A 119,651-nucleotide genomic window follows, 5' to 3' on the forward strand; every position below is an offset into this window, starting at 1 on the left:
CTCTCTCTCTGTCTTCATCTGTCTTGCACACACACACACACACACCAAACAAAGGAGCAAGCAATCTGCTGAGGAACCCAAAGGAATCTTTCCTTTGCAGTGTGGTATCCTTTATCTGGTGCTAATGCTAACAGCATAGGTTGGATCAGTGTCCCAGCTTCACTAGAGCACTGTGCTGTCTCTTTGCCCGTGAAGCAGCCATCTGTCAGGAGCTTTAAGCTCAGCACTATTAAAGCAGTGATGGTGAAAGGTCACTCTGGGAATGACATCAATAAACTTGTGAATTAATGCAAAACAGAGAGGGGAAACGATAGCAGCGCACTCAGCGGCACACCTGGGTTCAGCTAATCTTCTGCTATGGAAACAAATCAATTAGAGCTACAGCAATTAGGCTCCATCGGATCCAAACAAAAAGAAAAGCAGGTTTCATACGTCATGGTTTAATGCAGAAGCTTTTTACTGTAACCAAGGCAGCAAGAGAAGTACAAATGAAATAGACAAACGTACTGGCCTCCTCTACAGCCATAAATAGGGTTGCCAGGTGCCATTTAACAATTCCCCATACTGGAGCAAAAAAAGGGGTAAAAATCTAATTTTCTAATCTAAGTTTGCACAAAACTAAAGTAAAATTTGTCTATGTACATCTGTATCTTTTTATAATTTTCGGTCTGTTTGTTCATACTAAACGATTTAAGTTGTTATTTGGCTAGCTAAATCACCTTCAAACTAACAAAATTATTTATTTGTTTAGTAAAACATCACTTGTATAAAAAGGTTAATATTCTGCATATACAACCTAGAATACAAACCTTTACCCTGAAATTTCAATTTCCCTATGTTAGAAAAACAAAACAAAACCATTTAAAAATGTACTTAAACATTGTCTTGTGTAGGCCTACCATACAGTGTAAAATCGACCCAAACACTGCAACGCAATTAATTTATACACCTAAATAATGTTCCAGTCCTAAGAGATACAGCGTTTCATCAAACAAACTGGTCAAAACAACAAATCAACCTTTTGCTACATATAAAAAAGAGCCAATAACCTTGCATAAATAATAAACAGTTTTAAAATCTGAGCAAGTATAATAGAAATATGCGAAGAGGTGGTCCTACATTACTGATTTATTCTACCTAATCATTAAAGGCCCTGGCTGGCCGGTCAATTAGAACGAACCGCGTCCCCACCTCGCAGAAACGGCACTGAATTTTGCCTGTGCTTAGAGCTCCCCCTGCCGTTCATATACAGCACTCTCGCTATTGTCTTTCTCCAAATGAGCCATGTTAGCTTCTACTGTACATAATCAGTTATTGAAAGAGCAATTCTTTATGATTCAACCTACACTGCTTCCCAGGGAGGACATCTACAAGGAAGCTGTAAGAAAAATAAAAGAGAACTATAAAAGCCTTTTAAATGAATAGCAAACAATGATGCTGTTTTAACTTGTTTGTCTTAGCATGCCCAGGAACATCCAGAGCATTACAGTCTGTGTGCGCGTGCACGCACATGTGTGTGTGTGTGTGTGTGTGTGTGTGTGTGTGTGTGTGTGTGTGTTTTAACACAGTGTTTGATCCAAACAGGTTTGTGTGATTTGAAACAGTGGTGAGAGTGCTTTGCTGTCAGGTTGGCAATTCACACAACCTTCTCTGCTCTCTTCAACTCACTGTTTATTAAAGCTGTGCAGGGTCATTATAAAGTGCACAAAATAACATGGCCAGTGCTCAAATACTTATTAAGAATTTAAGTGTTTACTTCTAAAGCCATGTGTTGTGAGCATTTTACTCTCTCTCTCTCTCTCTCTCTCTCTCTCTCTCTCTCTCTCATATTGATTGCTATTGTTCATTCTCATTGTGCCATTATTGTAAATAATTACTACAACCTTTCTTTCTGTGGCCCAAGGGAGAATTATTAACATATTAACATCTGTAGCTTGTTTCTCTGCAGTGCCATAAATTCCCTCTAATCAAGACTTAATAATGATAAGTGGATTGGGGAATTAGCCAACTGATGAGCATTGTGCAAATCTTCCTGCTGATTACTGGAGTGAAACACTTCATTTAGCATGATACCGTGAGCTAGGTGGACTAGCCCAATTAGTCATTAGTTATGCTTAGTCATCAAACAGCTTTGAAGAAAAGCAACTTTATGCATTTCTCTCTATGCATTTGTCTCAATAATTTCAGAATTTTCAGAATTTGTATTGCGTTTTTACAAGACGTTGTCACAAAGCGGCTTCACAAACGTCCAGATCCAAGCCCCCAGCTGAGAAAGCCAAAAGCAACAACAGCAAGGAGGAACTCTCTAAGATTATGGGGAAGAAGCCTCAAGAGGAATCAAGTCTCAAATAGATCTATTTGACAGTCTATTTGAGACTTGATTCCAGTACTCTGGTCCAAATCACACAGCACAACGGCATATAAATAAGATAAAATTTACAACACAAAAGGTATGACTTAGGAATGTATAGAAATCAGGGATAACAGATAATATTATCTTAACAATGAGACAGAGTAAGCAGTAGAAAATAAAGGACTGATGTTAGGAGCTAATAGTGGTTATCTGGAGGGAGTAAATACGAATTAGGCCAATGTGGCTATGAGGGGCTGCGATTAGGCATGGTAGGATGGGGACTCAGTATGGAGTGTATAAAATTCAGTAGGTAAATGTAGTCTCCTCTGAAGGGCAAGAGGGTGAGAATAGCTGAGGGCTTCTGTTTTCATGCCCAAACAGATATATGGGAAACCCAAAGTTGCATGCAGGAATACCTGGTGTCTGTTGAACTAGCACCAGCATTAAACAGACAACAGTAGTAAGAGCAACTCTGAGAATTTGAGAAAGCCAAGAAACACAACAGCAAAAGCAGGAGGAAGAAGGTAAACATTAACATTTGTATATCAGTAAAGTTGTGGCAGTACATTAAAAGCACATAACATACAAATATGGCACTGTTAATGTATGCTGTTAAAATATCATCAATGTGCATATTATAAGAAATTATCTAGATGCTTGTACAGATAAGTAAGTTTTACTACAGGACAGTTAAAGTGTAAACAACAGATAAACACGTCATAAGAAGTTAACCATAAGTGTAAATAGGTATATTTTGTCTAGATCTAAAAGGGGAGAGTTTGTCTGAATCCTGAACTGAGGCAATTGTGAGCAATTGTGAAGCAACTGGAGTTTAGTCTTTGTCCACACATACACAGCTATTTTTTTAAATGCAGCTTTTCATATGTATTTTGGCCTTTTGTTCACATGCAAACTGCATTTTGGGTCACTGAAAACGGACCTTTTGCAAAACTCCTTCCAGGGTGAAGATGTTCAGAAACCGTTTAAAGTGTTTTCACGTAGGCAAGGAAGACCGAGTTTATGTCTTTTAACATCAAGAGCTTGTGCTGTTCTCTCCTTTGTTTGATGTCAGAATGTGCACCATTCTCTCCTTTGTTTACATGATGTAATTTTGTGCACTGGAAGATATAGCTGAAATAATGCAATTTTAACAGGACTAACAGGATTTTTTACATGTTTACACATAAATGCAGTTACTCTATATTGTGATACTAAGAAACAACTCCATTTCATTATCAGTCCACATATATGATTCCCCCCTTCCTCATTTCACTATTGTTGTTAGCCTACCGGTAATAACTGTTAAGGCTTCTGATTGGCCAGCATGCTCTTAACAGCACTTAACAGCATTTTTTGCAATTTGATGTGGATGAACATTTTTTTTTAAATCACTGCTTGTGTGGACAGGATCTTTGTTAATGAAGGAGTAAAACCCCTATTTAAAAAAATACCCATGTATGTGTGGACTAGGGCTTATTAGAGCTTGCAGCTAGAAAACCATTACAATGGTCCAGCTAAGAGATAATGAAAGTGTGAATCAGCTTCCCTGCATCTTTATGAGAGTATATTTTGGAGTATTACACAGATGAAAGAAAACAGTTTTGACAATGTTTCAAATATGCAAATCAAAGTAGACATCTGATTCATAGATGTTTTTACAACTGTGCTAGAAATAACTGGGAAACAGTCTAGATTCAGAGCAAAATTAGAAAGTGTGTTTTTCTATGCCTTAGCACGAAATAATAGATCCTTAGTTTGATATGACTAGGAGGAAATACTTTTTAATCTAGCCTTTAATGCCTTTGAAAGACTGCTCTAATCTACTGAGACTAATGGTATAATTAGTTTGGCTAATACATAAAACCTTGTGTCATCAGCATAACAGTAAAAATGAACACCATACTTATGAATTAAACTACCAAATTGCAGCAGGTAAATCGAAAATAGTAATGGGCCAAGCACTGATCTTGGAGGTACCCCATATTTCACTTGTGTAAAGTCAGAAAGTTAATTGTTTACATTAACAAATTGATAGTGGTCAGTCAAATAGTACGTAAAACAGGACAGAGCCTATACTTCAGGAGATTTTTCTGCCTGTGTAGGAGGATTCTATCATCTACAGCATCAAGTGCTGCACTATATCTACCTACACAAATAATCTTGTATATTCTAATCATGTGATCTTTGCAGAAGTACAAACCATCTTAAAATGTTTCCAAAGAGCCAGGGGCCAGGAAAGAGACAAAGCTTGGAGGAACACAGCATAGGCCTCTCAGGATGTTGCGCTTTCCACAGACTGTATTTAGTTAAAGGTGTGTGTGTGTGTGTGTGTGTGTGTGTGTCACACCAATAGCAACTTAAAAGCAATAAATAATGTCAAAATAAAAGTGTATATGGTTAAAACCAGAAATAAATAAAATTAAAATCATATATATATATATATATATATATATATATATATATATATATATATATATATATATATATAATGTAGTTATATTAAATATTTTATATATATATATATATAATAAAATATAAATATAGTACATATATAAAATACATATAGAAATTTTAATATATTTATATATATACAATGTAGTTATATTAAATATATATATAAAATATAAAATATAAATATAGTACATATATATTAAAAACATATAGAATATTTAATATATTTATATTTTATATAATATATATAGTATTTAGTATAACTACATATATATATATATATATATATATATATATATATATATATATATATATATATATATATATATAAATTTAATTTTATTTATTTATAGTTTTAACCATATACACTTTTATTTTGACATTGTTTATTGCTTTTAAGTTGCTATTGGTATGACGTCGCTTGCGTGCTTTACGTTTGTGTGAAATGTGTTGGTTCTGGAGTATAATGGATACTAGTTCGGTACTAAGTGTCCACTTTAAATATACTTAATCCTAAGAAAAGACATTTGATAATTATATATTGGTACCTGTACCTTTACATATTTCAGAACTTGATGCTATTTTATTTGGGTAGATATCCAATGGACAAATGTCCTCGTGGGTTCTAAACTAAACTAGCAGGGTATGTCCCAGTACCGGCCATTCTCGTTATCGCCTGTAGATATGTCTTGCAGACATGCAACAAAGCTAAAAGTAGGTTTTACTTTTTAAAAAATTCTAATTATTTGTGCACGAATCTCATGTTTCCCAGTTACTGTAAATTTTAGGTAGTGAGTGAGTGATACCCAGAATGTGGTAAGGGCCATCGAGTGTAGAGAGATGTAAGTTTAATTGCTGTATTATCATAACATTTAAATTGTGCACTGCGTTATTTTGCTATTGCATATTGTTTATTTTATTTTAGATATATTTGTATCGCTTGGTCTATTCCACTCCATTTATTTTTATTTTCAACTAAATTGATTAAACTAGTTTCCTCCTATTGTCCGCTACTCTTCTAAGAGGTAGCAGTCAGAAGAAACCTGAACAAAAGTATTTTTGTGTCCTGTTTGGTTTGGATACAACGCATGTTTGTTTGTTAGCTGTGTCCCTTACCCTTAGCTAGTTGTTGTTTGAATTAGTTACTGTTCTCTTGAAGTGTGTATACTTCAGTTATCCCCAAAAGTTAACTTTAGGTTCTGCTTTGCTGCTGCTAAAAGAATGTTGAAACAGTGACTTTGGGATCTTCTGTATTGCTATAGTGACATCTTTGTGCCCACAGAGAAGGACTGTACACAGAGTGATATGTTGCAGCACAGTATTAGCACCAGTGATGTTGCACTGATTCAGTTCTATTCCACACTGGCTACCCTTAGCTAAAAAGTAAGGTGCAGAACAAAAAGTGACATTTTTGAGTATTTATTTGATGTCACAATGTTACACAAGCAATCCAGTTGTACAAGTATAATTTGCTTCATTCTACATATGAACAACTACACTGTATATATTTTTCCACATGTGCAACTAAATATTGAGAGTGAAAACCAAAACAGTCTGCTGACTGTTCATTGGCCAATTTCTAATAATTTGGTGCCATGACCAAGATAGACTGACACTTTTCTAATGTCATTATCCTGAACCACACGAGGCACAAGGCAACCAGCTCACTGACTTGATGGCAGAAAGAGCATGTTTCCATAAATTGCATCTCTCACTGACACAGAGTGCAGAAAACATGACTTTTGCTCTATCCATGAGCTACTGTCCAGTTCTCCATGCTGGGAAACTTGGACATGGGTGCAAAAGTTGATCCAAAAGGTACTTGGACCAAAGGGAGAAAGCTAGTAGTACCTGAATTGCTACTTCACTATTTGTCCAATCAAATTCATTCTCTAGGTCACACAGGAGTGGATAAAATGGGTCATGATGAGGAAACACAACAAACAGATTTTAGGACCTAGGTTGGCTGTTCCTTATCAGGTTCTGTTAATTGCAGATTCTGCTGTTAAATGTGAAGCAAAGAAAATATGGGCACATGTTGTACTACTCCCCAGGACTGAGCATTAGGGACAGTCAGCAGAGGGTGGGTGAAACACAGAGCCTCAGGGAAGAATTATGGTTTATAGTCCATGGGGGGCCACCCCTGCAGGTAAAGATTTCAACACACTGTGCATAGTCTTACTAGCCCTCTCTGAAGGAAAGATGGACAATAGAAAACACGGAAAACTAACTGTGGTCAGAAGCCAACTAAACAGTGATCATAAAAAAATGAAAATGACAAAATAATTCAGAATTACAAAATCAGTGAACAGCTTACTGCATATATTTATCTTTCACTCTCTCTCTCTCTCTCTCTCTCTCTCTCTCTCTCTCTCTCTCTCTCTCTCTCTCTCTCTCTCTCTCTCTCTGTCCCTGTTACAGCTAATAAGCTGAGGATCTAGATGCCCTGATGCAGCCTGTTGCCTGAAAAATGATATTACAAAATCAACAAACTGAACTCCTGATAACTCCTGGAACAAATCATGCAGAACATCTGGACCTTTGCCACATACCATACTTGCTGTACTAAACTGTGCTACTTCATGGGAATACATACATATGCCATTCAAGAGCATACAATGCCAATATGTTGAAGCCAATCAACATATCTCCATGAACTGTATAAATAATTATCAACCATTACCTGCTGGTATTGTGTATACATGGCACCACAGGACCACAGCAACATCTAAGCTACCTTTGCATAAACAAATAATGCGTTTCACAAAGGAAACAACCTTCCCAGAGTTGGAAGAACAGGCAGACCTACCATTCTTTCTGAGACATTCTTTGTGATGGAGTCATAGAACATGGGGCCAAAACAAGTGCAAATGTAGTCAGCACACACAGTATCACACTTTGGATTTAAGGTTAGTGAGGGAGGAAGCAGAAGTAATGGAATGCTTTACTTTTGATATATGAGGCAGTGTTTTTGCTCATCCTTTTGGTAGTCAATCCATATGTGTCCCACAGCTCATAAGTGTACACAAGGGAATTTCTTGTTCTGCACACCCAGTCTCAAACTGTAACACATTCTCAATTTTACAAATTCCTGTAGCTCAACCAATTGCCATAACATAACAAAACCTGAAATTAATGAATGTTCTGTCCCAGGAGAAGATGCATGGAATACCACTTCGCTGCCTACAAGTAGTATGTCCTATCTCATTACTCTGCATAGGTTTCCATGGTGTTTAGATTCTTTTGGCACAATATTTTTGAATTAGGAGTTTCTGTTACTTAATCTAATGATGGCCTGTTTGTTTCAAGTCTGTGCTTGTAGCAAGATTATCTGAAATTTGTGTTATTTATCCTATCCTGTATAGTTTGCCAAATGAAGGTTTAACCATCTAGATTTCGGTAAGGGCATGTTTGCCTGACTGGCAAGCCTGCATTTTCATGGTGTACATTGACTAATTGATTCTCCATTAGTGAGAAAACAAAGGTGGAATTGAGTGAATTCATATACCCCTCTAATATTTTTTTTGTTTGTGATTATTTCTGATTTTGATTTATATTGTTTGATATATGTACATCTGAGGTGTACATTTGTACTTCTAGAATTTTTGTGAATGTTTCTGTGATTGTACCTTGTCCCTCTGTGATAACAGGCACTAAGGTCAGGAGGTAATAACATTCTTGGAGCTGCCCTCCTTTGTCTCCTCTCATCTTAAGTTTGATTACACTTCGAATTGAAGTTTCTCCATGCATGAAAATATGAGGGTCAACACAGTCTCCTGACTCTTAACTGCCAAATTTCTAACAGCTGTCTCCATGAGAACTGCTACACTTAAAGGGGTGAAAGTGTGATAACCAATAAATAAATGAATAAAATATTAAATAATGTAAAATGCTAAAATTGTATAATTTCAAAAATTATACAATTATATTTAGATAAATAAATTATATAAATTAAATGGAAGTATTTTACAATTACTGAGTCTTGGGCTCTGAGGCTTATGTCCTTGCCTGTCACAGCATGTCATTGTTTGAAGCAGTTCTGAGTGGATGTAGGGCACAATGGCATATTACATTTTGTGCAGTAATTTTGTTTTCTGTTTAGGGTCCAAGCACATAGTGCTTGAAATTGTATTGCAATTTAATTTTGCCCTTGTTGCATATGTGGAGAAGTAGTCTGGCATGCGCAAGCCTTCACAGGCTGGCTGAGGTGTATCTGAAGCAGAAGTAAACTCTTCTGTGAAGGTGCCAATTCTATCTGCAGAATAAAACTATTTACAATGGCAATGTCTATGAAATGGGAAAAAGTCTTATGCTGCTTTTTTATATGTAGGATGTTGTATGAAATCAAACCATCAGACAAATCCAGTCAACCCATATATTGACTGCAACCCATTGCACTTACTGCACTTACTAAAATGGTTGCAAAAGTCCATTTTCAGGGCCTTTTACCCACCTGTTCATTTTGTTTCCTTGCTTAGGTTTTTGTGGATGGTGGAGTTATCAAGCTATTTGGATCTCTTTGGATCATATGGGCTTTGTAAAAGTTCCTAGGTTGGGAAAGCAGAATCAACATCTGTCTCTAACAAATCTACTACAAGTGGGGACGTGAAGTGAGGTGAGAAGGTTGCAGCCAATCAGAATCTGAAGCATCCCTACAACACATTAAACAATTACATAATTATGTGGGGATTTGATCTAAATGGAATGAAAAATCATGGCAGTACAGGAGGTATTTTTATGTTTAAGAAAGACTTTGTACCCCCAACTGGTCACCATGGTGTTAATAAGCCCTTTTCTGAGTTAAAGTTGTTGTTTATTTACCCATACATTGTGGAATAAGTTGTAAAATACATAAAATCCCAGCCTGTATTCAACCAATTTCATATTTTCCATGAGTCAGTATCATCAGAACTGGAAGGTTGACCTGGGATCTCTGATAGAATCATCTGAATATTACTGTGACGGTATATGTGTTCTTGGCAGATGTTTCTTGTAAAGTTTTTTTTTGTTTTTTGTTTTTGTCACAAACTACTATGAAATCAAGTGTAAGCAGACCCTCAAATGCAGGCCTCCTGACATTTTTTCTCACACTAAAATGTATACTTGAAGATGGGCAAGTTTAGAATTCCCAAGTGCTTGAAATTTTCCAGACTTTCTCTTTACATGTCACTTAACAAACACAAAATAATATGAATATTCCAGATCTGCTAATCATGATGATTCCAAATAGGTTCATTCAGTTCTTTGACCATATTTGTGAATTTGATTAGAACAGCTGTATTGATTGTTTGAGATAATTACACACTCTTGTGTTGATGGGAAAGTACCTACCCATCAAAACTGATGGTAAAAGAACTGACTGGTAGAAGAAAGAGCTCAATTTTTTCACTGGCAGAGCATGAGCTGATACAGTTAGGTTTAAATAATTTAATCACCAAAACCAGCATTTTACACTATAAACCATGATATTTTAATGGGCAGACTTGAAAACTTGAAAAGAATAAAATTAGTTTAAACAGATAAGGTTTTGCCTGGGTTCTGTCCTACTTGACACACTATTACCAATTACTTACTGTAAATGGCAAGCCTGTCCCACAAGGTTCTGTTTTAGGCTCCTTTTTACTTTCAGTATATATATAGCCCCTTGAACATGTAATTCGCAAGCATGATTGGTGAACAAATTGTGACCCTCTCCTTATGGAGGTCAGTTGGTTCCTGTGGGCCCAGCAGGTGTTCTTGCAGGCCATGACTCAGGGTTAAAGTTAGGGTTAGGGTTAGAAGGGCAGCAAAGAAACCAGTGCCCTCTATCAAATGAATTATAAGCCAAATATATACAGCACCAAAAATGGAAGTTGGTAAGATCTTGAAACTGTTGTTCAAAGGACTATGCAATATATCATTTGAAACTGAGTGAACTGGTTCTGTTTGTGTGTTTTGAAACCAGTGTCCATTTGACACTGATGATCACACAAAACAGCAGGAAACTTCAAATACGTGAACTGACTGTTTGATTGAAAGCATAATCTGCATTGAGCCAAATAAGGTTAAAGTTATGTTTTATTTAATGGAGACAATGTAATAAATGATCCAAAAATATACTCCAATAATATAATCAATTTACTATATTACATATTAATGAATGAAATACAGCACTATAGAGCCTCATGAAATATTTTAATTCTCATTAGTGTATCATATATACATTTTTATAAATATTTGTGTTTTACCTTTCATAAATGTAAATCACACACATGCACACACACATGCACACAGACACATTTTTCCCACAGAAACTATAACAGAAGTTGGAGATCTGTAGAAGTTTGGACAATGGAATACCTTTGCAACTTCAGGGCTGGGTTCACAAGTGTGTGTGTGTGTGTGTGTGTGTGTGTGTGTGTGTGTGTGTGTGTGTGTGTGTAGAAACACTAAACATTAAACATTTTTATTCATAGACAACAGATGTTCCACAGTGCTGCATGAAATTTTACATTTTTTGTGACACCACCTCCCCAGGTTTTTAAGAGTCTTTCACATGTAATTCTTAGCCAGAAATAATTTATGTTCACTTCATCATCACTTTCAGCACAGCTGTTTCATCTCTCATTGGGTTTTTATGGATCTGCATATACCCAAAGACATCATTTTAATCACACACCCACCTGCATTATAAAACACCTTACTGCAGTGATAGATTAGCTGGTTTATACTTCAACACAACAATGTTTGGGTAAAAGTTGCAAAGATTGTTGGTGTCTCCAGTGGGTTTTAAAAATATTATTATATCATTTTATTAGAAAAGTTAGCCTTTGTTAACCTATATTCTAATCACTTGCTAGTTTAGTTAGCATTATGTAGCTCAATCAAACTTTTAATGGCCCATTCTGGTGCTCCTGTCTAAAGTGTTTTACCCTCACTTCATGCCTCTGCCACTGTGCTGGTGGTTCTGCTAGTATTTGTGACTCATCAGGTCACTGAGGTGCTATACTAATGGTGTTATAGGTGTTATACAATTATATGTAGTTTATTGGGTATTTTATTTTGTCTTTATATTTCTACTTTATTAAATTAAAATTTAATTGAACTTTATTTACATTTTGTAGCAATGCTATATATATATAAAATTTTGCTTTAGCTGTAACTGAAGTCCCATATTAAAGCACGTCTCTACACTAGTAACTGTGTCGTGTTTAGGTGGATATTTTTGTGCGCATAAAAGATGATATGCTCTTCATTCTTAGTGTGTTATGCTGTTTTAGCAGTTTGGTTATTGTAAGTAGAGGGCAGTGCCTAGGATGATTAAACTTGACTATGGGGATTATTAAAACTATTGGATGAGTGCAATGGTCTTACTGTTCGAAACTAATTTGTATGAAAATTCAAAGTGTCTATGTGTTAACTGTGTGTGTGTGGCACATATGTGGACAATATTAGATAAATTGTCTGATTTGTTGTTCTATGCATTATTCGCCTTCTGTTATCTACATGTTATGTGAACGATACCACTTATTTTAGCATAAATTACTATATAACAGACTCCACTGACCTGTACTTACTCTAAAACCTGAACACTCATTTAGACTAACTTACATGTACTATACAATGATGGTTTAACCACTTCCTGTGAGAAACACTGCTTTTGTGGTCAGCCGGAACTGACCAATAACCTGCTCAATGATACACTACAAAGAAACTGTTTCTTGCATTAGATTTCTTGTCTTCAGGACACCTTTTGTGGTTTTCCTGGCCAAAATGTTGCAATAGAAAAAGCCATAGTATGAACTGTAAATATGTTTGCATGTCACACATCAACCAGAAATTAGGACCTAAAACAGACTCTAGATAATATAATGATATATACAGATATGCACCAGCAAAACAATTATGAAACTATTAAACATTTTCCAGCAAATAACATTAGTAATTTACACTTTAATTTGGTAGTTTACAATTTAGTAAACTAATATTTGAATGCACAAATTTCAAAACTCTGCAAATGTATAAAGCACTGTTAAAACAAACCATTAAAGTGGACTAAAATATTCTGAATTCAACTGACTAAACATGGCTGACAGGTCTCCTTAAATGACATCTGGCTTAGATTGTACTAGCATTAAAAAACCTTCCACAGAGATGACCAAGCACTTCTGTCAGTTGATCTGGACAAGCATCTGCTAAATGTAAATTTAAATATCTTTTTTACTTTTTATTTATTGTGCAATCGCTTCTGTCTGGCTTATATAAAGAACTGCACAGCTTTCACCTTTCTGTGTATTATACTGGATATTCATTCTGCTAAATTAAGACACACTGCACGTATTGGTCAGGCTTTGCTGAGATAACTCACAAATCTAATGACAAAGTTGAACTAAAACACATTAGACAGAACACATCAGATGCAGATTCTGCATGTGAAAATACAAACTAAACCTAAAGTGATTGAAAAGCTTAATATAAACATTAAAGGGAAAGTGCTCCTGGGATTGGTGGAGATGTTTCGGTTTGATGCTGTATTGGACTTCTTTCTGGTGGCAAGTGGAAGCAATTTTAAATAGGTTCTACAATATAACATCAATAAATGGCTCCCGAACACCAAATTTTGTTCTCATCTACAAACAGCAAATATTATGCAACATGCTTTTTAAATTGCAATATGCCTTGCAAAACTAAAATGACCAGAAATGTAGACTGAAACAGTGATCCTGTGTGTTACAGTGAGAAAATGTGAAAAATTTACATTCAGTATAAACAATGTGAGATGGTCTGAAAGGTGTAAAACGTTGAAACTCTAAAATGCTTAGCAACGTAAGGAAAAAAATGTGTTTAATTTATATTATTACCTATAGAACATAGATTCCATTATATTAGTAAACCACACTAGTATGACTAAGCAAATGCTGTTTTACTGCATGTGTTTGTTCAGTACATCTTTAATAAAGTGTCCTACAAGTAATCTTTATATTCCATTTTGTTTCTCTTCTTTATTGGATATGACTATAATATAACGTATGACCGGGATTCACAAAGAACTCAGACAATTTATATCAGGTGACAACAAACCATGACATATGCTGACAGAGCTTCAGTTCTTTCCATTCGATGTAAATTTCTGCACATTTATAAAGATGTGGGAATGGTGAGATTTTATTGAGCAGTATCTTCATGTGCTGGTTCTGACAGCTCCTGTGGGACCCAGCGCTGCTGTATCTCATGGTAGAGTTCAAAGCCGGAGCTATCTGTGCCAACCGTTACTGCCAGGCTCAAAGTATGGATTGGTGCCCTTTTGACTACAATAGCATGCAATCCATGTTCACTTAGTGGGTTCATTCTGCCTCCTTCATCAAATTGTTCTTCACTTGCTAAAAGACAGAAGAAAACAAATGCAACCTTGGTCTTGTTTATACAATGTAAGCAACAACAACAACAAAAAAAAAACAATTCTCCACGTTTTATAAGGGAACAATTCTTCACATTTTATAAACACACTCTCAGTGGTTTAGTGAAAACTCTTCCCTAACTTTGAGCTGTTCCTTTCATGAAAACTTTAACAGAAGGTAAAGGAGCATTTACAAACATGCCTTGTCTTATGGGACACTACAGAGCATGCTCAGTGTTCTCAGTGTTGGTTCGGTACTGTGACCTCATTAAGGTGAATAAAAAATAGAATGACATGTTGTGGTGTTTGAATTGCTGAAAATACCCCAAAACACTACTGCAGTTAAGTACTGCAGTCTACATATGTGTGGCATAAAAAAGAGTACTGTTATCTTTTATAAACAGTGTATTATTTGTAAAAGTTCACAAGGCAAGGCAAGTAGACACTATTACAAACAGTTGCTAACTTTACAGTGTAAACTTTCTTCTGAGCCTACTCTGGGCAGAAACAAGGGTGCTCATTTTGTAAATACCATGGACTATAACTAAAGGCATTGTGCAAACTGTAGAATAGAATATATCCACAAACATCCAATCCCCTGGACCACATTGTGTGAAAAAAGTGATCACATAGTACTCCAGTGTACTGTAGAGCGGTGTAGTATTACTTCTACACATTGGTAAATAGTGCACAACTGTACAGTATTAATCATTTTTACACAGCTTATCTACACACATTCTGGCCAGTGTAAGGGGTCAAGTGAATGATTTAATAGTGTAACACTATAGATAACTGATCTGAATATTTTGTTGAGCATAATACTACTAAGGGCATTGTTGGACCATCTTGTTAAGATGTTTAGCTATGTTGTACCTTGAGTAAAAATTTGAGGGACTCACTGAAGAAGGTTATTTTTGAGAATGTAATAACATTACATACACACTGGGTTGGATTGTCCCTACTGAACAGCAGGGGAAATACCTACTGGTGGGGGCGGGGGATTATCTAGTTCTAAGACAGGTCCAACTTTTACCCTTCTTTGAACTGGTCATGTTACCCTTAGATATCCATTACAGCTTAACAATATCTCTCTGTTCCTGTCTCTGTCATTCTGTCAAGCCAGACGTATCATGTATGGAGTGTGTGTGTGTGTGTGTGTGTGTGAAGTGGCTACTAAAGTGGCTGATGGTTTTCCCTATAGTTTAGGCTACAGAAGATCAATTGTGGTGATTAGTTGATTAATTAATTACGACTTATCTGATCTAACAGCTGATTCCAATGTCAAGTGATTTAGCCTATTCACCATCTGACATCAATTGCACTGGCTGTAGAAAAACTGGCTCCAAGGAAACATACCAAAAATAACCATGTTTGTGTGCATGTGTGTGCACACATACATGAGTGTGTGCTCAAATAAAAGAAAAATGTTTTACATGTTTCAGTTATAAAAAAGATTAACTGTAAAGGCCCTGATTTATTTTATGCTACAATTGCTGACCATAGCTACCCTGAAATTGATATGAATTCATTATGCCCTGATAACAACTTCTGTCCAAAGATCATCCCCTAAACATCATGATACTTGGATGATGGCATTTTGATAGCATTTCAGCAATTCCTGATTTGACCTACAAATAGCAGGTCAGCAAACCTTTCCTAATGTGAAAGTGATCGTAAAAGTACTTGTGTTTAACTTCGTTACCAGTCTGTTTCCAGAAAACTGTGCTGTATCTCATACCTCTTATGTCTGGCTATTATAAACATAAATGTCATAGTGAATCAGAAATACTTTCTCTGTCAGCGCTTGGATTTACAACACTGGTTGTGCTTTCTCAGCTCACTGGAACTCCATGGCCTAAATCGGGCCATCTCAAAGTCTCCTTTCAAAATGAGAAATATGCAAGCAGACCCAGGTGTCCCCGAGGGAGTACAAAAATAGATAGTTCCCTATGCAATGTTACAGCAAGTCCCAGATTAGATAGAACTGGGTTATTCCATTACCCCAACCTCCTAGCAGTGCTCTATTGTTTAGAGGTGCCAAGGACCATTGGGAGAATGTGGCCCGTTTTCATTAAAATAATACTATTTCTAGATCACTAGAGTAAGACAATGTTGGATCTTTGACTTGAGTTCATGCATTCTCAAGTACTCAGCATTGCTGCACAGGAGCTATGAATCCTTCTGTGGTGTAAAAACTAGGTCCATCAAACAGAAGTTTCCAAGCTGTCCTTCCCACATCCAAACAACAGGCACAAGAAATCAGTTAAGTGCATGTTCCCAGACATCTTATGGATTACTAAAGCCCCAAAGCCATGTAGTGCATATTAGCTTTAAAATATAGAGCTCTAGTTCCCGGTGAAACATACCTCTGGTGTGTACTACTGCGGCATAAATTTACCTGCGGAGGATAAAGGTGGTTTGGGGGCACCAGGGGCTACTGGAAGGCTGCCCTCACTACTCGGTCACTAAGAGGCTGTGTGGGTCGGAAGTTGTCACCCAACATCCCATCACTGCCCTCGGGGAGCTCTGCCCCTTTGATGTGGCACCTCAGCCGTCGAAATTCCTCAATCTGCAGAAGAAACCGAAAGCACATGGTCTCAATGGGAACTACACAATTAACTTAAACTTAAAATTTGTAATGCCCGATTATCTCATGCATCATTTGGGTTCATAACTTACATAGAAATTTTGCTTTACATTGCTTATTGCACACTAGCATTAAAAGCTTGACTAAAGAGAAGTGGCTGATTATACATTGATTGTTGAAGCATCCTACAGTTACAGGACCTAGTAATGGCCAGTATCAGATATAGCCAGTCTTTTAGATACAGCTGTCACAAATAGAGTTGAAACAGGCTGCTGATAAGTAGTCTGAGAACCCACATGACAAATCTATAAATAAAATTATTTTCCTATACAGTCATCAAAGTTTGCTGAGAGTCTTTTTGTGCATGCCCTTTTCCTACAAAAAAATCAATGATCAGCAGGTTAGAATGATCAAAGATACCCCAAAAGCTTGTTGACCGTCATACAGGGCACAGAATGACTATTTTGGATTTTAACAGGTCATTGTGATGTAATTTAGACATGCAAGTCATAATATACAATCTCTGTTCACAGTAAAAAAATTTAAACACAATTTATTGAAGTCCACATATATGTCTCCTTGTTGGGAAAGGTTTCTACTACATACATGTATGCTTATCACCAGTCTCATCTGAACAAACTTTATGCAAGGAAAGGATTAACTTATTTAGCCATCCTCCAACACTTGATTAGCAATCATTATCAGATCACAGGACTTCTGTTGACTAGCTATTTTTGGGTGGCAGGCCACTATTATCCCAGCGACAACCCTGATGTGTAAAAACTCCAGCAACACTGCTGAGTCAGATATAACCACACAAGCCCCACACCATTATGCCATTTTAGTATCAATGCAATGTTAAGAACAATCTGCCACCCAAATAATTTCTCATCAACAGTGGTACAGTGGGTTTGTGGTCAGAAACTCAGCAGTGTTGAATGAGGTAGAGTAAGCCTGACAAATTATGCATGAAAACTGTAGTCTTGGTGGATCAAATCCAGTGCTGCTACTATTATAAATTCTTCAATGCCTGATCACTGTGGTTTGCATAATGCAATCAAAGGAAGGACACTGTCTAATGGCAATATAATATATATATATATATATATATATATATATATATATATATATATATATATATATAGTTTTATTATTATTATTATTATTAATAATAATAATAATAATAATTTTATATATATATATATATATATATATATATATATATATATATATATATATACATATATATAAAATTATTATTATTATTAATAATAATAATAATAATAATAATAATAATAATAAAACTCTATATATATAAAATGTATATATATTAATATAATTTATAATATGTTTGGTTAATTTTGCTTAGTGTGCCCAACTTATGACATCACTACTACAATTTATTTTTACATACTAATAGTGATGTAATAATACCCTTAAAATAACACCTATAATACCCTTATGACATTCCTGAGATGCAAAGCCCTAATGCATACAGTAGGCACACCCATATTTACCTGCATTTGTGAGATAGTTAATGGATAACGGTAAAGGATCCAGGTGACTTTTTCACTGCATGGAGGTGTTGTTAAAGATCCTTCATACACCCAGTAGTCTCTTAATAGAGGATCTAACAAGAAACAAACACAAGTAATCTGAAGAGGTGTGGGGGATCAGAGTGAGATAAAACATTTACATTGCTCTTTAATTACATTCTAGAACATTGTAGCAATACTACATCTATATGTGTTTTTAAAGATGTCACTAATGAAGAAAATGTCAATGAGCATGCAAAATTCATCAAAAACTAAAGTACTGGGCAAACTTACCAGGTAGCAATGTATTTGGATTGAAACATGGTATTATTTTTGTCTTTCCCTGTAATGACGAAACATTATTTGTCCAAAAAAAATAGGAAGTCACCAAGCATTTATTTGCCACACAGTATGCTACCATAGTGTAAGAAGGCTTGAGCGTTTCAAGTTACCTTAACAATATTTATGTCACTCCACAACTTAGTAGTACAAGTTAATTTCAACAATAAATTCAGTTAGTATGACTGTAATGAAGCAAGGAAACATTTTTTTTTCCATTTAAACAAACTAAACCTCTCCTACACTGGATCTATACAAAATTTTACAGAATCCCTGTTGCAAGTTGAAGTTTGTTTTTCCTTGTTTGCTTGCTTCTCCAGGCCTTTCTCAGACCCTGTGCTACTGCTCACCTTATACTGCAGGTCCTGCAGCACCTCCGTAATAGCCTTCAGGCCGAGGTGCTCCTTTCCAATCTGCACAGACCACATCAGCAGCATGACACGACAGAGGAGCAGAAAGGGGGAAAGCATATGCGCGTGTGTTTGTGTATATTTAACTCAGAAGGCAAACACGAGGGCTATGTACCTGCACGAAGAGAGCGATGATGAGGATGCCTTTCTTCTTCCCCATGGCCTCCTCGACACTGTTAAACAGTGTGCTGTTCCAGTGGATGAGGTGGAGCTACAAGAAAAGCTACATTGTCACTACAGCCTCGATCCCAGCACCATGCAAAGAGATGACTTTCAGGTGTTCTGAAGTAGGTGTCATCCACGTTAACTGCTAACAAGGCTTTTAACGAGGCTTTAACTGCTGTATAAATCTAAAACTAAATGATTGTTATAAAGCTCTTGACAAAATGGTACAATATTATACAATTTCATTGATTTCCAGTGCTACAAGGCCCATTATTTCTCTACAGCTGTGGCCTGTACTTGACAGCTTATCTCTAGATCTGGCTGGAAGAGACAGGGGAAAGTGTGTGTAAGTGAACAGGTACAGGGGACAGGTGTGTACTAAGGGCTTTGAAACATAGCCCTCAACACTGTTTTAAAGAGAACCTTGCCATTGTCCCCATTGACCTGTGTAGTATCACATATGTTTTATAGTCAATGAAGAGGGTTAGGCTCTTGTGTTATCTGAAGTCCAGTTGTGACTTCAGAGCACTGAAATAATATGGGATGTACATTGTCACAGTCAATAGCATCTACACTAATAAGCTAATAATCTTATACTTATGTTTTCATTGACAACATTTCAGGTTTTCATTTAACACATATATTGTGGTGAATATGTGCCAATTATGAGTTCCTCGGGATTTGGTAGTTTTGAGATCTGGAGTTATTAAAGAATGAATACAGAGAACAGTTATTTCTTGTTGATCCCACTGAGCCATATTTAATTTGCTATGGAAGAACAATATTGTTGCCTAGAAACCAAACCTAATACACTGATTACTAGCAAATATCCGATTAAGGGTAAATATCATTGCTGCCATCATAAGTAGTTATATCAGGTGATTTTATAGCTTGGTTTGATATCTTTCGATGTTTTCATTTTCCTGGACGGTGAGATGTTACCAGTTTTAAGGATGTGGTCAAATTTGCCACAACCTGTTGCATTCGCATTGTCCTTTGTTTTCTTCCAGGGACTCTGTTTATATTTTCACACACAGTTTCTCCGGCAGAAACCACTCAGGCATATATGACACTAAGCTCCTGGTGGGTCACGTGGCCCCAGACATAACTGCATGCCACTCCAAGAACTGCAGTGTTTACATCTTTCACACAGAGCTTGTCCTTCACACATCACTCAGACAATGCATGAATGTGAGATCCTGGTTGGTCATGCGGCCACAGGTACAAATGAGCCAGCACCGAAAGTGAATCTCATTCCACTGACCTCCATGGGAAAAGCCTTGAAGTTGACAGTGTGTTCAGAACCCCTCTGGTTCTCCTTGCCCCAGTGGAAACGCACTTCATGGAGCTCGTACTCGTGGTCACTGGGGAGAGGACCTCCTGTCACCACTGCCACAGGATTCCCAGGTTAGGAGGAAACAAAGAGCAGGGTGAGTGGACCATAAACAGGAATACTGCAAATGAACAAGCGTCTCCTAGTTCCTGGAAATGACCTGAAAGTGCTGCGTAAATGACACCCAACAGCAACATCTAGTTTTTTTAAGGGATTATAAGAGTGCTTACTAACCAAGCACTGTATTATTTATAGCCTGATGCTTTGCAGTTTCAGCGATTGGGATGCATACCTGATTTGGATTTGAGCATGATCCTCACGGTATGCCCATCATTGATGACCTCACAGTCCCGGCAAACCACGTAGTTGGGTGTTAGGCACACCTCTAGCAGCCTGGGGTCATAACGTGCTTCTCTGGAGTTCAAGTTTATGGGGGACTGATTCTCCCCATTAGCCTCTGGAAAGAGCAGGCCCCATTCCACCCCTGGGATATGAACACATCCTTTGTCACAATATTGCCAGCTGCTGCATGGCCACAGAGTATCCACTGAATCCTCTTTGTCCTTGCACTGTTTTTGTTTCAACCTTGTGTCTGATACTTCGTTTTGGCCCCTGAAGGTCGATGGCAAAGCTTGCATGTTTTTTGGCATATTTGACCCCGGGACAGAAAAGACTGCTTGCCACCAACATAGCTTAACATGGCCGTGGTCCATTTTTGTGCTCCTAATACAGCAACTAAATAAGGGCTGTCAGAGCACCAGGGCCCAACACTCATTAATGTACGCGATCCTGTAGGACCAAGGGACCCTGGAGGATACAGAATGTGCTCATTCACCCCCTCACCCCCTCCTTCTGCTGCTTTTGCCTTTTCTACCCCATGGTCTTACTGCCCACTTCCTTACACTTTCACCTCATTTGTGCTTTTTCTTCAGGGTCTTTTTTTGCTATTTCCTGACCAAGAACTGCAACCAACAGGGTGTAAAGTTTAACACATAGTGTTAAACAATCGGTCATCTGGAGTTGCATATCAGAACACTTATTCACAATCTTTATTGTACATACTTTTTAGATTTAGTTATATATTGTCTGCAGCCTGGCTGAATGAAGATGCCACAGAAGTGTAAATTAAGTTCAGTAATCTACTTAACAGGCATCACTTGTTTTTCCATGCTTTTGGCAGGAAAACATTTGTGGCAGACAAATACTTTCTCTCCTTCAGTCATGTTACTTTGAAATTCAGTAAAAGCAAGTTAAGACAAAGAGATCCAAATGGAGTACTTAAAGTGACAATATGTAATAGAAAATTACTTTTGAACAATACTTAAAAATAATACATCGATAAAAAAGTCTCTATATTGAATTAGACAAATAGCTTTGTTCTTCTGTTTAATTCACAAATTGTGATATGCCGGATGACACACTGGGGCTTTACATAAATCTCACTTTGTATAGCAGAATAAAACAGTCAGGCTCTCCTGGAAGTCACAGATTTTTCTTGAAAAGACCCTTTGTTTCCATTGTTGGCTTTCCTGAATTTATGCTTGTCATGGCTTATCTAACTTACTGTGAAATGTAATGTAACCATAAATTAGATACCATTTGTTATCTGCATGGCCACTCTGTTTTTAATCCCAATACTCTCCAACCCAAATCCATATCAAGTGACAAACAGACATTGGTGCACAATGAATTTACCTATGTCATAAAGACAACAAACTACACTTGGCATTCAGCTCAACCAAGAGAGACAGAGATTTTCAGTAACTGGGGTGGGACTGTTTCATCTCATGCTTTGCACAGTGTAAATAGGAATGAGACACAGCTGTGTCACTGAGTGCCTTACCTGCCTCGTAGCCCCAGTCTACCTCTTCCTTCCCAGGCAGGTACTCAGATTCCTGAGTCATGTTGTCTGCCATGATGATGGATCCTTGTGCCCAAACTTTCAGGAGAACCACAGTCCTCTCCTGACAAGGTGCCAGAGGTTAATGGTCCCTGCTGTTTGCTCAGTAAATGTAAATTCCTTTTATTTGTTTGTACTCACTGTACACCCATAACAAATGCAGATGGAGGTTAAATAATGCAGCAGGATAAGCCGTAGCAATAAGTTCACCGGTCCTCACAGCAACTAAGAGAATCTGTGCTTACAGTCTGTTGAAAAGAGATTTCTGTCCCACAGTTTCCTTCTCTCCCCCTCTCTCTCTTTCCCACACAGACACACACTCTCTCTTTCTCTCTTCCAGTGTCAAGGCTGTAGAATGAGCTCCTCTCTAAAAAGCTCTAGACTTGTGCCAGTTTAAAAATCTTTTTCCCAGCTGCAGCAGCACACACTGAGCCTCCAAACACACACACAAACACACACACACGCACGCACACACACACGCACACACATAGACAAGCCGCATGTGCTCTGATTGGCTGTATGTGATGACTCTCAGATTTCTGAGGCAGCACCTTAGAAACAGCTTAGCAGTCCAGCCTGGTTAACAGTCTGGCCACGGGGACAGTAGTACATGCAAGCTGGAATGCAGGAGTGATGTTGATCTTGGAAACAAGGACAGGATTTCTGCTACCTTAGAGGAAATGGGTGTGGTTATGAAAACACCAACGCTGAAGAAAGCTTAAATGAAGAAAGAAAGCGAGGTCTTTGTGTTGTATTCTTGCTTGCTTTGCCTCTTATTGTATTTTCAGGATGAGAAACAGAAGAGCCTGTAAAATGCCTGTAAATGATTATACTGCAGAATGTTATTCTTACTAATGAACAGCGTGCAATTTTCAATCATACCTTTGCTTACAGTTGAAATAGTACACTGATTAGTATTAGAACTAAAACTAGTTATTTTGAGTTCTCATGCAAGTGTCTCATAGCCACTGTTGTTAATAGATCATTGATCCCATGATTAATGGTAATCTCACAAGTAGTGAGTTCCATTGAGGTTATATTTCATTACACTGTTTTGAAACTGAGAATCTGTGTAATATCTACATATTCAGATATTTAAATCTTTTGGGGGGCCTTCCATTGTCCCAGTCAAAAATGTGACAACAGACAAATAAAGTTTAGTGATATGTGTCAGCAAGAATGGCTATGCTCTGTAAATACCTTGACCCATATTTTCTAAAACCGGAAGCTATTAATTGCATAAACTGGCTCTGCTTTCCTAATTAACTATAATTAGTCCATTTCCCTCCCTAACACTTACAGATTGTACTATAACAAGGGTATTAATCTTTATTACCATCAGCTACAGACACACTATCCTGTAGGAACCATGAATGATCAAAATACATGTGTCAGTTTTCTTATTACACAAAAGATTTAAAGGGGAAAAAGAAAAGAGCAAACTAACTCGAAGATGCACCTATGCTTTTTTCACAAGTGAAAGTTGATTAAATGAAAATACAGCACTGCCCTCTAGTGTACATTATAAGTCATTGCAAAGACGTTTGAGGGGATGCTTAGCGGGGATAATGATTGACAAACAGATGTATTGCCAGATGTATTATTAAATCCTGATGTTCATGAACGGTGATTAGAGCATTGTCAGTCGTTCTGTTTTGTTATTTAATAAATGTAATATGATACTTGCTGTGACATATTTTAAATCGATTTTAAAAATTATTCCCATAATAGTATATACACATAAAGTCAATCAGCTTTTTTATAGTGCCAAAAAAGCATTTTGCAACATCACGAAAAGTGGTTCACCAGAAGCGTGCTTATTTGATTACGTTTTTCAGAGTAGGAAATAAACAGAACTTCTCTAATGTGTCCATAGAATTAGTCAGTTGAAGAAGACAAATAAGATGACGCTAATCTTGTCTTATCTTTGACGTAGTAACCTGTCACTAATAGGCATTGTCATGTACTAGTTTCAGTTCAGACAGCATACTCAGCACTATGGTTTGAGATTGCATAAACATTTAGCAGGTGAAAAGAAAACTTTGCCTACAGCCCTAAAACAAACCCTAGGATATCAGCAAGAGTAATACGATTTTGATATTTGCAAAATTGCTTTTTGTGTGAAAGCACAGATCGCTTAGCAGCCTGGTCAGTGTGACTAATTCGGGATGTTAAACAAAACGAGATAAGAAGTAAGTCAGAAAGGCAATATTTAAAAAAAAAAAAAAAAAGGCATCAGCGTTTGCTGTGTGAACTTCCGGCTGAGTCAAGGGAGTCTTCTGCGTGCGTGGCGGAGGAAGGCGGGGCGTGTGACGTCTCCGCCGAAGCTTTGAGGTGTTTATTGTTCGTTCCCGTCGAAGAGAGAGAAGGGCCAAGTCAGACCTAGTGAAATCACCTGCGGTTACATACGGTTTTAGGTCGCGAAGCCATCTTAACACGGCCAAAGCAGGTTGACATATCACCGGTTGGCCATGGCGTATGCATACCTCTTCAAATACATCATTATCGGAGATACGGGTAAGCGGCCGCTGTTCTGTCAGAGATGGCTGGTTAGCTAACGCCATGGCTGGCTAACCGAGCTACTGTCGTTTTTAAGCGTCCGTGTTTTATTTCCGCAGTGTTGGAGTCAATGACGTGGTAAAAGCTGAGACACAAGGGGTGGGATGACGGACCGTTTTTTTGTTTTGTTTTGTTTTTTTTTTTTGTTTGTTTGCTCGTACTAGCTAACATTAAGTTACTTTTCTATACATGCGCCTTATTGGCTAACGCATAGCTGGTGAAAATGTTAAACGAGTATTATAGCTAGCTTGCTAATTTGTTTAGCTGCATTATAGCTTGATTGTAATCAGCAAGTTTAATAAGTGCATGTCACAGGTTCATAACAACTCAGAAGGAAACCTATTGTCTTTCTGCTTATTCGGACACTGGGTGGCTAGATGGCTAATATCTTTTTAAGGTAAGCTAGTGCTAGCCATCTGTCTCTTCATCACAGTAGCTGGCTATGTAGCAAGCTAGCTATTTACCTAGAGTAGCTAGCTAACTATCGTTAGCTAACTAGCTAGGGGAGCAGTCGATACGGGAATATGCAGACAAATAATATGGTATTATGTTTTCAAAATATCAGTATGTGCAGTTCGTAGTCTGTTCGGTTGTTAAGGTAGGATAAATATTAGCTAACATCTTTTAATACTTATAAGGCCACAATAGCAGTTTAAGTTATGATGGCTAGGTCCCTAATGTCTTAGGGTTAGCTAGCTAGCAGCAGATAGTTCTTCAATTTAAAAATGGCGTTAAGCGAATACCTCATTCAGAAGTGGCAAAGTACTGTATTATAAAGATCGTGCAATAACAATCCCTTGTCATTGGCATGTAAAGGCATAACGGTTTTGTTTACTAGATTTTTCTTTTGTCGTAGTTGAACCAACATTTTTGTTTGCTCGTCATGAAAAATCCGTAGCCTTATTTCAGTAGGCCTTGACACCCAAGCACTGGACTCGCAGTGTAATGCGTATCAGTGCCACGCAATTATCTGTAATCTTGAAATTAACCGAATTTGGATGACACAAGATCTTGAACTGTGACCCCGTGTGCGTTACATAGTCCCTGCCCTTGCTCTGTTTTGGGCCTTCTTTCAAGAACTTCGTAGGTATAGCAGGTGGTAGGCTGTAGATGGAAAAACGAGCTAGGTTCAAACAAACAAACAAAAAGCCAAGCACCCTCTCCCCCGGGACGGCTGCACGTTTTAAAATACTGATTAAAAAATGTGTTAAACTGCACTGCTGCAGTACTCATGTCTAAACACCAGTGTCTCCTTGCAAATTTCATTTCTTGCACAATGTTGAATGTGTGTTTGAGCGTTTCATAAGGAGGTCATAAAACGTGTTAAACTTGACATTATTGGTTTCCAGTCAATATGAATAAAATATCTTTTAAAATGATCTAAACCAGATTGAAATGGCTATACTAACCATCATTCTCATTGATGCATTATTATAATTGCTAGTAGTTAATATGCCCATTACAGGCTACACAGAACAGACCACTTCACCCTATAAAAGCAACACTTCTTTCAGAGTATCTGTGTGATTCTGAGTACAGATGGGTTTGCATGAATACACTGAATTTAGTGATTGCTGTTTTTCATGGTTAAACAGGATGTGCTAATTTGATGTGATTTCAAATAATCTTTTTTTTTCCTCACCTTGCAATCTTTCCATCAAATTTATAGACATTCCCTTGACCCCAATCACTTATTTTCATAACAGTTCATAATCATAATGTAATATAAATAACTCACATAATCATAATATCATAATAATATAATATGAAGGCTATGATCTGTATTTGCAGAGAAAAACCAATGTATTATTTACATATAGTATGTTTCAGGATACTTTAAGTGTTAACATGTACTGATGGGGTTTTCCTCCCTATCAGCTTGTAGGCCTGAATGTATTTTTGTATGTGTGTTTTTTTTTTTTAACTATTTAATGATTTGTAAAAAACAAAACAAAAACAAAACTACAGACTTCTGTTGGGTTGTTTTCCTTTCAGTTTGGTCTGTTATTATGTTGAAATTGCCATCAGGAGTAAACAGGACTGACCAGTTGCTTGTTATTCAATGTGTGGCACTTCACTGATGTTTAGAGAAACCCAATCTACTCGTATAGTGTTTTGATGTTGCCCCACTCTGCCATGTGTTTATATTTGCCCAGTAGGAATGTTAAACCTAGAGTGTGCTGGGGAAATGTTGTAGTTCAATCCTTGTTAACATCTGCCATGGTTTAATGGCATACTGAAAAATGGTTCTGGTCATTTACCCCTATATATGTGTTTTTAATGTACTATATGCAATGCAGGCTCAAAAACATTTAGTTAACCATTATGATCAAATGTCTGCACTGCAGTGAAGGCCTAATATGTTTTGAGTCCCCTATAGCCCCTGCATCTATAAAGCTTATTTTACTTGGGTGATAAAAACATTGTTTTTTTATTTTTATAGGCACACTATAGAATTGTTTTATAGTATGACATTGCATCTTGTTGGTTAAAGGTAGGTGTTATTATGTCATTGATATGTTGACTCTATACATCTCCCTCATGAGCGCTCCTTGAGTTTAGCTAGCCTGCTTGGCAACTGCTGTTGCTCTTGGAAACACACTCTTGTGGGCAAAGCAGCTAACCTGTTTGTGTGCTGCAGCAGATCTTCCTGCTTTGTTTAGAAAATGGACACTGTTGAGTTCGTTAGTGTTGGATAGTGCATTTAGTATGGTGATTCTCACCTTGGTTAAATCACTTGATAAAGCGGAAGAACTGAGGCTCATTTTGTAAGTGGCCTGTGCCCTCAGAACAAAGTACACATAGTCTAAGCTAAGTAGACCACTGTCATACATATTATGGGTGTGCCATCATTTAAAATTGTATTTATTTATTTTTTGGGTGTCATGAATGTTGAACTAGTAGATTTGTTGCTTTTTATATTTTGCAATATTACATAACAGTTATTTTAAAATTCGCCAGTGGTAAAACTGTTGGAAGTATTGAATAGCTGTGCAAAAGTTCGCTCGCCAACTGGAAGCCAGATTTGTGTCTCAGATGTGCCATGGGCCTTCCATAGGTAGGAGCCGCTGAGCTAGTAGTTGTCAGTGGGTGAGAAGAACTGCACTCCTCCTCTCCTGCACTGTGTCATAGGCGAATGCCTGCTGGTCTCTTCTGAGTGTTCTGAAGTGCTAGCAGAGCCTCACAGAAGTGGTTAGGAAAGATGATGCATCCTGTGTGCAAAATGAATAGACATTTGCTGAGCTTGGTCATCAGCAAATCATTTAGAGGTCATAGGATATTGGGCAAGTGGTGCTGAGCCCAATTGTGTGTATTCATCTGTTATCCACTGTGTTTGCTTTGCAGGTGTGGGGAAATCATGCCTATTATTACAGTTCACAGACAAGCGTTTTCAGCCTGTGCACGATCTCACTATTGGTAAGCTCCTTTCAGCCAAACTCATCATATCCTAGTAATTGACAGATGGTCAAAAGTGTTGTTACTCCAGGAAATATAGCTTGGCACCACATGTATTGCTAGGGGAGGACTGGATTTAAAGGAGATGAAATCAGTTTGAAATAATAGTTTAATAGAAATGAAACAAATAAATTAAATAATAGTTTAATAGAAATTTCTCTTGAGTTTAGCTTATTTAATGCAGACTTTTAAGTTCAAGCCAGTTTACCGTGGGGATGAAAGGCTGTGCTGGTAAACAAAAAGTAACTAGTAGTAGTCCTCAGTTGTCATGATGTTGTCAAATGCAAATCACAATCAAAGAACAATTATTTGAGACCCTCTTGCAACACAGAAGAACAAGATTTTGGTACTCTTGATGTTCTGCTATTTTAGTACCATGTTTTCATTTCAAATCTTATGACTTTGATTCTGTTCGGTTCAGATATGCTGGGAAGGTCATCCATGCAAGAATTCTGTACTTAAATAAATTAATAAATAAAATAGCTGTTTAGTCTGGACAGACGGCCAGGATATTTGGATATTTGGCTGTTGCTGCTAACTTCATACAGCAGTAAATTCCTGTGAGACTAGTCTGATCAGGTGATGTCATCTTTCTATTCACCATATCATGTTTCAGCCTTTAGTGCCCTGTGCTGACTTTTTTTTTCTGTTGGGTCACATGCTGCATTTTCATTTTTGTGCAGAATCCCAGTGGCATTTCAAACTAGACAGGTCTATCCCAATCAGTCAAATATTGTGCATATTTGACATAAAAGGGAAGATCTTTAAACCATACCCCCTTGTGTCAGCTTAAAGTAATAAGAATCTTTTTGAATCATTGCTGTCTCTAGGATACTACAACACTTTTTTTTTTTCTTGAATGTTAACAAAACATTCAGAGAGACTATTAATGCTAAATGTATTCTCCTCGATTACCACTCTCTCTTATGTGGAGGCTTAAGAAAAATATTAAAGTATATAATGGGTTACGTGTTGCAGTTAGTCATATGCATTAATCCATACAATTAAATTACTAAGCTCTTAATATATTAAGAAAGCCTGTTATCTTCCGTAGGCTTTTGGAAGACAGACTGATAGTGAGTTGTAAATTGTTATTGAATGATCTTGAACTTTTGCTCTCTGCTAGGGACCAGCTTTTAAGGCTACTTCAACCATTAGCCTTGTTACTCCAACCAGAGCTGTTTTCACTGGTGGTCCAACATCCAATTAGCATTTGTAACACATTTTGTATCGGTTAGCCCCTTCCTCTTAGGCCCAGGTTCAGATCATGCAGGCAGGACCATGTGTGGGCCACTATTACAGTGGCATATAATATTGCAGCACTGCATTCCCCACGACATGCAGGCAGAATGTGTACAGAACTCTCTCCTGGTACACATGGATCCAGTTCATTTCAGCACAAGCGCCTCATCGGGGTCTAGTCTCAAACCCTCCAGCTGATGAGAGTTTTGGTTCAGTGTAGTACTTCTGCCCCATATTCTACATTGTATATTGCAAGCAATTCACTTTAAAAATTAAATGTAATAAGTTTGTTTCTCAGCTCTAAACTTATCTGTGGTTTCCATTTTAATAGAAACATTTGTTCCAGAGTTATTCATTGTTATAAAAAGTTACTTAACACCTTCTGTTAACACCTTCTTTTTCTGACTTGCAGGTGTAGAATTTGGAGCACGAATGATCACTATAGATGGCAAACAGATTAAGCTCCAAATCTGGGATACAGTAAGTATTATGAGCACTGATTATCACTCAGCCATTGGCTGACATTGGCACATTGGCTGCCTTTGCTAATGCAGTTGTTGGCTTCATCCTGTCAAAAGCTAATGCTCATAACACAAATCTAAGGATAAAACCTTTGAAACTTGCATGTGTTCACTTTTACAGATCCAAAGATGGCACTGTAAATTTTAGGTGGCTTTCTGTGCGCTGTATGGGTGTAAGTGAATTAGAAAAGCACTGTATCAGAGGTCTTCATAGTGTCAGTAGTGACTGACAGCATACATCTGTGTCATAGCATGCAATTATTTTTCTTTTCTCTTTCTGAAACTATTGCTGCGGCATACACTTCAGGGGCATAGCACTCATTTTAAACACACACTTTAAAAATAATAAATAAATATCAATAAAAGTCATTTTCACTTTAAATTGTTTAAGGGGCTCTCTGAGAGTCACATCACACTATCCATCAATGTAGGCAGTTGATACAGGCCTTTCAGAATGAGTACTGTATAATCCCACCCCAAACCTGTCAATCAGATTTCAACCCAAGACTTAGTATTCTAAGCACTTCAGCTGTGGCTCTTAGAGTTGTAGCTTGATATAAATATAAGGGAATATATATATACATTTAAATGTCATTCTTAAAAATTGCTTCCATACCGTTTGTGTCCTCAGCCATTTCCTCGGCCCACATTTTTAGCCTCATCTTGCCTTTTAGCAAGCCTGAAGCCAGCCAATGCGTGCACTGAATGCCTGGGCTGCAGCAAAAATGTGGACTGTGAGGTGTATCCCTAGGATAGGGTTGAGAAACACTGCCCCTGCACTCTCGCTGACTGCGTCTTTCACAATTCTCCTAAAAATGACAGCACGACAAGTACTTACAAAGCCTGTATGGGAACAGGCAGGGGTCAAAACCTTACATACTTTTTTGTAGGACGTCTAACCTGTGAACATGCTATATTCCACATTCCATTCATTACTGAAGCAAAGGTAGCTGAGCTGTCTCATACGACTGTAACAGAACCAGTACTGAGGTTGCTGTCAATATGAAAACTAGTTTTAGCTATATAGTTAATAAAAAAGACCTATGAGTGCTTTCTATGTGACTCATGTAGCTAATTATATTTCACTGAATATGCTTGGGGGAGAGTGCTAACCGCTAACAGCTGTTTGTTTTTCAGCTGTTTGTTTTTCTGTAGCAAGAGTTAAATGGGTTGAAAAAAATGTTGTAATAGATATAAACAAATATTAACTGGTTAATATTTACACAAGGACGATGTATTCTGGTTAATAAAGTTTTTGGCCAAGAGCAAGATTGGCAGGTCTCTGTCAAAGGAGAAATTGGACATTTAGTTCAGAGAAGGATAACAGTTTTGATGTTTAACAGCAGGCCAGGAGCTACACTGTCCTTACCAAATAGGACACTTGAACAATAATAGAAATACCAAATGAAGAAAGATGCAGTTTCATGTGGTTTTTTTTGTTGTTGTTTTGTTTTTGTTTTGTTTTTTTGTCAGGCCTGGTGTACAGATTAATCTAGGAGTGCCAGACTCCAGTTGTGAAGAGCCATATTACTGCATGTCTTGGTGGGTTCCATGTGCCTGATGGAAATTAGAAAATTGTGACTGATTTGAAAAACAAGTGAATGGGGAAAAGCACTAAACTTGGCAGTTCTATGACCTCTATATTTGCTTCAGAAAAATTGGATGTCCAAATAGCAGGTGTATCCGTCATACGAACGGAAGCAATTTGGAAAGTAACAATGGAGACAGGAATTGAGGGTCAACCTCCTAACGGAGTAGAGGCAGGAGGTAAAGGTTGCAACTCCCTGACTCCAGCATACCTGAACAGACTGCATGGGATGGGCCCTTGAACCCTGCCACCCCAAGCCTCAGTACCCCACTCCCTGAGCCCCCTGCATCTGAAAACGCTCAAGGAAGACTTCGGCCCACAGCCTGCTGCAAGCTCTTCCTTCCTATAATGGGGCTGTCCTTTTTGAAATATTGTCAAGAGTAGAAATGGTCCAGGACACACAGCATCTGCTTTACATGGACTACGTTGCTGCCCCACTTTTTGTACTTTTGTACTTGAGAACCTGGGATTGTCAAAATAAATATAGTTTTAGTATTATAAATGGTCCAGACAGCAGTAGTATTTTACGACGTGCCTGTCCTTTTGTCTGTCTGTGCATGTTGGAATGGGCATTTCCAACCTTCCTCTTACCTAATTCAACTGATTAGCTAATTAGCAGAAGTTGGGTTTGAATTGATTCCAGTTAGGGCAGAGAAAACGCAGCGACTCTCCAGCACTGGAATTGCCCATCACTTGAGTGCAGCATTAAGCAGCTCTTTATCTAGAAGCTGGGGTGCTCCTAGGGTTTAGTTACACTCTACTGCTAAATGAATGTTCTGTTGCTGAGCCTTGTTGCTTTGTTTTCTTCCCAGCTCTGTACTGCAGAGTAAATGTAGTAAAAATTAATTAGTGGCATGATCATAGCACATCTGGATATGTCAAATAAGCAAGGTTTTACAACCCAGCAGACTGCAGTTATGCTGAGACTGTTGAATTAAGCCATTTGGCAGTCTGACTGCTGATGTATATAAGCCAGTCTGGCTAATTATTCTTTGACTTCATTCAGTTTGAAAAGTTTGTTCTTGTCGAGACATTTTCAGATGGGCCTTGCTGTGAGATATGAACTGTATTAATTAAGCCTTCAAATCATGAAAAAGTACAAAGCTGTACTGAGTCAGCTGTATAATCATATTGGCCAGCAGAGGGAGCCAGACTATAACATTCAAGTAAAGAGTTTACTATAATCATAGAAATAAAATGTAAATTATTTCTCGTGTTAATGCGTCTTAATTTATTGCTAGACTTATTCTGTTTTTTAACTTTTATTTTCATCTTTAGGATCCAAATTAGATCTTGAGGTAAAATTAGATCAATAAAAAATTAGGTGTAATTTTAAATGTTCAGCATATAGACAAGTACCATGTGACATTTCTGGCATCTTAATTTGATGTTACACAACCTCTTTACCCGATGGTGAGGAATTGCCTGTCTGACCACTCTAGTTTTGTTTTTGTTGCCTTGGTAGCTTTGTTTCGTTGTATGTAATAATTATAATAATTTGAAGTCACACTTTTCCTTCTTTTTTTATTTTGTCAGACTTTTCACTGATAGAACTGGGTAACAGGAGAAATCTGCATTTCTGGCCTTCCTGTAACCTTTCACTCCGGCAGATGGCAAGCATAAAAGTGCCATTCATCATTTATTCACAATGGGCTCCATTAACTCTAATGTTAACAGCTGCCCCCAGGGGAGGAGTGGGTTATTGAATTCAAATGTGTGCCCCTGGCTTACTCGCCTTCTGCCAGAGGGGGCAACGCAACCCTGGTGCTGCTGGGGAGGCCATTTTATGCCATGACAAAGATGCTGTTGAATGGTTGTCGCTGGAAACTGCTGTGAGATTGCCTGCTGATTGGTTAGCCACCTTGCTGGAGACAAATGCATTGTGGGATGGAAGGGCAGACAGTGGGTGCTTGTGTGGGCCAGTAGTGGCGGCAGTGGCCGCTGCTGTGTGGTGTGTCTTTTCCTCTCTGTGAGTCTTTCTATGGGTGTGGGTCTGGGTGTGCACACACACTACTGTGTGTTTTGCAGAGGGAGGGTGGGGTGTCTAACTGAGCTGTGGCCTACCCAGGCAGGGGGGCAGCTGTTATAACCGTTAAGAGTGGTGGGGCAGTGACTAGGATGGGGTGTCACTTAGAGTAAGGCTGGTGCCCTAAGATGAGCTGGTGGAACTCCATTCTTCATGAACTCATCTCTCAGCGTGGACATGCTGTCCTTGTGTTCCAGGCTGGCCAGGAGTCCTTCCGCTCAATCACCAGGTCTTACTACAGAGGAGCTGCTGGGGCTCTTCTCGTGTACGACATCACAAGGCAAGTCCAACACACCAATGCTATCTGGCTTTTTAAAGTGTCCTTGCTCATGTTGGACCCTTCACATAACCTTCCATAAATTCCAGGGATTTGTTATTCTGGTTTTGAGAGTTAATCCACTAGTTAGATCCACTAGTTAGTAAATGTATTTGTATGTGTTGACAAATTAATACATTCTCTTCTGAAACTGGCAGAAGGGACACCTTTAACCATTTGACAACCTGGTTAGAAGATGCTCGTCAACATTCCAACTCCAATATGGTCATCATGCTCATTGGAAATAAAAGGTACTTTTAAGTCAAGCTTGCTTTCATTTGCTCCTGTTGTGAAGAAGCCTTTATTTCAAACCTCCCAATGGGGACCTGCTGAGCAGATGCCCCTTGCCGTATGCGCCTCCCGAACTGAATCCGGCTCATTTTCTCTTCCCTGCACAGTGATTTAGAGTCGCGGAGAGAGGTGAAGAAAGAGGAAGGAGAGGCGTTTGCCAGAGAGCATGGTCTGATCTTCATGGAGACCTCAGCTAAGACGGCATCAAATGTGGAAGAGGTAGAACTTGGCCCATATGGGTCAGGGGTTCACAGTGTTTGGGTGGTGATTTGTGGTTGATGTTAAAACACACACACACACGGACAATACTCAGGGGAGACAATACTCCTAACTGTGGGGGAAACAGCTTATTGTGCTCAGTGGGAGGCAGGCAGCTGAAGCCGAGCTGAGAGCTGTCTTTAAAAAAGCGGAGGCGTTAATTTGCGGAGGCCCCTCCTCCATCCACCCACCCAGGGCTCCCTGTATGATTAATTTGTCTCATTAGTGTCGTGTGAATTCTCTTGACCCCTCCCCCTGCCCTTTTATGACGTTTCAGTCTTCTATTTAAAGATCATGCATATTCATAGATCCCCTGCGCACATACGCAAGCGCATGCATGGCGAAACATATGCAAGTGCATGCACGCGCACATCTGCTGCCGTCTTGTGCCACCATTTCTTCTGCCTGTGTCTGGCGGTAATTGAGGTGCGGAAGAGCGATGCGCTCTGAAGAGCTGAGGCGGAGCTCTGCAGAGAATCACATCAGCTATGTTAATCAGCCTGCAAAGTGCGGAGGGTGGGGCTAAACCCTCAGGCTAACCACTGAATCTGCAATATGAATCTCTAGACATCCTCATCATCTTTGACCGGTGCAATTTCCAAATAACAACCCCATCACCTAAGGCCATAGGGGGGCGCCATCTCTCAGCCTTAAACAACTTAATACTTGAACTTTATATTATAAAATGTTATATGTTTAACTTTATTTATTAATGGTCAATATAGTTTAACTGAAAATTTGGGAATGTCATTGCATGGTGTATTTTGTTTCATGGTGTAGTCTTAAACATGTCTATCCTAAATTCATGGAAAGATCTGTTTATGAACTTTAGCCAAAGGTAATATTGAGGTTAAATAAGATGGATTAATTTGCTTGCTCAATTTAAGATGTCATTTTCTGCATTACAGGCATTTATCAACACAGCTAAGGAGATCTATGAAAAGATCCAGGAAGGTGTCTTTGATATAAACAATGAGGTAACAGAAAAAGTTGATTTTATAAAGAATTGGGTTAAGAGGACTTCCAATAGCAATACCCAGGGTTTGATCATGCAGTCAGACATGCCTCTAATATTTGAGGTTATGGTTTCTGGAAGTGCATACTTTCTTTTCCAAAGTGCTATTTTGTTGTTGTTGTTGTTGTTGTTGTTATTAAGTGATCAGCATGTTCCTGTTCCTTACTTGGTAAGGTTTTTAATATTGTTTTCTGCACTATGTGGTAATCAGGAATGTTTATGCAGTTAATTCCAGAATTGCACAAGTTCAAATGCAGATCCAGCAAAATGTGTCAAATATTTGTTTATGGGTTAGCATTTTTGAAAAGGGCAGTGGCATAGTAATCACTGTTAAAAAGACTTCAGATGTTAACAATGCATTTGATGCTGGCTGCCTGTGAGATGGTATAAAAACATTGAGGAGCAGGTACTGCGGAGGAAGAAAGGCAGTGAAAGGCCAGAATCTTTTCCATAGAAGCTTCCAGAGAGGCCCACTAGCCCCTCTCCTGGCTGCCTGCCAACACAAAAATTCCTCATATCCCATAAGGTTACTACTGCTCAGAAGGAGTCATGCTCACTGCAGCTTTACGTTGTTGTTATCTTTTGTGGGAGTAGTAGGAGAAGTACAAAAAAAAATAGGAAAAAAAAATCAAGACACCAGGTCCAAACCGCATCAGCTGATGGAGATCCTGGCCAGGAACTCCCAAACTTGGCGAGGAGGGACAGCCCACCCCCAGATGCTATAAATCAGATTTAGCATGATGTGGAGTTTCCTTAACAGCACCACAACACTGTGACCTCTCAGTAGAAGGCTGTTTTTGAACCAGAGCCCACTTAAGCAAGTAGTGGGCGAGATGGATGCTTTTGTGTTGCAAAGGAAAGTGCCACCTGTGAGTGAGTGAGGGAGTGGGGGGCTGGCTGGCTGGCTGGCTGGCTGATTTCCCTACCTCTCCATCTGACTGCTGCAATAACACAGGGTTCTCCCACTTCACTGCCATCAAAAGCAGGGTGATGACTCAGACCTCTGGGGCCTGGTATTTACACAGTGTTTGACCACATAAAGACATATCGAAGCAAAACTACAACCAATTACTTGGTTTTTCAATCACATTCAATTAATTTATTTTAACCCTTAATAGGAATTCAAGCAGTCTCTATTTACAGTAGCATGGCACTGACTGCCTTTTAATTTGTATTTTCACAGGCAAACGGGATTAAGATTGGACCCCAGCATGCAGCCACCAACTCCTCGCTTGCAGGCGGACAGGGTGGACAGCAAGCCGGAGGGGGCTGTTGCTGAGTGCACCGCCCATCCCTCCAACCCACTCTACTCCTCATGTTTCTACTGGACTGGTCATGCTCACTAACATTTTCTTAAACCCCCACTGCCCAGCCCTCAAATTCAAATCGTGTACTAGATGGCTGTTTAAAATTAAAAAACAAACAAACAAAAAAATGCATACAAAAAAAAAAAAAAAACAACCAAAAAAAAGAGAGACCAGGTCCTTAAATCCTGAGAAACTCCTGAACCCCATTGTGGGCTACAGCAGACATGATTATGGTTACTAAGTAGGCTAAACCCCAGGAGCTTTGGAACCCATATTCTTAAATATATTCATGTTTGTATTTGATTTTCTCAGACAGTTGTGGATTTTCTTTTGTGCCCTTTTGACTTAGAGCTGAACTGTATTAAACACTACAGAGTCATCTATAGTATTTTAATCGGTTTAAGTGGTTGAATACTATGAAAACCATGGTGAACTCTTAGGTCAAAATAAGAGAAACATGGGCTTGTGATGAAAGGAGCAGCCATTATCAAAGTGAAGAAGTTAAAAGAAGGAAGAATAAAAAGCAGGACTGTTTTAAATCTGTATTTATCATTCACATTCTGTATATATAGTTATCATTTCTTGCTTTTGATGTATGTTGACTGAGCTAGAATTCTGTATTGAATTTGCTTAAGTTCTATACTGTATGAATAGACCTTGAAAATGCAACAGTATTGCAACATTTCCAAACCTGCTTTGACACCATTTTAAGGGTAACTTTTACTTTGTTAATTTTAGTTTGGTCCTGCCATCTTGCCTTTGCCCTCATCTCTGTGCCCCTAATTTGTTCTTGTGTATAGAAACTTTGGCTCAATATTCTGTGTCTATTTTAATGCCAAATTTGTGTTTACCTGTGTTCGATCACAACTTCAGAAATGGATCACCTGTCCTCCACAACTAGATCTGCTGTTTGCCTTAAAAAAAAAAAGGGATGGCAAAAGGTTATCATGCTGCACAGGATTCATAAAAAAGACTACATATAATTCACACATGCGTACATATTAAAATGCTAGTTTCACTTACAGTAGATGGATATTGCCCTCAAGTGCATACACACACTCATGGTTAAAACTATATATTCATTCAAGATGGAATCTGTGTACGCATAAACATATATTTCCCTTTTCAATCTTTTGTTCTCCAATGCAGTCTGCTGTGTAATGTCATTACAGATCCACATTAATTTAGATGTCTGGTTGTGTAAAGGCTTGCTTTCTCTGGCATTACATTCTGTTATGATAGGTATATGGTGAACATCTTGTCCGTTGTGAAAGGGGTGTGGTAAAAGCCAAACTGAAGTAACTTCGTGACCCTTGACTTTATTTGCTGTGTTCTCAAAATGAAATGCTATCACAATAAAATATAATAAACTCATCAACTCTGGACTTACATTTGTATATGTGCTTTGTAGTCTTTTGGGGTGTTTTGAACTTGCATAAGTGATGGAAATTATATAAAATACAGTAACTAAATCCCAACTTAAAAACTAATGTTAATTATATTAGTATTCTGCTATGAACAATTATCACTCTTTTCATTCAAATAGAACTGTATAGAGCAATTTGGCTGCATTTATATGAAAAGTGTATTCCGGTAATATAAACTCTAGACTGAACAAAATTATGATATAATTGCCTTGAAAAGAGAAGGATAGTAGTTGCAAGTCATAACTTATTGCTATAGAGAGCAGGTTAATTGAAAAACAAACAAAAAAAGAATAATGAAATAGCCTAAACAGAATTGCTTGATGAATGCACACTTTAAAACATTGGAAAGTAATATATAACATTTCGCAGATCTTGCAGGAAATTTGGGATACAATCTTAATGTCTCCTATTTTGATTTAAGATTTAATAAAATTCCTTCATCCAAACCAATTTTTATACAAGGATTTTTCCCGCTTGATTTCGACAAATCTAGTGCTAAGAACAAGCAAGTTGAGACAAAAAAGTTCCATACTACTAAAAGCTGCTGTTTGGTGCTGGAACGTCTACACGTCCTTTGCTTCTTACAATTAAGTTATATTCTGATTTATATCAAATAAGACAAATAACAATGCTTCACAGGGACTTTTTAAAAATATCGGTTAAGGTGGGCTAAAACATCAAGGGACGACTGAAGGCCGTGGAAAGTTGGGCTATGCTTACATCCGGGGTACATACGCCTGAGGCGACTGGATACTGGTGATACAGGTAAACTAAAACTTATTTCCTTAATGTTTTTGCGTTTCTTCGTGCTTTTTATAGAACGAACGTCCACAGTGCTAGAAAAACAATCGTTTCAAAAGTTATTACAACGAATACTGCGTATTTGAAGCCAGTAAGGAAAGCCGAGCACTTTTCCCCCCTTCTGAAGGTAAGAACATTGCCTGACCCATCTTACTCTTAAGTAGTTGTAGCTAAATTGTTCAAATGGAATACAAATATATGATAAAGTGTTACAGTTACTCAAACTAGAGTGAATATATCAACTGCGCATACGTTGTGATTTCTTCATTAATCCTAGCTGTCAGATGTAGAATTCAACTTTGTGAACTATGTCGGCCTACGTTGATGGCATAAAAATGCTTTCAGCCTGTTAAGAGTGTAGGAGATTGAAGGCAGAAAAAACGCTCATGCGTCACAGCCCGGCGAGGTCACTCACGCGCACGCATGTTTATCTAGTATACCATGAACGCGCCCCCTGCCTGTGGAAGGTGAGCGCGAGCGTGCGGAGGAGAGGGCTCGAGCACACGACCGCCTGGATCGATCGGATTAAACTCGAATTGAGAGAAATTAGCACAAAGGAGTGAAGCAGAGTCGGCGAGGACCGCAACCTGAAACGCTGGCTGTACCAACAGAAAGTAGACATTCAGCCTTTATTATCACGTTTGAAGGAATTTCCAGGACGTACTGTTTGGAGTTAATTTGCGAGAAACCCAAACTGACCTGCGTTGAACAGGGTAAGTAGCTAGCAAGCTAATTGTCTTTATTTCGTGATGGTTTCTACTTCGTTGTATTGCAAGTACATTTGTTTATTAGCGTCATGTGGTTTTCGTGGCGTTTCAACCATTTATCTCCACTTTTTATTGTGAGAAAACTAATTTAAAGAGTTGTTCTAACTTGTTTTCAATGAAATCGGCACATATGAACAAAACGTGGAAGTTGATTTGTTTGGTAGTTTCATAAGAAACAAAGCTACAGGGTATCCGAAGGGGGGGGGGGTAGTGTAATACTTGAAAGGTCTTTAAAGTAAGTAGCTTGCTCACATGCTAGCATTAGCTGGTTTAGCTTGCCACCTTTTCGTTGGCTTCATTGTAATGAGCGAATCTGTCCCGATTAGTTGTAATGAAAAATCGGAGTGTTGGTAAAATAAGTAACACATTTGTCCCTATTTGGCAAGTGTACACATGAAACCGTGCTTAGAGGGGTTTCTTTTCGTTTTATCACTTAAACTTTTGTTTTCTAAAAGGGTGAAAAGCTGTGCCTTCGTTAGCAAGCTAATGTTATGTTCAACGAGACACGAGGTGGTTTGAATGTAGCTGTAGAGGTGAGTCACTGGCCGTGCTGAATGAGGGAGATCCCCGACCCCGTATCAACAACCCACGGTAAAACAGTTCTCCTTGTATATCAAACTTCTTTCAAGTGTTGAGTTAGTTGTTGCTTTGAGTTTATATCATAGCTACATCGTATAGGGAAATCGTTAAATGTATTTTTTTGGAATTGGTAATCGTTTTGAAACTAGCTACGTTCGTCCGGAGAAGGACAATATACGTGGGGAAGGTTGCGTGAGGCCAGATGGTCAATCCCTTGTTTTTCCTATAACTCTGGTTAAAATGCTCAGTTATGTCTTAAAATGTGTTTAAAGTGGTATTAAAATGACGGTTTCGTTTTCTTTTTGGAAAATGTGATGTATATTTTGTATTTAGCCGAGTGTAAAGTACGTTTCCGACTAAAACGTGCGCAGTGGTAATTAGCTGGTTGGAAGTGCCCTGTCGGTAATGTTGGAGAAGGGACGTCGTCCTCATGGTCTCACGCACAGATAACAGGATACAGCCAGCCAAAAGTTCTACATAGTCCAGGTTTTTTCACTGTATGCACATTTGTAAGACAACGTTTGTAATAAAACTTTGTTTTATAGAAAGCTCGTTCGGTCGCGGTTATTTAATATAGGACAAGTTTTTTAAAAAAGTTTCAGATTCTGCTCATATCGCGACGTTGTTTCAGATGTAGACGTAATGTCGTGTCTTTATTACTATACCTGAAAGCTAAATAAGGAACTATATAAAAAAAAACACCTGACTCCAGACAGATCGAGAGATATGAGACCTCGCGGTCTCAGCCTTATGCCGCCTTTGTATAAAGCTTACGAGTCGTACCTACGATTTAATTGTTTGTACTGGAATGATAAGTTTTTAAAACTTTATTTTAAGCAGCTCTGTTCCTAATCTGCCATATTAAACGAATAATCGTTTTAGACCTAGTAGTATCGTTGTTACTGCCACTCGCCCCCTGTGAAAGTCTTTAACCTAAGATGGCAGCTTTAATGTGTGTCGGTCCACTCAGTGAACAGATATGAAGCCTGTGCATGGCGGAGCAGATGTGAGGTCGCATTGTAGTAGCTTCGGGCTTTTTCTTCTCCTTTGCCTTTTGTGGTTACAGCGGCTTGTTCACTAGTTGCATCGGCTTGAAAAGTGTTACGAGGCAAGCGCAGGTTCCTCTTTTCTCCGGCGACAAAGTTTCTACAAAACTTGTTTTACCTGCACGTATTAATGTCGGTGCTCTCGACTGAGAGACACGGTTGTTCTAACGGATTCAACGTGGAAATAATTTTAGTAATTCGCAAAAACAATGAACCGAGGTGAGGTGGTGGTCAACCCTCAGGCGTGAAGTTCAGAATTTCACCTGTAAGCGGAGCTTTTATCGAGACAATTTTATACTAGCATTCATTCGTCAGCCGGGTGATGATTTTAATCGTATTTGCTATAAGTGTTGGTTACAACCATTACAATATCTGATGTTTTGGTGATTAGGCTGCAAAGTGTGACCTTCATGGGCAGTTGTTTATAACACTGACTGCGAGATCTTGTCGCTGTTGCTTTTTACTTATTTAAGCTCTAGAACACAATTCTGAAAGCAGCAGCTATTTCAGAGGTGGAAGATTTAACCTAAATCCAGGTTTGCAGATGTTTGAAATTTGTTGCCACTTGTGCCTAACCTGTGCACAAGAAGCATGAAGTGCAGCCATCCAGTTTTGAAACCCCCAATAGAAATACAATACCAAACAACTATGAAGTATATTATTTCAGCGTTTAATTTGTTAGTTAATTGCTTGGTTTAAATGGGCACTTCCATATGTGGGCCTAAGAACACATGTGGTGCAAACTAAAATGATTATTCAAAAAGGTCTTCTAGACATAGATAATCAGCACAGATTTTCCAGGTAGTCAGATTGTGTGGTCCTGTGTGTAGATCCATACTGCATTCGGAGCTTGGGCTCTGTTTTGTGACTGCATTTTGGAATGTGGTTCTCAGAGGGTTCCATCTTGGCCTACACTGAGTACATCAGTGTGGGTAAATGGGTTGGGGGGGGGGGGGCATACTGGGGGGAATTTTAAGATTGAGATCGATCACTAGCGTGTGATCATGTAGGGGTGTGTTGGTGTCACCAGGCAGAAAGATGTTGATCAGAAAACAAAACCACAACTTGATGCTTTCACCATTATTCCTGTTTATTGTAGGTGCCTCCTTAGGATTAAAGGATGGCTGATTTCAGAGCAGGTGGGGAAATTGTGGTTGGTGTCAGCCATTTTAATTTGTTTGATGTGTAGTATGAACTCCACTGAAATCTTTCTACATGTGACTTGACAGGGACTGTCAGCTTGCTTCCTGCCTCTCATTTGTTTAATCTAATAATGAAAGGGATTTCTTTCTTTAGTGTGGTAACTTGTTCCAAGCTTTTTTCTTGTTTTGAATTTTCAACTTTTATATATTCATTTAAAAAAAAAACTTATTTAAAATTATTTAAGCGTTTATGTAATGTACATCATCTGGCTGTGTAATTGGGTCAAGATTAAAGTTGATGAACTGTTACTGTGGCGTGGCTTTGCCTTGCCCGCATTGTAACATGACCATAAATTTTGAATTAGAGGATTGACCAAGTATCTGATCCAGAAATGTACACTAGTTTGTTGGGTTTTTTTTTTTTTTTCATGAAACCAAACCCTGGGTGTATTGGTGATTTTTCTTGAATCTGTAGCCTTCCAGGAATGTGGGTCAAACACACTCCCACCCCCCAAAACCCCTTGGTATCAGGCTATGCTTCAAAGCTGGTATGTCGCGTTTGTGACATGCTTTCAGTCTACGTCAGGCAAGGCACCCTGTCGCGCGTGCACACACGCAGAGGCCCCTCCTCTCAGCCAAGGGTTAGCAGGAGGGTCTGTTGTACTGCAAAAACAAGCAGCCTTTTCTCCCCCCCCCCCCCCCCCCACCAAAAAAAAAAACACACACAAGATGGAGGATTTGGTTTTAGACCAGTCAGAGTGTATGGTTGTAATATTATGAGAGCCTTTCAGCTTTGTGTTAGGGACAGTATATGCCTAAAATCGTTGAATATGTTATTCTCCCATTTTGTTTCAAGTTGAAAAAGTATGTAAAAGGGCAATAGAAAATCAGGATAAAATCTGTGATTAGAGGCAACAATAGTTTTATAACGATGCCGAAATATATCACAGAACTACTGCAAGGTAGGCAAATTCCACTCAGAACACATCCAAACTGCTATTTTGCCATCATTCTTCTCAAAAGAAGCGCTCAGAGATGCCACTTTTTAAAATCAGTATATATTTGAACAAAAACAGTTTCTGTAACAGTGTTTACTGCTTGATGACCATTTCCTTATTTCCCCTCTCCATTTATTTCTTAATGCCTGCAACCTCTATTCATGCATCAGCTTGACCGCAGGCATGTCCTAATTCTAGAAGGGAGCTCTGCATGGTGTGTGAATGAACTAACTGTCCTCACGCCCCCAGGTAATTTCTCTGCCCCAGGCGACTATAGGCAGGCAAAAGGCCCTCGGGATGTGCAGGCCTAAGAAACCCATCTACCCTAAGGAAAAAGTTCAGACCAGTGGCTGGCCTCCAATCACACCTCCATGCCTGCAGAACATGGCATTGATAATGCTGTCATCTCCCTGTTTACTAGCCATTTTCTTGTTTTAGCCATTTATGACTTGTCTGAATGAGAAGTGCTATTATTGTTTTATTAGATGAAAAATAAAATAAACCCTGAAAACGGTGGTTATGTAATGGTTATGTAATTAAATGAGGTTATGTAAACAAACATATTGGCAGTCAGAATATTAAAACGCACCAATCACTATTTATCTAAACCAGGGCAATCTAGAATGTAAAGTTACAGTATTTGGAGGAAACCTCTTTGCTGCTGTTCTCAGTAGAATGTTTACTGATTCACACTGGCAAGACATCATGACAGGAAGTTAATCTGGGAAAACTTCCTCTGAATCCTTTCATTGCTACAGCATGATGCATGACTAGAGGGCCTGAGGTCTGTGGTAGCTCTGCATCAAAGCCCTGTTCCAATATCCACAAATCATCACAAATTAACGTTACTGAGACAGGGTTAGGTTTTTATTTAGCCTTTTATGTACACACCAGCACTGTGAAAAAGTGATCTTTACCCAGACAAAGCACTTCATTTTTTGCCCCATGTTCTCACTGTTCCTAGAGCAAGAGGGTGCAGTGGAGGCTTTGCTGGGCCAGTGGCACATCTTTGGTTGGTGAGGCAGCCTGGGTGACTCCAGGCCCTTGAAGTGAAGGTCAAAGCTCTTGCTCCCATCTCTTCTGCACTCCACTTAGATTCGTTTGCATAGTTTGCCTACATTTCATTTTTTAGGACAGTAAATGGTGCAGGGTCAACGAAACTGGCCACATCAATCCACAAAGTAAGCATGCTTTTGTCCTTCCCTTCTTACTCTCTTCCAAACTTGCATGTGCACGCTTGGCTATCGGTGAGTAACAGCTCTCACCTATTTAATGAGGAGGCCAAGCGTAAATCCAGCCGATCTACACACACAACCATGCAGCTCTGCCTCTACTACTGCCCCCCACCCCCATCCACTCCTTGCATCCTGTGTCACACTCATGCTGTCTTTTGTGCTGAGTTGCTCACCATAGATACACTCCCCCACCCCCACTGCCCAAGTATACAATGTGTTCTCTCTGTCTCTCCCTCTCTACCCCCTCCTCTCCCTCTTGCTCGCTCGCACACTCTCTCTCTCTGTCTGTCTCTCTCTCTGTCTGTCTCTCTGATATAAATTATGCCCAGCTGCACAAGCTGACTCTTGTGGGGGTTGCTAGAGAGCAGAGAGAAATAAAAGAGCGTGTTGCTGGTGTCTGTTGGTTGCGACGACCCTGTTATGAGTGGCGAGCTGTTTCGCTCCCCCTCCTTCTCTGTTTCCACGATGCACCTTCTGTCAGCAAAGATCAAACCAAAGGCTGGGAGCAGAACCACAGGTGGTCCCGGACGCTGTGCTCTCCTAACAGTGTTTTAAAACACTCTCTGAAATGGGAAAATTGTGGAGCCAGGATTGGTTAATCAGTGACTCTAGTTGCAGAGTGCATTAAAGAGGTAGGCAGTGTTAATGACTGCAATCACACACTTGGTGGGCCATTCCTCAGACTCTTCCTTATTTGTCATTTTAAAAACAAATATGACTTATTTATTTTGTTGTTTTTTTGGCAGGATCATTGTTTGGATCTAGCTCTTACAGTTTTAGGCTATAGCTGTGTGTTTTGACAAACAGGGTTGGCTTCCAGAACTGCGGTTGAAGTTATAGGCATGTGGCACAGGCAGTGACCAGCGGGTGCTCCAGTGGTCTCAGCCGTGGATCTTCACACATTTTATTTTACAGACCCTGTTGATTATGTGGATTTGAGTATGGAACTGAATTGCTTGCTTTTTTCCTTTCAACTGGAAACTGTACCTAAAAGGAAGGTGTGAAGATTTAAAATGATGATTAAATATTTGGAGGGTTTTTTGTATAAATACTATTATAATTGCGAGCATACATTTTCATTTTCTATTGTACTATTGTAATATGTAATCCATTCAGTTTTACTGTCTTGATTTTATTCATTTGGTGCCAAAGTTGGCTGGCAGAACTTAACAAATCTAAGGATGTGGTCCTTGAGCCATTTCACTCCAGGCTGCTAAACATAAATGAAAGCTTAAAGGGTTGCATTTGGCATGATCTCATTTGCATGCATAATTCTAAATAGCCCCTATTTGTTTTTCTTTACCGTGGGCATGTCCCAGTGCAGTGTTCCTTTAAGCGCTGCACAGGTGCGGCTCAGGGCAGCTTGTTCAAGAAACCCATGTGACTCACCGATTATCTGCAGCGTCTGGGACGATTGCCCTCATCACATGTTCTGTAGGTTTTATAAGTTCTTAAGCAGAAGATCCAATTTGAATTTGCACCTCAGGTCCACAAGACATTTCTTACTGTGATCGTTTGTTGTTGGTCAGGCCATATACAGGCTGTGAATTCTGTTTGTAGGTATTTATTTTCTTGTCGGCCCTGCAGCGGCAGACTGCAAAAAAAACAACAACAAACAAACAAAAAAAAAGGCCTAAGCTGGATTTAATGCAGAAGCAGGCTGATTCACATGTGTTGCCAATCAGGTTTGTCAGTTGTAATGTAGCTTTATTCCATGATTTACGGATGACCATTTTTTAAGTCGTCATGGTTTCAGTGATGTTATCTGGTGAATCACTGTGACCGCAGCAGTACAGGCGCTCCTAGAAATGGATGCTGTTAAGCGCTCACTGCTGTCTGTGCGATTTCCCCCCCCCCCCGAGAACACCCCCGGGTCATTGGGTCATTTTAAATGCTTTTCCGAGGGGGCAGAATAATACGGTGATTAACGTTTGAGTTCACTGCCGTGCAGCATGGTAGCTTTTGAGCCTGTGGTTGGCCTGCGAAACCCGCAGCGAAGGTGTACAGATCGGTCTGCATTCAACCTCCAAAAGAACAAGAAAATGTAGGCAACTTCCTTTGCACCGGTGAACGTGACAAGTTTCCAACTCTGCTGGTCTCACAAGGAGATACAACAGCATTTATAAGGACCTAAATGACTCCTTTAAATTTGAATATAGGACGGTGGGTTCACAGAAATTGTATACTTATCAAGCTCATGTTCAACTGGAGATGTTGAAATGCAGAAATGGAGGATGGCAAAGAGATGGCCATTTCCAGCTTCATGATGTCCACAGCAAATGCCTGCTGTTGACTGTTTTTTGCTCTGGTCACTTCAGTTGGGGTAGTTTTTCTTGCCAATATGTGGCCACTGCTCTGTGTGTGAGGGAATGAATTAATGAGAAATGAGTGGAGGTATAAGTGTGTGTGTGTGTGTGTGTGTGTGTGTGTGTGTGTGTGTGTGTGTGTTTGCTCTTCCCATGGATCTCCCTGTCTCAGGCCAAGCTCTGCCGCCTACACCCGGTGGCTATTGCGTGAGTAAGTGCTTGCGTCATGGCACTCCGACTGCGTGTGGCTGTGGTGTATGTTCCTGCTCTTCTCTTCCTCAGGGGCGTGGCCTGGCACGTGTTCCTGCTCTTCTCACTCTCAGGGGCGTGGCCTGGGGAGGCAGGGGGTGCAGCTCTGGCACCCTGCCACAGCTGCCACTCTCCGCAAGGAATTAGTTGAACGGGTCAGCCCCACCGGCTTAGACATCAACTCTCATCAGAGAGATTCACATTTTATCCTGGCTCTGGGACCTTTCCCCCCCATGTGTGGGTGAGGGTCTGTGCAGGTGTGCGAGCGCAACTGGGTGGGTGTGTGTGTGCGCACGCGGGTATGTGTGTGCAGTTGTCACAGCAGCAACAGTATCTTGTGAATGGGCTATGATTTATGGTTGTGGTGTTGAGAATGACAGGGGTAACTCCTCTTCCTCCTTTAAAGCCGAGATGTGGTAAGCGTTACTCTCAGGCCACAGGCTTGCTTTCCACAACCCAAACCCCCCCCCACCTTTCACATTATAGCTGCTCATCCCAGTCACCCTGTGTCCTCTCCCCTGCAGCTTCTGCACCTGGGCTGCAGTAAGAGTTTTATTGACTTTCATTTGGATAAGTCCAAAAGATTCTGTGCTTAGTGTGCTTTTCTTTTTTTTTTACAGCTTAGTTTACGAGTTTGATGGACCAGTTTGATCACGTGCTGGAGTTGGTCATCCATAGTTTTCATAATGTATTGTGTATTGTGCAACTGTTGTGGGTGATGGTGTGTGGGTTTTTTTTTTTTTTTTTTTTTTTTTTTTTTTTTTTTTTTTTTTTCTTTTTTAGCAAGGTGTTGTCTGATGTTGCTTTACAGGAAGTCCTGACATCTGTCATGATCCTCATTATGGATAGGAAGTTCTCAGCCCTCCTTTGTCAGCCCCCATGATCTGTGGCAGGAAGGCTTGATGTAAGATAGGGTGAGGTGTTATTTTCTCAGGTCAGTTTCTGATGTCCATAGAAATGGCATGTAGTTCCGTATCTTTTAAAAATATTTAAAAATATTTTCATTTTACTTCCACCCCCTTATATGGCTAGTTGGTGGTGTAAATCTGGCTGAGTGATGTAGGTTTTCAGCAGAGAAGGAGGAGCAGGAGAGAACTGGAGAAAAAGGGGGAAATGGGGGTTGGGTGAGTGAGGCCAAATGAACAGAGAGGAGGAGCCCTGACGTGTGTGTGTGTGTGTGTGTGTGTGTGTGTGTGTGTGTGTGTGTGTGTGTGTGTGTGTGTGTGTGTGTGTGTGTGTGTGTGTGTGTGTGTGTGTGTGTGTGTGTGTGTGTGTGTGTGTGTGTGTGAGAGAGGGGGGGGGGTGTGCATTCCTTGCCCGCCCTGCTCTCCACATGCGCATTCTAAGCTTAACACACACAAAAGTAGTTGTGGTTGACTTGAACATCCAGTCCTCGTGCAGAATACTTGTCCCCACCCCCCACCACCAACGCCATGCCTGGTTTATCTCGCAGCTACATAATTCCCACTGCTCATCTGATTACATGGTACAGGGGAAGACCAGGTTAGGGACGCGCACACGTGTGCATGCTCACTCCTAAGACACGAGCACCCAGTTGTGGTTGTAAACACGCATGGCTGTAGGGAGCAGGCTGTGGCCGGTTGGGAGGCTGTGATCCAGCAGGTGGGAGGCCTGCTTGTGTTCCCACATCTGCCGTCCTGGCTTGGCAGCTGCTCTGGTGGAACTACTGCTGCTGCAGCTCCTTCACTCCCCAGCCCTTTTGTTCTTTCCCGACCAACAACGAATTGTAAAGAATGAATGAATTTAGGCTCTGTGCCTGAGTGTTCTGCGTGTGTGTGTTTGTCTGTTAGTCCTTTTGTTTGGCAGCAAAAGGAGAAGAGTGGGGGTAGGGATTATAGATTGGGTGAGAGTCAGTTACAACTGACCTAACTGAGGGGCAGTTGGGGTGTGGGTTTATTTTAAAAATAAATAAATAAAAATTTAAAGCCTGGGAAACACAACTACTGTGATTCATTGGCAGAAGATGTAATGAAGTCCAGTTTGAAATGGACCAAATAGAGAGGCTGCTTGGTCTCATCTAGAACTATTTGTACTAACCCATGCTTGCACTCTCTCTCCGTGTGTGTGTCCCTCCATTCCTCTCGTCTTTCCCTCCCCTTCTCTCTCTCTAGGTCCTGTTACCTGCCTTCGCCTGACGCTGCGTTCTCTGAGAGAATTAAGGAAATATGGAGTGACATGCTGCAGATTAGTTAGCGGATTAGCAGCCTTGAGGACATCCACCTCTGCGTGAGCGCACGTTCCCTGTCCTGCGTCTGAAGCCCTGTCGCTCAGTCAGACTGGCGAGCAGCCATGTCCGACCAGGGCATGATGAGCCTCTTTGGGGATGAAGGGAACCTGTTCTCCGACGGGCTCGAAGGTCTGGGGGACTGCGGCTACCCCCAAGGCCAGGCAAATACTATGGGCCAACAGATGACCCACGAGCACCAAGGTTATGGGCAGCTCCCCTCTTCTCTCCACCTCTCAACCCCCACAGTGCCCGGCCAGCCAAAACTTGGCCACCACTACGACCACTTTGGTCAGTATGAACAGCACAAGATGCATCCGATGGACCAGCAAGGGGGCCGCATGATGGGTAATGGCCCGGTCAACGGTATGTCTTCCCCTCACTCTCGGTACCACGGAGCCCCTGTGGCACACAGTGGAGGACCCGGATCTGGTGGGGCGCACCATGTCTACCCAGGGGCGGCGGGAGACAGCCGAGGCCAGTCGTACCAGGATGGCAGTAGCGCCTGGGGCCCTCAGGCCATTCAGGTGCCCGAGCAGAGCCGACCCCCTTTTCAGCAGCAGCAGCCGGCCCAGCCACCCTCGCACCAGCAAGCGCATGGCCACCAGATGGCGCCCTACATGGGGCGCGGAGACTACGCCATGCAGGGCCACAACCAGACGCAGACTCCTCCTAGAATGAACCACTTCCCCCAGGGCATGCCTCAGGAGGCCAGCCGATTCATGGGCCACGTGGGCCTGGCGCAGAACGCCGGCATGGCAGCGCCAGCTATGCGCCACCCGGCCCAGGCCCCCCCGCAGCATCAGCAGCCCGGGCAGCAGTTCCTTCACCGGACACCGCAGGGCACCGTGCATCCGGACCCTGTAGCCGGCCACGGCTCACCATTCCCACAGAGCCCGTCGAGGCAGCAGCAACCACAGCCGCAGGTAATGGGTGGAAGAGCCCACCAAAACATGAGCTTTAGCATGAACAACCAGCCAGTCTCTAGCAACACTGTAAACAGCTCAGGGCAGTACCCTCCCTATCCTCAGTATGGCAACCTAAATCAGGGATTGGCCAACACTTCAGGGATGAGTCCCAACATGAGCCTTACTACCACCACCAGCAGCAATGGCAACCCCAGTGGCCCCGTGGCCCAGGTGCAGCGTTACACAGGGCCCGGGGGGCCCCAGCGATACCCCGCGCCTGGCCCCCAGCAGGGAGCAATGCACCAGCAGCCCCTCCACGTCAACCAAATGCCCCCCCAGCCTATGCACGCAGCACAGAACCAGCCCCCAGCCCAGCCTAAAATGCAGCAGCATCTCGCCCCTCCACCTCAGGGATCATATGGCTCGCCCCCTTCCATGTCACCCATGAGGAACCTAGGCACACCCACGGGTACGCCTCCACCCCAGCAGGGCCGCCCGCCCAGTGCAGGCCTGGGGCCAGATGCAAGTGGCTATCCTGGAGTTCCGCTCCAACCCCAGGGTGCCATGGCCCACCCGCAGAGGGGCCCCGGGCCCATGAACCCAGCCCAGCAGCTTCCCCACCCCCAGCAGCTCCCACATACCCAGCACCCTAACCCCACACAGATGTATGCAGCTTTGTCTCCCAACCAGAGGGCCACGGGTGCTCAGGGAAGGCCTCCGTCAGGGCCCGGCACCAACCCGGCCGATGGGCAGGCCCCGCAGGAGCAGCGGTTGCTCCCTCAGCAAGCACCACGGCCTGGGCAGCAGCTGCAGGCGCCCTCATTGCCTTTCCAGCTGCAGCAGGTGCGTGCCCCTTCAGCCCTGCCAGTCTCACAGGCACACCTGGCAGTGCACCACCAGGGTTCCCCGCCGCCACAACCCGCAAGCTGGCCCCCAACACACCAGTCACCTCCACCCAGCCACCAAGTGCCTCACATGCAGGTGAGTAGAATGGGTAAAGTTCCATGAGGGGGTGTGGTTTGGGTTGGGGGGAGTGGGAGGTGTTTGTGTGGGTGTGTGACTTTTGGAAAGTCCTTTTTGTGCAAGTGGGTTTTGGAATATGTGTTTGAGGGTTCATCTTCCACAGACAAGTGTTGCCACTGCGGGTGCATGGGTGTGTGGGGAAATGGATTTTTACAGCTGTTTATTTCCTCTTCGTGCATATCCTGGCCCTCCCCGAGACACAGGCGCCACTGCACTAATCTCTCCCCTCCCCCTCCTGAAGGGGAAATGCTCCCTTCCTGCTCTCTCTAAGCATCTCTCTCCTCCCCTCGTCTGAACTCCTTCCGCTTGTGCTTGCTCTCTTCCTCTCTTTCCTGCTGTCATGCTCTCATTTTTTTTTCTCTTTCTCTAACCTCTGTCTCTCTGCGTCTGTCTCAGAGGACTCATGCATGAGTTAATAGCGTTCAGCAGGATGTGTCCTGTTGGGATGTTGGAGGAGGGGCCAATGGGGAAGGGAGGTTAGCAGCTCAATAGCTCTGTGTGGGTCACATGCTGCCAATGCCATTAGCTTGTTTTGCACTGAAAGCCTCTTTCTCTGGTGACCCATTCGCACACAAAGGGCAGTCCTGGTGTACCACTCCTATCCAGCATATAGGGTTTTTTTATTTGGTGGGGAGGGGTGGGTGGGTGTCTGTGTCTTCTTTCTCACAATTGCACCACCATTCAGACCCGATGCCCATTTGCCTAGTGGGTCAAGTTGCCTAGTGGGTTGCCCAATTGCCTGGTGTGGTGGGGTTTGGGGGGAGGGGTGGTGGTGGGTTTTTGTTTTTAGTTTTTGTTGTTGGTTTTTCTCCCCCTTCCAGCTTCCTGATAGTAAACTTTGGTGGATGACATCTAAAATGTCAATGTAATTTGTCTTAAAACACAACCTAGATGTAGGGCAGTATTCATTGCTTCAGTGCATCTCAGTCTCTGGCTTTGGGCTAAAAAGCCATCATTCCTTTTGTCTGGATCTCAAAATGTGCCTGAAGGTATTGGATCAGCCTCCCTCCTCCTTCTGTCTCCAGTGTGTGCTAGATTTAATAGTCACCTTCAGGCCAGCTGTGGCAGTGTTTAATTATTGAGGTTAGGTTGTCTCGTTGCAGTGTTTCTGCACCTTTAGGCAAATATTTGGTTAGGGATATGTGCACTACTCGTGTCCAATACAGGTTGGGTTGTGTTCTCAGGACTGTAGAATACAGCCTTATTACAGCTGCTCCCCAGTACAGTAGTAAGCCAGGATGGGTTTAGTAGGCTCTATGTTCACATTCAGCAAAGGTCTAGAGACTCTAACTGCTGTAATAATAATTCATTTAAAAAATTTAGCATGGCTGGTCATGCACCTTTCTAACTAGCTGACTACCTGTTCTCAGAACCATTACAATATTTGCATTAGGAGGGTCTTTTTAAATTATCAAATGATTTGAAAACTTTTGCTATTTGATCAAAAGAAGATTGCATTGTCTTTTAAGCCAAACCATGGTCCTCTAGCCAAGAGTATACCTAGAACCCACAGGGAAACACCACACACCACTTTTAAATGCTTCTATTAGAATGTCGGTGGTCCTCACAGACTTTCTAATGAGAGATAAATGAGCAGCCCCCAGTCTACTGGAACAGACTCTCCATTGTGGCTTCTGCGGCACCATTTAAATGGGTACCAAGCGCAACTGTTCACAGCCACACGTGGCCTCGTTATTTATGGAAAACAGTGGTAGTACACAAGTTACGGCCCAGCCGTGGTGTATGGAGGCGATGGCGCTTGAGGGATGAGTTTCACACTTTAAGTTTGTCCATGCTGTTTAGACGACACTGGGTTGTCCGCTTATCAGTCCCAGTTTTCCCACCCCTAAACCAGTGTCCTTGGAACTGTAGGGCCACACTGCTGCACATGTTTACTGGTTTTCTTGCATATCTCGTGAGGTGTGGTGGGTTATATAGAATTGTACTATGAACCATCAATACTGGGTTTGATTGACAGTGCTGTAATTAAGTAGCACTCTTGAACTGTTGAAAACCAGGGATTCTGTACAAAATGTGTTCTGAATTACATTCATTAAATACACAGCATTCAAATGGGAGGTTGCAAATATTGTGTAGATGTTCTCTTGGTGGTGTGCTTTTGGTATAAATTGCCAGAATATGTTCTAGGACTCCCTTTTCTTTTTGACATGATGAGTTGGTTTGAACTAGCTTACGGTGCCCTATAAATAAGGATCCCATTTAGATTTGCTCTTTGTTGGAGTCAAGCTGAAGTTCAAGCCATGAATCTTTAAGATGGCGTTTAGATGGGGTTTGGCCTGGTGCGCCTGAGCCAAGTTTTGTCAGATGAATTGGGTGTTAGCTCATCTCCAGTTCTCACAGTGTAACCCCTCATATATATATATATATAATATGTCGTCGCCTGCCCCCAGCCCCCAAATTTTAAAAAATCTCCACTGTGAAGCAGCAGCACAGAGCTCCTTCAGGGAGTATTTAGCTCTCAGAGTGAGCACTTTGCCTGCCAGATTAACTGACACGTCAGTCTCTCCCAGGGAGAGATGAAACTTTATATCATGCATATCGCATTCTGGTCTGCGGCTGTCAAATTAAAAATGCAGAGAGCGCATGCGGAGGGCCTATTGTCATTCATGCAATTGATTATTGGGCAGGCTTGGCAAGAGACGAGACATTTATCCGTTAAAGCAGCAGCAGGGTAGGCACCGAGCTTCCCCCGCCCTCGCCGCTCTGATGACCGTCGCTGGACTGGGTGTTGGGTGTTTTGGGTGACCTTGTGGTCGTTTGGCATGCACAATGCACACTCTTCATCCTCCTCTGTACATTACAGGAAATTTGCATCTAACCGCCCTACTAGAGTGGTGTGGTTTTTGAGAGACTTATCTTAAAGTGCAGTGCATGCCATGCAGTAAAACATCACAGAGCAGGGCTGAAGCGGCCTTTTTGAAGTCTATTCTCAGAATCATCCGCCTCCCGATGTATTTAACAACAAAAAAAAAAAAACCCAATAAAACCTGCATCCCAAATGGTTTTCACATGGGTGGGGGGTTGTTCAATGCTTGCCAGAGTTGTGGCATATTGCAGTAAATTTTGCTGATGTCTATAAATGCCTGTCTCCTTCCCCCTCTTCTCCTTCTCTTTTTAAAGTATAGATATAATTTATTATTGCCATAATGTCTCAGTCCCATCTGCTGTTGGGACTCTGGGCAGCTGGACACCCTGTGCAGATGCCCATGTGTTTTCCTGTCACACACTCTGCTGCTACTGGAGAAGGGAGTGTGTGTTGCCGCCACTTCTGGGAAAGGCAGAGCTGGATAGGGGGTTGCTAGAGTTGTTTCTGCAGGAAGATGGAGAGAGCCAGTACTCTGGGGGAGCACACTGGGGCAGCCTGGGGAATACTGCATGCTGCATACGCTGATGTCAGCAGGGGGGAGGGTGAGAGGAGGATTTGGGGCAGCGGGGCTTGAGGACAGAATAAAATGTAGAGACTTCTAATCTCTTATCTAGGATTTTATACATTGCCGCACAGGTTGTCAAAAAGTCCATTTGAAACCAAGTTGTCCCCTCTTATTTTTTTGGTGGGGGCTTGGTAATTACAAACAGAAAAGACATCTCCTCTCATTTGTACTGCGCTAACTGAGATGTTCCTGTCCCGCTTGGCAGCATTCCCCATCGGACCCCTCTTCAGAAATGACTGCGTCCAGCAGGGCATCCATCCCAGGCCCCAGCTGTGACGTGCAGCACACGGGAAGCGAACAGAAGCCAAAAAAGAAGAAGAAAAAGAAAGCCAAGGTGAGCGAGGACCCGGATGTCAAGGACGAGGACAGTAAACTGGATGCCTGCAGAGGCGGTTGCTTCACAACTGGTGGGGACTCTGTGTTGAGTCTCTCCAACCAGTCTTCTCTCACCAAGAAGAGCAAAAAGAAACCAAAGGAGAATGCAGCCAAGGAACCGAAGGAGCCCAAGACTCCCAAAATGCCGAAAACGCCCAAGACACCCAAAGAACCCAAGGAGCCTAAAGAGAAGAAGGCCAAGGCCACCACTCCTAAGGCGAAGAGCTCCAAAAAGCCCAGGTAGGCAAAGAATGTTCTTACTGTGAAAACATTGTTGAGGTTGTCTGCTATTAGATTAATAATGGCTTGGGACCATAACCTGTGCTTTTAGGTGGGGTTCAGCATAAATGGTAATACCCTTTGAAGCTTTGTTTTTTGTTTTTGTTGTTGTTGTTGTTTTAAATATAAAGTGAACTGGGACAAACATTCTGGTTTTTGTTTGGAGAGGGAGGGTGGGGGTGGTTTCCTCCCCCGCCCACTGTCTTTCAGCATCTAGTTCAATGGATGTGCCGTTGGACATGTGATTCTGTGGTTCGCGGAACTGTAGTTATGTTTTCTAGGTAGTCTGGTACCCTGTGATGCCATTGGTGCCAAGTCTGTCCCCAGCCAACTGGGTAAACCCATGCATTAATAGGCTAATTCATGTTTTTCATGTTTGTGGCAACAACCCAGCCCACTCCCCTTTATGCACTATGTTGACATGGTATTGGGACGCCTATGCATTACACTTACAGGATCTTTTGAGACATCCTTTTCTACAACGTTTGAGTGTGTCTGTGGGAATTTTTTTTTTCCCATTCATCCAGAAATGCATTGGATAGTTCAGACAATTGCAACTTCCTCGCAATTTCTGTTCTAGTTCATCCCAAAGGTGTTCAGTGGGGTTGAGATCAGGGCTCTGTGCAGGCCTGTCAAGTTATTTCACACCAGACTTACCCAACCATGCCTTTATGGATCATGCTTTGTGCACTCTGGCATGGTCATGCTGGGACAGAAATAAGCCTTCCCTAAACTTCCTACAAAGTTGAATGTGTACAATTCTTCACAATGTCTAGGAATGCTGAAGATTTCCCTTCACTGGAACTAATGGGCTTAAGGAAACACTTGGAAAAACAATCTGCATTATCCCTCTCCCATCAAACGTTACAGTTGGCACAATGCAGGCAGGCGTGTAACGTTCTCCTGGCGTTTGCCAAGCCCAGACTCATCCATCAGACTGCCATATTCAGAAGTGTGATTCGTCACTCCACAGAACACGTTTCCACTGCTCTAGAGTCCAGTGGCAGCATGCTTTGCACCACTCCATCTGACGCTTGGCATTGTGCTTTGCAATGTAAGTCTTGCATGCAGCTGCTCGGCAATGGAAACCCATGTCATGAAGCTCCCAGCGCACAGATTTTGTGCTGATGTTATTGCCAAAGGAGCTTTGGAACTGTAGTTACTGAGTCAGCAGAGCATTGGTGACTTTTATGCACTATGCATCTCAGCACTTGGCGAGCCCACTTCGTAACTTGTCGTGGTCTCCCACTTTATGGCTGAGTTGCTGTGGCTCCTAAACGCTTCCACTTTTCACTCACAGTTGATTGTGGAATATCTAGGAAGGAACTGACTTGTTGCAATGGTGGCAACCTATTACAGTACCACTCTTGAGTTCAGTGTGTTCGTTAGATCAACTGCCATTCTTTCATGAGGGCTTGTATAGTCAGACTGCATTGCTTGATGCTTTATTTAATACCCATGTCAATGGGACTGAATGAAACACCTGGATTCAATGATTACGAGGTGTCCCAATACATTTTTTCTATATTGTCTATATTTTGGTTACAAAGTCTGACCTCACTGCACTGCTACCTAGCTAAAGGAAAACTAGGATTACTTCAAATAATGAACACAGTCCAGTAGCTATCATAAAACGTGACCTCGTGTAAGGAGAACTTAAATAATCCATATCATTATATCCAACAAAAACGTGTCCCATCCTTCACACCCATCATGCACTCATTTGTGTGTACCACGTGCTGTCATCTGCATGTGCTGCCAGGAGGTTAAAGCTCAGCCTGGGACATTTTCAGTCTTGCCACCTTCTCTGGGTGTGCACCACAGCCAGCATACTGACACTGGTCTGCATTAAGCCTCACCCTCATTTCCCCTGCCAAAGCATCTCTTCCAACACTTCCCCCAAACCAGAGATAACAACCTGCCATCAAGTGAATATGCATTAGCCGCTGAACTGAGCAGCCTTTTTTTTTTTTCTCCTCTGGAGTGCAGGCAGTAATATGAGCTTCCTGAGGAATGTCAGGAGGGCCCCCCCCCCCTTACCCGAGCCCCTCCCCTCTGAAGCACTGCCACTTCACTGCTTGCTTTCATCTAGAGGAAGAGGGCGGGGCCAAAGTCAGCGGTCGGCAGCGCCTCTGCAGCACACAGCCAGAGCAGGAGGTCATCTTAAGGGGGAGGGGTGTGTGTGTGTCTGTGAGAGAGGAGGGGGAGGTGCATTTCTCCATTCAAAATGGCACCTAATGGTAGTTAGTCCACCAAGCTGCGTCATTAATCATGCCAGCCTGGATTGGACCAGATCCGCTCTAGCGTTGGATGTTACGGTGGTTGAACCTCCAGGGGTGTGGTGGGGGTTATTTTTATTTTTTGGAGAGGGGTGGCCCCTGCACCCCACCCAAGCCCACAAAGTGGACTACTAGGATGGATTCCGCATAGCATGCCATACCATGTGATTATCCTTTGTTATTCAGTTTCACCCCCACCTGCCATTTTTTCAAATGCTACAAATACTTCCCTAGCTCCCTTATCAGCTTTCTCTTAACCTTTCCTAGGCTACTTGCATGTCCTAAAACAGGGGACACAGGAGGAGAGAGAACAAACAAGATTCAGAGGTGTTTTGATTTTCAAAGGCTTTTGACCTTGCTTTTGTTGTCTTTCTTAACCAGAGGGAAGGTACAGCTATAAATAGTCATTCTGCCTTGTATGGGACCACACCCAGGGGTTACACTTGAACGTGCACTGTTTGCACAGGTTTTGTTTTTGTATACGCAACCATCAAACACTTTGCGGACTCCTTCCGTGTGTGTGTGTGTGTGTGTGTGTGTGTGTGTGTGTGTGTGTGTGTGTGTCAGCTCCCCAGTGAGAAGTCTGAAGTGTTTTGCAATGCAAATACCCTTCTCTCATCCTCAATTCATTGGCAGGTTCCCAAGCAACTACAGCAAATCCCCCATTTTAGCACCAAAGCGTCTGCTGCTTCCCTCCTTTCTGACTGTCTGAACACCTGGCCAGCCCCACACGCAGCCATTGGCTCTTCAAGCCCTGCGATTTGATCTCACGCTGACGCAGAGACTCAGGTTATCTCATAAGTACATCCTGTACACTCAAAAGTAAACCACAACAGTGGTGGTTGCATAGGAAGTGTGGCTGTGTGCGCACGCGTGTGTAGTTTCTAGACTGCTGGCCCCACAAGCCTGTTTTTTGAGTCTCACTCCATGCCAGCATGGTTGGCTTATTAGTCCATAAACAAGTGCCAGTAGATCCTCTACTAGGATCTGGCCAAAGTGGAGATGGTGGGAGGTTCATGCGACATCATGCCTCAAAAGCAATGGAGAGATCAGGAGAGTAATACAGATTCCATGGCATGTAGACACCTCACCCACCAACCCACACTTTTTTTTTTTTTTAACTTTTTTTTTTTAACTTTTTTTCTTTCTTTGCTGTATAACTCATTGTTTGTAAGGCGTGCATCACCAGGGATTAGGAAGTTTCACCACTTGTGAAGAGTTGGTTTCCCTGCTTCAGAGATTAATCGGACCACCTCCTTCTCAAGAGCTGGGTTTTTGGCCCATAGATGAGTGGTGGCCTGCTAGTGCTAACGCACACATCGCACCCAGGCTGTGTGCGAGAGGGAGTGGGGCATGTTGTCCCCACTAAACTTCTGCCATCAAAGCCCTGTTACTCACAAGACAAAGAGCACCCCACCCCCAGGGCCCACAGTGTGCACATGAAAAGGCCTCTGGGTGAAGGCGCTTTGTTCATCAGTCTGTCGAAAGTTGGTTAAGTAGTCACCGCTGCGTCTACTTCTATCTGAGGAGATGGCAAATATAAAGCATTTTCTGTTTCTCTGCTGAGCAGCTTGCAGTAAATGGACGTGAGGGTGTGCGTGCATGCGCTCCTGCACATGTGCATGTCTGTCCAGCAATATGTTGAGGCCTGGGTCATAAATCTGCTGTGTCAATGATGAGTGATTCCACAACATGTATGACCTTGCACAGATAGTGTGATGCTGTTGCCACCTTTGGATTCTCCACATGGTCTTGGTGTGGTTTTCCTCCTATCCCACACTTGCGTACCCACACGCTTGACGCTGTCCTGTGGACACACTCACACTGGCTTTATACATGGTCCTTTATGTCCTCATTATCAAGTTTGCTCTTTCACCCTGTCTCTATTCCACTATTTTTCCTCATATCCCATATCTTTGTCACACATCCCAACTCACCCACGCACTTCCTTTTTCCATTTTTAGTCTCCTCCACTTGCTCTGATCCAGTGAAGCGTTTCCCATCCTTTAATTAAGTAATGTTTTGAGCAGTTTTGTTCCAACGCCCTGTTGATCCCAAATGATAACTGGATTACATTTAATTCTGCCTTGAGTTCAGCAAGTCTGTGTCTAGAAATTATCCAGTGCTTGGTCAGATGTTAATAGCTGCTTTTTTCTTTTGGACTTCTCTCATTCATTCTCTCTCGTTCTCTCTCTGTGTTAATGTCTTTGTTTGTGTATCTGTGTTTACATTTTCACTTGTGTGATGGTGACTGCAAAGGAGCTGAGGAGGCTAAACTGGGTGTGTGTGTGTGTGTGTGTGTGTGTGTGTGTAAGAGAGCAGCTGCTGTTAGAGGAGGCAAGGGGGGGGGGGTCGTCCAGTTGAGGATGAGTCATCTCACCGGCAACGGCAGGTGTCCCATTAACCCCCTGGCCCTCTCCTCCGTGTGCGCGTGCGCAAGAAGGAGCAGCGAGCTCCGTGTCCTGCTTCCACCCCTGCCTTCGCTCCTTCCTAATGCCAGTTACACCCTCAAGCTCTGCCTCTTTTACATATATATACACACACACACACACACACTCAGAGCGCAAGGTGCAGACCCTGGTGCTCTCAGTCCTGCTGCCTGGCTCCATGCACTGAGCTGGGAGCAGGTGCTGGGGGATGGGGGATATGCTGCTGAGCCTGTGTGCCTTCAGCAGAGATGGAAGTTGGTGTGTTGTCTGTATCCAGCCCTAGAGGCAAGCTGCTCAGGCAGTCGCGGTCCGAGCCACTCCCCGGCCACCACTGTGAATCAGAAAGGTCAGGCCATCGAATGCGAGCGTGTCATCCGCCCTTCCAGTGCACGCACCCCACCCCCCACCCCCAGCTCTTCATGCCCTCATAGCCCCCACTTTTTTTTTTATATATATCCCTCTTTCCTTTTGTATGTCTCCCCCCCCCCCCCCCTTTCTTTCTGGCTATGTTTGCTGAGCGGTGACAGTATGAAACCCAAAGCCACAGAGTCTTGCTGCTGCAGGTGCTAGAGAGAGAAGGGGGAGAGAGTGTCTGACTGAGGCAAGCAGATGGCTTTAGCCAGTGGCGTCCAGCCAGAGGAACAGGTGCGGGTCACATGACCGCCGGTTACCAGGGCGATTTGATTGCTCTTGGCGTTCAAATGAAAGGAGAGGGGGGCCCCAGTGCGGGTGTGTGCACGAGCCTCCAGGGCATTGTGTAATCTGTGGCAGGGAGAGCAAGCGATCAGGATTCGGAGCTGGAAATGGAGTTAGCGAGCCCGCTCTACAGCTCTGGTGTAGCTTGCTTTCTTATCTGTGTTTTTGTGTTGGGAACATGCAGTATTACTACTTTGCCCCCCCACCCACACCAAATAGGAGCTAATCTACCATAGAAGAAATGCATAAAGAAATATGGTTTTGGCCATCCCTCAAAGCCCACTTTATTTTATAATTTATTTGTTCGCTTTTCTGTACAATGCGTTTTGCGCACCCTGAAAAAGAGAGAGACAAAAACAACAAAATAAAAACACAGCAAATGATGCATACAATCAACTGTAGTCTATGGGCTTCTACCTTCAGATTCTGTGATCTCTCTGTCCATAGTGCTAAGAAGTTGGACTCTGAGAGCAGCACCAGGAAGGAGGCCAAGCGTAAGAGGGAGCCCTCCATCACTTCGGACACAGAGAAAACGCCCCCGCCCTCCCCAGAGGAAGAGGATGACGATGGTGTTCAGGTAACTGCTGTTGTGTGTGCAGACGCTTCAAATCTGGAATCATGCATCGTCGGTTGGCAAGCTAGCAGTTTCAGTTGAAGTGTAACTTAAGGTATGTTGCTCTGCTCAAAATGGAGCCACATTTAATTACGCCCCAAAAGATCTTGATGGCTATCTAGAACCTGTTTTAGGTTATTTTACTGCTACTAGTTCACATCTAGACTACCATGCTACCATGCCTTTTACCTTAGTTTGGACAGTCTCCCACGTGCCTGGTTATGGCCTGCTGTGCTCCACCATCTTGCCTGGCACAGGCCGAGCTAGCCAGCCCAGACCATCTGCAGATTTCTGCACAGGAACAGATCTTGGGCGAGCTCACTGATTGGCTGACTTCCTTTGTTTTGTGCATGAGCCGATATCAGTGTGGCCAATGTGGACGTTGCGATTAACAAGGGGATTGTTTTTATGAATCAGCCATATTGTGTTTAAGAAAGCAAGCGTTGCTGGATTGCTTGATACCCTCCAAGGTGATTATCCAGGGCCTGATTTGCATAGTATGTACCTGTAAAATGATGTCGTGGTGGTTTTGCGGGGGGTTTTTTTGTTTGTTTTTTGTTTTGTTTTTTTACAGACCAGTTTATATTGTTTTAAATTAATGGTCTCTTATGAACTGGGCATTAAGTCATTAATCCGATATTGCTGGTGCCCTATAGGATTAAACACACTTTAGTTCTTCAGTGCTGATGAAGGAAAGCATGTGGTCTTCCTGGTCAGCTAAACACCCTCTTACAACCTCTTGTGGTTGAGAAGTCCACTGTAGTCAAACTTGAGTGTTGAGGCTTGTTTCAGAGCAAATGAAACCCTTTTGTGCATGGTATATGGACTTGAAAATGCAGTGTTGAAACAATGGTTCAAAGTCAGGATTATTTGGTTTAGGGTGTATTTCTATGACTGAGCTAAATGACTCCATGAGATGGTAAGTGTTCCCTGTGTGTACCAGTGTAGGTATCTAAATTTAAATGCCAGTAGAACCCATGTGAAAGAACTGGTTTACCAGCATGATAGGAAATTGCTAAAAATATCAGCAAAAGGACTTGCATCAGTCAGTTTCTACAGTTCATGTGCAGAAGCTGGATGTTTGTGTTTTTTGTCCCATGTGGCCATTTACTTTTAAGAGCTTTTGTATATGTTACCAGTAAGCAAGAAATAAAATAAGATCCCAGGGATAACCTAACTGTACTGATCTTTGTACGTAATACATTTTCCATGACCCTTGCCTGTGAGTTTTACCGGTGTGACCTGATGACTTTAAATTGTTTAATTCATGTGTGTGTGCGCACTGCAGAAGAGACGCTCAAGCAGGCAAGTGAAGAGAAAGCGCTACACTGAGGACCTGGAGTTCAGGATCTCTGATGATGACGATGGCGATGACTCTCCGGGACCCAAATCTCCCTCAACTACCTCCGAGCAGACGGTCAGTAGTGCCAGCTGCTGTGATGTGCCAGCCTAAGAGTAGAACCACAGTCCTGAGATCAGTTTGGACTGATGGTCACCACAGCAGAGCAGGAAAATCACTGATGTAACAGATTGTTTGTTGTGATGGAGGAGCCATGTTCCCTGACTGATTTATTGTTGTCCCTTTTTCTGCGTGTGTGTGATAGGAGATGCCCGATGCAGAGGGCCCAGTTGTGGAAAAGATCATGGGTATGCGTACAGTAAAGAAGCAGGTGAGCGGTAAATTTCCCCACTATGTAATGTATCAGTTGAGGCTCTCCTGCTTCTTGGCCCAAATCCTCCCCCCGCGTAGCCCAGCACCTCGCACCACTGCTGCGTCAAAGCCCTCCACCTTAGAGCCCATAACAAAGAAATCTCAGAGAGCAGAGAAATTTTATCCCACTGTAGAGGCAGTAGTCTTAATCCTCAAAGGAATCCCCACACTCCTGATTCACCACTGGTGTGGAATAGTAGTAGCAGCAGCAGCAGTAGACTGAGCCGGCTGGGACGACGGGAGCGTGAGAGCCTTCCCACCCCCTCCTTTTGGAGCGATCGAGCTCCACTTTAAGCAGCTCCGGGCGGCAGGCAGTGCTGCTCCCTTTCAGAACCACGCAGCGAGAGTCCGCCAGCCAAAAATAATACACACGGCGCGAGGCTCTCAGTAGCACAGCTGCAAATGGGCTCCCGCCCGAGGAAATGGTAGATTTTTGGCGTCTGCCGTAGCATTGTGGTTTTGGCAGGAAGCCAGGGCCGGGTCAACTCCCTGCGAGTGAGGCTGTGTGTGGTGGAGGGGCTGAAGTGATTCATGACTCATGACTAAGGCATACCGCACTACTCTTTACAGTGAGGGAGGGAGAGAGGGCCCGTCTGGGTTTTTGAGCTTGTTGTCTCCTCCCTGGCTCATGCTTGTCGTTTATGCTTTTGTCCTGGGGCGATACAGACAAACAGACAAAAATATGCATGCCAAGAAAATGACAACTGCTTACGTTTTGTCACAGGAAACGTAGTATGTGTAGGCGGGGCATGTCCTGTTAAGTTTAGGCTGTTCTCCCTTGGCTTCCCTGCAGTGCTGATTTTGTGATTTGATTCTCATTGAACTTTGAACATACTATGTTAAACAAATGGTGAACACCTGACTGCATTCAAAAGCAATGAATCCTGCCCTCTTTTCCTGCCCTTCCTTTTTCAGCTGGATTCTGGAGAGGAAGTGGAAGTCGAAGAATTTTATGTCAAATTCAAGAGTTTGTGAGTGTCTCTTCTAAAATGGCTGCCTTGTAATGCAGATTCCTTTGCCAGAACTGAGATGTTTGTCTTAATGTGCATCAGTCTTATTTAAGCCTTTTGCACAAATGCTACCTGTTTTCTGTTATAGCATGACATGCCTCTTCAACGTATTTAATGGGGGATGATGTGCGTTTATGAATAGTAAAAGTGTCATTTTCTGATGGTTATTAGCACAGCTTCATGTACCAGTGTAATTTCTAATTCATTATTTTTTTTTAAAAACCTCTTGTATTACACATGCTTATTTTGTGACAGAATGGTGACTGTTTTGTGGTTAACTGCAAGTTAGCCAGCCATGACTAGTTTGTTTACATTAAAACACCTGATGACTCTGGTTATGCTCCTTTTTGATAGTTCGTACCTGCACTGCCGCTGGGCTGATATCGAGGATTTGGAGAAGGACAAAAGAATCCACCAGAAGGTCAAGAGGTTCAAAGCTAAACAGGCGCTAAACAACTTCCTAAGTGAGGTTAGTACCTGCCCTACATTTCCTGGTTGTCCAGTCATTTTGCTACCCCCCCTCCCACCCCACCCCTTCCCCCCCAGTTTCCACTGATGATGGTTAATGGGATGACATGGCAAGAACAGCTTGTGTATTTTTATGATGTCTTTTTGAACAGGTTCGTGTGAAGTCAGTAAATAATGACCTTGTCAAACCTTCTTACTTGCTCCCAACACCAAGGCAACGGAGTGACTGAGTAGTTGTATTCATTCACAAACTTGAGAGGAGAAGGTTTGCTCTGCTTAGCCAATCATCTCTCACCAAGTATGGGAGATTGCAGCAGTTTAGATGGGGGATTCCCCAGATGGAATTAACACTACCCGCAGCAGACGTTAAATGATGCACTTAGATCCCCATCAAGGTGCATTTGCATGCATTGTTTATATATGCCTTCCTACACACCTTCAACCTAACTGGGCTCACTGTTCTGATTGCCAGATGGATGATGAACCCTTCAACCCCGACTATGTGGAGGTGGACAGGGTTCTAGATGTTTCTGAGAGCACAGATGAGAACGGAGAGGTATATGACTGCTCCTTTCTTTTCCCTTTGTTCTTAATGAGCTGTGAAATGCACAGATGCTTAGAGACCCTTTCCTTGAACAACTGTTAAAGGTTAATGCTCAGTTTGATGTAGTAAGTTGTCAGGCTGCAGCCTTTGCCCTGTGTAAAAGTCCAGATGAGCATTGGCCTGCACTGCTGCGACTAAGTCTTTTTGTGTTTGTGCCCTGGCCAGTCTGTGACTCTCTATCTGGTGAAGTGGTGTTCTCTGCCATACGAAGACAGCACATGGGAGCTGAAAGCAGACATTGACCAGGGCAAGATTGAGGAGTTTGAGAGTGTGATGGCACGGGACCTGGAGCTGAAACGTGTGGTGAGACCTGCTACTCTGTTCACTCTGCCTGTGTTCACTGTGTGGAGGCCTGAGAGAGACAGAAGCAGGGTGGTGGTGGGGGGGGGGAGGGGGCGGAAAAGGGCCACGTTCTTGCGGTTGTTGAAAAACCACTAACGGGAATTGTTTTATTTGAAACAGGAGCGACCTCCCACCAGCGACTGGCAGAAATCCGAGAGTTCCAGGGAATATAAAAATGGCAATACACTCAGGGAGTACCAGCTGGAAGGAGTCAACTGGCTGCTCTTCAACTGGTACAACACGTATGTATGCAATTACCCATTACCCAACCAGCACTACTGTTTTGCACCCTCATTAATGCAGGCCATAAGGGCACAATTACACACAACACCTTCTTTTCTGTTGAATGTAGTTCCCTCTGTTTAAATTAAGGGGTTTTAATGAACAGCTTTATTCCCCACTTAGGCTCCAGTGTTCCATTCAGCAGACATCTAATTCAAGCGCTCAAACACTCTTTTCCCCCTCCTCTGTCCCCTCCCCCGACCTCATTTAGACGAAACTGCATATTAGCTGACGAAATGGGTCTGGGAAAAACGATCCAGTCCATCACGTTTCTGTATGAGATCTACCTGAAGGGCATCTGCGGCCCCTTCCTGGTGATTGCACCCCTCTCCACCATCCCAAATTGGGAGCGTGAGTTTCGCACTTGGACAGAGCTCAACGTGGTCGTCTACCACGGCAGCCAGGCCAGCCGACGCACCATCCAGGCCTATGAGATGAACTACAGAGATGCACAGGTAAAGAACACCTATGGTGGGCTTGTTTTTAAAACATGGTATGTATTTGGTGTGTTCGTTGGCATTGGTCATGCCTTAGCTATATGTTAAGTCTGCCCAGTCACAATGCAGGACCCTTGTCATCACTTGTGCTTTGCTCCACCCTCTCCCAGGGTCGCGTGATGAAGGGGGCCTACAAATTCCATGCCATAATCACCACGTTTGAGATGATCCTGGCGGACTGCCCAGAGCTGCGCAGCATTCCATGGCGCTGCGTGATCATTGATGAGGCGCACCGCCTCAAGAACAGGAACTGCAAACTGCTGGAGGGACTCAAGATGATGGACATGGTGGGTGTCTCCCTTTTTCCTCCAGGCTTGGTTGGAGCAAGACAGCTGCCAGAGTTGGGTATATTGCAGGGTGCTGGATTCCCTGGTCCAGAGCTGGGTGTATTGCAGGTTAGGACAAAGTAGCCATGGGGACATTTGACTTCTGCACTTGGATGCATTAGAATCTTCAAACCCTAATACATTTCTTATTCACCTGTTATGGTGTGTGGTTGCTTTTTAAAAAAAATCTGTCTCCTGCAGGAGCACAAGGTCCTACTGACAGGAACTCCACTACAGAACACGGTGGAGGAGCTCTTCAGCCTCCTCAACTTCCTGGAGCCAGACCGTTTCCCCTCGGAGTCTACGTTCATGCAGGAGTTTGGAGATCTTAAAACTGAGGAGCAGGTGTGATCTTTATCCATTCTTCATCTTGCAGTACTTTACCAACTAGGGGAAGATTATTTGTTTTATCTTATGGCGGATGGTAATCTGTACGTTGTTAATAAAAAGTGTAAGAGTACCAAAAAGGTCTTTTCAAAGATGGTAAATATTTCCTAAAATGTTAAAAATAATTGGAATGTTGTTTAACAGACATGCTAGTGTTTTTTAGAATGAAATATTAGTATTGGAGTGATGCTGTTTGTGTTCGAGTGGTGTTCTGTTAGTGTTTCAGTGCTAAGTGCTTGGCTTCACTCTGTCAGGTGCAAAAGCTGCAGGGCATTCTGAAGCCCATGATGCTGCGAAGGCTCAAAGAGGACGTGGAGAAGAATTTGGCCCCCAAAGAGGAGACCATCATTGAGGTGGAGCTCACCAATGTGCAAAAGAAATACTACCGTGCCATCCTGGAGAAAAACTTTGCCTTCCTGTCCAAGGGTGGAGGTGCCAGTGGGGGAGGGGGAGGGGCCAACGTGCCCAACCTTCTGAACACCATGATGGAGCTGCGGAAGTGTTGTAACCACCCCTACCTCATCAATGGTGAGAACATACACATACCCCTACTGCCTGTTGAGGAGCAAAAATTGTTAATGTATTGAAAGAAAAAGTTTCAATAGAGTTGAGTGAAAAATGAATTAAGTCTGTGTGTAAAAGTTGTATTCACAATTATTTATTCATCATATACAAGCTATTGTCATACTCTTGAGAGAGATTACAAGATGATGTCAGATCTTGCTCAAAGTAGTACTTAACCTGAAGTACACCCCTTTAGGTGCAGAGGAGAAGATAATGGAAGAGTTCCGGGAGAGCCACCCCACAGACCACCCAGACTTCCACCTGCAGGCCATGATCCAGGCGGCAGGCAAGCTGGTGCTGATCGACAAGCTCCTCCCCAAGCTGAAGGCAGGTGGCCATCGTGTGCTCATCTTCTCCCAGATGGTGCGCTGCTTGGACATCCTGGAGGATTATCTCATCCAGAGACGGTAGGACTTCACAACGCTGCTAGCAAACACCCAAGGACAATGCATGTGTTGCTTACTTTTGTATTCCACTGAAGGGGCTTCCTGTTTCTTGTTTATCTGCAAATTTAGAAAATGCTTGCTTCCTGGTTTGAGAGAGAAACACTAGTGAGATCCAGTTTCAGCCTTGCTAGATGAGCTGCTTTTGCATAATTAATAATGATTGATTTCCCCCCACCCCAAGATTTGATGATTCATATAAAAGCAATTCAGTTGGTGGAGTTTCTCATTTTGGTATACCTTTAGTGTGTAGAAGCGCTTGAGAGAACTGTTTCTGTGCTCTAGGTACCCATATGAGCGTATCGACGGCAGAGTGAGGGGCAACCTCCGGCAGGCCGCTATCGACCGCTTCTCTCGACCTGACTCGGACCGCTTTGTGTTCCTGCTGTGCACCAGAGCCGGAGGCCTAGGCATCAACCTAACTGCCGCCGATACCTGTATCATCTTCGACTCAGACTGGAACCCACAAAACGATCTACAGGTGAGTACAAATGCTATCTGTCTGCAACGTGCATGTCTTCTCACTGTGGAGGCTTCGGGTTGTTGGCGAGTTGCACACAGCTGGTAGCCTCCGTGGGAAACTACTTTATTCAACCAAAGCTCCTTCATAATAGAATATTTTCTGCCAAGTGAGTGGATGGAATGTGCTTGTTGTGTTATACAAGTGGAGAGGTTTTCTCAGTTGTCCACAGGGGAGTGTTGGGCAGGTTGTATGGGTGTCTGTGGGAGCGAGAATGACTGACTTTTCTGCGTTCCCCCTTTAGGCCCAGGCAAGGTGCCACAGGATCGGTCAGAACAAGGCCGTGAAGATCTACCGCCTGATCACCAGGAACTCATATGAGCGGGAGATGTTTGACAAGGCCAGCCTGAAGCTGGGGCTTGACAAAGCTGTGCTTCAGTCCATGAGCGGGAGGGAGAGTGCTGCCAACGGGGTACGTGCTGCTTGCTGTACCACTGCTTCACCCTGCTCGCAACACCACTCCAGATGGTTCATTAATCAAACACACGTTCTTGTGTTGGCAGCTGGATTTGCCTCTAGTATCTCTGCACTGTGTTTTTCCATCCTTTACCCTATCTACCTGAAATATCTGCAAGTTATTAAAAAATCTGCAATAAAAATGTATGCTTGGACATCTCTGTTGAATTTATTTATTTTTTTTGATGCATGATGTTTCAGGTACAGCAGCTCTCCAAGAAAGAGATTGAGGACCTTCTGCGCAAAGGGGCATATGGGGCCCTTATGGACGAAGAAGACGAGGGCTCTAAATTCTGTGAAGAGGACATTGACCAGATCTTACAGCGGCGCACGCAGACTATTACTATCGAGTCTGAGGGGAAGGGTTCCACTTTTGCCAAGGTAACAGTAGCACACTGCTTTTATTAGCTTTGATTAATCGATCGATATATTTACCCTTGCATACCTGGCTTGCCTCGTTTCATCTTGTCCTATAAATAACATTTAATTAAAGGGTAAAATGTTGCTCGCCTTAGTTATTTATTTCTTTTCCCCCCACATTCACCAGGCGAGTTTTGTGTCCTCGGGGAATAGGACGGATATTTCTCTGGAGGACCCAGATTTCTGGCAGAAGTGGGCAAAGAAAGCAGAGCTGGACCTCGACGTGCTCAATGGCAGGGTAAGCCACTTCAAGTGCACACTTTTAACCGTAGAATGAGAACTTGGGGCTCGTGTGAAGAAATGTCACATGGGAGATGTGGTTCAAGCCATGCACTAAGCTAGGGCACTTTCATTTATAGTGATGTAAGAGATTTATAGACGCCTGTTAATCATTGTTAAATATAGTTTCAATAATGCCGGATTCAGAGTGGCTTTCTGATGAGTTTCGGTTTATAACTGGCCGGGGATTGATAATTGATAGAGGGGTGATTCTAGGTCTGGGTAGATTCCCTGCCACTCTGGTGTCACTCCTCATAAATATGCTATCTGAGCATAATTAATGAGGATTATTTCCCCAGGCTAACAGTGCGTGGAATGTAGCTGTAATTGGGCAAAGGCGAAATTGTTTAAACTTGGCCATGGGAAGCGTTTTCTGTAATTACCACTGTTCCGCTACTCTGGAGAATTAGAAGCTCTAAGCAGCTTATGACTGCTGAAAGGAACTGTCTTTTTAGATCGAACCTAAAGTACTTTATCACGATATTGTTTTCTACCAGTGCCCTTTAGTGAAGCTTTTTAACCTAAGCTTTATAATATGTGAACAGAAAACTATCCCCCGCTTTGTTGTCTGTGTATAAACTCCATACCATTTGAAAGATGAGAGATGACTGGTAGATGTACACTAGGTCCAGTAACTTAGCCTTTTTTATTATTATTATTATTCCCTTAAGGCTATCCTAACACCAAATTACATCTCTTATCAGAATAACCTGGTAATTGACACCCCTCGGGTGAGAAAGCAGACACGCCACTACAGTTCCATGAAGGAGGACGAGATGCTGGAGTACTCGGAGCTGGAAAGTGACTCTGAGGACAAGCCTGTTCAGAAACCTCGGAGGCCCCAGGACAGAACCCAGGGCTACCCCCGCAGCGAGTGCTTCAGGGTGGAGAAGAACCTGCTGGTGTATGGGTGAGTGGCCATAGGCTTGACTGTTTTCAGGCTGGGTTTTTCTTGACTTGTTTAATCAGCTTGAAGGTTCACCAATATGCCATATACATCTTCAACCTCTCAAACACAGAACATCTGCACATACACTCCCTTTGTGTAGCAGTTTCTTGTATGTATGCATGTATGTATACAAACACACACACCACCACTCAGCCTTTTCCAGGCCACGTTCTTTAGATCCCTTGATGGAGCCAGGGGCTGGATTGCTGTATGGAATCTGGCCATGGCAGAAAATCCATTGCGACGCCATGAGGCGGGACATTCGGCTTCCTGTGCCATTTCTTCGCCACCCACACCACCCCCTTGTCTTGTCATTTTCTGCTTGGGATGAGGATGTACGGTCACTCGCATCCTCCCATAGTCAGGGCTGGGTTAGTCGCGCCTGCCTGTCCCTGGCCAGTGGTAGACACAGCGCTATCTAACGCATACAGTTACTTTAGGCACCAAGCCGCCATGCTCTTGCCACTAATCATGGCTGGCTGCCAGCAATATATCTGACCAGTAATGTTAGTATATTTAAAATGTCCCTCTTCAGTCAGCTGCATCTATACCCTGAGCAGTGTGGCAAATTGGATCCATCAAGTTTGAGGAGGTTTTTTGACAGATGTTTTTGTGAAAGCCAGTGTACGGCTATGGAATAAACGCAGACACGCATCCCCCTTCTCTCTTCAGTTTTTTTTTAACATACTTTCCCTTTCTCTTTCTTTCCCTCCCTCCCTCCCTGAAAAGCCCTGCAGGATGTCGCTCTATCCTCTTGTGCCTATATGAAGCCTGAGTACTTCATCCAATATCAAGGGCACTGACTCTCCCCATGGGCTCAGCGGTCATGCCCCTTGCCAGTCAGCCTGCATTTGCCTGCATTTTTTTCCCCCCGTCTTCTCTAGCCGCAAACTTGAACATATCTTGCATCCTCATTCTGCTGCTGATGTTCGTTGCCTGCCACAACATTCACTCACTGAAATTAGCCAGAACTACTTGGCAGAGCAGTTAAGGCCGTGAGATTTCATGGCGGTGCGTAACATCTGGGATGGTAGCACAGGTTCTTCTAGCTCTTCTGGTTTCCTGACCCTGTGCTCTCGGCTCCGCTTAGCTGGGGCCGCTGGAGGGACATCCTGTCCCACGGGCGCTTTAAGCGGCCCCTGCGGGAGCGTGACGTGGAGATCATCTGCCGAGCCCTGCTGGCCTACTGTCTGCTCCATTACCGTGGCGATGAGAACATCAAGAGCTTCATCTGGGACCTGATCACCCCCACGGAGGATGGGCAGAGCCGCACACTTGCCAACCACTCTGGTACGACCCTCCAACCCCCATAGAAAATCTGCTGCTTTGAAGACTCGTTTAATCTTATCTGCTTTATCTGTGAAGGATCCTTTTTGATATACCTTGGCTATGTAGGCATCCTATGCATGCTCTAAATGTCTTAACTCTTGGACTCTGTCGTGTGTGTGTCTGCGCGCACGTGTGTTTGCACGTCGGGATGTGCAGGCCTGTCTGCCCCTGTGCCCAGAGGCCGTAAAGGAAAGAAGGGCAAGCTTGCAGCCACGCAGACCCATGCTCCACAGGCCGACTGGCTAGCTGACTGTAACCCAGACCTCCTGCTCCAGGAGGACAGCTACAAGAGGCACCTGAAACACCACTGCAACAAGTAAGCTGTTCAGCCCTCAACTTGCTGACACACTAATGCTTTCCTGCACAGGCCAAGGGATTTCTTCATGGGCTTTTATCATTTTAGCTTAAAATGGGTTCTGTCATCCTGCCAGTTTACAGTGTGAATTGCAGCTTTGCAACGCAAAGGAATCACGAGCGAACTGGCATGACTGTGGTGGGGGTAAGAAATGACCTTGATGCGCAAATGCTTGAGGCTCTTTGGCTCGCAGAGCACTTTAGGCACCTTGAAGCGCACATGGCTGTGGAAAAGTGGTTTCCATCGGCAGAAACGGTTGAATCTGGCAGAGGACAGAGCCTCCTGCCTCTCCAAGGCGCACACGCCAAACACTTTGGACTAATGAGCAATGAGGCAGGAGCACTGCATTGTGAGGTGTGAGGGTTTGGTTTTGGGGTTTTTTAATTTTAATTCTTTTCTTTTTTTTTTTCCATTCCTTAAATTAAAGATTTCAAGCTGCTGTCAATAATTAATCCATTTGTTCATGGCACCAGGCGGGGTTTTGTCTCTCACCCTGCATGTCCGTCACCCGCCACAACACTGTTGTCTGCCCTTCTTTGTTTTGAGACCTCTCTGGTTTCATTTGATGAATAATTTCTGTTGCCAGGCCAGTATTGTTCATTCTCACAGGGGGTGAGGTTTACACTGGCTGGCATGCGTTCGCTCTCTCACTGTCCCATGCATTCGCTCGCGCTCTCTTGCGCTTACTGAATCTCTCTGTCTCTCTATCCACTTGCTTTTTCACTCACTCTTGTGTGCACTCGCCCTTTCTTGGACACTCGTGTTTTTTTCTCTCTCTCTCCTCCTCCTCCCCCCCCGGTTGTTCAACCCAAGAAAGGAACAGAGCAACAGCTGAGGAGCCGTTCCGACTCGATAACTGCACGGTGCTCAGACCGCCCGCCATCTGCTTGCTGCTCTGCAAACTTGTGCCTCCATACTTTTAGCATGGTCCCGTGTGCAGCAGCCAACTTCTCAGAGAGCATTTAGATAGAAAACCAACACGGGGCGAGTGAGAGATGTGGAGAAAGACCATGCGAGGCGGGGGGCTGAGTGGAAGAAGACTTAATGGAGAGCGCAGTATGTATGTGGGAGGGAGGAGAGGAGGAGGAGGAGGAGGCAGGTAGCGTAGGTAGGGAAGGGCGCAGGCTGGCAGGCGTCTCCCCCCGGTGCAGCGGCATGGTGCCAGGCCAGGTGCCAGCCAGGCAGACCTGTTGGAAGCGGGTGAAAAGGCGGCACACACAGAGGTGATTATGTGCTGCCATCTGTCAGGCGTGGAGGCTGGCGCACAGCATGGCTAATCAGGCCTGGCAGCATGATGGATGAGTTGTGGCACATGCCAGAGAGCGACTGCCTCAACCGCTGCCGCTGCCCCCGCCCCCGCCGGCGATGCCGCCCGCCACTGCTGGCACCGGACAGAGCTGGCCAAAACTTGCTCATGCTTTTATTGTTAAACCACCACCACCCTCCCTTGTCCCGCTCCCTCTTCATTCTTTGTCTGTCTTTTGCGTGTCACTCCGTTAACTCAAACCATCTTGTATATCTCTCTCTCTCTCCTTCCCTCTTTCTTCCACTTGCTCTTTTTTTTCTTTCTTTTTTTTCCCTTTGCTTCCCCCCCCCCCGCTATCTTTCAGAGTGTTGCTGCGGGTCCGCATGTTGTACTATCTGCGACAGGAAGTCATCGGGGACCTGGCAGACCGGATCCTGGAGGGAACAGATTCAAGGTTGGCATCTCTCCGTCCCTTACTCCAAAGCCTGCCTGCTGTTATCTCTCCTCTCCTTCCATCATCCCTCTCATCTCCCCCTCCTCTCTCTTTCTCGCTCTCTCTCGCTCAGTTACTCACTCCCCCTCTCCCTCCTCCTCCTTCACCCTGCCTCTTGCCCAGATGTGCATGCATGTCTAATGTGCTGACGTGCTTGCCATATTGATGCAAGCGAGGACCTGACTGAAGTTCTAATTGAGCCTGAGCTCGTGTGTGTGTGTGTGTGTGTGTGTGTGCATGTGCGCGTGTTGGTACAGTGCAAGAGAAGCTCCCGGCTTAGATCTTCGGCCATAATCAGGTTGGCCGCAGACGGCCTGGCTGAGAAATGGCTTCTAAATGAGACGCGGCGTGTTAATGGCCGCGTTTCCTTCCAGATGTCTGGATCGACGTTACAGCCGCTCTCATCAGATTACTCTGTGTGGCGGCCATCTCCAGCTCTTAATCACCCTTCCTGTGTGTGTTTGCCGTTGTTGTTTGTTTTGCCTGCAGTGAACTGGATATCTGGATCCCACAGCCCTTCCACGCTGAAGTCCCCACCGATTGGTGGGACCTGGAGGCCGACAAGTCACTTCTCATCGGAGTCTTCAAGCATGGTAAGCCCAACCCCCAGTTCCTCTCCTCTGAGCTTGCAGCCCCTGCTGTCTGATTGGTGTTCTCATGGCGACAGGGTTGGGGGTTGAGGGGGTTGTAATTGCCTATGGTGACCCATTGTAATATGGCTGGGAAGTGACGGACAGTGTTTGTCAAATGGCTGGTTGTTGGGCCAGCCGTGCATGTGGAGAGAGCAGACCCAGGTCCTTCTAATGCCTCAGTGCCATCAGGCTCCTCCTCCTGCCTTTCATTCACCTTCAAGGCAGAAGAGCTCCAGGCAAACTTGTTCAATTCCCAGTTTGACCACAGTTGTATGTTCCTCTGATCTGAGATGTGTTATCATATAAAATGACCGGATGCTTTGCTTGCACAGCCGATGAAGGACCTCTGTCCGAAATGCTCTGTTTCTCTGGAAACTGGTGTGGGGGTGTGAGAGTGTGTATATAAAATAAATATATATATATATATATATATATATATATATATATACACACACACTTTATATTTTATATATATATGTGTGTGTGTGTGTTCCTTTCACAAACTGTTTTGGGGAGAGAGAAAGGTGGGGATTCTTAGCAGTACTCTTGTGATGGTCTTAAATGTAGTAATGGGCAACTTTAAATAAATAAATAAATAAATAAATATTCAGTGATGGTCACTGGCTCTTAGAGCTGCCTTTTTTCTAGATGAGAGGCACCTCTCAGTGGGCTTCAGCTCAGTCCATGCATAGACCCCTCTACTGCTCATGGCTCCTTCTCTCATACTCATTCTCACTCTCTCCCTTGCATAAGCACTCCTCTCTCGCTCTCTGTCTCTTCTTCCCAAGAGCCTTTTGCTGCCTCGTTAACTCCGCTGGCCTCTGTGCTTGCGTGTGCGCGCGCACACACAAGCATGTGTACAACACAGCCTGTTCTTAATCATAATCCCAATTCAGTGGGGAGGTCTAGGGAGGAAGCAGTGAGGAGAGAGGTGGCAGGTCCGGGGCTGTGCGGGGAAGAATGATAGCCTATAAAACCCCCTCATGATTACAGTTTGGCTCGGGCAGTGCCGGCAGTTAGGAACAATGTGTCACCGCATAAATCCTAATTGAAATGTGATGTTCTGGCAGGGGAGGGGGGAAGGAAAGAGGGAGGGACGGGCAGGGGCGGGGGGAGCAACTCTCAGCCCGAGTGAGTCCAGCCTGCCAATCATCTCCCCTGCCGCGCACGGCCAGGCTCTGCAGCCTTGAATCTGTTCTGCTTGGATGGTTTCAACGGGCGCCATCCTCCTAGAACAGCCTCTTGTTTTTCTCCCCTTTCATTTTCTTTAAATATTTTCCTCCCCACTTATGAATTTGGTTTTTATTCCAAGCGAGATGTTTCTCTATAGCGAAGATCCTTCTGAGGACTCCACACTTCTTACCTGCTTTTCCATGCTGCTTAACTTGGTTGAGGTCAGTTTCATGTGGTAGTTGTGGTTGGTTCCTCCTCACTTCATGGAAGGTTGACTTTTTTTTTTTTCTTTTTTTTTTTTTTTTTTGCTATTTGGTAATAACTTCATGAAATCGTCTGCTTTTCTTGTAATTCATCCATGTCTGTTTCAAAATAGCACTTCCTGAACTTGGAGCCCCCTCCTAGTCTAGTCTGTGTTTAGTACCAAGTGATCCTGAGTGCGCTCTCTCTCCTCTCTCCTCTTTCTCTCTCTCTCCCCCCCAGGCTATGAGAAGTATAACACCATGCGAGCGGACCCCACCCTGTGTTTCCTGGAGAGAGTGGGCATGCCTGATGCCAAAGCTTTTGCAGCTGAGCAGAGGGGAGCGGACATGGTGGCAGATGGTGGAGAGGGGTAATTTTGGCCCGAAATCATAGCCCCAGCGAGAGGGACTCTCTCGCTCTCCTCCTCCTTTACCAGCTCTTTCCTTTGTTCCGTGTCCCATTCAGAACGCTCTGTTACAGTGTGTCAGGCTTGAGCCCTACTGCCCCTCTGCTTCATTTCATGTGGTCCCTGAGCTCAATCTTGAATGTTTAAAATATAGCAGGATGTGTTTACAAACAGTACATCAGACACGTACACTTTGTTCTCTGTGTCAGATACCATGTACTGGTTTCCTCAGATTGATGCATCATGCACATTTTTAATGGCTTTGTTTCATTGCTGCTGTTTTGCAAGTTAATCTCAGGTCAGGCCTCCTCTTAAAACTGACATTTAGATAAATGTTCTTGTGTTTAAGGAGATTGAATGAGTGTCAATTTTAGTCCCCCGAATAGTCCCCGCCCCCCCGTGTAATTTTTGTTGTAGGAATTGTTTTTGGCAGACTGTTTTTTAAAGAGGTGTCTCTGTCAACAGTGAGGATGAGGATCCTGAGTATAAACCACTCCGCATGCCCTTCAAAGATGACCTGGATGTGAGTTTAAAAGCAGGCTGATGTATCGAGTGTGTGTGTGTGTGTGAGAGAGAGAGAGATAACTATCATTTTTATCCTTCTCTTCTAGGACTTCACAAATTCTCCTCTTGATGATAAAGAAGAAGTCATGGATGTTGAGGGTGGCGAAGGTATTCATAGTTCTGATATCAGATGAGTTTTTTTTCCATTTACATAAGAGCCAATCATGTGGACAAAATGATTAAATCATTGAGGAACCATTTGATTTTTGCATGGCTTAAGATCTATAAAACAATCTAAGATCATGGTGTGTTGCTTTGCATTATTTGCATTACGTAATTTCACCATAATACCAAACCCTCATCTGGGATGTATTTGAGACTAGTGAGAAAGCCAGTGAAATACTTGATTTTAAGTACTATGTAAAAGTGAATTTGCTAAAGGACTCATTTGCAATACTGCAGCCTTCTGCTTTCAGTATTGCAGGTGCCAGTGTTGTGATAATGGATAACAACTGGTCTATTGGGCAGGCCCGTTTTTCATCCCAGTAAATGTATGTATGGACTGATCTCAAATAACTAATGTTTTTGTTTTGCTGTCTCTGTAGCCCCTAAGCTGGGGGAGAATGGGAAGGCGGGTAACCTGTACTGGCCTCCAGCCTCTGCTCTCACCGCCCGCCTACGCCGTCTCATCACAGCCTACCAGCGCAGCCATAAGAGGGAGCAGCTGAGACAGGAAGCCTTAAGCAAACCCGACGGCCGACGGCGCCGGCGTCACCGTGATGACATCCTCTCCATGGTAACTGAAGGAGGGGCTTACGGGCAAGAGGCAGCGGCGGCTGCTGCCGCAGCTGCATTCCTTGCCGATGGAGGATCTTTCATGAAGAGCTCACCATTCCTGCCGGAGAGCGCCGCCCTGTTGCCCGATGGGGCTGCCTACTTCAAAGAGAGGCGTCAGAGGTAAGGCACAGTGGGGTGACTGATTTTGCAACTGTGGGATTTTGTGAAGTTTAAGGCCAAATTTCCTGTGTTTACCAGGATTAGAACATAACCTGAAATTGAAATGTAAAGGTTTTAGCAAGCTTCTGTAAAATGACTCCAAACTAGTAAAACTCAGGTGGAATAATTTGTTAATAAATCCAGACTTTTATTTTTCTCTGAAACATCTAAGAATTGTCATCTTGCCACTGGAAAGTTTCCACCATATTTCACCCTTGGCCACTTTTGTAACCTCTCCTTCCCTCCACTCTCCTTCTGCCCTTGTCTGCTTTCCAGATGGACCAGGCGAGAGGAGGCAGACTTCTACCGTGTGGTGTCTACATTTGGAGTGGTTTACGACATCCACCGGCAGCGATTCGACTGGACTCAGTTCCGTGCTTTTGCCCGTCTGGACAAGAAGACGGATGAGAGTCTGGAGAAGTACTACTATGCCTTCGTGGCCATGTGCAAGCGTGTGTGCCGCATGGAGGTCAAATCCGACTCTGGTACAGATCCTCTCCCTCGCAACCCGCCAAAGCGCACACAATGGCTGCAAGAGTAATAGATGAAAGCTAGTATGAACTGAAAATGATCACTGTTGGAAGTGTGTGTATGGGTTATGAGAGCCACTTGTACGGGCTATAAGACAATCCATCCCTATCCTCTGTCTTCATTACCTTAGATCCTCTTCTGCACCCCTATTAAATATATTGCTACCCTTTGTTGCTGCCACTCTGTGTCCTCCTTTCTCTTTTTTTAAATTGCCATCTCCATTTCATTCTTTTCACATTTCCAGCAGAACTCGCGGACCCCACCCTGATCATCGACCCGATCACGGAGGAGAGAGCATCGCGAACGCTCTACCGTATCGAGCTGCTCCGTCGGATCAGGGAGCAGGTGCTGCCCCATCCCCAGCTGGAGGAGCGCTTGCGTCTGTGCCAGCCCGGTCAGGACCTCCCCGTTTGGTGGGAGCCCGGCCGACATGACCTTGACCTCCTCCACGGTGCTGCGAAGCACGGCGTCAGCCGCACTGACTACCACATCCTCAACGACCCTGAGTTGGGCTTCCTGGAGGCCCACCGCAAGTTCACCCAGGGAAGGGGTGCTGAACCTCCGCCAACCTCCACTCCTCTGACCCCACTGAGCCTCGTCAAGGAGGAAGAGCTGAAGGACGAAACAGAAGAAGGTGCAAAAGTGGAAAACGCTGAAGTGAAGGAGGAAGTCAAGGTGGAAGAGAAGTCCGAGGCTGCGTCCCCTGAAGTGGAGCTGAAGACTGAAGAGGAGGCAAAGGATTTGGAGCTAAAGAAGGAGGAGCCAGTGGAGGACATGGAGGAGGCAGAGGACGGAAAAGGACAGACACGAGAGGTGAAGAACGAAGACACCCAGAGTGCTCCTGAAATGAAGCCTGCTGAGGAGTGGACCTCCGAGGGCGAAGTAATGGGCGCGCTCTCCATCCCCACTCCTAGTGACGCACAGGAGCAGAATGGCACCGCTGCAGACCTCCACGGAGACAGCAAATGCAACACTGAAAAAAACTGTGAGGAAGAGGAGGAAGAGAAGATGGATGAGGACGACAAATCAGAGAAATCTTCACAGGCTGATGGTAACCCCAGCCATGTTTTTAGTTGTTAATAAAATGGGTGGTGTCGCAAGTGAAATTACTTGTCTTGATAGAATATATACAGTTTCTCTGTAAATTGACCAAGAAAGATAATTATGAATAACTGTCACATATATAATTCTGTTGCAGTTTCATTCATTCAGGTGGTGTGTGGGGGTGGGTTTGTTTTGTTTTTTTTGGGGGGGGGGGTGTTTTGTTTTTTGTTTTTTTAAACAGTTGGTGTTTCGTCAGAGAGGAAGATCTTTGATGAGGAGAGTAACGCGTCCTTAAGCACTGCCCGGGACGAAACGCGCGACTACTTTGGTGTGGACGATGTTGAACCATCTGCTTCTCAGATGTTCAACGACAGAGCTGCCTTCTCCTTCTGGCCAAAGGTTGGTGTAGGACTTCCACCACTCAGCCAAACTACGGTCCATTTTGTTCTAGGTCCCAAGGAATATAGTTATAGGCTCTATGGGTATATCTGTACCTGCAGTAACGGTGCGACACGTGATGTTGATTAAATGTGGGCTGTTTAGTCAGGCCCAGTTTATTAAAGCTATCATAACCGGATTTTGAGTTCATGCAGGCGTAGTTCATTAAATTATATTGAGACTTTTGTAAGGGTAAAAGGTCTAAAATCAAATGTGCTGTTTGTAGTTGATGGGCCTAACTGAGGTATGGTGTTTTCCTTAATGTACATTTATAAAGGCGCTCACGCTTGCTCTCATTGGTGCGTGTCTGACATGTTTGTATTGCAGGACAGGGTAATGATCAATCGTATGGACAGCATCTGTGAGGTGGTCATCAAGGGCAAGTGGCCTTCCAACAGAAGGCAGTTCTTTGACTTCCCAGGCCTGTTGCCTGGCTACGGCGCCATGACAACGGACAGCCCCCTGCCAAGGAGGGGCCTTGGGGATCTCTCCATGGTGAGCCAGACCAGCTATAGCGGTAGTGAAGACCTCACCATGTCGCCTCAGGTCAACAAGGCAAGTAGCCCTGCCCCCTCCCACCACCGCGTTGCCCCAACCATTTGCTCGGTTACTTCCACCCAGAGACACAAGTCTCCCTTCCTCTGGCTTTATCACGCAAAGCGCCATTTTCAGCCAGTATAAAGTGTACTGGATGAGTTGAAAGCCTGTTCATTCACAGAGAAATAAACACACAGGGGAATTTCGTTTCCTGTAACAGAGGGGAAACTAAGCACCTCATATATACATGTCTGCTGATGCCTCAAAGAACAAAGCAAGAATCCTAGCATTTTGTCTATTTCTCTTATTTATAAAGGCATCTAAATGTTTTGGTTTTTGTTTATTTTTTTGTTTTGAAATTTTATGATTGCCATGACAGCACCTGTTTTTGTTTTAAAAACAACTGACTGTCACTACAAAATTCTATTTTTACTTGCCATTTTACTTTAAACTCGTAGTATGCTGTCTCCAGTATAAACTGTTCATTCCATGCTCTTCTCATGCCTCTGGCCTGTTTCTTGTACAGGATGAAGCAATGGGCCTGTCTGTCCCCCGACAGCGGAGACGTCGCAGGAGGAAGGTGGAGATCGAGGCGGAGCGAGCCGCCAAGCGCCGCAACTTGATGGAGATGGTGGCGCAGCTGCGCGAGTCCCATGCCGCCGAGGGCCAAGCACAAGCCATGGACCTGACTAAGGTCCTGCATGGTCTAGCCCCCACCACCTCGGCTTCCTCCTCCACCTCCTCTGCCTTCCCTGGGACCATGGTGTCGCCAGCCGCCCTCAAGGCCCAGCTGGAGCTGCTGCAAGGGGGCGGGGCGTCCAGGGCAAACGGCTCGCTGCTGGAAGCTGAGCTCCCCACACGAAGGCGGAGAGGACGCAGGAAAAACGTGGAGGGCTTGGAGCTGCTCTTCATGGGCAGCAAGAGAGGCCAGCTAAACACGGTATGAGGGTCTGCTGGGAAGCCTTCCACTGTTGGTCGACATTTTTGTGAAGGAATTCAGACGTTGATTCTTTTTAACTAATGAAAAGAAAGGGATGCAAAACTTCCTTGCATAAAGCATCCTTTTACTAAGGAAACTGGGAGAGAGAGGGAGAGATATATATTTATATATGTGTATGTATGTATGTATATATATATATATATGTGTGTGTGTGTGTGTGTGTGTGTGTGTGTGTGTGTGTTGATGCATTTTATTTATTTCACATTTATCGCTCATGTATTCCCGTTTACAGGACGATTCAGACAGGACCAAAGCTTTTGCAGATGGTGCACACGTGCCGGGCCGGGCACAGAGACACATTCCAGCCCCTGCACAGAAGGGCTCAAGCACCTCCCCAGAGGAGGGCGGCCACCTCAAAGGAGAGGATGGGCCTAGCACTAAGGACCTAAGGGAGTGGCTTAGACAGCACCCCACCTACACTATGGACATGCCTGGATACATACCAGTGAGTGGCCTTCCCAACCCCGCCCTTGTCATCGCTGCTGGTTTTAATCTGCTTTTGGGAAACCATCAGAGGACACAGGCTGGGTCATGCATGAAGCAGGAGCTTGGAGTTTAGCTCATTTAGGTCTTGGTCATTAACTGTATTTTGTTAATCTTTGTAAAAAACATTTGCACTCACTCCGCATGTTTGTGAATTATATTGGAGGATATCGATGTATGTTCAAGGCCAGTGTCAAATTTACATAAAATGTTAGCTCATTGCTTATGGTTGGAATGCGACTGGTCAGCATATTGGGCTCTCATGTTCATCTGCAGAAGACAGAGGAGCTGCTCCTCTCACAGATGGCCAAACCGAAGCAGAAGAGACACCGCTGTCGCAACCCCAACAAGATTGACATCAACACCCTGACAGGGGAGGAGAGGGTCCCTGTGGTCAACAAACGAAATGGGAGAAAGGCATGGAACACATCAATACTCAAATACTCACCATGAGCTTTTGCTCTATATATATATATATATATATATATATATATATATATATATATATATATATATATATATATAATATTATTATTATTATTATTATTTTTATTTATTTTTTTTTATTATTATTATTATTTATTTAGTCGTCTTTGATAAAATTCTTAGTCTAATGTTGTTGTTTTCTTATGGCTGCAGATGGGAGGAGCTATGGCTCCTCCTATGAAGGATTTGCCACGTTGGCTGGTTGAAAATCCAGAGTTTGCCATCTCGCCAGACTGGACGGATATTGTTAAGCAATCAGTGAGTTACTTATGCTGTACAATGCTATTCCTGTTTAGTAATTTGACATATAAAATGTTTTTTAGTGTCCAGGCACTAGGCTTTATATTTGGTTTGTACACTGCATATGCTTTCACTGATGGCCATTTTGCCATTCACTTGTGTAAATGGCGACTGTGCCATCATCTCATCCATAGGGCTTTCTCCCCGAGTCCATGTTCGACCGTCTTCTCACGGGGCCAGTGGTCCGAGAGGAGGGAGTCCGCCGCAGAGGCAGACGACCCAAGTCTGAGATCGCCAAGGCAGCCGCAGCGGCACAAGCTGCAGCTGCTGCTGCCGCTGCGTCCACGTCCACCGGCGTGAACCCCCTGCTGATGAACGGCCTGTTTGGCGGCATGGACTTGACCAGCCTGCAGAGCTTGCAGAGCCTGCAGAGCCTCCAACTGGCTGCTGGTCTCATGGGCTTCCCCCCAGCGCTGGGTGGGGCAGCGGATAGCAAGCACGCCACCGCCATGCTGCCCCTCATGCTGCCCAGCATGGGCGGGCTGTCCAACATGTTTAGCCTCGGTGGGCTTTTTGGGGGCAATCTGGCAGCCGCCGCAACCGCTGCGGCCACGAACAGCGCTGCAGCGCCCGTGCAAGCTGAGACTGATGAGGCAGCCAAGCCCAGGAAGGACGAAGAGACCGAGGAGGTGGCTGAGAAGGAGGAGGTGGAGAAGGAGGCGGAGAAACCCACTGAGGTGGAGTCTGGCGAGCCAAACAGCGACACTGCTCTAGGGGCTGCTGCTGCCGCGGCTGCAGGCATGTCCACCAACCCGCTGGCCTTCAACCCCTTCCTGCTGTCCACCATGGCCCCGGGCCTCTTCTACCCCTCCATGTTCCTGCCCCCAGGCCTGGGGGGCCTGGGCCTGCCAGGCTTCTCCCCGGCTACTCTGGCTGACTTCCAGAATGCCATGTCCGGAGCTTTAGGAGGTGCCAGTGAGGACAAAGAGTCGAGCAAACAGCCTGGTCCAGACCGGGACCACAACACCTTAACAGGTAGTGGGGACGCAGCAGACAACACGCTGGAAGACAGCGACTCTGGGGAGAGCCAGAACAAGGCGGCCGACTCATCTACGCTTGATGAGGACCTAGCAGGGCCGGCTGAGGAGCTGGACTCCATAGAAGGTGGGGAGGAAGAGGAGGATGATGAGGAAGAGCCTGGAGAGGAGGACGAGGACAAGAGTGACTGACTGAATGAAACTGGCCTTCTGCCATTTCCCCGGGGGATGCCGTTTTAAAACTTTATACGACAATGTGGTTAGTCCAGTTGTTTACATGCCAACTTGATATCCCAAAACATTTTTATGAATTTGGTTTAGTTTTGTTGACAGGTAACAGGGGAACACGATGATGCTGTCTCTGCAAATGCTAGAGTAGGCAGGGAGTAAACTGGCAGTAGTAGAGTTGTGTGGATGTCAAAAGGGTTCCGGGGGGTTTTTGTTCGTTTTCCCCCACCCCCGTTTATTTGGTCTTGGAGCACTGGGAGGTGCTTTCTAGAAGATGTGCAACATCCTGAAATATAGGAATTAATTGTTCCAATAGTGCTGTGCTGCTTCTTCGGTTGAGTTTGTTTTTGTTTGTGTTTTTGTTTTGTTTTTTCTCCTCTCTCTCTCTACTGTTGTATTGTAACAATTGAGTAGCATCTCGTAACATTCAGTGGAGTACAATTTTAACGGCATTAAGCAAGTCTCTCTGCTGCTGGAAAAAACAATTTTAGATTTTTCGTTGTACTGTTCTGCTGAGAGGAGAGGGATGAAGTTCTCGCATATCATAGCCTACACTCTGACTGTTCCAAGTCTCTCACACTGACAATCTATACGGGTGAGGGGACAACTCGGCCTGTGGAGACAGCAATAACGAAGGCAGCTTTTGAATGTTCGATTTTACTCTCTGACTTAGATACGGAAAAGGTGTGGAAAAAAATGACGTGACATTAATTACTGCAGTCGAATTGTCTCATTATATTCACGTTAATGCACTGGTGTAAGAATGAAATCAGGTACCTTTTATCTATTGAATGGACTTTTTGTTACTTTAGCTACAACGCTGAACAGCATTACCTCAATTCTAACTAGCCTTGAAGTTTACAGACATGAACGTTGTAAATGTTTTCTTCTTTTGTCCTTTTTTTTTTTTTTTTTGAAACCATCATGTATGATGACCTGTAAATTGCTGCCAACTGTAGTAATGATGCTTTTAATAAAAGTGACTCATGATATTCGCCTAGGAAACCAAAACTGTTTGACGTTCTGTGAGGTTCTGAAAGGCCTTTTTATCGTTAACAAAAGTCTTTAATATTGTCATATCTGTGATGCTAGAGTAACAGCTGAAACGGCACAAATTAGAAAAGTATTTTATTCAATGCAGATGTTTTGCTTTCAGATTACTGAGGGCAGGGAAATTAAACATTTTTGACTAACTTGCCATTTCACTCCGTCAGTTGATGCAAGTGGTGGCAATCTGACTTTCTGTGGTATTTTTGAAGGTGACTTAATTTGGCAAGGTTTATAGGTTTTGAATTCTAGTGCAGGTGTTTCTTTAACATACCTTTTTATGTAATCAGTATATGCATTTTATGCTATATAAAAAGCAAGGACCCAGTACTGTATCCATTTATATATTTGGGGGAGGGGATGTAAAATTGCAAGGGATACGGACATTCTTAAATGAATGACCACTACCGAATGTACTGTGTAATTCAGCCAATGAACACACTTTATTTTCCATATTTAAATGCCTTTAGGTGGTATGGTTTAATATAAGAAGACTTCTGCACTAAATAAACGTGCATTATTAAGCCTGTGAGACAGACCAGAGCTGCAGACCGTGCCGAAGAGGCCGGGTGCAGGGACGGTCCCGGTTTCTCCGGTCTGCATGAACACCAGTCCTGCAGAGCAGCTGACATAACGTGCTCCGACAGGCCTCGCGGACATGGCAGGGCCTCTCTCTTCGCTCCAGTGCGCAGACATTATGAACCCAACTCCTGGAACAAGAGATGGTGTTCTCCCCCCATCCCCCCTCCTCTCGACAGACGTCTTTCATAATTGCACTTTCCGATGAAGTGGCTCGTGAAATCCATAGGTCTCGTGTGTGCTCAGCGTGCTGGTCTTTGGCAGGAAGGGCTTAGGGATTTGGGCAGGAGGTGCCTGTGCGAGAAATTGTCAAACATGCCTATTTATTACAGAGGATTAGCTTCCCTCATTTACTGTGCTATGGCAGGTGATGTTTGTTTCTCAAACTATTTTTGCTATTTGTTTTTAAATGCCACACTGTTCTTGTGTGTATACCATTCAGTTCATATTACATTGATGAGCTCTGGCTCTTTTGGGGCTTAGAATATCATTATCTTACTGTAGTTTGTGGGGAGATGCTTGTGGAATAAATACACCAGGTATCATTAGACGCGACCTTGACACGTCACTTAGGGAGGGCACGACGTAGTCAGCATCTCAGCTGGGGTTAGCCACGCAGCGCTGGACATGACGTCACAGCAATGTCCGCCGAGGTGGGGTATCCAGGCAGCTCCATGGAGAAAGACTCTTCTAAGCAAGAGCAAGTTGAGTGAGTCCCTCTGCAGCTGCTGTATTCCTGTGAACATGGGGATTGGTTATCGCCACTTAGGGGGAAAAATGGAAAGCACCTTCAAACTGGTCTTAATGCTCTTGGTGTGAATTTGATTTCAAACATTTTGACCCATCTTAACACTAATGCATCTAGAATGCAAAGATTATATTGCAGTAGTGTCTTGAAAAATAGTGTCTGTCAGCACAACTGGATGGCAGCGATTAGATTGGGTGTACTTCATTGTGTTTCTGTTGAATCAGAGTTTAGAGCATGGACTTTAAGAATTACCAGGTAGTCTTTCTCTATTTTTTTCTAGTGTAACACACAGATCTGTGAGAAGAGGGAAGGACTAGCCAAAAGCAGTGTACTGCAGTTAGTTGAAATTATTGCATAATCAACTAATTGGTAGACACTCTAAATAAAGCAGAGTCATTAGCCACTGTGGCAGAATAGACTGAGTGCCTGAGGCCCAGTGTAATCACCACAGGTCTGTCGAGCCTGTGTGGATAGGTATAGCTCTAGCTAAGCATATGCAATGTTTTACAGTTGGCGCACTCTAAAGGGGAATCTTCACAAGATTTTTTTCCTTTCCCGCACTGTCCCTTTGACGATAATAAAAGGTGTTTAAAGTATATAACGCCTTCCCTGGTTTAACATCCATGTTGCCCAGACAGCGAAGGCAGCAACTGATATGTTTTTAGGGGTTTCAGTGTGGGAAGCTGATTCTTATTCTGAGCTGATAGACATGTCATCCCCAGCACAGTGGCCAGCCTGCCTGTCTCTGCTCTCCGATAAAGAGCGATTTGTGGTCACCGTGGCGACCCAGGGCCTCTCCATCTTGCCGACGTGATTGATCACGGTAACCTGTGCTGGTGACACAGGTGGAGAGGGGGTTGCCAGGCACTGGCAGCTGAAGCCGTGATGTCCTTCTGCACAGCAGAGGGGATTTAGAACTGTCACATGCTCTCACACCTCCCGTTTCCCCCAGAGACAGATGTGACATTCGTGACATTGAGGGCGAGAGGCAGAGCATCAATCGCACACTGGATGATGAGTGTCATTCCGACTGCCCCAGTTCTCACACACACGCACAGTGATTCCTTCCTCGATGCATGCAAACATACATTGATTCATTCCTACACAAATGGTTACACCCACATACTTTCCCTAGCAAAGTCGCAAACCCTTACCCCTAAAAAGGTTCAGGCTTTAAGCTTCCGTTATCTTTGTAAGAGATCTATAAATAAGGACCAACAAAGAAATATAGTTCGGTTGCTTGATATTTTTGTTTAACAATACAACTAAAATAAATGGAAACATCATGCATTTGATGCATGCATTTTCCCATATAATGTCCATACAGCTTTTAACTGCAGATCACCCCCTGTAATTGCAGAGAGGCTGTAAGTGCTGACCTGCCATATTTTAAATAAACACCCAACCAAATGAGCCTGGGGTACTTTAGTAGCAGGTCTTCCTGTGTCTAAGGATTTCATTGCAGGGGAGAACATGAGATGAAAGTCACTTCCGTTTTACCACGTTGACACTGCCCATGAATCTTGGTCTGTCGGCAGGCCTGCTTTCAGTCACACCAACTCAGTTGAAGACAGAGATATGCCACCCTAGGAATGACGCATCAGCAGCCATGTTACCCACAGGTGGTGTGTGTGAGGTGAGGCCCCCTGTGGCATGCTGTATTTCACTGTGATTTCAGAGAAAACTATCAGTATGACAGTCCCCTTCATCAATATTATAGTCATCGTAACCAGTACTACAGTTCCAGTAATCAGTATTATAGTGTGATTCAGGAGTCAGAAATGAAAGTGCCCATCAGTAGGAGATAGTAGCAAAGTGGTTGCCTAAAAATGAAACTACTAATGCGTCCCCTTAGTTTCTGGGCCTCCTGCTGTGTCATTCTGGAAGCACTTTGTGTGTGTGAATGTGTGTTCATTCAGTGCTCTTATGCTGTCAACTGTCAACTTTGTATAGGTACCTCGCTTCCTATCGGCCCCTCCTACCCCAACTTAACATCTGGCCCTCACTCAGTCCTGATTCTCAGCACAGCCATGAGATTTACACATATACATCCGATTTCATTTAAAGGCAATCTGATATACAGTTTGGTCTGAAAGTAATTGGAGAGTTCTTGTTTTGGCGCTGTACATCAGCATGCTGGAAATCAAATTAAACAATGACTATGAAGTATAGAATATCAGAATTAATTTGAGGGTATTTATGTGTATAATAAATTAACCATATAGGAATCTCAACCCTTTTATTAGTACCAACATTTCAGGGGATTAAAAGCATATAGTCCATTTAACATGACCTTATATTAAACTGGCATGGTTAGTACTTGTTTGTGAATGATAGACATCACCTAAATTTGGGGATCTTATCTAGTTATGCTCTGCCAGGCTTGTAATATAACCATTTTTGTTCCTGTTGTTTTTGAGGGTTGGTCTCCAGTAATGCCCACTCATGGGTGTTCAGCTTGGTCATCTGCTAACTTAAAATCCTGTTCAGCCTCAAAAACCTTGGAGCCTTCACATCAGAAGTATTTCCTTTTTGTTCTCCACATTTACCTCAGTCCATTCTTCTGGTATAGGATAATCTGCTCATGAGCCTTAACACTTTTTAACGAACTGCAACCTAGCATGGCCTGTTCTTGAGGTTTATCAGCTGTTTTTACTTTAGGTTGATGTATACTCCCTATGGTATGTCTTTGACATATCTATGATCAAATCTTTGCCTCTTTTAATGAAAGATAGACATCCTCGCCTGCTTATAACACTTACGGTTTGTGGTTACAGAACAATGGAACCTAAAAGTTACAGTACAAATGCAGTAGGTAACGTGCATATAATAAATTATAGTTTAAAAAACAGAATGGAAAAAACTTTAAAATAATATTTGGTTGTTGGTTTGGTGTTATCTTTAACTATTGCTGCTGAACCATCAAGAGTTGCACCTGAACCCAAACACATCAACAGCGCCACCCTAATCTCCAGCCAAACCAAGAATGCTAGAAGCAAAGCTGTGTTTCTCCTGAATGGCTGAACTCCACAGGGGCATTCAAATGTCCTTTTGGGTGACTCTGCTGGCGCATCGTCTGACAGTCTCGCCGCTCTCCTGGTCTCAGAACAGCGGGTGTCTGTTGCAGGGTACCCTGCTGAGAGTAACTGACACATTTAAAGGTCATTTTTTGGTGGGGGTGTGGATGAAAATATTACATCTGCACTCTTCACACTGTCATTTTCTCTCTGACCATATGCCTGCCTTTCCTCTCAGTCTCCCAATAAGACATATTGTGAGTCTTATTAGCCTTTGCATGGGAAAGCACTGTTCCATAGAGACAGCTGATCCCGAATCAACCCTCTCCATCAGATCTAAATGAGCCACAGAGGGAAGGCTAAGTATTTTACACATCCTACATATCTTTACCTGCCCAACTGCCTGAATTAGCATTACAAAACAGGGCTGCCCATCCGGACCATCCCCCTGAAAGAGATTCTGAACTGAACTGGATGGATCCTCCTCCGATCATTTGGTCTATGAGTGAGGACAATGTGCAGGGTGGTGGGGCTGTAATGTGTGTCAGTGTGTCCTGCTGTTCTCCCGATCCCAGCGCTGACTAATGACCTCCCCCCTCCCCCACCCTCACTGCCACCCCCCTCTCCTCTACTCTCCTCTCTCCCTCCCTCCTTCTGTGGCCTCTCATGCCATCCCCCCCCCCCCCCCCGCTCGTAGGGGTGGGGTCCGATGGTCTGTGCTGCTGGAGACAAGCGTCCATCACAGGTCTTTAGATTAGCCGCATCACAGCTCAGGACAAAAGAGCTCTTCCCCCACACTGGCCACCTCCCACCCTAACTAACCCCTACACACACATACAAACACACACAGACACACACACACACAGACACACACACACACACACACACACACACACACACACACACACACACACACACACACACACACACACACACACACACACACCTCTTCTCTCTCTGTACTGGTGTGGGGTGGAGGATTAGCATGGCGTCATGCATAGGGCTGAAGCAGCAGAGGAGCTCTGCTGAAGGCACTGAGGTCCAGAGCCTGTGGAACAACAGTGTGGCCACAGGGCCTCTTCTTACCAGCCTCCACAGAGTTCAGGCTAGCTGGCATCTGAGATTCACACTTTCTGACAAGATCTAATATATACATACATATGAAAATGGATAAAGTAGAATACAGTGGAAGTAGAAGCCAAGTCCAACTGAAATATATGGGAAATTTAAAGGAAAGCTTTCATATGGCTATGAGAAAAATTAAATGATATGACAAATTATGCTGCCACAATTACTGTGAATTTGCTTCATACAAGCAAAATGTAAATCTTTTTTTTTTCCTTTACTGCTTTCTCTTCTCTTGAGTCTATAACAGCTGAAGCTGTTTCTGGAATGATTCTGTAATCTCATCCTCCTGCTGTCTACTGGGCCATTGTTAGGAAATCATCCATTGGTTCACATAATTATCTCATGGGGAAGAGATGATTTCTCATCATTTGATACCCTCCCAACTCATGCAATGAGTTTTCAAAAATTCATTCGATGCTAAAATCCATTATTGTACGTGCTTAGTGAAAATAGCTAACTAGTTGCCCTTAGATTGCTTTGACAGGTCAGTGAGAGCAGACAGGAAAATCAAGAGGTTAGTTACAAAATAAGATTAAAAAAAAAAAAAAAAAAAGATAAGACCTTTTTTAGTTACTATGAAAGGAAAAATAAATCTCAAAAGTACATTTTTAATTCTTAACACATTTCCAGTGAATTTCCGATGAACTGCTAGAAAAACAGTTCTCAAGCTTCTGAAAACTACTCGAAAAAAGGCACTGAAGACAAGTTTAGCCAGTGGGCTCATAGAAGCCCTTGGTTAGACTGACCTCTGCTGGAGGGTGGCCGGCATCCACAAGGACTATGTAATTAGTAAAATCTGTTTTTTATTTGTTAATGGTAACTTTAATAACATTAAAAACAAACAAATCTTAAAAAAAAGAATAATAACATTGTGTATATCTCATATTATATATATACAAATGGTTACAATAAAGTAAATGATGTGCCAGTGTTGTTTGCTTTTTGTTTTGTTAATCTCTCTCTCTCTCTCTCTCTCTCTCTCTCTCTCTCTCTCTCTCTCTCTCTATATATATATATATATATATATATATATATATATATATATATATATATATATATTGATGCTCCATCACACCTATATGAGTTTGTTGGAAATCCAATTCCCAAAAAACCCCACCTGTCCAGCCTGCTGTTGTACAGTGGAGTGTGACTAACCATCAGTTTCAGTAATGTGTTATTCTTTGAGCTGGCGCTTTTAAGTGAATGATGAGAGGTGGGTGCTTGGTTTGTTTGGGATTTTTTTGATGCTTTGTTTGTTTTTTTTAGACAAGAAATAGGTTCTGTAACTCCATCGCTTGAAGTGCAGCCAGAACGTCAAGTAAAACTCCATATCCCTATCTGACTTTAGATTTAGATGAAAATCTTATAATAATCCCGATGTCATGCACTGGCTGGCATCCAGTCAACATTCACTCAACAGACACGCCAATCACAGCACTCAGCCACTCCCCTGATCTCAAATACCCACTTATTGAATCATCACTCTCACTTGTTCCTCGTTCATTATCACTCCTGTTTAAACCCCCACGTGCCCCAGTTCAGTGCTTTGCACTGAAGATCTCTAGCATGCCAGAGACTTTGCAAGCCTGTTTCTCTGTTCCCGTTCATGAAGACATTTTTCTCTTTTTGTAATTGCATTTTGCAAATAAACACTTTGCTTTCATACTTGCATTTCTCTCCTGCTTCCAAAATGTTACACCTGAAATATTTCTTGAACTCTATCAACAGCCTTGTGCATGAGTCTCAACTTCTCTCCCCTCTATGCAAATGTTGACCAAAGTATCAAACTTTCCAAGTGTAGGGCATGGCTCACCAAATCAGATTTTTTTCAGTGATTTCAAGGTCCTCTCGCTCTACCATTAGCAGCTGCTGTGAAGGCAAATTTTACTTTGCTGTGCACCTCACATTTGGCGGCAAGGGAGCTTCAGTACCCTGGCTGAGGTCACTCTCCATCTCCTCAATGACTTCCTCATCATTGACTTCCCACCATTCCGGCACCAAATTTGGTTCAAATATGTTTTACTTCTGTTGCTAACCCCAGTCTATTTGACATAACCACTCTCAACCATGTCACACTAATATTAACCATTAAGTGTAGCAAAACCAATCAACTTTACCTGTTCTGGCTGAACTAGCCTCATTCTTTGTAAATGCTGATATGCAATGTTTCATAAAGCATCTTGTAATGCAACCCTCTTATCATCCCCAAAGGTGGCTGCATTATCCCCCAGTACTGATTCTACCTCTGCCTAAGATAAGTCTTCCCCCTGAGCAGTTTCCTTTGAAAGCAGCAAGAATAATCTCAGATTACTATTAAACACAATAGCTAAGATAAAAAAAACCTGTCAGTTTCTGAATCTCAAATACCAGCAGCCTGTAGCAGTAATGATTTCAATGTAAACTATTAGACATAAAATTGAAACAGCTGTTTAAGCATGACAAACCTGCTACCCTACACAACTGATGTAGATACTGAGGAAGAAAGTGTAAGTATTCATTATTAGTAAAGCAGGCTAATCCTAATGGTAACCCTAACCTAGTGCAATATGTAAAATAGCAAGCTTCAAGCATGTAGGTCTTTGCTGTCACTTGTGTGTGCTGTAGATGTATTAAAAGTCAGAAAGCTAGTCTTTTGCTTGAGCAGGTCTCTTGTCTGTACCTTTGGCAGGCAGGTAGAGATACTGGTCGCCCAAGAGCACATCCTTGTCCATCACCATGGAGACCATGAGTTGCAAAAGGTTGGGAACCTCTGCTCTAAATTTTCTCTGCTTTAATTTAATTGAATGCTCTGATTTAATTACACCTTTATTCCAGGTTTTACATTCAGGTTATTTGAAGAGTATTTACTGAAAAAATCTTGGGTCTTCTATGACCTGGGAGATGACTATGAGTCTGATTACGAATCTTTACTCTGAAATGGCTTTGTGGTTAGAATTTGCACACACTCATACATACTCCTTTATTTCATATCAGTATGTCTGAGGTCACAACAAAGTACCGATAAAGTGAGGTGTTCAGTGAGGTGCACACAGTTGGCTGAGGGGGGAAAGGTTTCCTTCTAATGCATATGGAGTTATTTACTTCTTCAGGGGTGTGGTCATAGTGCTGGAGTGCAGTCTCAAGACTATCTACACAATACTGAAGGTATCCCACTTTAATATTGTGTGAAAATCGAAAAATTTGTTAAAACTGAATATGTAATTTAAATGAAAGTATTGTTCATCTCATGTTTTAGCTACTATACTATTTATAGGCATGATGCCTATACAAATTAAGCATCAAAACTGTTGCAAAATTGTCTTTGTTTGCCAATGGTAATATATTGATGTTACGTGCCCATCTGTAGTCTCCGGTCTAAGCGAGCAGGTGGGAATGTGAACAAATAGTACACTAGCAGGGAGCCAGCAAACCCACACAGATCGTAGTGGTAAAATGCATTTAATCGAACACCGGATGTATAATATAGTAATAAAACTGGAATGTAACACCTACACAATATACGACAACACAACCCTGTGTGATATATTCAAGCAAGTGTGTCCAAACACAGGTGCAGGACTAGAAAGAGAATGGTGATAAAGCAAAGAAAGAAACAAAAAAACACTAACCTAGTGTGTAAAACAGCCCACTTACCTAGTCCTAATTTAAATAAAAGAATAAAACTACCTGAGTACAGGGGGGGCGTCCGCCCACTTGCCTAGTAAGTCTAGACATAGCGCACGAACCTACGTGATCCACAATGTAGGTGCGCGCAATCCCTAACCTGTTCTCAGTCTAGGGACACACCTCGGTGAACAGAAGATGCACAAAACACGCAACTAAACACACCGCTGACACACCCGAATCATAATCCAAAGTCGTTATCACAACATTGTTCAAAAACAAAGTCAAACCAGATTACACATGATACAATGTGAGTTACACATAATACAACTAGGAAGCCAGGTTAAACACAGGAATCCCAACAGCAATCACAATCCTTTCAGGTCTCGCAGAGTCGCTCATCAATACAAGGTCTCACCCACCGGTCTCCAGTCGACACATAACGATTGCAAGATTGGTGATAGGGTTATATATGTAACAATACAAACATGTAACAATTGACATTACTTAAGGATATGAATACATGCATTTTTTCATATTTATATTATCTTCTTATTCATTTAATCTATTTCAATGTTGCAGTGCCATATGGTAAGCAAAGAAGTCCAAGTGCCTCTCTTCTCTATGATTTCGTCCACTTCCTCCTAGGTGATCCCCAGACATTCCCAGGCCAGCCAGGAGTTGTAATCCCTCAAGCAAGCAGGTCCTGGGTCTACCCTGGGCCTCCTTCCAGTTTGGCTATCCCTGTTGTACCTCCAGTGGGAAGTGGCCAGGGGGCATCCTTATCAGATGTCTAACGCACCTCAACTGGCTCTGCTAAACACAAGGAAGTAGGAGCTCTACTTTGTGCTCCTCATACTTTCACAGAGAGTGAGCCCTGCTACCGAGCCAAGAAAGCTAATTTCAGCTGCCTGTATCCACAGTCTCATTCTTTCAGGCATTACCCAGAGTTTATGACCATATGTGAAGGTTGAGATATTCACTGAATGGCCACTTTATTACAGACACCCACCTAGTAGCATGTTGGACCTCCTTTGGCCTTCAGAACTGCAGCAATTCATCATGACATAGATTCCACTAGGTGTTAAAATTGTTCTGCTTGAATCTTGGCACATACAGACAGGATAGCTTATCACAGTTGCTGCAAATTAGAGGGAGGTACTGACATGCTCTGAACAGCCTGTTCTCTCTCATCCCAGAGATGCTCTATAGGATTAAGATCTGGGGACTGTGAAGTCCAGGAAACCAAGGTTATGTTATATTCCTGTCTATGACAAATCCATGACTATACAACTCATGTGGCATGGTGCATTTTCTTGCTGAAAGTGTCCTTTTGCCATAGGGTAAACAGGTGCGATGAACTTGGTCATTTACAATGCTTAGGTAACATCCATCCACAGGTATCAGAGGTATCAAGGCTGGCAGTTTGTGAAACAGATTGTGAAACAGCTAGTCCACCATCGATGGCCATGTCTCATTCGAAGTCACTCAGATTGCTCAATTTTCCCATTCTAATGTGGATTCACATTGAAATTGGTCTATGGAAAACTTGCTCACCTGATTTTATGCTGCATTCTTTCCAATTTATAACAGCTTTTCTCAGTTGAGTTCAGAGCTTTACCGCCCTAGCTGATCAAAGCTTGGATGATCTCCCTCCTTCCCCTCCTGAGCTGTTAAAGTGTTTTTCAGAACCTCTTTGAGGCTGCTTGAAAGTCATGCTCCATGGCCTCTCGAAATACCTTTCATGCCCTGGATTTTGCTTCTGGGACTGCAATCTTTTTTCCCCACTGGTACCCTTCACCCAAATCAGGAGTTTCCCAAAGCTAGCCAACCCCAGATGTCTCTTTTTGTCTGACAGCATCCCTCACTGCTAGTGTCCACCAATGGGTTCTTGGGTTGCCAGTATAACAGGCACAAACTAGCTTTTGGCTGCAGCTGCTTCTGCAATGGAGGTCTTGAACAGGGTCCACCCAGACTCCATGTCCCCCATCTCCTCCAGAATTTGTATGAAGCTAACTCAGAGGTAAAAGTCAAAATTATTCTGTCCAGTCCTCTGCCAGTTTCTCAGCAGAGCTTCACAACACATTTGGGCCTATGCAGACTCTCCACTGGTGTTCCATAGGGCTCAGTATTAGGCCCTCTTCTCTTCTCTTTGTATACTTGTTCTCTTGGTGATGTAATGTCTTCTCATGGTTTCTCCTACCACTGCTATAGTGATGACGCTCAATTATTTTTCTCTTTTCTTCCCTCTGACACACAGGTCTCCAGATGTATCTCAGCATGCTTGACTGACATTATGTCATGGATGACAGCCCACCACTTGAAGCTCAACTCCAGTAAAACTGAGCTTCTGTACATTCCAGGTACTCCAAACCCTTACTATGAACTCAGAGTTTCCTTTGAGAACTCCCTGGTATCACCATCCAGAGCTCTCTGTAGCCTGGGTATAACTTTGGGCAACCGGTTGTCGTTCTCAACTCATGTTTCAAATCTAACCTGGTCTTACAGATTTCTCCGTTGTAACATACGAAAGAGTCAGCCCCTTCCCTCGCAGGAAGCTACCCAGGTGCTTGTGCAGTCCCTTGTGATGTCAAAGCTAGACTACTGCAACTCGCTATTCATGGAATATTGTAATACGAATACGACCACTGACCCTGCTCTTATATTGACTAACTAAACTAGTACTTATTGTATGGTATTATTTATTAATGATGTTGTTTACCAAACTCTAGTACTTATTGTTTATTGCACTTGTCATGCTCTAAGATAGACCTTATGTATTTTGTACTTCTAGGCATCAGCATTGATCCCTGTATTTCTATGGTATTCTAGATCTCTGGTATATTGGACTCTAGCCAACTCTACTAGCTAGGATGTATTCTATGAGTAAGTGACAAAGCACTTTTGTATCTCACTCTGGATAAGAGCATCTGCTAAATGCTGTAAATGTAAATGCAAATGCAAGCTGTTTAATTTCTTATTATAGATAAACCAAGTCAGTGGTATGTCTGTGTTAAGACTGTGTTGAGAATGGTCTATCACTACAATAATGAGAAGTCATGGTATAGCAACAGTGAGCCTGTGGTCAGAAACTGACAAGGCATGAGTGAGATAGTGGTGAACAAACTGATCATGGTAAGTGACAGACTACAATGGCTAATTGTTCAGATATAAAATAGATTAAAGTGATTAGTGAGTATGGGTGCAAGGTAGGTGTTCTTAACACAGTAGAGTTGTACAGTCATGATTGAATGAAAACTCTAGCAATTACTGAAGAAGTAATCTAGCAGAAGTAAAATTACTGAAGAAGTAGTCTTACAGAAGTACAAAAGTAGAAAAAAAAGCAAAACTCTCCTGACAGACCAGAGGGTACCAAATCCTTTAAGAGGAATCAAGCATAGGATGATTTATACATGCATATTTGTAATTCCGTTAATATGAAGGCAGTGTTACTTTAAAAGACTAATTCTTAAATCTTCTTTCATAATCAAATGATTTAAATGACATGAGAAAGGAAGGCTTCCATCTGTCCAAACCTTTATTGCAGCACTAAACAGAAACTTTACAATTGTTTACAGAATTGTGACCAGTTACCTAAAAGTCCCTAAAATTGCAATAACTTAAAATATTTTAGCCTATACAGCAGGATATCATGTAAACCTGAAAACATACTTGCATAAACTCTTGTTTTAAACAAACATTGACAGCAAAACAATAAACAAATTATAGCTAGATCTACAGCTGCATTGCCGCTGCAATCTACTGCTGTAGCTCTTTCTCTTAAAATATAAACAGCAAGGTGAACCCCACTGATATCTATGGCTTTGAAACATTAACATTATTTCTTCAATTTAAAAAATCTGACTAGAAAGACTTTCAAATTCTTTTAAAAATCTATTTGTAATTTTTGTAATATGCAAAGTTTATAGCACTTTAAAAATTCACATTGACTTTAAAAGTTGAATAGAAAAGACCCCTTAGTGATTTTCCCTTAGGGGAAAAATCCCCTAAAACTATACTGCAACTGTTCTACATATTCTGAAATCATAATTTGTCACAACATTAACAATATTTATCCTGGCAGGCCTCTTATGTCCATAATGTATACACAATAAAACACTACACAAAAGAATGGAAGAAGAAAGAGAAACTGTTGAATCCACAGTGACACAGTTGACATGACTGAGCTTCACTTAACAATATCAAGGGTGTTAATAGTAAACAAACTACATATACTTTGTTAAGATTTGAAAGTGATCAAATACACCCAGACATCATCCCTTATGGATTTTACAGCACTGCCTTTTACAAATATTACTGAGGCATAAGGGCTGAGATAGATACCTTACCACACAACTATCCCATAACATCTAACCAATTCAGTTAAATCAACACAAATATCTAAACGATGGGTACTTTGTCCAAAGAATAACACAGATACACAGATGTCCTTCAACTGCCAGAAAATAATTGTTCCTCCCTCTTCTTAAGTCCATGGAGTTTTCTATTAATTGATTCTCTCTGGGAAAAGTTACCCACACATTCAATGTCTCTCAAACCTTTATACACAAAGTAGCAGGAGTGTGTGTTTAAAGCAGAGCTGCTCAGGACAACTGAAATGACTAGTACAAGTATAAAACATGACACTTGTTTAAGAGGTACTTGTGCTCTTTGGCCTCCCATACTCTAGAAGTACATACAGGAGCAGTGCCACAGTCATTAGCTTGTCCCACATGTCAATTTAATCAGAATGCATACAAGGAAACAAAAACAAGGGAAAGACAAGTCTATGAATGACCCCAAACCCTTGTAAAATAAGCACTTTCCAACTTAATATGAAATGTAAAAACACTCTTTCCTTGGCTTCAGATATGTGCAAAACATACAGTATTAAAATGTACTAAACAAAGGAGGTACAAATAAGCTCATGGAAACGAATCATCACAGAAAGATTCAAACAGGCAACACGGCTCATAGGATTGTTTAGCCAAGATGCATTTTTATACAAACAAACACACATACTCACACCCTGACAATTGTCTTAGTTAACCTGCCAGCATAAATTTGCCTTTGATATGCAACATCAGAAGAGTCACCTCAATACATCATGGTATTATGAAACTGTAAAGTGAAACCACTGTCAAAGATCAGTGCAGCTTTGCATAGTACCTTCACATTAACTCATCAGTTTTTATATTCCAAGAGACAAATCAACAGCACTGAATTCAAAATCAGACAAAGCAACATGTACCTCTGCTTGTATACACAGAAATGGGATTCTATTTGAAAACCAAGCCACACATAGTGGTGATAAAATGATTAGCATCTACTCTAAAAAAAAGAAAGAAAGGCTTTGAAAACTCACAAGTGAATGGAAACAGAAATACAACAAGATTCAAAAGAGGGAAAAATGAAAAGGTATTTGTAAAAATGTGTCCTTAACATATACATAAGAAATCACATATTCTCATTAAATATATTTGAGTGTTTAATAAAACAAACAAAAAACCAAAAACACACAAGCCCAATCGGATGCTGGCTTTGTCCACGCTGCTCCTCCGTCATGGAAAAACGGACGCCCTCATGTGCAGTGGAACACGGGCTGCCTCGTATCGGGTACGACACGCAGCCCCGTGGTTTTACGTTTCTGTAGCATACCATGAGATTAGATTTATAAAATTCCAACACATTCTTGGCCTAATCAAACTGCATTCATTGTGTGTTAATGTGTTGCACATAAAATGTGTGCAGAAAATAAATGTGTGTAAATGCCTACATCAGCCTTGCTTCTACACTCCAGAAGTGCTAAACCATGTGCTAGCATTTATAGATAGGAAAAGACACCATGTATTATTTATGGTTGACTGCTCTGCCTGCATGCTGTACACAAACCAACCTCAATCCCAGGGATTACAGTATCATGAGGGTGGGCTGGGTAGCCAGTTACAATTAAAATCAGCTCATTAATCATAATGCCTAATGATTTAAATTAGAAATAATCAACTACTATTGCTGTTGATTTTAGACGGGTGATTTTACACATTATAGCTAGACAACAGCGTCATATTTATTAAGTATTTCAGAGTAAAAGTACATAAAGACGCTCAAAAGCCTCTAAACTGAATATGAATCAAGTTCTAGAACTCAAGAGGTTGGCAAATTGTGGCCCACCATTCTGGGAGTCTGTCAGTCTGTCAAGTGGCAAATAAAAGAACCGTCATGTAGTATTTCAATAACCACGAGGGGTCAGCCGTGTTCTCAAAAATATGCCTGCTGAAACAGTTGCTATCTATATTATAGGACCAAGTAATGAAGATTATTGATATATCTACAAAACCATCTCAGCACGACCACTTTCTGAGTGGATGTATTATAGACGACCATCTATTGCCATAATAAATCAATAAAAATACAGCACGCTCTCTTTATCTATTCCTATACAGGTTTTCTAGAAACCTTATGTATTTCACTCTCTAGAATCTTTTTCATATATATGTATGTCCAGACATCAAAATAAAATGTGCAGATCTAATTACTCAACTGAGACAATTAATTACCTGTTGGCTCATCCTGAAGCTCGTCCTGTTCAAAGTACTCTGTTAAAATATCATGGCATTATTGATTACACAGACAAAATACATTCCATCACATTCGTATTAGTTCATTTACACACCTAGTTCCATCCTAGTCAACTGCTGTTTCCAAACAGCCAAGTACCCAAATTTACTGGCACACACTTGTGAGAAAGAGCCCGCAATTCATGCAGTCCACCAACAGAATTGGAGATTTATGGGAATTATGGGTAGTTACATAATAATACATAATAATAAATTAATACTGTGCTTAAGGAAAGTGACTGAGAAGCAAGACAAAAATTCAATGTATTTACTGCTCTATATTACTATGACAAACCTCTTAGCTACTGAATAAACATAAGCTGTACCTAGGTAGTAAAATTGTCCTGAAAGCCTTTCCTTTGTACAAAACAGTGACACTTTCTACTAATCAGCACGTTTTGGGTGTCTTACTTTTGGTATTTACCCAAGTTTGACGAAAGCTTTTTAAATATCTATAAACCCCACCCATAGACTGTATATATATACACACACACACATGGTAAATAACTTGTTGACCAACCTATAGCTTCCTCTTCCTGCTCATCCTCATCAGAAGTATCCTCCACTGTAACACCACAGTTCATTTCAATGACATCATGATGACAAGACTTGAACATCACTATACATTTTGTTTTAAATAAATTTAGAAAATACTACATTTGTACTTTTAAGATTTAACTTAAGTCAGGAAACTAACAGTGGGTTCAATAGTACTGAAGCCTTTTTTTTTGCCTATATATTTTTTTACCTGCTGTCTCCTCCTGAGGTGGTGGTTGTTCTTCAAACACTGTTAGAAAAAAAGTGATGCAGGTGTCAATTTCCCCTGTACAGTTTTCCAAAAGAAATTTTATTAAACAGGATCAAACAAACCGAAGAGAAATAGCTAACCTCACCTTCTGTTTGAGTCAGTGATTCTGTGTCTTTCACAGTATGTTAGGGAGAAATAGCAGAAATAAAATGAGCCCAATCACAAGTAACATCACATTTCTTTAAAGTCTTAGAAAAATGTGATATGTTCTGCCTCTCACCCGTTTCTCCTGTTGTGTCAGATCCTGTGAGCGCCTCTTTTTCCTGTATATCTTCTGCTTAAAAGAACAGATTTGACAATCAATAATATTGTGGAAGAAATACTAAGACATTAAGACATTTTAGTAAGTTTTTTATTAGATGTTTAGTGTGTTTAAGTTACTGACAAATGTATATACATTTGAAAGTAAGAAAACTTATAACATCCATGTATACCCTGTGTACCATGCACAATGTTTACCTTAAAGACAAGTTGAGGAATGCAGCAATTTTACACATACATATGTAAATATACCGTCTAATGCCTGAAGCTATAAAGCATTAATACAACAAAGAACAGCATTCTGGTCTGGGTAAATTTCATCCTACTCAATATTAAAAGAGTTCTTACCACTGTCTTCTGTTGTGTCCATCTCTGTCTCATCCAAAGGCTCCTCCTCTGCTGGCACATCTACCTGCTCTTCGGGAAGTTCTTCCTTATGTTCTGCTACTGCCTCCACTGTCACTTCCTCAAGTGCTTCCTCCTCGTCAGGAGCTCCCTCTTCTATATTCTCTTCAACAGGTGCCGCTAGCTCTATTGCCTCTTCCACTGGCCACTTGTCCTCTTCAGCCTTCTCAGCTGGTGCAGCCTCTTCTACTATTTCCTCTTCTGTCTCCTCAACAGAGGAAGCCTCGAGTTCCTCTTCAGTAAGGGCAGCTTGTTCACTGGGGGCCACATCCACAGCAGTGTCAGGCTCTTCGGAGGTTTCAGCCTCTTCTATGACTGCCCCCCCAGCATAGACAGCCTCCTCGACTGTCTCCTCAACAGAGGCAGCTGTTTCAACAGGGACAGTCTCTTCAACAGGGGCTACCAGCTCAGCGTAGTCTGCTTCCTCAAATGCCTCCTCAGGAGTGGTAGCTTTCTGGATGGCCTCCTGTTCCTGAACTGGCTCTACCTCTTCATCTAGTACTTCTGGCTCTTCCTCCACAACTACAGGCTCTTCCTCAGGAACTTCTTCTTCCACTTCTTCCTCCTCCACTGCTTCAGGCTCCTCCCACACCACCTCAGGCTCCTCCCACACCACCTCAGGCTCCTCCCACACCGCCTCAAAGTTGTCCTCCACTGCCTCAAAGTCGTCCTCCACTGCCTCAAAGTCGTCCTCCACTGCCTCAAAGTCGTCCTCCACTGCCTCAAAGTCGTCCTCCACTGCCTCAAAGTCTTCCTCCACTGCCTCAAAGTCTTCCTCCACAGCTACAGGCTCTGGCTCTGTGATATAAGCATTTGCACTTTCTTAATGTTGTGTTTTCATAACATTACGTTTAATTAATTAGCAATGTACTATGACTTTAGTGTTACAAGTCATACTTAAAAAGCCTCATTAAGGACTGCTGATAGACTGGAAAGTTTTTATGTTTTTGTAGAAGGGAATAAACTGAAACTATAGGCTTAGATACTTCAATACAAATTAACTTAGCTTAGCATTAACTTTGAGCTTTCCCATAGTTAATGTCAGCGTTGCCAGATCTCAAGCCCCCTTTGATAAGTTAATTCTAAACCTGTGATTCCCTGATTTGTGTAAACCCAAATCAGACATGTCTCTGTATAATCTGTTACTTCAAGACAATCATTACAACATGAAAGCACAGATATGCATGCACTCTAAAAGAACCATCCCAAAGACGCAAATTATACTTGCACATTTGGCTAAGGCTTTTGCTAATTTTTTAGCAAACACTAATTTTGCCCACTAGCTTTCACTCGCTAGCTACATTGCTAAGGTTGAAGATGACGAAAAAGCAGGAATGCAGGGTGTGTGGAGGGGCATCAGTTTCTGTCTTTTCACCAGACAGAAACTGATGCCCCTCCACACACCCTGCTTACGTAAGCTTTATGTAACATAAGGACCACCTATTTTACACTGGAAGGGTACTTTGAAATTAATTAATAATTTACTAGACTTTGGAACGGTATTCACAGGAAACACTTTGTACACTGTTCACAAGAGCAAGATTTAGATTCCCAGCGTTCTCTGGCTTTAACTCTACTATGAATAATCTGAGTTACCCTTAATCTCTATAACACAATTAGCATTACATATCCGAATGTTAAAATGTGAAGTGTAATTTAGTTTCCAGGACAGAAAAGAAGATAAACACAAAATATACCCATAATTGGTGGAAGTTGACCTGTTTCTTCAGCATCAACAGCTCGGATCTCTTCTTCTACAACAGACTCTGGTTCTGGAGCTGTTTGAGAATAGACAGAACAGAGCAAGAGATTATTGAAAGCATTGAAGGATCAGCAGTTATCATCTGTTATGACCTTGAATAGCCTCAGTGTCCCCCCTCCATAACTTAACACTCACTGGTTACTGAGGACCTAAAATAAATGCATTGGAGCAGGAAAACTCAAAAATCAATATTGCATAGAATCTGCAGATATAGAAACTTGACCTTAATTATATTTACAGTTTCGTCAGAGGCTTTTACACAGACATATCATGCTATGCATGTCCCCGGAGATCAAACCCATGACAGCGGAGTTGCTATACCTTGCCTCTATTACGTGAGCTAGATGATCATATTAAACATATTTTATTGGACCAAGTATGAATTTGCTCATTAAATAATAATGTTAAGAATCTTGGCGACTTTATATTTAGAGCTAAAATGTTTTCACAGCAAGTTTCCCCAGCAACTTTGGTGGTATAGTCCACGCTTATCTTATCAACAATGTTGTGCTTATACACATACACACAATAAAACTACTTGTATTTCCACCTATCGTACTTTTATGACCACCTATCATGGAAAATCTACTAACAGCTCAAGTTGCCACACATGGTCCATATCATTTTGTTCTTCACTTTTCTTTAGATATAATTTAGCCTGTTCTTTGTTCTGCTCAGATACTAACCCAAATAGTGTCAAATGGTCAGAACAAATGAATCTGTATATGTAACTGTGCAATTTACACTTAGATTTAAAATGGTTATCTGTGAAATCCACTGGGTATAGCACCTCTTTAAATTCTGAAAAGGGTACATTCTGAAAAGGTCAGAAGGGTCTTACTCTCATAGCGGAACATTTTGTAGTTATATGTATGTAAATAATGCCTGGGATTCAGGTTTAAATCATAGCAGTGTCCTACAGTACATTCCCTGTGTTAAAGCAATTACGTTATGTACTTGATTTCTATGAGAAGTTTACAAATAATAAGTAAGACACATATTTCAGGTATTATTTACTCTAGCAGTTTATAATTGCTTAATTTGAATAAAACACTTGCAGTAGCCACCCACAACCTCACAGGACTTTGCTGAACATTCCTCCTAACAAAACTGGTATATCTCGGTCTGGTTTATGGGTAACCTTGGCTGGACATGCTTTATCCAGTTTGCAGATCTATGGGATTCATGGCAGGTTTTTGTGATAGCCACCCCAATACTTTCACTTTGTAGTCATTAAGCCATTTTGTCACAACTTTGGGGGAATGCTTAGGCTCACCATCCTGCTGGAAGAAACAGCTGTGACCAAGTTTTAACTTTCTGCCTGACGTCTTCAGGTTTTGCTTCAGTTTTCCAGGTAATCCTCATTACACATTGTACAATCTTTTTTTCTGAAGTTTTAAAGCAAAACACCCCATACCACATTATACTGCCTCCCCAATGCTTCACTGTTGGGATGGTGCTCTTTGGATTAAAAGCTTTTCCTTGAACATTAAGGCCAAACAATTCAATTTATTTATTTTTTTTACCGAACAACACAAAAAGGCTAGGTTGTTGCCCTGGTGATCTCCTTCACCAGTACCTTTCTTGTTGCCTTAGAATTCAGCCAAATTATTCAGTGCTGAGAGTTCATTTGTCTGTTTGATCTCAAGATTTAGGAATTTGCATGCAATTATTTATAGAGATGCCAATGTACCGTCAGCTGGTTTCTGTTATTTTTGTTAAATTGCCTGAATTTTCTTATGGTTCCAGGGGCTTAATAAAGTGATGGACAATTTGGTGCATGTATCATTCTGATGATATAGTGCACCTGAATAAAAACTGTAATCAAAATTATAATTATTACATATTATTAATCTTACACTGTGTGAACCAAGTAGAAGTGACCCATCTAAAGAAATGTATGGTAACACGAGTTTGTGTGGAGTTTAATCTGAATGTCTTTAGCCTAGGTGTATTTAAACAGTTGGCCTCAGCTGTATGGAAACACTGAGTCATACATAGTCATTAATACGTACCCACTGTTTATATTTACAGTAAAAGGAACTCCATTATAATCCTTTAATATCCTGCTTCTTTACTCAGCTTTTAACACCACACATCATATAATGCATACTGAAGGTTGTTAGACCCTTTCACATTTTCTACATTTTGGCATGTTCCAGACTCATCTTTAAATGTATTACATTTTTGCTTTGGCATTGTGGAGTATCATGTGTAGACTGATGGGGGGGAAAAAACATCCAGTAACAGTTAGGTAAGCCTGTTGTGCGCGCGCTCTCTGTCTGTCTGTCTGTCTCTCTGTCTGTGTGTGTGTGTGTGTGTGTGTGTGTGTGTGTGTGTGTGTGTGTGTGTGTGTGTGTGTGTGTGTGTGTGTGTGTGTGTGTGTGTGTGTGTGTGTATTCAGTATAACAACTGTAGGTTAGCGATAGTGTGGTTATGTTCTGCTTGGGTTACCTGTAGTTTGGTTCCCCCACAGTGATACTCATTAAACATGATACAGCAGTCATATAACAAAATTTTAAATAGTGTAAATACATTGTCGGTATGGTAGCTGGTATTAATAAATCATACCAAAGGTTCTTCCTTGTCTGTGCCAATTCCATTATCCCCCTCTCTACACCTGGTCCTCTAAAAAATTATCTACATTTATCCCCACATCCCATATTGATCCGACAGCTGCCTAGACCAAAATGGGGTCTTAACAGCGAGTCTGAAGAATATAAAAAAATGTGGAAAATGTGGATATTTTGTCAGTGTAAATTCTCAAATTTTACTTAGCATATTAACCCATGTTGTACTAATGTTGGCACCTTCCCATCTTTGACACTTAAACAGAGAATCTGATTTTATGTTTACCTTCATCAGATGCTGCAGGGGCCTCTTCTTTAGCAGGTGGGCTCGGCCCCTCAACGTTAGGCTTATCTGCCAATCCTGGGGGTTTCACATGTGGATGTAGATGCGTGAGGCATGGGTGCAATGCAACACAAGATTCTCAAAAGCAATGCAGTCTAATGATACCTTCATTATGCAAATTTAATTCTGTGCATTTCAAAACATGAACTGACATTTGGTTTACATTTGATCCAGACCTTTTTATTTGCAGCTTTGTACCAAATACGTATTGGGTCAGTAATAAGGTAAGAAATAGAGAGGAATATCATAACAGAGAGGAAAAAGCAAAAGAGAACTTAAGAGCAGAGATAATAAAGCAGACAGATCCTTCCAAGAAGAAAACAAATCTTAAACATGATGTACAAGCATGAAGAGCCCTGTCTAGAAAATTTTCCCGTAGTTCCCCAGAAAAAGTAGTTAGAACATGATTCTGAATGCATCATATTACATGGGGGACTGGTCACAACTGACATCACAAACCGCTGCAGCCATAAATTTTTTGCTTTGAAACTTCAAAGTCAGAAGTGTGCAGATCTGTTTGCACAACAAAATGTATTTATTTACTCCAAATAAGTCTAACAACAAAACCAGGCAACTACCAAATCATTCAGCAGAAGAAAAGAACAAATCATTCAGCAGAAGAAAGGGGTCTACATTAGCAAATAGCACCTCTACTGTTCTTGCCCAGCTCCCAAGATCCTGAAGAGATGTGTATCACTTAAGGCACTCAACAGTTAAACTAGGTTCTCGATACGCAGTAAACCTGCACATACAGAACAGTTAACCGAATGGTCCGGCACCGAAGTTCTCAAGACGCACGTGTTCGTGGCTCCGCCTATCAGAGAGGCCTCACTGCTTTTTTTTTCGTTGTCGCCTTTTTGGTTTCTTTCGTTTTGCCGGCCTTCTCGGATTTTATGCCCTCGACATCGACAGACTTGTGAAGGGGTTTCTTATCCTTCTCTAGCCTTTCTTTTTCTTCATCGGCTTCCGTCTTTGCCGTCACTGCTGCCTTTTTCCTCTCCTCTTTGTCTTGCTTAAACCTCTCCCAGGCCTTCTCTATATCTTGCTTCCCTATTCTCTCACCCTCCTCCCTGAGCCGAGCCTGGGCCCTCTCCCAGGCCTTAGCTTCTGACTCCTGCTTGATTCGTTCCAAGGCCTTCTCTTCCTGCTCCTTGGCTAGGATGCTTCGCACTTCTGCCAGGGCCATTTTGGCTATCTTCCTGGCCTCCATTCTCTCATGGATAATGGCAAGTTGCTGTTTTAGCGCTTCCCTCAGCCTCAACCCCACGTCTTTGGCATGAGAACCCTCTATGGGAGCAAGAGCTTAACTTCATAATGTGCACGTTTTAATGGAATTTCAAACATCGCTTTGCAAAGCTACTAAAATGGGTTGAGGTGCGTGAAAAAAAATGCATTATTAAAAACTTAATTCCTTCTTTACAAATTCTTCATTGACTCAAGCATATAGTCTTCATGTCTAATGGTTAATAGAGATTTTTACAAATAGTTTTAATACTGTAAGGGATTTTAAAAGCCTATATTAAGGCAACATCTTGATCATTTAGGCTTAACCACAACACATCTTTATCTTGCAGGACTGCAATACATTAGGAAGGAAACAAACAATATCGATTCCTACCTTAGTGCTCAGAATATGGAGATTATGGTAATATACAAAACCATGCAAGCTTGTAAGTTTCAAATCACTATATGGTAAAAAGTTACTGGAGACTGGGAAAACTCCAAGCACTTCATGTAACAGTAATTATTTGTAAGTGACATATAAAAGAATATGCATTAGCTTTCAAAGTCTCAAACCCACCATGCACTGAAAACAAAAATGTTTGTCCAGTACAACTTGCAACCAAAGTGTTTCACCACTACTTCTCATACCACACTAGTGTCTAATACAAAATACCTCTTTTGTCAGACAATTCTCTTGGCTTGTCATCTGGTAGAGGAAGGAGAAAACAAACCAAACAATAAATACTTCTCTCATCTGACAACCCAACCAGTGTGTACATTAGCAAGAAATAGAAACTTTCTGCACTAAAATTAAGAACCAACTCAACTCTTTAAAACAAATGTAACCCCCTACAGGCAAATATTACATACTCATCCATGTTTACATAGTTTACATTGACTGAATGCAAATATATTAACAAGACTAACTCTCATACACACGCACACACGTGCGCACACACACACACACAAAGTGCCCTGTTTAGTGCTTTTGAAAAAGAAGAATATTATGCCAATATTACTAGGGAGACAAAATCCTCTTTTGAAAAGAATTATGACAATGACCCTGCATAGCTTATACTACGTGATTTTGTACACTAAGCTATCTACAAAACAAATCAATCCAGATAATGTATACATCACTGATTTAACATATTTTCTTTGTCCTTTACACAGTTATCTTTCAGTTCTGAAAAAAAACTAGACATTTAGTAAAGGGCAACAATGTAAAGTAAGCACTTACATGAAAACACTTTAAGAATGCCTTAAAGGGTTTAAAAATGCATAACACTAATGACATCTTCCTGTGCTAAAAGGTACTCTAGAACATAATGTTCATTCACAGTTTCTTGTAGTAGTAAATAATCCCATCAAGATATAACACATACCTTAGTATTACTGAATAAGGAAAACTTACTGTGTAAATCTATTTTATCATTTCTGTACATTCTTACATTCTCAAGCTCTGTAAATAAAAAAAAATCATAGCAATGCTATTTGTAGCAAGGACCCTTAGCAACTTACTCCCCAAATAAAGAGCTGAACCAGTAGACACTGTGTTTTGAGTATATAAAGCTGGGTATCAGTCATACTTGTCGCTTTCAAGCGCTGCGGCTTAAATCATAGAACCAGTATGTTCCTAGACACACAAATTCTTCAAGTCATTTTACTGGCATGTAGAAACCCATTGTTGACAGTTACAGAAATCTGGGGTTCAGGATGTTAAAGTGACAGAACATACTAAATCTGAAAGCTTCATTTTAATCAGCCAGCAAGCATTTTTTTTCTCTCTTTTCAGTTAAAGATTCCTGTTAAAATGTTCCTTAATCTACTTTTGAAAGTCTAATTTAATTACATTAAAGCTAACATAACATGATTGTAAAAGTGGCTCTTAAGATAATATTTTTCACTTTTCAGAAAGACAGCTGCTTGCATGACTTCTCTTAGCATATTTATCCAATGTCTCCTCATCACTTAATTTGATTCATTAGCTTTTTTAAAGAGATGGTCACATTGTAAAAAGCAAACTCAGCTTGAGTTACATCTACATTGTTCGAAGGGAAAGTCACCTGAAACCAGTTATTGCTCTGTATAAAGCCAATCTTGTGAAAATGGTTAGTGATGAAGGTACATTATCCAGATTACACAGCCAGATGGAGCTGTAACATGTCCATGAGAATCAAGATGGCAAGAAAATGATAAAAATGCTAAAGTCTGATGTATGAAATGGTCAAATCTAAACAATATATTAGTATCAGCATTAGATTTGCAATGGTGTGCAGTAGTGATGGTGTGATGAATGGGAAGTACTTACATATGACTTTTGAAGATGTAAGCAATAGTATATCATATGACTGCAAATTGTAAATGGCTTTTTAAAAGAACTGCATAAATTACATATTCTTGATATTTACACAAGATATTTACACAGCTGAAACTTTTCAGAGACATGTTCTTATGTCCTCTGAGGTATTTGTTGACAATCGCCCCCGACATGTTATCCTCCACGCAATCACAACAGAATATCTGATGCTAGGGAATTTCTTCTAATAAAAATGTGTTTGTCATGATTGCAGAAGAACGAGCTACTGATTTTGAAGGCCTAAGATCACACATGTCTTTTGACCATGAACCCCTTCAGTCTGTGACGTGCCAGCAACGTCCTCCGCTGCCGCCTCGGATTCTTCGTCCTCTAGTGTTTCGAAAGGACTCATTATATCATAAAGGAAGGTGAAGAAGCCTTGAAACCAATCAGAGCCCTCTTCTGCTAAGATATCGAGGACTTCCTCAATGGAGTCAGAGTTTTCTTTGCTGCCATCTTTGGTCAGCCCTACGCATGGAAAAACAAAGAAAGAAAAGAGGGAGAAGCAGAGGAAGAGCAGAGGAAAACCAGTGGAAGAGCAATCGAGAAAGGAAGGAGAGGATGGTGGATGCAAGATTTAGTAGATAAGTATCGCCATCTAAGGGACACTAAAGGTAAGGCAGCATAAAGTAAAGTGTGAAGTGTGACAAAGGAAGCAGTGCATAAGGACATGCAGAGACGCGACTCGCCCGCAGCTCTAAAGTCACATGATTTTACGGGCTTGATACAGAGCAGAGCTAACATGATTGAGCAACACTGAAGTGGAAAATTACCCTGTACACCAGCCTGCATGGCTGAATTTTTGAGGACTCAGGACAGTAGTCTGTCATGTCCTATGATGGAGTAATAAAAATGATATAAACGCATCTATACCAAGTTCTAATAATGGCAAATGTACTTATCTGTCAAGAAATAAACTGTATTTCACCCTACCCCCCCCCCTTCAGGTTTCCATGTCAATAAGCCTATGCACCCCAATTCAAGACACATTCTACACAAGTCATGCAAGCCAAAAATATATATTCTTAGTCAGTGTGGTCTAAACGCAATATAATAACAGATGGAAATCCCTTCTATACCATGCACATGCATTCCATTTTCATTTGCCACTATTTTAAGTCAACCAAAGTCAGTCATGCAGCAGAAACCCAATTCTAATAATCACAGCCAAATTCTGCACTTGCCTAGTAGTACTTTGGCATCCTCCACGTCAAAGTCACCATCGCCATCAGCATCATAGGATTCAAGTTTACCTATAAATTACATGTAAGTAATAATTTAATGTAGCATTTGATTTTAGATAATAATTTAACATTCAACAATAATTCAGTATAAAACAATTAGATGAGGATGAATGACTTCTGATACAGAAGTATCAGAAGTATTTTGTTTACATAAAATGTATACATACATGTCTACATCAATATACTTGTTGGTTATACTAAATAGTAAGTATTTCTTGGCTTGAGAGTTGGTTTATTATAATACAATCATATCTTGATCGTCTTCACAATACTGGACTTTGTAATACTGATAACTGTAACCAATTTTTCGGTTTTTTGTGGGTTGTTTGTTTTTGGTTGTGTGCAGTGATTGTCTTATTATTCGCAGTATTCATGTGAACCAACAAGCATAAATAATTTGGTTGCTACAGCAAAAGCCAAATGCTTTCATATAACCTTTTGTGCAAATTGACGCACAACACATTTAAGAGTTCAGCAGATAAAAGGTATAAGGTTCTTGGGGAATAAATAATGTAGCTGGTAAACATTATATTGGTTATCAGTTGTACAAAGGATGTACAATGTATGTCCATTTTTCAGTTGGTGTTTTGTTCCAATGGCAGAACATGGAAGGGTTTGAGTACAGAATTCAAGTAAAACAGGACAAAAGGTAGAAATGTTATATCCAAGCTAAATGCCCCTAAATAGTTGATGAGGTTTTGGGTAACTTTGAGAAGCAAGATATGTTGGGGACTATGATTTAAAAAGTTACAATAAAATTAACTCAAACTTTTATTCTCTTTTTCAGTACCCAAGGAGGATGTATTACATAAATAATTTGAATTTTATGATGGTGATTATAAAGATTGCATCTGGTATCATACCTTGTAATATCTCTGAAAGATTATAACGCAAGTCCTGTGCCTTGGCTGCATGCAAAATTAAGGCCAGAAAAAAAATACAGATCAAAAGAATTACATAAAAGTGGTTTTATCTATAAGCAGTTCGTGAAAATGAATAGAAATTGTAAGAAATACATACAACTAGTCTTAGAGTTACATGAGATGTGCATGCCATAGTGTACTCACCAATGACACCCTGATAGTCAACAAGATCGAAATAGACCACAGCTACAGAGGTCCATACTCCCAGGAGAGCCAGGACGATGAACCAGGTGAAGAAGGAGGAACCTTCTGGCTTCTTTCCATTCTTACTTGCCAGCTGTTGCTTAACCTCTGATCATCAGGAAAGAAATGGAACACAGTGGCACAAAAAATCAAAGCAAACAAGTATTAGAACATATTAGAACAGACATATTAGACGTAGATTTATTAGAACAGAGGTGTCCTTTTCCAGCCTTGGAGATCTAACATTCTGCAAAATTTAGTTTCAACCATAATCCAACACACCCAGTCTAGTTGATCAAGGCTGTCAGTAGCATTTGAATATACTATTGAGAAAAACTCAACTTTGCAGAGCAGTAGATCCCCAAGATCAGAGCTGGGCACCTCTGCTTTAAAGCAATGTGAGTAGCAAGGACATGCAAACCACATGGCGGAAGCTGGCCACAACAGTACCCAATACAAAAGTCATTTAAGTCACAAACTTTAATAAAAAGAAAAGCATTATGTATTAGAAATGACCCCAAGACAACAATTAGTTAGTGTACATTTTCGAAAACCTATACTTCCAAAGTTTAAAAATCTGGATTGCACACATTTTTGCTACAGTGTAAAATTTTGGTCATACAATCTTGAGCTACTTGAGCTACTTGCATTTAGTTCAACTACTAACTGAAGTCACCCTTAGGTGACTTATTTCATAACTAGGACTCAGAAATAAAAATATGCCTTGGCTAGCAAAATATTCCCCTGGAGTAGTTTTGAAAAATGTTCCATCTTATGTCTACTAATGACAAGTAGAGGGGAGAAAACCCTCAAAAGGTTATAAGTGCAGTATTGTCATAACAAGACTAGTTATTCTGGGGGGCCGATAACACCCTTCCTAGAGCCGTGGTATAAATACATGTGCATTGTGGAGACAGGCTGGAGATGGAGAATGAACAGGTGCTGCGTCCACTATGTTCTTCTAGGTCAAATCCACACGAAGATTTATGCACACAACAATGATTTCAGTTTACTGAAAGGTTACAACACTCAAGAAAACCTTTAGTTGTCAATTATAAAGTCCATGTTTATACTTTAATTGTTGTTCAGCAAATAAAAAAAATAAAAATAAAGCTAGCAAATAAGACCACTCAACTCACAAACAAGCCTAACCTGTGCATGGTGATTCAGCTTCTAAATCTCAACAAACTAACAAACCGACTGGTGAATCAGACCTCATCAGAAATCAGATACTCTAGAACCTTAACGCTCTTTAATCCACACACAATAGACCACTAATTTCGTCCCTTCATCAACACACAGTAGACCACTAATGTCATCCCTTCCCTGGAGCTTCTTTGTAAGGGCACTGCTCTACCTGCTTCCTGTTCCATCGCCTTCACTTCAGCCTTCGGCTCCCCCATCCCTCCAGAGAGCAGGGGAAAGAGAGCGTCGCGCAGCCCTGTACTGTCCCAAACCTCTGCCCAGCCCCAGCTGCCAACTGCTTTTGTTCGAAGTGAATTTGGCCGCTGCCCGATATGGAACCTGGCCTGGTCTTGTGGGTTATTTTTAGAATTTTCTGCTTGACAAGCCAGTGAAGCACAGGCGTTCACTGGAAAGAGCAGGAGTGAACCGTGTTCCAATCCGCTGTTCTTGATAACCAATAAGAGAGTAAGAGAGCAGGAAGAAACTTATGAAGGTCATAATGGGACTTCAGTTAACAATAGATTTTGGTTGGTCAGATGCTGCCCTCACATGGCCCAACAGTGAACAGGCCATTGCCTTTGGAATGTTACTAGCTAAAAGAGTTATACTAAGGGAATGTAAATTTGTTTTTCCACACAGATTTCAAACATGGTATTAGAGGAACTGATTACTTCTTTACAGTTGGAGAGGATACGTTACAATGAACGGAACATGGAAAATTTGAAAACATTTGGGGTCCCTTCCTTGACCACCTTAGCTAGAGGTGTTCCTGACATAGCTAGTACTGCTAACCACATACCTCCAATCCTTGTCTAATTGGTTTACCTTGTTGGCTGGCTTTTTTTTATTTTGTTTCGTTTCTTGTTTATCTCAATCTATTGTGTTTGCAGCACACTCTTTGTATACATATTTCGACAGGAGGAAGTAGACTTTTTCCTCCCGTTCAACAGTTTTATGACTTGTAATGATGCATCCTGTGTATCCCTGAAAATCACTTCAGAAAGTATATAAAACATAATAAATCAGCACAAAATGCAGGGTTCGTTAGCTGATCAACCTGTCATTCCATTGCAGTTTTGACCGCCTCAATATCTGTATTACAATTGTGTGTGTGTGAGAATTTTTTTCAGAAGTAATCCCAGGAAAAGTAAGCTTGCATACATAAGCATATGCACAAGGACATCTCTTTAGAGTTTTACAAAAACACTAGGCTGGTTTGCATATATGCCTACACAAAAGCCTGGATTCCTTAGACATGAACAGACAAGTCTTTAAAAAACAGTACTCTGACTTCACAAATAATCAAATGGTCTCTATTCTTTTATCACACCCGCTTCCTTGTTCATTTCACATAGACACGCTATGGAACTGTGTGTTTTCATCAGCTGCTCTCCTAATATACATGGCACATGGTAAGTAAGAAAAAGGTTACAGCAATATCAATTACATATTTACATTGTTCACCATTTTAGTTTGTGGCAAGATCTGTTTAATAAGTCTGGTCAAAGCTATCTTCTAATGGCTAGTTTAATCCATGGCATCTTTAATGCTCTTGAAATGTAAAGGGAAAAACCAGACTAAATCACTATGGCATGTAAATACATTAAACCTGCATTACACAAACTAGTTAAACAAAATAGCAAATGCCAAAAAATAAACTCTTAGCTGACAAGACAAAAATATTTAAACACACTGCATACAATGAGAATATTTACATTTTTAGGGTCATATCAGATCAATATGTGTAATTCAATGTTTTATGGGTTACCACTGTAGAAACAGAACATATACACAAGATAAATTGGTAAATTGTTACCAGTTATTAGTTTTACCACCAATAAAATTATTACCAATAATATGCCAGAACAGTCATATTCAAAAACAAAAGATTTGCTGAACAATAATTAGAAACAGTATAAAAAAGCACATTCATCAGCCATGAAACATCATTCATGACATGCAAGATTAAATAAGAAAGACCTGTTTATACTTTATGGATCCTTAGTGAAGGACTCCATGACAGAGCCAACTCTGTGGCTCTGTTGTTAACCTCTGAAGCTGAAAGTAACCTGAAAGGAGTAATTTAATAATAATTTGAATAGAGAGCAAGGGGTAGCAAAACAGAACACACATGCACTGCCTCTCTGCAAGTTACGTGTGCTTGTACTTGGACATGAACACAAGGACACTTCACAGAGTGAAGTGCGTCTTATTTAAACATGTTTGCACAAAGAAATCATGTAAACTGTAGCGCAAGCAATATGTATACTACAATAGTGGATTTCCAGTGATTAAATTAAATTGCATGTGACAGTTTGCCAAACAGAAAACTGGGTGTGGCTAAGACTATTTATGTTCATAGCAGCTGTACTTCATGCACCAGAAGGCAATGTATAGTTGTGTGCTTTAAAAAACTAGATTCATATGGCCCTATATCTATACATAAATGGCAATAAAGCTTATAAAATTCACAGACAATTTAAACTTGAACCATACCGCATTTTAATTAGGCTATGTAGTGCAGAAAGCTGTCAATCTTTACTGATCTGTATAATGCTGTTATTATCCAGGAACAGGGCCTGAAAATGTCTGGTCACTTTGTAAAGTACTTGCACTGTTTTGCAAAGTCATCAATGAATAAAAGACAGCTTTGATTTAATTAGATACGCTTGAGATCACGCAGGGACAAAGTCGTACCTTTTAAATCAAGTCTCTTCAGGGGTTTAGGGCTTGAACTGAGACCAAGGAGGCCACGTGTAACCCCGCCCACATTTCGACACGCGAGCATTTAAGAAAAATGTACTCGAACCGTAGTGCGCTCCTGCAATAAAGGTCCCCACGATTAACTAGTTATGATCTGAAACAAGGGCAAACGACGAAAAAGCCTAAAACAAAGGTAAAAACAAGCAAGTAAAATATGGAAGCCAGACTCTTCCATCAAATCTATGCCCCCTGAATTTATGCACACTTGGCTTTCATTTTAAGATTTATATGAAAGTTGAGCCTCTCAGAGACACTGACCGTGGGAATGCAATAGATAAGTTACTTTACGTGTTCTTTTTCCCATAAATCAACTGTCAGACTATTCCTTCAGACCTTAAAGAGATTTTAAAAGAAACTATTTAACGACATAAGCTCAGTTGTCATTGTTCACCAACTGCAAATGTAAATGGGTAACTGGAAAATGTACATGCGTCTTTTCCATAGCTTACATGTTGCGATCATTAACTTCTGCTATAAATTCAATATCTTATCATCTTATATCAGTGTGAAAACAAAAAAAATCAATCTTGCTTCCCGATTAACTTTCAGGCCTTCTCCAGTACCGGTAATGAAGGTTGCGCGTATTTTCTCCAAAGTTACTTGAATCTACAGACCTTTCTTGCTTTGTCCTCGTGCATTTTTCTTCGTAGCCATCGCGCTTGTCTGTTCTTCGATTTTTATGTACTACGAAATCTAAATTTAGTCAAATATACTGTTATTCACTCAGTCAAGCTACACCATGAAATCAAATGCCTCCGACTTCATAAACCAAAGCCCATAGCAACCCGTCCACTTTTGAGTGACTAAACAGTCGGCCAGTGTTACACTTAAGGAGACGTTATAGGCGGAGACAGTAAAAATATCATCCAATCGCCTGGAAGAGGCAGTCGCCTTTATTCAATCGTGTGGATACCCGCGGGATAGAACCGCCCCCTTTATGGATCTGTATTGCAAGCGTTGGAACGTGGCAAGATGGAAGATACCACTTATCGCGAGAGTTATTGTTCCGTTTTCCCACAAAACTACAATCGCAGAGCATTATATTATATTGAGAATAACTGTGAACAGCGAGCCAAAGTACGCAGAAGCCAAGTGCGCTGACGTCGTGGGGTGTATTTTCAAGTTAGATCTTTAGATCTTGAACATATTGTTTGTTTACTACGACAGTACCTCGACTAGTTATGCCAACCCCCGAAACTCTATACTACAGGGGCCTAATGTAGCTAATACTTTTAGGGGACTTTGATATATCTTGATATATCTCGGTGGCCTCAGAGCGTTTGCCGCAGTGCTAGGATCTCGGGTTCAAGTGACTATCTTGGTGGAGCTTACATGTTCTACCTTTGTGTTTCCTCTGGGGTATCCTGTTCCCTTCCACACTCCAAATATATGGTGAACTGGATGCTCTAAATTGTCCTGTGTGAATAACCAGGTGGATGGTGTATTCTCCTGGGTGTTGTCATCCTTCCTCTTCCCTGTGCAGTCCCTCAGGTAACTGTGGTTAAACTGTGTGACTAGCTGCTGCTTGTCACTGGTAGTTCTGAATTTGAGTGCTAACTGTAAAGTATCCTTGGGTTTGAGAAGGGTGCTCTGTAAGTATGACTAATAAATATATAACTTGAGCCCCTCCCCTTTAGTTTTCCTGTTTTGTCCCCGGTTGCAAGACTAGAGGTGGGTCTTTGCTCACATTTACACTGGTGCTCTAAAGAAGCTCCCACACGTTCTGTTAGAATTTAAGACAGAACCCGAGCCAGATGTGGTCAGTTTTTTTTTGTGTTTTTTTTTTAATTCATTTTATATTATTTTACCCTTACTGATAAGTGAGCAAACCTAAATATCCACTCTTCATTGTTATAATCAGATAGGAGCACTATATGCTCTTGGTTTTGAAAATGTTAAATCAATAAAAGACTTCAAAAAAGTAAGACCTAAGCCATATTTAGTGCTCACACAGAAGATATTGTGGGTTGGCTTAGCCTTGTAAAGGAAGGTGCACAAAAGTTGTACAAATGGTGACTTGATTAGATCACATTTGCATCGCCTCTCCAGTCTGATTTTCTCTAGGAACTTTGTCACTTTGCATTTCTGGGTGTGGGAAGGCCCAACATTTGGCCTTCAAAGACCAATCTAAGTGACAGAACTAAATGTATGTTAACACACTGTTTGATCAGCATCAATAAACAAGGTCACTGAAATCTGAAGTACAGATATTGTACCATTTTATGTTCCCAAAAGAATTATATTTTTGTAATAATCTACCATTATCCTTGATTTATGATCACATTGATATTTATGTAAAAAAAAAAAACCAACGAATCAGCTAAAAAACTTTAATTAGTAAATTAA

At 42.1% G+C, this 119,651-nt stretch overlaps 5 protein-coding genes and 1 long non-coding RNA gene across 14 annotated transcripts; 3 read left to right on the forward strand and 3 right to left on the reverse strand.

Annotated features, from left to right (window-relative positions):
• Positions 1–5,266: 5,266 nt before the first annotated feature.
• On the forward strand, positions 5,267–9,084 carry LOC113588320. Its single transcript, XR_003411837.2, has 2 exons — positions 5,267–5,518; positions 7,226–9,084. It is a non-coding gene; the product is annotated as an uncharacterized LOC113588320 (long non-coding RNA).
• Positions 9,085–12,721: 3,637 nt separating this feature from the next.
• ca8 (carbonic anhydrase VIII) lies at positions 12,722–22,902 on the reverse strand. The gene is made up of 9 exons (XM_027027368.2): positions 22,393–22,902; positions 20,842–21,033; positions 20,481–20,605; positions 19,167–19,262; positions 18,992–19,054; positions 18,597–18,645; positions 18,285–18,397; positions 16,579–16,749; positions 12,722–14,163 (listed from the first exon to the last, which is right to left on the reverse strand). The coding sequence occupies exons 1-8, from the start codon at positions 22,463–22,465 to the stop codon at positions 16,615–16,617; spliced, it is 846 nt and encodes a 281-aa protein (XP_026883169.2). The 5' UTR covers positions 22,466–22,902; the 3' UTR covers positions 12,722–14,163; positions 16,579–16,614.
• A 1,846-nt stretch (positions 22,903–24,748) lies between these two features.
• Positions 24,749–38,417, forward strand: rab2a (RAB2A, member RAS oncogene family). The gene is made up of 8 exons (XM_027027380.2): positions 24,749–24,966; positions 28,354–28,425; positions 30,119–30,186; positions 34,039–34,121; positions 34,316–34,408; positions 34,556–34,667; positions 35,615–35,683; positions 36,905–38,417. Exons 1-8 carry the CDS (start codon positions 24,921–24,923, stop codon positions 36,998–37,000), a joined length of 639 nt encoding a protein of 212 aa, XP_026883181.1. The 5' UTR covers positions 24,749–24,920; the 3' UTR covers positions 37,001–38,417.
• A 1,316-nt stretch (positions 38,418–39,733) lies between these two features.
• Positions 39,734–85,547, forward strand: chd7 (chromodomain helicase DNA binding protein 7). Of its 4 annotated transcripts, none has more exons than XM_035533957.1 (38): positions 39,734–39,969; positions 49,711–51,712; positions 55,412–55,821; positions 61,712–61,841; positions 63,166–63,294; positions 63,482–63,547; positions 64,504–64,559; positions 64,953–65,067; positions 65,539–65,622; positions 65,836–65,973; positions 66,133–66,254; positions 66,506–66,749; positions 66,902–67,078; positions 67,319–67,462; positions 67,759–68,032; positions 68,265–68,475; positions 68,797–68,992; positions 69,276–69,443; positions 69,689–69,868; positions 70,035–70,145; positions 70,891–71,096; positions 72,226–72,425; positions 72,621–72,780; positions 74,430–74,519; positions 75,048–75,151; positions 76,847–76,976; positions 77,478–77,535; positions 77,624–77,684; positions 78,122–78,473; positions 78,789–78,997; positions 79,288–80,094; positions 80,329–80,486; positions 80,853–81,080; positions 81,589–82,002; positions 82,295–82,507; positions 82,822–82,962; positions 83,185–83,289; positions 83,466–85,547. In XM_035533957.1, the coding sequence occupies exons 2-38, from the start codon at positions 49,889–49,891 to the stop codon at positions 84,498–84,500; spliced, it is 9,450 nt and encodes a 3,149-aa protein (XP_035389850.1). In that variant the 5' UTR covers positions 39,734–39,969; positions 49,711–49,888; the 3' UTR covers positions 84,501–85,547. The 4 variants fall into 4 exon arrangements, with proteins under 4 accessions (XP_035389850.1, XP_035389852.1, XP_035389853.1 ...); XM_035533959.1 differs by having other exon boundaries at positions 79,291–80,094; XM_035533958.1 differs by lacking the exon at positions 39,734–39,969 and adding an exon at positions 40,528–40,614.
• A 12,631-nt stretch (positions 85,548–98,178) lies between these two features.
• Positions 98,179–118,085, reverse strand: LOC113576477 (aspartyl/asparaginyl beta-hydroxylase-like). Of its 6 annotated transcripts, none has more exons than XM_027008564.2 (13): positions 117,920–118,085; positions 113,319–113,465; positions 113,115–113,159; positions 112,192–112,260; positions 107,368–107,442; positions 104,447–104,527; positions 102,693–103,547; positions 102,304–102,360; positions 102,169–102,195; positions 102,024–102,062; positions 101,796–101,840; positions 101,216–101,254; positions 98,179–100,305 (listed from the first exon to the last, which is right to left on the reverse strand). In XM_027008564.2, the coding sequence occupies exons 1-13, from the start codon at positions 117,957–117,959 to the stop codon at positions 100,298–100,300; spliced, it is 1,527 nt and encodes a 508-aa protein (XP_026864365.2). In that variant the 5' UTR covers positions 117,960–118,085; the 3' UTR covers positions 98,179–100,297. The 6 variants fall into 6 exon arrangements, with proteins under 6 accessions (XP_026864365.2, XP_026864367.2, XP_026864364.2 ...); XM_027008566.2 differs by lacking the exon at positions 117,920–118,085 and adding an exon at positions 114,715–114,904 and having other exon boundaries at positions 102,169–102,189; positions 102,304–102,357; XM_027008563.2 differs by lacking the exon at positions 117,920–118,085 and adding an exon at positions 114,715–114,904 and having other exon boundaries at positions 102,304–102,357.
• Positions 107,587–111,218, reverse strand: LOC113576478 (ensconsin-like). Its single transcript, XM_027008569.2, has 2 exons — positions 109,322–111,218; positions 107,587–108,711 (listed from the first exon to the last, which is right to left on the reverse strand). The coding sequence occupies exons 1-2, from the start codon at positions 109,425–109,427 to the stop codon at positions 108,242–108,244; spliced, it is 576 nt and encodes a 191-aa protein (XP_026864370.2). The 5' UTR covers positions 109,428–111,218; the 3' UTR covers positions 107,587–108,241.
• Positions 118,086–119,651: the final 1,566 nt, after the last annotated feature.

Source organism: Electrophorus electricus, chromosome 15 (genome assembly GCF_013358815.1).
Source record: "Electrophorus electricus isolate fEleEle1 chromosome 15, fEleEle1.pri, whole genome shotgun sequence".
Taxonomy (NCBI): Eukaryota; Metazoa; Chordata; class Actinopteri; order Gymnotiformes; family Gymnotidae; genus Electrophorus; species Electrophorus electricus.

Bases quoted from the DNA above. Each gene is read 5' to 3' on its own strand.
- ca8 (XM_027027368.2), bottom strand. From the start codon at position 22,465: ATGGCAGACAACATGACTCAGGAATCTGAGTACCTGCCTGGGAAGGAA. The intron at 21,034-22,392 runs GTAAGGCACTCA...TTCATATCCCAG, and splicing joins AGACTGGGGCTACGAGGCAG to GGGTGGAATGGGGCCTGCTC. The intron at 19,263-20,480 runs GTCAGTGGAATG...CTTTTCTTGTAG, and splicing joins TCAAGGCTTTTCCCATGGAG to CTCCACCTCATCCACTGGAA.
- LOC113576477 (XM_027008562.2), bottom strand. From the start codon at position 114,760: ATGGGGGAGCCGAAGGCTGAAGTGAAGGCGATGGAACAGGAAGCAG. The intron at 113,160-113,318 runs GTGAGTACACTA...TTTTGCATGCAG, and splicing joins TGACTATCAGGGTGTCATTG to CCAAGGCACAGGACTTGCGT. The intron at 102,063-102,168 runs GTGAGGTTAGCT...TTTTTCTAACAG, and splicing joins ATCACTGACTCAAACAGAAG to TGTTTGAAGAACAACCACCA.
- chd7 (XM_035533957.1), top strand. From the start codon at position 49,889: ATGTCCGACCAGGGCATGATGAGCCTCTTTGGGGATGAAGGGAACCTG. The intron at 75,152-76,846 runs GTAAGCCCAACC...TCTCCCCCCCAG, and splicing joins CATCGGAGTCTTCAAGCATG to GCTATGAGAAGTATAACACC. The intron at 81,081-81,588 runs GCAAGTAGCCCT...TTTCTTGTACAG, and splicing joins TGTCGCCTCAGGTCAACAAG to GATGAAGCAATGGGCCTGTC.
- rab2a (XM_027027380.2), top strand. From the start codon at position 24,921: ATGGCGTATGCATACCTCTTCAAATACATCATTATCGGAGATACGG. The intron at 34,409-34,555 runs GTACTTTTAAGT...TTCCCTGCACAG, and splicing joins ATGCTCATTGGAAATAAAAG to TGATTTAGAGTCGCGGAGAG. The intron at 34,668-35,614 runs GTAGAACTTGGC...TCTGCATTACAG, and splicing joins CGGCATCAAATGTGGAAGAG to GCATTTATCAACACAGCTAA.
- LOC113576478 (XM_027008569.2), bottom strand. From the start codon at position 109,427: ATGTACACACTGGTTGGGTTGTCAGATGAGAGAAGTATTTATTGTTTG. The intron at 108,712-109,321 runs GTATTTTGTATT...TTGCTCCCATAG, and splicing joins AGAATTGTCTGACAAAAGAG to AGGGTTCTCATGCCAAAGAC.